Here is a 144179-nt window from a genome sequence, read left to right as displayed (position 1 = left end):
ATCTTTCCCTTCTGTAAAATATTCTTTAAGAGTGTGATCTTAGAACTGCTGAAGCTATGGGCATGACTCTTAAATCATGACATAAATCCTTTGAAAATTTGATTTAAAAATAGAAGAAAAATGAGTACTGTTTTATATATCTGCTTCCTCTGTATTTAACATGCCACTTTCACATCCACTGACCAACATATATAATTAATATTTGCTTTCTGGTAGCACCAACAGAATAATTAAATAACCTGGCCTGGTTCTATTTACAAGCTATTTGTGATGGTTCACTTATATTCCTAATGCTCAGATGTGATTGATATACTCTTCTGACTTAAAAACATGTAACATAACTTATATCAATCAAGTGCAAACTTATAATTATCTTATACTTCCGTTGCCCCATAAGTAAACTGCTTGAAATTTGTTTGTCTTTCTGCATGAATGAGCATTTCAGTGATGCTAATCCTTAAACAATTGTTCACTATTTTGATAAGTAATATTAAAGAAGCCAAAGGCTATTAGGAAAATGCAAGCTTTTACTAATTTTACCCTTGTACTGTGTAATTTCACTGTTCTCAAGTTGAAGGACCATTCAGAGTGTGAACAAAAATACTTTATTTTAAAGCTCACATTCAAAAAAAAAGCTACTTGAGTAAACCAACTATGGAACTATGGGTGAATAGTTTGTCAATAAACCATATTTCTGAGAATGGTCTTCCTCATACTTCTTTCTGGAGACAAATTTTAAGACTTTAAAACTTTCAAACAAGGACTATACCTCATTTCTGTATCACTCAGCTAATCAATTTATCTTTAAGATACCAGACTGAGTATGTAGAATTGACAGTGCAGGAGAGAAATGCATGTCTACAAACTCATAAAATAAAGTTTTGATCTGGGACAGTGAAAGCATTACTATAAAAACTCACAATGTCTTATGCACAAGTTTCTTAGTTCTTCTATTCCAGACATGATTTGCCAACCAGAATTAATGAATCAGAAATAAATTTTTAATGTTCATTTAGGAAAGGAAAGAGACTTTAACACCCATATACTTGGTTAATATACTGTGCATGCTTTTTTTTTTTTTCCCCCCTGGTAGTGTTTCCTACTGTTCTCCTATAGGATAATTAGAAGAGGTGGTAACTTCCCAACAGTGCAGAGATTTTGTAATGGTAGTCTTAAGTGAATAAATATTAATAACAAGGCAAATATTTATAGTTAATGAAATAGTGTTGGGAATTTAGATAATCCAGACACTCGAAGAAGAGACAAACTGTCCTTTCATTTGAGACAAGGGATTTTCCCAGATCATGGTATTTAGCACTTGTGAAAGAAGCCAGGGTCTCATCCAGTTTTCAGGAGGTGATTCTCAGTAAGTTTAATGAATTAAAAAAATGCCTTGAAAGTAGGTATTCAGATTATTTTTCTCCTCTAATATCAGGACATTTTTAAAAGAAAGCAGAAATAATAAAGGTTTAAGAGTTAATTCTATGACATATAGGGATAATGATCCCCACATTAGAAAAGAAGATAGACAGGGGTGGTCAGTTTCTGTCCTTAAATTCAGATCTTACATTTTCCTGCTGCATCCAAAGCCTGTGGTGAGACTACAAATCTTATTATGAGAAAATGTCTTCTTCCCAAGAAATCAAAGACATACTGTTTTTTCAACCCTTAAAAACCAAAACCAACCAACAAACAAAAAGGAATCTGCTTTCCATATGACATTCACAAATAACATGCAATGTCTACTTGAATGCTGGTACACTTCAAGGATCTGTAAGTAAATATTAAAAGTATACGGCCAAAATTACAGACAAAAGTATTACATTGTATACTCATTAAAATAAATTAAAGTGATTGCACCAGGTTCAATGTGACAGAATTAAACTCCTTAGACTCCTAATTTTTCTCATCATAAATTCTTAAAAAAATATTTTGGCACAGCTTTTTTGTATCTATTTATATACACACATTAAATTGCCATTTTAGGATTTTTTTTTGTATTAACAGTGACAAGTAAAATCAGTCTATTTAGAAGCTGTAAGTGGTATACTAAATTAGTCCAGAAGGCATCCTCAGTGATCCTTTCCTTTTGTCCCTCTCTTTGGAAAGTGGCCCAAAGCAGATATAATTTTTCTTCCCTTTCAGGTATCCTCAACTCTCTCCCCTGTAAATGTCTTAACAGTCTTACCTTGTTCCTCATTTTAATAGGCAATTTTGGCCAAAGTTTGGTGAATGTACACATTTGCTTCTGAATAGTAAAATGCCCCATGTTATATGGGGTGCTGTAAATATATTTATGCTTTCCAGTCCCTTAAATTTTCCCATGCTAAATGCTCGTCAGAGGGATTATTTTGTTTTTCTCTTTCTTCATTTCTTGCCAGCTGATTTACTTGTCCTGTGAGTAGACTACTGGGGATTAGTGCTTAGGAAACAATCTATGGACTGGAACTGGATTCACTTTATATGTCAAGAAGCTACAGCTGTGCTATATGAGTAATAGATAGAGGTAAATTAGAACTAGTTTACTATGAGCTTTTTTCCTTATTAAGTGATTGCTATATAAAGCTCCTTTGAACTTCTCAGAAAATGGTCCTGCCCCAGGCCATTTTGGGGAGGGACCATCTTCTAATCTTCTAAACAACTTCTAATCTTCAGCAATTGCAGTTGAAAGTAAAAAACTGCATCTGAATTAATGGATAGGCACAAAGATAACAGTATTAGTGCTGGCCAAAATTAAATGAAATTGAGATTTTGCTGACAAAGTAGTTCTAATGGTTCAAACAATGCACAAGCAGAAAATGCTTGCATAGTGCTGATGGATTTCTAATCAACTGTGAAAAAAGTAGTTATAAAACTACCTTCTGGGAATTTCAAATGTGAACATTTTATTAGAAGGCAAAAGGTTACATACAATTAGTTTATTTATAAAATTCTGCCAGCAAAATGCAAGCCAGTAGGAATATCTAAAACAAAATAATAGATATGTAGGAGTTGCTTTCTTCAGCATGAAGTCAGTTAATGAACATTAAAATATAAAGGCCAAGACCAGTCTTTTTTTGGAGGTGCTATTACAGTCTTAACATATGGGTATAAGTCTGGAAACCTGCCAAAGTTATAAAAAGTTTTGTAAATGTCTTGGTAATAAATACCACAGGAAAACATCATGTAGGAAATGAAGCAGGTTTATAACAAGTGCCAATAATAATCAGTAATTTCCTACCTACAAAGTTACGCTAAAAGGAATCTCTCAAATTGTGTTGAAAATGATTGCAGAGCACCTGCTTTGACAGATGTGTTATAGGGCAGCAGCTGCAGGTACATGAGAAAGGACACAAAATAATCTGATTAAGAGGTATTAAGGAAAAATATCTAGTAATTAGTAGACCAGTGAAAAATGAGGGGGAGGGGAGGCAAATTGACAGTCTTATTCACAATCTGAAGGACACTATTTTCTACGATGAAAATTTAAATTCAAAAGGCAAAGTGAACCACATTAATTAATGTTAGTAAGATTTTTAAACAATGAAGCTAAAATCTAGTTTACTGCTAGATTTTCAAAATTGTTCAGCACCTGCCCTAACCTACAGATATTCAGTACTTCTGAAATCAGTGCACTTAGGTGATTGAGGTAGATTTTAAAATTCTGAAAAAAAAAAAAAATTGAAAATGAAAGCCTCAGTTTTGCAATAAAATAGTATTTTTGGTTTTTGATGATGGGGTCTTTTTTATTTATTTGCTTGTTTTATTTGTTTTCCAGTTAATGGATTTTCTTTTTTAAGGAAAGATAGTAGAAAAGGACAATCTGAATTTGACATGCAAGTTCTTTAATAATATGATCCAGCTGAAATAGAAACTCTTCATTAGAGGTACAGATTTATTCATACAAATCTCCCTTGAAGAATAAATTGTTTGTAAGGCAGAAGGATTCACATAATCCAAAAACATTGTCAACAAGTGTCCGATTATACTGAATATATGGCTATAAAATTTATAGGTAAGTTCTTAAAACTTCCACCTGCTGAGGTATTTGACAAATCAGCCCTCTCTTACAAGGAAGCATACTGAAAATCCATGTGGTAAAAAATGTAAATTTGTCTTCTTTCTTCAACATTTTCTTTTTAGAATCACTGAGGTTGGAAAAGACCTGTAAGATCATCAAGTCCAACCTAAAAAAAAAAAAAAAAAACCCCAAAAAAACCACCACACACCACACAACACAACAAACCACAACACACCAAAAACCAACCCACCCAACACCACACAGCACCATGCCCATCAAGCTACATCCCACAATGCCACATCCACACGCTCCTTGAATACCTCCAGGGAGGGTGACTCTACCACCTCCCTGGGCAGCCTATTCCAATGTTTCACTACTCTCTCAGTAAAGAACTTTTTCCTAATATAAAGCCTGAACCTCCCCTGGCGCAACTTGAGGCCATTTCCTCTAGTCCTGTCACTCGTCACTTGGGAGAAGAGACCAACACCCACCTCTCTGCAACCCCCTTTCAGGTAACTGTAGAGAATGATGAGGTCTCCCCTCAGCCTCCTCTTCTCCAGACTAAACAACCCCAGTTCCCTCAGCCGCTCCTCATAAGACCTGTGCTCCAGACCCCTCACCAGCTTCGTCGCCCTTCTCTGGACACGCTCCAGCACCTCGATGTCTTTCGATGCCAGGATGCCGTTGGCCTTCTTGGCCACCTGGGCACACTGCTGGCTCATATTCAGCCGGCTGTCGATCAACACCCCCAGGTCCTTTTCTGCGGGGCAGCTTTCCAGCCACTCATCCCCAAGCCTGTAGCGTTGCATGGGGTTGTTGTGGCCAAAGTGCAGGACCCGGCGCTTGGCCTTGTTGAACCTCATACAATTGGCATTGGTCCATCGATCCAGCCTGTCCAGGTCTTTCTGCAGATCCTTTCTACCCTCAAGCAGATCAACACTCCCACCCAACTTGGTGTCGTCTGCAAACTTGCTGAGGGTGCACTCTATCCCCTCATCCAGATCATCAATGAAGACATTAAACAAGACCGGTCCCAAAACTGAGCCCTGGGAGACTCCGCTTGTGACCGGCCGCCAGCTGGATTTCACCCCATTCACTACAACTCTCTGGGCTCGGCCGTCCAGCCAGTTTTTCACCCAGCGAAGAGTATACCTGTCTAAACCACGGGCCGCCAGCTTCTCTAGGAGAATACTGTGGGGAACAGTGTCAAAGGCTTTGCTGAAGTCCAGGTAGACAACATCAACAGCCTTCCCCTCATCCACTAGGCGGGTCACCTGGTCATAGAAGGAGATCAGGTTGGTCAAGCAGGACCTGCCTTTCATGAACCCATGCTGGCTTGGCTTGATCCCTTGGTTATCCTGCACGTGTCCCGTGAGCACCCTCAGGATGAACCTCTCCATAACCTTCCCCGGCACCGAGGTCAGGCTGACAGGCCTGTAGTTCCCCGGATCCTCCTTCCGACCCTTCTTGTAGATGGGCGTCACGTTGGCAAGCCTCCAGTCATCCGGGACCTCCCCTGTTGACCAGGACTGTTGATAAATGATGGAGAGTGGCTTGGCAAGCTCCTCCGCCAGCTCCCTCAATACTCTTGGGTGGATGCCATCAGGCCCCATAGACTTATGAGTGTCCAGGTGGCATAGCAGGTCGTTAACTGCTTCCTCCTGGATCATGGGGAGCCTATTTTGCTCTCCATCCCTGTCATCCAGCTCAGGGAGATGGATACCCTGAGGATACCTGGTGTGGCTGTTAAAGACTGAGGCAAAGAAGGCATTAAGTACCTCAGCCTTTTCCTCATCCTTCGTGACAGTGTTCCCCGCCGCATCCAGTAGAGGATGGAGATCCTCCTTAGAGATCCTCCTTACTTACTGTAAATCTCTAAGAAAAATAAGTAGCAATGCATTCCTCTGAGTAACATAAAACTCAGTGACAGCACAGCTCCTACTTTATATAATTTTAAGTTATATATAAAATAGCAAATTGAAACTTCAAGAAATTACTATTTAAATTTTCTCATTGAATAAGTGAAGATTAATTATCATAGCATTATATATGTGCTTAAAGTCTGTAATTATCTCTGATATGCAGGAAATTACAGAACATTTTGTATGAAAAAAATTCTGAAGTAAATAATTTTTTTAAACTATGCATTATTATGTTATGTGCACCTATTAGTTTTCACATATAAAATAAAATACTGTAAATTATCAATTCTTGTGAAAATTATCATGCTTCTTCACTGCCACTTAATAAAAGCTCTGTTATATTTTTAGTCGTCTATTTCATGTTTGGCTTTTTAAACAGATTTCAATCTCTGATTTTCTGGTGCAAGGTCTAAGCAATTCAATTACATTACTTTCTTCTCTTACATCTAATCTAGATCTTTACCTTCCAGCTCCGTGGTGCAATGTGTTGTTTTGGCAACCTGAAATAGTAGTACTTTATTGCTGTTTTTATAAACTAATGCTTACCAAACCATGAGGACTTGCAGTATCATAGGCTTCAAACACTTATTTTTAATCCTTTTAATTACTTCTGAAAATTTCATGTGATTGTGAGTGTTCTCTTCCCCCTCATCCAGGATGCCAAAATATCCAGTCTTCCCACACTACGAAATGTAAACAGTATACTCTGAACCTACCCAGGTAGGCTAAGAAGATGTCAAGACAGACAGGGAACTGATGGAGCAGGGCATAATGGTGAAAAGAAATTAGATATCTTCTTTTCCCACCAGTCCTGAAGGGGAGCGTAGGTTAGGTACAATTTTCCTGCAAGTTGCAATAGAGGAAAGGCTTGAATTTTGTTCCTGTTAAGGATTTGGGTTTTAGTTTGAATGATTATTTACAAATGGAAAGACAGATGAGTTTAAACTGGAAAAAAAATTCCCTACAGTTGCTTAATTAGGACAATAATATTAGAAATTTATTTGTAATTTTCAGACTCGTAAAGTCAGTAATCTAACTGTTTCACCATTCCCCACATCCCCTCTGTCTCTTTTGGTATCAATTTTTTTCCAGATTTTTCACCATGACTCCCTGTACTTCCTAGGTGTTTTGTTGATCTGAATCTTCCTTTCTTATCAGCCCATAATTTTACAGTCCTCCTGAAATATATTCTTGTTCTCACTACTTTCTCCAAATTTGGTATCATTCACAAATTGAATAATCTTGGCTGTCTCCTTCCTCTTCCAGACCATTAACAGAGCTGTTCAACTCTTCTCCCTCATCTTGACATGTGCTGTTTCACTCAGCTCTGTTTATGGCCATGTTTCCAGCCCATCTTCTCACTTGCATGTGAGAATGGTTTGGTGTGATCCACATGATCCTGGATCTCACCTCTCTCTGCACTGTTTGCAAGCCACAGCTGCTTGCCTGCACATGCTGCAAAGTCCCTGCTGGTGGGTCAGCAGAGGACAGGGGAGACAGTCAGTGTATCTGAGATTGTCTGTAACACAACAGACTACTTCTGCACTAGCTGTGTGATTAGATCACTGCAACTACTGACAGGGCCACCCTAAGCCTCTTCGTACTCCAGCCGATTTATTCTAACCTGGGCTGTACGCCAGCAGTGGAGACATTCTGTTTTCAGTCTGTGATCCCCGACTAGTTGTTTTACTAGAGAGAAGAGAGTGGACCTGATGTAACGGTTTTATAGCATATATCCAGCCCACAGAGCATTACCTAGACTATGTCTAAGCAAGCATCATAACTGTAAAAGAAAATACAATCCTAAACAAATAATGAACTACATTCTCATCCAGTAGGCATCACTGCACCAGCTAGAGTGAAACTGAACTGACTTCCACCAGCTGAGGCCATTCCTACCTCATTTACCTTTAAAGTTCTAAAACTAAAAATGAAGCATAAAATTGTATCAAAATGTCATCATATTTCCCCAGTGTAATTACAAAAGTAAGAAAGGGGCATTATCAGCTAAAATTTAAGGAGTTTTAAATGTCTTTCACGAAAGCTTCCCTAAGTTTTTTTTACTAATAAGTGGTATGCTAACATGTCTCTGGTTTTCACTCATTTGCTTTTTTCTTGTACTCAAGCACATACTGAAGACATTTAAAGGAATTTCACAAAGGTTTTGGAATAAGCAAAACTGAAGTTGTATTTGCTGTGGGGAGTTAGGAAATCTGGTTATTTACATAACCTAATGTAATTATATTGTTAGCCATGAGGTGAGGAAAAAGGCCAATGCCACAGATTAAAATGTCTTTACATTATTAAAATGATGGTCAAAAGCTTCATTTTCCCAGGGAGACCTAAATAATGCAGACATTCCCTAATATCTTGTAAATCTTGTGAATTTGAAGAATATATAGTTTACTAATGACATAAAAATCTAAGCTATGATTTTGGGATTCAAAACCCTCTTTTCAGTTCCACTGAATTTAATACCTTATTGCAGCTGAAAATAGACTTTTTTTTTAAATGCTGCTCATGGTGGTTCTAAGCAGGTGCACAATGGACGAGAGCGCTGAGGCATTCTCCATCACTATTTCTCCCATCTCTGTGGCTGTGCAGTGTGGAACCATATTTCTGATCATTTGTACAAATTTTGATTAAAGATTGCTAATCATCAGTAATCCTTAAAACTGCATTTCAGTAAGTTTGCTTTAGTGGCTGTCAGAAGTCAGCTACCTAACAGGCAGTTTCCACATTGAAGTGGAAAGTGATTAATGAGTAACAGTATGTGATGAAATTGTTTCAATCCTTTTACTAGGAATGAAGATAAAGCACCCTCTGATGTCACAGTTTATATTTTCATTGAAGGAAGAACCTTATTTATTAATGGTTCAAGACATATAGAGCTGCATTTTAGCATCTATTTAGAAATAAAACTTGCAAAACATTTCTTTTTCCTATGAATAGAGAGGCAAATTCATAACAGAGATTGAAATGTACTGCTTAATTTCTTGACACTAAGCACTTCATTCCCTTAAGGAGGAGCAGAACATGTAAAAATAATCTTTGCCTTTTTTCAGTGGCAGTGACCCGAAGATAAAAATTGACCCAAAACACAGCTCAGAACTCAAACCAACCACAAGAAATTTATTAGTCATAAGAAAATTGAGTAAAATTCTGACATAAAATTTGAAGTCTTTCTATTAAAGAAACAGTTTGGAAAATGAGTGAAAGAAATCTAAGAAATACCGGAAGTGTTTTAAAACATACTCGGTTTTGGAATATTCAGCACACTTTCGTAACAAAAAAGGTTCAGATAAGACCAGACATGCTTATGCGAGCTGGATTAAACTTCTTATCTTTTAGTCATCCAAACGAAGTGCAAAACTTGAAGGAATTATAGTTTTCACTGTCTAACATTTATTATCTACCTTTTATACTCAATTCCCTATCCCATCAGTGTCTTGTTTCCTTTTCACACACTTTAACACTCTCTCTCTTCCACTTTTGATACTCTCATCATCTTCCTTGATTATTTTACCTGGGATCTGAAATCCAGTAGTTAATTTTACTTATATTTTCATCAGTTTTTATGTTCTGCACAAAAGAATGTGGATTATGGTTATGATTTTTGATATAAATGCTTCTCCTGGATTCACAGTAACTCTGTTAATCACAAGTAGTTATCTTTGCAAAGCACTTTTCAACATAGTCGGTAGTTATTTTAATGACGTTTTCTACATTGTAATTACATTTTTATTATTGCATAGTTTGATGACTAAGAAATCAAGAAAGCTTGGATGCATTTGATAGCAAATGTCTGAACATTCAGATAACTCTAATGCACCAAATTTTTAGAATAGTACGTAGAAGCAGCAAATGAGATTTAGAACTGACCAAATACTAAGTGAAAGACATTGTCAAAATTTCGGAAGTTCTATAAGGCTGCTATGCTTTAACAAAATGTTTGGTCTGCCAAAATTCTCTTACATGCTTACAGAGATTTTTTTCTTCTTTTTATAAAGCATTGTTCTGTTTGGTTTCAATATTGAAATTAATTATTTTAATTTAACATACCTAGTAAGAACAACTTTTCATAGTTTGAAATGAAAGGTAAATGGTAGAACTAGCACTGCTATGCCACCATGAGCCTGCCACAAGTGGAACATCTGCCATAGCTGGAACGTCAGCCGTAGCTTCAGCCAGCTAGTGTAACACTGGATAGAGGTTGAACCCATTTCAAGGCCACAGACAAGTCTATGTGTAGCAGTAGATTGCAAAAAAAATCAAGCAAAATTGGCCTGCTCTAAAATCTGTAATGCTGCTGCAAGAAAGACTGTTACCAGTCCTCAGTCATCTGTCTTCATAGTCATTGTATGATACTCTACCCAGATGCATGTGATAAGTCTAGTTTAGATTCAACACTCTTAAGAAGTTGCAAAGCTTGCCACTGAGTGGATCTATGTGAGTACAAACCTAACACATTCTTAGCTGGCCTGTTGTGAACATGGTAGGCAGCTACTGATCTCCTATCTTGACTTTTAAAATGTTTACAGTGATCTTTATGTGCTTAAGCTTTTAGACACTGAAACCTACACACAGGAAGGGGCTTCAGTTTACATACAATGCTAGGAGCTTTTTCACATCTCTGCCCTCTTATTTCTTTCCCAAGACCCCCTCCACTTTGGTCTCTTCTCGTCAGTTCTTGTGCACGCATACATGTCCACCTATTACCTGAATTCAGTGTTAGATGAAGGAGTATCAGGTTCCTTCCTAAATGTGAGGAAAATACAAATTTGTTTCAGATAATGTGAATTTTCAGGTAAGTGATATTTCGATAATTGGAATTATGCTATAATTATATGCCAATGGCCTCTTTAAGGTTTTATTTTCTCTCTGTCAAGAATCTTTGCTTTTTTCTCCTTTTATCTTATCAGCAGTTGTTTATGGGGCATAAAGTTAGACCAGACACATATTTTCCTAATATAGAAATACTTTCCCCACCATTTTTTTTCATTCTAGTACAGTTTAAGTAATTACATCTACCCTACTGAATAAGGGGGTAGATATAGACTCAACATTTTGATCTTAAAAAATACTGGGCTAATGAAATCTTAATTAAGGTAAGAACCTCTATCTCTCCCTTAGAATAAAAGTTTGAAAATGAACTTTAAAAGATAATACAAACTACACACTGAAAACAGTGACAAAAAATCATCATTCTTAAAAGGCATATGTAATAAGGAACCATGGTTTTATCTGAGTAGTTGCTTAGGAACACTTCATGCAACCATGAGAGTGATTCAATTATCTCAGTACTAACTGCAAGAAAGAGCAAGAGAGTTATCCTTAGACAAATGACATCTACAAACTTTTTGCTCCTTTTAAATCATACCTTCCACGTGGCTGACATTTCCACATCTGCAGACATTTACAAAGCCAATGAAGCAACAAAATGAGTCTATTATTCAAGTGATAAGCGAGCTATGAACCTCTATGGTATGCTGTTCTCTAGTCTCTGTAAGATCTGCTCAAAGACTTAATCTGTATACCTCTCCTGGGTGTTAATATTAGCATGTTGAATGTGTTGCAGGAATTGTACAAGGCATCAAGTCACTGTAGCATTACAATTCTCACCTTTAGGCAAACTTCTTACACCCAGAGCTCTCATTTTTTACCAGTTGCTTCAATCTTTGGTGATTACTCTGGTTACTTGAAAATCCTAAAAATGGTTGTGGAAACTTCCCCTACAGCAGCATAACATCAACACTACTTTCTATTACAGTTGCTGAATAAGGCTCTTTTTACCTTTCTTCCTGTGCAAGAGAAAAAGTAAAAGCACTGACCGAGGAATGATGTGGTTCTATGAGAAATGTGTGATTCTATCAACATATGATGTGAAAGTCTAATGTTAAACAGATGAGGTCAACTTAGCATGGAGAGGTTGTGAACTCTGCCTATAAGTCAAGTACTTCCTGAATACTCTTATATATATTACACATTCAAGTATCTGTTCTCATGTCAGTACGGGAATGTCAGTTACAAGTTAGAATGATTGAAATACAATGGCAAAAAAGACTTTTCATGGACTTTGTTCAGTTCCTTTCCTAAAGTTGCAGCCCTGCTGCAACTTTTGGAACTGCCAACATTTGGAACAGACATTTTGGAATGGTCACTGAGGGAATGCTCTTCTGTTATTTTTGCACGTGACAAGAGAGTTTTGCATAGGGGAATATATTGTAAGTCAACTAACAAACTCTATCCCAGACTAATGGCTTGCCAAAACCAGCAGATATTAAAATACAACATTTAGTATAATTAAATATAACCTCCCCTCTAATTTAATTTAATCCAAAACATAAAATGGTTGTATTTGAGATAAAGTCCAGTGAACATTATTTGGGTTATAATGCAAATTAATTAAAATTGATGCATTAGATACTTGAAAAAATAAGAACAGAATGGGCTAAGCTGACTACCACCTCTCAGTGGATTATTTCATTTGACATTTATAATAGAAGGAAAGCTATCTGAGCTTTACCATTCCTTTATACAGAATATCTCTGGATCCATTAGGTCTTAATTTCTGAACTTGGGAGATGTTTCAGACCAAACTGAACCTGTGAACCTTGAGACAGATAAAACCAGAGGCAAGTTCTCCTGTAATTCTTTTCCTCTTTGGTTTTTTTTTCCTCTTTGTCTTCTAGAAAAGAGAATTATAAGAGATTTGTGAGTAACATTTTATACTCCCTGTGGTCAGTCTTTGTGTCCCATTTAAGCAGAATACAAAGGTAAAATACTTAATTGTTTTCAGTTTTATTATTTTTCTCCGCCAAGGATGAAGAACCTTAAACTTAGATACCAAAGTAAAAGTGTTTGTATGGAAATAACAAAGTAATTTCTTTAGGTCACTTTTTTGAAGGCATCATTGTGACATTGCAAAGTCAAATTTATGAAACAATATTTGCCATGCATTTACTTAGGAGTTTTGACACAACTAATAATTAAATGTTCATCATAATTTTCTTTTTTTTTTTTTTTTAAATTGGACATATTTTAAGGAATGTTAGCTTCATCATATTCAATTGCATACTGACAAAAAGACACAAAGAAAAGAACTCAAAGACACTCCCTTTTAATCTTTGACTAGCTTAAAGTAATAATATTATGCTTTTTTATCTGTCTTGCAGGAGACTTTCTGAGAACCTGCTTCTGTTTTAAAGAATAAGAAAAGGAAAAAAATGGAAAATTAATTATATAAATAAAGGTCAACAAGAAGTTTTGAAAAACTCGTAAGAGTTTGTTGAGCTCAGACTAAGGAAGAACTTTATATACACTTTGTATAATTATAAAAAGGTTAAAATGGACATCATTAGAAGTCCAGATAACAGGAATCCAGTACACTATTTTGAGGTTCAGTTATATTTCAAAAGTTCTGTTCCAAATCCTTTTTGAAGTATTTTGGGTTGATCTCCTGAGATTTATAGCTTTAAAAAAAAAAAATAAATAAATAAATTCTGCAGCCTACAGATGGAGACTCTACAAGGCTGGTTTCACTCTCTTGCCTATTGTAATGGGCCTTGAAATTAAAACATACATATATGTTATAGCATAATAAACAATCCCATTTCCAGATATTAAAACCCACAGTTCACAACTTCTTCATGTAGAAAACAAAACTTCCTTGAAAAATGCTCCATCTGTTTAAAGTCTTATTCAGATATTGAATATATACAAAATATATGGAGCCCATTAAATTTTCTGGGTAGCAGTTTAAGGGGCACCAGTTACAGGCTTTTAACTAATGGCTATGCATTTTTGTATAATAGGTGCATATCTACTATAATATCTATACATAACAACACATTTAACAGCAGTTGAAAGCACAATGATATTAAATCTAATAATTTTAGCATTTCTCTTGGCAATTTTTTGTTACAGGATTGCTCACTCTGAAACACTCTATCTACAAATGTAACAGTGAGAGTGCTCCTAGTCCTGATAGTCATGTAACATAAAGGGCTTTAGGTGCTAGCTGTAGCTAGATGCATTACAGGATATCTGAATTTGTTTAGTAAATGACAGCTGTTAACGCATATGAAAGTTTAGTCTAGTATGGACAGCCACCAATGGCACAGGGTTAAATCACTGGTTTTGACAGAATTCATCCATGCCCATAATTTTATCCACATATGAATAATAATATGAAGAGTGCTTAGGAAAATAAAACTTTAAGTGCCTTGGAAGTGTAGAATAACACAAAGTAGAGTTATCATGTGCATTGTTTTCTATCATAAGTAAAATGATTCTCTTGTAGTAAGAATAAATTAACCTGAATAATGTGCAAGCTTTGGCATATGACAAACAATGTTTGCAGGTCTGTATTAGCTTTCATGTTCAAAAACAAATGAGCACATTTAAATTTAGAGGTAGCTGAGCTTCTCTCAGAATCTAGTGATCTAGTTTTCTTGAGATAGTATAGTTGTTTTTCACAGTTTCTAATGTCAAATTATCATGATTTTCTTTTGTGTTATTTTTAGACCAGTCATTCCATTTATCTTGTATTTCTGACCCCTTCCCCCTAGTCCTCTAGTAATTCCCCTCTACTGAAGCAAGAGTGCCATTCACAGTGAAGTATTTAGGCAACATAGTTCATCCCAGTGAGCAGACTGCAAGGAGGGAATCTGCCAACCTTCAGTAAATTACCCCAATTACAGTCTTTGAAATATAGACGAGCTGTTGGGTTTTTTCATGGAATGCCTGATATATATAGCATACAGCTGGTCAAATAAGATTGTCAGATAACACCAAATACAGCTTGTATTTGGTCCATAAAAGGGATTTATTTGATATCAGATGTGCATAGAATGTTGCAGCTTGGAAAGGCCTCCCAGATACAAAAGTAGTACTTTGTTCCCAAATCTTGTGTGGTGATTAGTTCTGTTGAAAAATTATCAGTCTAGCCAGATTCTGCAGGGGATGAAAATGAATCATCTGTTGACATAAAGTAATGTTTCTGTTGCTCGAAAAGATGATTTCTTATAATAAATTACTTTGGTTTAAACCTCTCAGAACAGGAATTTGAACTAGATAATCACCATATTTGGTTAATGTTTATTTAAGGACAAGAACTGTAGAAAACAGTATTTATCATATCTTGGGAGAATTGGGGAAGGGAGCCTTCAACTCCTTTTTTACTTCCTCATCCTTTTTTTACCACCTGGTCCCCTATCCTAGCAGTTTAGACTGGTCCCAGAGCCTGGCTTTCAGTGTATGGAGAACTTTTCCTCCCTGTGCATGGTCCAAGTCTTGGGCAAACCTGACAACACCAACATCAAGAACAGAAGGACCCCAGATCCGTCAGAAGTATCTCAGCCAAGACTTGCTGAGAAATTGGACTCACAGGGAGCTTGAGGTGTGGTTCTTCATGCCTTGGCACAGCACCTGCCCACTCCTCCCATGCTTCCTCACCATGTTGTCCAAGCCCACATTTCTGCCACCGTCCCAGCTGTGGCCTTGCCCCAAATTTTTCCCTTCCCCCTTCTGTGGTCCCTGTGGTATCATTATCACATATTCATAGCTTTGAAAGTGTTCGTATCACCAGACCCCATGCTGTTGTAGCTCTGTTTTCATCCCCAACTCACATGAAAAATAAACTTCATAATGGCCATAAATATGGACCTGTTTCTGGGGCAAACATGGCCTGGCAATCAAAATCTGTAGGCTATTGTGTATACAGTCTTTCCCTTCCTGAACCCAGGCACAAAATATGCTTTCATTTTCTCAGGGTTAGCATTCAACAACTAGATCTTGAAAAGTACCAGATTTTCAGCTGGTCTCCTTTTTTTCAGCATTTCCTACTTTGCACCCTAGAAGATGTGAATCATATTCTAAAGTACACCTCTTTCCCCACGCACCACATGGCAAACCTAAGCATTATCTCAGGCTACTCTAATCCTCAACATAAAGTGGCAACAGCAAAGTTTCTTTCTAAGCCTATCTACTGAGGATTAGAATCAAGAACTCTTTCCCATTTGTTCCAAGGGAAATCAAATGCTTCTACAAATTTATTCTGTATGCTGTTGTCCATATTTGTGACACTTTCTGGGTTGAGTGTGTTATGATCAGTCCATCAGAGTTGCAAAAGGAAATAAAGCTACAGAAGAATATGAGCATACTACTATTTTGTGGTCTTATTAGGGTCAAGCCTAAAAATGGAAATATTACACGTAATTTCTCTTCCTACACCATATGCTATCACTCTGAAATGCTAATAAACAATCAATCTGCTGCATTCAGCTGGTGTGATTGGGTTTTTTTTATCTAGATTTACATTTTGCTTTTGTCTGCACATCACAATTGCTACACAGTGTTGCAAAGCATTCAGTGCAGAGGTTTTTCCAGATGATGAATTACATCCCTTTTAATTGTGTCCCTAAGTGCTTCCTGCTGTCTGTGGCATTCAGGATCCCTCATTCAGTACAATAAGCAGCCCATTATAGCTTCCCATATGAAATATGATATGTATACCACTGACAAGAGTCCTCTGAGATTAGATACTCTCCACAGATTTTTTTACTGCAAAATAATAGAAAGGAAATACTATGTATATGTTCTAAAAAGTGATTTAGAATGGATTAAATTGATGTAAGTAAAAAAAAAATTAAATTGAAACAATAAAGTTTGGGCAGTATAACCTCGGAAAATTGAAGGTCTACCCAAACCTTAGCACAGTTAGGAGACTAACAGATGAAAAACCTGTCATTGCAGTCATCAACCACAAGGGAGTCATGTTGCCACTATGGCACCTTGCCAACTTTTTCTTCCTCAAATGAACAATAATTACGTATTTTTATCAGTGACAGCTGCAAGTGCTAGCTTGAAACAAACTTTGACCTTGATTAATATCTGCTGTACTACCACATCCTTACAAACAAGTAGAAGTAGTTACTTCATTATAAAAATGTCTGCTAGACAGGTTTGCTTGATGTCCAACATCCTTACCCAGATATCTCAGTGTTCTTCTGATATGTTCTCTGGGACCTGGAAAAAATTTTCTTCTTCTTTTTTTACCTCCAATACAGGAAAGATACATAGGAAAAAGCAAGTGTGTTAGCTATGTATTGACATGTCTTAAGAGTTCAGCTGTTTCTTCTTTCTTTTTTTTTCTTCCTCACGTCTACATCTATCAGCTAACTCATCTTGTTTTCTGCTTCTTAATCTTTTCCCGTAATGTTGATATTTTTTCTAATATCAATGAAAAAAAATATAAAAGGAAATAAATACAGAATTATCACAAATAATAGAGCAAAATGCTTTTACACCTGGTAACTCAAAGCAAACACAATCTCACTACTGCCACACAGTGGTTCAGGATTACACTTCCCTTCCTTTTTGGATCTCCTCAGAAATCCTCTTCGGTCATTATGTTCTGTATCTTTTGTTTCTGCCAAAACTGGGATTATTCCTGTATGGTAAAAAAGAATCTTCTCCCACTCTTAGCCTAAATACCTGGACAATGGTCTAATCACTTCTACTGTGGATATAGCATTCTATATGTGGATGCATGTGATTCACCTTCCACCGTGCAAGCTCACAACCTGCTGGTCTCTGTGGCATCACTGTGTTCTGAAGAATACTTATTATGCATTTCAAGGAGAATAAATTAACGTGGAAAGGCTTCATTTTCACCCACCACATGTTCTGTTGGCTAGAGTAACCAAGGCAGACACACTTTGTGCAGCCCAGTTGTTTCTGGGTTCTCACCTTCATCTTAATTTCACCTGAGAGAAATTACCTGTGTTGCAAATCTGTTTCTTCTTTGCAAATCATCCTTTTTAAAAGGCTATGTCTTTTGCTGTTACCCTTCTTTACATCTTAGGTTTCACAGAATCACAGAATCACAGAATCACTAAGGTTGGAAAAGACCTGTAAGATCATCAAGTGCAACCATCAACCAACAAACACCACCATGCCCATTAAACCATGTCCCACAATGCCTCATCCACATGTTCCTTGAACACCTCCAGGGATGGTGACTCCACCACTTCCCTGGGCAGTTTATTCCAGTGTCTCACCACTCTCTCAGTAAAGAAATTTTTCCTAAGATCCAGCCTGAACCTCCCCTGGCACAACTTGAGGCCATTTCCTCTTGTCCTGTCACTCATCACTTGGGAGAAGAGGCCAACACCCACCTCTCTGCAACTTTCTTTCAGGTAATTGTAGAGAGTGATGAGGTCTCCCCTCAGCCTCCTCTTCTCCAGACTGAACAACCCCAGCTCCCTCAGCCGCTCCTCATAAGACTTGTGCTCCAGATCCCTCACCAGATTTGTCGGCCTTCTCTGGATATGCTCCAGCACCTCAATGTCCTTCTTGGAGTGAGGGGCCCAAAACTGAACACAGGATTCCAGGTGTGGCCTCACCAGTGCCGAGTACAGGGGCACGATCACCTCCCTACTCCTGCTGGCCACAGTATTTCTGATACAGGCCAGGATGCCGTTGGCCTTCTCGGCCACCTGGGCACACTGCTGGCTCATCTTCAGCCGGCTGTCAACCAACACCCCCAGGTCCTTTTCTGCAGGGCAGCTTTCCTTCCTTGACAAGAATACTTGTCAAGTGGAAGTGGTGGACAAGCCCATTCTTTGCCTCTTAAATATGGTAGATGTACAACTTTATGTCTCCACTCTCTGTAGATCAAAGATGCATTTCCAATAATGCACTAACTCATCTCCCAGCCTGTAAACATTTAAATTACATTTTAATTTCAGAATTCAGACTGAAAGGTATATCACATACCACTCCTAAGGAGTTATAGTGAACTCTGAATCTGTCACAATGATCTTAAGAGAAACTGTTGACTAAGACAGAGGCTGTGAAAACAGACTAATCAGGTAAAGTAGAGCAGCCAATCTATTTCCATTTTGAAAACTCTGACAGGCTAACAGCATAAGGTGATACCTCTGAATAACCTAAAATCATTTTAGCTTTCATTACATCAGACAAATTCTATATCACTTGTGACATTTTTAATGATAACAAACCATCACTCTCTTCAGTCTTCACAGAACTGCGTGCAATATAAAAAAAAAACTTCCTTAGAAAGCAGGCTGGCATTATGATTATTTGCAAATGAGCATGGGGTTTGATCCCAAAAGTATTGTGTCAGGACACACATTAAAAATAAAAACAATAAATTTATCCTATCATACAAAAAAATAAGTATTTTTAATTGTCTCAAATTTAATATTCACAAAAATAGATTTGATTGAATTTTATAGCTTTTTTAACCAATAATACTTTCAGGAGTGCATCTTGATTTTCCACATTGCATTTTAGTAACCTGTGATATATTAAGAAACTTATGAAAAGCTCTGCTGGGACATGGAAAGTCAGAATTCCTGTTAACAATTTGATGATATAATATAAAAACTGGAATTGCTAATGAACACTACATCTTTTCTACAATTTAGACAAAAACAATGTGAGATAGTATCAGGCTTTAAATTGAAAATACTTGATACTCCCATAGCTTCTAACCTAGCAGTGATATTCAGAGATGAAAAAATATGGAAGTGTCAATGTGTGGCAATGTACTGGCAGCTGGTGCTCTGTCATTTCAATTTTTCCAACCGAGAATGAGAATCCTTCATCATGGCTGAAAGTTTGTACCAGGAAATTTCATTTTGTGAAAGCTACAGTTTCTGTTAGATGATTACTTTTACAAAGAATTGAACAACCAGTAGCAGACCAAGAGAGAAGCCTACGGTGGTTTGGGTGACAAGCAGGGATGACAGGAAAGAGATAGTGTGAATAGTTAATGAGAGAAAGGGAATAAAGACTGTTTTGCATTAAAGGTAATTTAACATTATTAAAGTTTACTGAATAAATTCTTAGGATATGTCTATACAATCAATTACATTTCAGTCATAGCTACCTGTCACGAGTTAGTAAATTCATCAACACTTGCCAAACATCAAGCCTGGCCATGGGATCACCATTGTATCACCTTGCCTAAGCAGGAAGTTAACAAATAAAACTCAATGGCAGGAAGGAACTGCCTGCTCCTCAGCGTAAACCCACCTGCAACCAACTTCATGAGAACTCCTTATCTAAACTGTGTTCAGAACCTTCTATAGTTAGTTAACCAACCTACAATCGTATTCAGCCAAGATCTAAGGATTGATGATGTTAAGGTACATATTGCACATTAATAATTTCTTTTCAGAAAAAATAGTTTGGGTTACACTACAAAACAGTGATTCAAACTCACTTGTTTGACTTTGCCTGAAACAGTCAAAAAGTGACAGCTAAGACATGTTGAGGGAGCTTTAGACTGTGTGAATATTTCTGTGTGATACTCCTGATCTTCAGGTGATAACCCAAGTCTGTTCTCTTTTTGTGCAGATAGTGTGAAATTCTGGTTAAATTTCTCGATGAGAATTCACCCTGTTTTCTATACTGAACTGCTTTATTCACATTTTATTTTATCTTAAATGCATATTAGGCTAAACATAAATGCAAAATTAGAACTCTCTGTGAGACAATTTATTATATTTGAAAGATATTTTGCAATCTAATATTTCATATAATCAACTGTTAAATATTTGATATGTCTTTTTATGTGTTACTCTACTCAAAAATTATGACTGTGGTGTTGCAGTTAACACAACAAAGAATAAACTTGTATAGTCAACATTTCTTAAGTATATGATAAACTACACTGTATATTCATACTCTTGTTTGGACAAGCAATAGAAAGCAAGCAATAAAAATACAATGGTCTTGTCAACAGAATGAAAATACAAAGTGGAAGAAAGAGGTAACAAACTAAGTAGCAAATAACCATTCCAGAAAGGGGGGAAATGTTATGTTGACAAGCTTTTAAAAAGTGTTGAGAAAGAAAAGAGGCACAGAAGGGCAAAATCCTTCACCACTCTTAAAGACAAAAAGTGGAGGAACAATCAAAGGCACTGAAGGAAAGTAGACAAGGAGATAAAGTGAATAGTTTAAAACCAAAAAGTAGAGTAGGATGTCAAGGAAAAAATGGAATGAAATCTCAGCCAAGTACAAGGAAACTCATCATCACATTGTTGGAACAGCAGACAGAATAAAATTGTACTACATCTGGGACAGGCTTAGTAAGGAAGACAAAGCAGTAATTTCAGGTAGACTAATTAGCCAAGGCAAGGGAAAATGATAACATGGTCTTTGAAGGATGTATAGAATCAAAAGGAAGAGCAACTATGGAAGTTGGGAAGGTAAAGAAATAATGAATAAAGGATGAGAGAGGAAAAGATGGGGAAGATAATAATATTGACTGGTATTATTTTAACAATGGATCCTTGGCTGAATGTTTTATTTTTGTCTTCCACTTTCAATTAATTTATCTCAGCTTCACCTTTTAATTTTGTTCAATACCTTTCATCTTCAGAAGTTAATGGAGTTACAAAAGTGAAGGTTAGGTAGTGATAACATGATCAAAATTTCTGGATATTGGGATAGTTTCCCTTTCAGAAGTTTAAAAACTGAAATGTTTGAGCCTCTATTTTCTCTTTACATACCTGGGCAATATGCCAGTAAATATAAACCAAAATGAGTTAATGCCTGAAAAGGCAAAAGCAGATATAAAAACATGGAAGAACAAATATGTAAAGTACAAATAGCCCCCGTTTTTTGATGGGTTAACATAACACATGTGTTGATAAGGTACTTATGTTTCTCACACGTCCAAACTCATAAACTTCTAAAGTAAACAGCTTTCTGCTGTTTCTGAATGCTTTGTCGTCTGTTGAGATCATGTGGATACAGAAAGAGGGGCACAGTATTTAACCTGCTCATAAAAAACAAACAGTTCAATAAAATTCAATCAATGTATAAAGAACTCAGACTAACTTCCTGATGAAAAGAAAGCCAGCATATCTATATGTGTCTGTCTGTCTGTCTGTCTTTCTGTCTATCTATCTATCTATTTATTTATTTTAAAGAATCTGAAAATCATAGAACATGTACCACACAGGAATTTAAGTCAGAACAACCAGGATCAAATCATAAAACTAAAAAGAAATATTAGAGCTGTCTTTACTGATTTCCTTGCTTAAACAAGAACAGAATTGCCTGTTCAAAAATATGCCTGAAAAATGTTAATACTTCTAAAGAAATTCATTAATGTGGAAAAAGTCCATAAGGGAAGTAAATACTGAAAATATCAGCCACTGTACAGCACCATCATGATTCAGTACAATGCAGTATAGTCTTCTAAAACATTCTGATGTGTCTTCGAATGAAAATTATTCCTGAGTAATTTGCCAAAAAAATGTGATAGTAAAGCACAAAGTAACATCAAGAACAAACACAGTATCTTTTTGTTACTTCCTACTACATTTTTGAACTGAGAAAGCAGAAGGAAATATAAGTGCATTTTATTGTCCTTTACTGCTAGACATAGCGAACAAGCCTTCAGTCATGCTCTGGCTTTGTGATGAAAATGAAACTTCCATTTATGAACTAATGTTATTTTTTAGATTTCTAGTTCCTATTATATATAAAGGACGTGTTTCCATTTCCTGACTTGATTCTCCTTGTGCTGTGTACTAGCATTTTATGGCATGAATTCAGCTTTCTAAGATTCATTGTGGGCACTAGCTCATTAAGCCCATTGGACCACTCCTGGTCTTACACAAATTGGTTCCGAAATTACAAGCAGGACATGTATTTTACTGAAATGCTGTGGGGTCCCTCCACAACCATTGCTTTTCCCAGGGGCTCTCTACCGCCACAGGTACGGACAAATTTTGTTCTCTTATGAAGAATAAAATTAGATTAGTAAATAAAATACTAATTAAAATAGTTTTCAAATTGTAACATAAGGAAGCCCAGGGAGGAAACAAGCACACACTGGGAACAACACATAAGGATGGTCCAGTAGTACTAAAATGTTTTGTGTTGACAAAAAAAAAAAAATCTAACTACACCTACAGGTTTAAGGAAGTTAAAATATTCTGAGGTACTGTACCATGTTGCAGCTATTTTTAGGACAATGAAAAACAACAGAGTCTCTATCAAATTTCTAATACTATGGTCTCACTGCTACTGAATACCTTTGATAAAGACACTGCATCTGAAGTAAATTTTAGTACAAATTTTTATTTGTTCAGGGATAGTGAAGATTAGAGGATAAATCTCTACATGAATCCTGAAACAACAATGATTTCACAGGAACAAAAATATGTGTCAAATGTATTTTTAAGGTACCAGTATCTGATTTAGTATTTTAACTAGATCTGTAATAAAAATAATGGTTTACTTAATTTTCTTCTTTTAGATAACAAGAAGTAATATTTTTAGGGCTTTCTTTTACTGTATATCTTCAAAAAAGTATATTTTGGGCAGAAAGATATCATAAGCTCCTTAACAATTGTGTGATAAGTTAAATCACATAATTTTAATTTTAATTTCATGTTTTGTCTGATCTGTCAAGGCAGTGACTAGAAAAGGCAGACCAAAGGCAAACAAATGTATCCTCTCATGTACTCCTGCAGCAACCGACAGCAAAAGTGCTCAATTAATTTTCAGTGCCATTACAGTGGAAAGCGAGAGGACACACTGGGAAACAGACATAAGCAGAAGATAATTATAAATATAATCTTGAAAATATGTATTTATGTACTTTGGGAGAGAAAAAAGAGCTAGCAGTGAGCCCTGTATTTAGGCTGCTAACAGCTGTTAAAAATTATAAAACTAGTATTTTCCACAGAAAGAAGTATTGTAATTCTTTTCTTTGGAGGAATATTAAGTCAAAAATGAGCAGGAAAAAAGGGGCTAGGAAGCTCTTATCTTTCTGAAAATTTGAACTGATGATCAAATTGAACACCACCTGTGGAGGACATATACTGCAGTGTAAGCTTCTTCCCTGATATTTTTACGGTTAAGTCCAGATTTTATCAATATTTAAATTGGATTCCCAAAAATGTACAAATTCATAAAAGAGGCATTTGATGGTTGCTAGGTTGAAGTACATGCTCTCAAAATTGGAAATCCTCTAAAATGTACAACTCACGACCCAGAACATATGATAAGACTTTGTGTAATCACAAAATGTGAAAGAGAAAAATCCAGATAGGTGGTTGCAAGAGACATGTATTACAACAGAATGGATAGGTTTTCAACAATTGGGCCCAAAAGAAATTAATATGGGAGATAATGTACATCTTTATCTAATGTGTACTCTCATTTTGTAAACATATGTTGCAAGTCTATTGATTCTAATTAAATATTTGCATGTATTGTAGTAGCTGTATAATTAATTCCTGTTTTCTTATCTTTCTGTTCTTTATACTACAATTAAAACACTATTTAATTCTTTAAGGTTAGTTATATTGGTAATGAACCACAAGTTTTGCTAACACAAAGTAACATCCCTTACAGTCATAGTTCCTTGTCAAAAACTGGTGAAGACTCTGTGAATGCATTCTGAAAACAGAAGTTAAAATGTTAAGTAATTTTACAAGGTCACCGAATAAATTAGTGGACTGGAAAAGATTTACCAGCACATTTTGATCCATTACATTTTTTTGAAAGCCAAGTCTTACATTCTTAGCAATAAGACATAGAACTATGTTCCTTGAAAGAGTGGGTTGATTTTTTCACTTGGTGGCTGACATATATTTAGTGAGTCATTAAATGCAAGCAAAGAACATACACTGCTAGTAAGTGCACATAGACTTTCATTATTAAGTCACGGATTCCAACGCTGTGTGGCATGTCTGAGTTTGACTAAACCTGTCATTGCTTACTGACTCTTCATGGATGATGTTTCTTGACCTTTGTGGAACTAATGAGTGAGCCAAGCGTATTTGCAGTGCTGGTAGTCCGTATAAGGGAAATTTCCAGTGTAATGAAACTGACACTAATTGGCACCCAGATGATGCCTCAGCAAAAGAACCAAGGACTAACTGTACAGGGAAAACTGACTTATCATACAACACCAAAAGCTTTATTTAATGTTTTTTTTTTTTAAATATTATAAGAATACATTAATTTGGTGAAAGAACTTCTGCTGTCTCTGCATATGTTTTCTCTATAGTGTGGAACAGTAGATGAAATCCATCTCCGTGAAGGTCAAAGAGGCCAGCCCATTTCACTGTCTCTTTAAAGACTGATTCTGATATGGTGAAATATGTTTTATTGCCCTAATTTGCATCTTATATGAAAGAAGGAGATGAACTATTATCATGTTTCGCTTCAGTTAGACACCCAACAAGTAATCAATTAGTATGATAATAAGAAGGCAATGGAGTGGAATAAGGTGATGAGGGATATGCATCTATTTAATTTTTTAAGTTTTGAAGAGATCCTATAGAAATTAAAATGTCTAAATGGGCAATGGAGCAGAAAAAGGGACCCATAAAGTCTATTGGCTCAGAGTCAAATAGCAAGAAAAACAGCTATTGCTCACAAGGACCAAAATATTAGTTTCTTTTCAGACCTTATGACAACATCTGAATGAATTAAGCTAACTGGTGTCCCAGAAATTCAAAAAGCAGAAGATGTAAGGTAAATTAAAAACTTATATCATTGTGATTGCCTCCAATTCTTGGATTAAATTTAATACGTGCATTCTTAGCCATGCTGGCTCATTCAAGCTATGGGGAACTCCTTAAGTTTCAGGAGATTGCAGGCAAACTCCCAAAAAAGGGTAGCATTAGTAAAGAAGCAGGCAAAGAAAAGTCTCTGTCAGTGACATAACAACTAATACTGTTCAAAATAGCCTATTAAAAATGGAGGGCCATAGCACTGCAAAAAGTTGCTTCACCTCCATTCCTGGAAAGACAATGGAACAGCTCATTCTGGATGTCTTCTCAAAGCATGTGGAGGAAAAGAAGGTTATCAGAAGTAGTCAACAGGGATTCACCACGGGGAAGTCCTGTCTGACCAATCTGATAAGACTTCTATGATGGAATGACTGTATGGAGAGATGAGGGGAGGGCAGAAGATGTTGTCTACCTTGACTTCAGCAAGGCTTTCAACACCATCTCACACATCATCCTCATAGGCAAGTTTAGGAAGTGTGGGTTAGACGAATGGACAGTGCGGTGGATTGAAAAGTGGCTGATAGATAGAGCTCAGAGGGTTGCGATTAGTGGCACAGAGTCTAGTTGGAGGTCTGTACCAAGTGGTGTTGCCCAGGGGTCAGTCCTGGGTCCAGTCCTGTTCACTATATTCATCAATGACCTGGATGAAGGGATAGAGTGTGCCCTCAGCAAGCTTGCTGATGACACAAAATTGGGAGGAGTGGCAGACATACCCGAAGGCTGCGCTGCCATTCAGCGTGACTTGGACAGGCTGGAGAGTTGGGCAGAGAGGAACCTTATGAAATTCAACAAAGGCAAGTGTAGGGTACTGCACCTGGGGAGGAATAACCCCATGCGTCAGTACAGGTTAGGGGCTGACCTGCTGGAAAGCAGCTCTGTGGAAAGGGACCTGGGAGTCCTGGTGGACAACAGGATGGCCATGAGCCAGCAATGTGCCCTGGTGACCAAGAAGGCCAATGGCATCCTGGGGTGCATCAAGAAGAGTGTGGCTAGCAGGTCAAGGGAGGTTATCCTCCCCCTCTACTCCGCCCTGGTCAGGGTGCACCTGGAGTACTTTGTCCAGTCCTGGGGTCCCAGGTTCAAGGACAGGGAACTGCTGGAGAGGGTACAGCAAAGGGCTACAAAGATGATTAGGGGACTGGAACATCTTTCTTATGAGGAAAGGCTGAGGGACTTGGGTCTTTTTAGTCTGGAGGAGAGAAGACTGAGGGGGGGTCTTATCAGTGCTTCCCAATAGTTAAGGGTTGGGTGCCAGGAGGATTGGGCCAGTCTTTTTTCAGTGGTGCCCAGTGACAGGATGAGAGGTAACGGGCACCAACTTGGTCATAGGAAGTTCCATCTAAACATGAGGAGTGGACTCAAAACTTTGAGGGTGGCAAAGCACTGGAACAGGCTGCCCAGAGAAGTTGTGGAGTCTCCTTCTCTGGAGATATTCAAAACTCACCTAGACACATTCCTGTGCAACCTGCTCTGGTGGGGGGGTTGGACTAGATGATCTCCAGAGGTCCCTTCCAACACCTATCATTCTGTGATCCTGTCATTCAAGTCACAGTGCAGCAGGCATAATCTACTTTTTATAAGTGGAGAGAAACAATCATCTAAATAGTTATCTTATATGAATGAGATTTTCTCGAGTACTTTTTTCGTGTGTTATAGAGTCCACTTACCACGTTTCCTAGCTTTTCTTTATTTTGAATTTTAATTCTTCAAACCTATCTGGCATTAATTACATAGTTAAGAATGAAAGAGCTAGGTGACAACACAGGCAATGCTAATCAGAGCAGCAAAATACCAATGTTGTTTAGAATTTTTCATTATTGTTGTGGGGTTTTTTTCTGTTATCTTTAACTGTATCAGGATCTTACCCCTCCTCCAAATGTTTTTGTGCTAGTTGATCAGCTTTAAATGAACCGTTTCTGGGGAAAAAAATCAACTATTTAAAAAGCTTAAGCCAGAAGACAGTATTAAAAGATGTTAAAAAAAAAAAAACCAAACTGCCAAAAACTCCTCCAACTCATTCTCTGAAGAATACGAATGCTTTTGTGCTTTGGAACAAGGACTGTCATTGAGTTAGCTCCCTTCCTACTCAATGTTGGAAGAATTACATATATCCAATTAGAAAATGATTATTATGTCTTGAGAAAGGTTGAAAAAAATGCAGGGTTTTCATTTTAGTCATGAAAAATATTCTTACTTTATCTTTTGGCAGAAAATTTTTTTAAAAAAGAACATAAAAAGTCCTAAGTTAAAAGTCTCAGAAGCTTCTGTACTCAAAGATTTATAAATTTTAGCAGATGTTCACTTCAAAATATTATAAATGATGTCCTTATGAGCATGCTCCAGTGACACAGTACTTATTTTATGTATTCTCAGTCCCCTGGTACAAGTCTCCTTCAGGTTCACATAATGCTAGGCTGCCAGACTTTTGGGCCTTAGGAAACTGAATGTCATCAGTTCTCTTTGGCATGCTGAAAGCTGCATTAGACTGTGCTGGATAACATTCAGATTTCCAGTTTCACAGACTGTGCAAAGCTTTGAGTTCATAGCCTGAACTTATGAGCAAGATCTCATAAGAGTAGAGACAGTGTTCTTTGATAAAACATGCAATGGGAATGTTGAAAAGGTCACTGCTGGTGTATCTGAGAAGACAAATAAACATGTCTGCATAATAACAACCTTAACTACCTGCCCTTTCAGATATATTTGTCATAGCTAGATGCTTTGTCAGTTTTCTGAAACTATAGGCTTTATTGGAAGCATAAGGAAAACAAGTATTTATCTAAATATTAGTGTCTTTTATTGTGATGTATAAATAACAGGCCGTGTTTGTCACTGTTTAATAATTTTTCAGGTATTGCTAGTACTGCTACTAAATAGGTATAATAGGCTAGTAAAAAAACCCAGCAAATTTATATTTACTATATATTCCATGGTTTTGAAGAAATTCCCTAATTCAGTTACAAGCAAAACCAAGGTCTATAACCTGTGTATAGAAAAGAATCACAAAGAAAAAAGAATTAGTATGGATGGAAACTAGAAGAGACTACCAGAATTTCACTATTCACTAAATATTGATCTATTTTGCTCTGAATACATTTGAAACATGGAGTGTGTGAGTAATAAAAATCTAAATTTTCATATCTTCTCCTAATGAATGGTTTCTCTTTATCATTGTTTCATATCAAGTTTTTAATCTTTATAATATGTGTGCTATTAATTCTGTGTCTTCTGAGTACTTTAATAAAAATGCTTTGTGGCATTACCTCAAATGCATTGGGAAAATCCAAATATATGAGACCAGCACAGTTCCCATTTTCAATCAGGAGCGTTAAACCACTTAAAAACTTTTTAAAAGACAGTATTAATGACAAGTCTCCTGGTCTTGTGTAAAAGCAGTTTAAATGAAACACATTACAAACAGGAACTTAAATCAGTGGGTGGGGTGGAGTTAATTTTCTTTATATTAACCCATACAGTGCTGTGTTTTGGATTTGTGACTAAAACAGTATTGATAATATTTCAGCTATTGCTGAACAGTGTTTGCACAGCACTTCCTTCTCGATTTCTCACACTGCCCCCCAGCGAGCAGTCTGGGGGTCGGCAAAAGGTTGTGAGAGACAGACTTGGAACAGCTGAACCAAAGGGATATTCCATGCCATAACGTCATGCTCAGTGATAAAAACTGAGGGGAAGTTTTTCCAAATTAGCCTATGAGCGCAGACTGGGTGGGCCTGTCTGCTGGTGCAATATGGTGAGTGATTGCCTTTGCATCACTCACTTGTTTTGGGGTATTTTCCCTTTTTTTCTTCACTTACTAAACTGTCTTTATCTCAATCCAATAGTTTTTCTCATGTTTGTCTTTCCAACTCCCTCCCCCATCCTGCTGGGAGAAGGAGGGGGCGACTGGACAGGTACTTAGCAGCTGGTCGGAGTCAACTCACCACAATCAGAATTACTGTAGCTGCCATAAGGAGTCAAGGATGACTCTGCTGTGGTGGCAGTGTATTAAGTTCAGCGTATGTTTGTGTAATATCATTGGCCTATGAACATAAAAGAAGGTCTCATCACCACTTGAAATACTGATGAAGATCAATATTGCACCATTTTCCTAATACGCTTCAAACAGGCCTATGTTATCACTCACTTCGATGATCAGTTGTGGCGTAATTGTGGCCAACAGTTCAAAAGACTATGTTAGCCTCAGTTAAAGATGCCTTGGGGGAAGTTTTGGGCACTTTCTAAGGCAACTCTGTTTCTTTCAACTGACCACAGAGTAGCTGCTTGGGAACTGGCTGTGTCTGTTCAATCTGTGTATGCAGCCTGCAGCAGCTGGACCTTCACTGGCAGTGCATCAGTGCACTGGTTCTCCATTCTTAATGTGCAGAAAGCCAGCAGGCTGCGAGCCCACATTCTTGATCATCTTATTACACGTACCTCACCTGGAGCAGAACAAGAAAGTTCTTCCGATCAGGGGATATTTCTTCTGTACCACATCCTGTTCTAACATTCAAATAATAGCACAGTAAGATAACATGTTAACATGTCTTTTTTGTGGTGGACATCTTGATTCCAGCATACCTGATTAAATCCTTCCACAAACCCTAATTACATTCTGGATACAAGAGACTACCTCTCTGTAAATATAATCATGATCATTCCAAGCAATTCCAAAAGAAATAAACTGATGAGTGATCTAAAGTTTCAGTTCACTAGTATATATATAAAGAAGAACATATCTCCTTAGAATAGTTCATATGCAATACTATTTCTTCTGAAATTATTCTTTAAAGCAAAGCTTATTTCAAAAGCTGAAAATCAATGTGTCATCAGCTACAGATCTTGTCTGGATGCAATCATAGTACACAGGAGCTTCTGAATAATCTGTTCACAAATTTCAGAAAGTGAATGCAGACCAGAAAGGTTAAAAGCATCCTTACTATTTGAATGTGAATTATGATGATGAGTTTAAGATCATAAATTTCTTTTACTAAATCTGTTGAGTAAAATAGTTTAAGCAGCACATGCCAATGACACATCCCTTCTTAATACTAATACAATATTCAATATGTTAATACATTGCTGACTTAAAGTATATATGAGAGCTCATCTGAAATGAAAATTAGTTCCTCTAGCAAGACACAATACAACACATAACACAACCGAAGTCAAGCAATATTAAAAGTGTTGGGTACATTGCTGCTTAATGTCTTAGTAATTTATGATTAGTCTGTTTCCTCCTTTACTCTTGATAAGTGTCATTATTTCCTGCACTAAGCCATAAACTACCTGAGCCCTAACCTGCCAGCATTGAGCAGTTATGTACACTGTATTATAGTCAATAAAATAATTGATTTCTATGCTGGCAAAAAAAGTGCATAGACTTGATGGTTAGTCATCATTAGGGAAAAGAAAGATCGTCAGAAGACTGAGAATGTGTATGTTAGAAGAAGCAGTGACACAAGACAGACACTGTCTCATGTTTTCCAGAATTTAGATAGTACATGTGTGAGAAATAGTAGATACATGAAAGATCAAATGTCATTGTTGCTAGTGGAAATAAAAAAGTCTTTAGTTGATCTAAGGCATGTACTCTGGTTGATAGGTTCTGCTGAAGACCTTCATAGACTGACTTTAACAATAAGAGGTTTATGAACCAGATAGAAGTTGGAACACAAAGGTCATGCAATTTCAGTCGCTAAGCAAAAATAAAGTTTATAGGCTTTTTATTCCCCATGCCCTTACGAAGTAACCCTACATAGTAGGTTTCTTGTAATTTTCCACCCTGAACAATCACAAAAGAAAGGGGAAGAAATAACATGCCTTAACTGACACCTGAGTGGAAGGAGAACAAAAAAAATAGGGTAAATATGATCCCCAGAATATTAAAATGATAACTGTAGAGGCAGCTGAAACTGAAAGTGGATTTTTAGATATGAATTGGTAAGACTTTTAAATATAGAAGGACATGGGATTAAAAAGTGAAATGTATTGACAAGTAGTATATTCTTTGATATAGTGGTTCATTATGGTCCCAGTAAGAAAGGCACTTAGACTCAGTAAGTTGTCATTTAAAGTTATCAGTAAGTTATCGTTTAAAATGCTTTTTATTACTGCTAACACTGTGAGAGAATAGTATGCTATTCTCTAGTATGCTAGGTAATCTTACACACTTTTAGATGCTGGGAGCCCCAAGCAGTGTAAGATCGAACAGACTCTGACCCACATGCAACATGCCATGCAGACCCTGTCCATAACAGAGATTTTCCCCTTTTGGTCATTCAAGCTATTATAAGATTTTCTTCACAAGGGAACAACTCTATTCATCATTTCTACAGTTAAAGAGAAATTATGTTCTTACAAGAACTTCTTGCTGCACTTTTAAATAAAGGCAAGGCCATACTGGTGGCATTATCTCCAGTACTGAGTGAGAGCTGCCTGAAAGCTCCTCTGTTGCTGTACAGTGGCTGAGGTCATCCTGCAGCCAAGGGATTTGTGCAGCACAACACAGACTGAAGGCCACACTGGATGCGTAGCCCCTGGAAGCACAGCACTGGCCTGGACATACTCAGGTTAACTGTATTGTGGATCCCTAAATTCTCCATGTACAATGGTCTTCTGCTCAGGATAACCACGAGAACCATTTGTATCTCTTGCTGATATGAATTTTGGATGAAATTTGTATAGTTAAAAGAGTTTTGGAAAACCATAACTGACACTGAAATTGCCCACTGAACAGGAGAAAAGAAACAATTTTTAAAAAATCCTAAGTATAGCTTTCAGCCTGACAGTATTTCTTTTTAAAAGTAATTTTAGTTATTCAAGTAAATTGTATCTTTTTCTGTTTTGCATATTTTACCATTTTTAGCTTTGTTTTTTTCAATTCTGATTTTCTATTTCACTGGAATGCACTTTCCTCAAAAGTAAGCTCTTGTTAGTAGCAGAGAAGGCTTATTATATCTCCAGCTACTCTACAATGCCATTAAGAACAATACTGTACCGTAGTTGTTTTAGGAAAATGGCATTTTCTCTTCAATCATTTTAGTACTTGAGAATAAAATAAGTGAGATTGACAGCTCTAGAGTCTGAAGTACTACCAGAGCATTGATACAGCAGAGCCAGAGGCTATGCAAGCTTCCTAATGTTGTTGTATCTGACACTGAATCTGAGCAATCACTGTCTTTAGAGACAAGAAAGGGTTTGCATTCTGGTTTTGGTTTCTCTGTGCTGAGAATGCAAGATGTCCCCTGTTTCGTTTCCTGTTGCATAGATAGTTGTGCATAAACTAGATTGCCAAGGCCATTGATTCAATTTTCATACTGAAAGTACCCATTTTAAAGTCTACAAATAATTTGGATTTGAAGCCCTATCCGTAACTGTTTCATATTTCATGTAACTGGACTGTAACCTACGTTTCTGTAAAAGTGAAGTGATTAGCAGTAAAGAATTTGCTTGTTGTCAGCTACATGAGTTAAATAGCTTGGAAATTGTATTTTCATTTGAATGTTCATTACTTGTTTCATTTATCTCTGTCTCAATGTAAGTTATAGGCTTATCAATTCTAATTGACTTTATGAAACATGTTATGACATATATGAAGATGATCATCTGAAAACTCTGTTCTGATTTAGCTTATACTTGTGTAATTTTACTAGCTACTCACTGGGTAGCAAGTACTAAAAATATTAAGATATAGGACAGATATCATTCAAAATCCATGAAGAATATCTTCAGAAATAACAAAAACATTTCTATAAATTTAAATTTTGTCACTATGTAGATATTTTAGCTTTATTTTAACCCTCCAGTTAAACTAATTAAGACAGTACAATAATGAAACTAAGTGAAAAAAGGCAAGCATTGCTGTGTTAAATATTTAATGAGATAGACCATTCAGACATTAAACCCCTTAAAGACTTAATTAAATCCTTGGAGGCATCAGAAGCCAATGAGTCATACAATCATAGAAGTAAAGGGCTGAAAAAGATTACAGTAAGTAATCTTATAAATCAGTTCTGAGCTTTATAGTGTTTTTACAATTGTGGGTATTTTATTTGTTTGGTTTGTGGTTTTTTTTATGGTCAGATGTGTAAAAAAAATTTAAAGTTAAATTCACAAAGCTGGGGCAAACTGTACAGCTGTTCGAAGTTGGACATACACATATATTTTTGACACAGTTTCTGCCACTGCTATCTGGGAAAAGAAGTGTGAGTCTCCGGTTCTGTGCTCAGCAGTGGATAGAATTTTTTCCCATAAAGTTTGCTGAGCTTGACAAAGGCAACAGCCATTCCCTGCATGACGGAGCATCTACTTATTCCAGCTGCTCCACACACCTGTATTTTTGGCCATCAAAGTCTTTCCCCAGCACCATTCTTCTTTGCCTTGTGTCTCTGTATTGAGCTTGCATGGCAAGGATTTGTTAGGAGGGGGGCTACAGGGGTGGCTTCTGTGAGATGGCAGAAGCTTCCCCCATGTCCAACAGAACCAGTTCCAACCAGCTCCAAGACAGACCTGCCACCAGCCAAAGCTGAGCCAATCAGTGACATTGGTAAAGCCTCTGTGATAACGAATTTAAGAAAGGGTAAAAAAAATGCTGCACAACAGCAGCTGAGAGAGAGGAGTGAAAATACGTGAGGGAAACAACTCTGCAGACACCAAGAACAGTGAGGAAGGAGGGGGAGGAGGTCCTCCAGGTGCCAGAGCAGAGATTCCATTGCAGTCCGTGGTGAAGACCGTGGTGATGCTCATTGTCCCTCTGCAGCCCATGGAGGTCCATGGTGGAGCAGATATCCACCTGCAGCCTGTGGAGGATCCCACACTGGAGCAGGTGGATGGGCTGCTGCATGTTCAAAGAGACTGTAACAATTACAAAAAAGTAATGATACGTTATGCGTAGAAGAGAAAAGGACAAGACACAGTGCTTTTATGAATACTCTGTTTTGTAACTGTGCCATGCTGTGGAGCTTAAACTATAGGCTCTAAGAAATAGAAATGTCTAAAAAAAATTTAAAAAGCTAATTAAGAGAATTATTGCTTTCATGAATAATGGAAGGTCTTGCTAGTCCTAAAAAATCCCAGCAACTAAAAAAACAGGTAAATTTGACATGGAATGATTCAAGAAGAAATAACTACATTAAAGATTTGTTCAGTAATAAAATTTGTGGAGCATGTTAATTTAATATTTAGCATGAAGTTTAGTTACCAAGCTTTAAAATATCTTTCAGCAAATATGGCACATACCAGAGGCTAAAACTTCTTTATTAAAAACTATCTGTTTAAATAATTCCTTTAAATGATTCCTGATCTTTTATTTCAAAAGGATGGTTTCAAAGCATGAGAACAAGAAATACTATACTTCATATAATAAAAGAACATTTTTCATCCAGATACAAAGCCATATAAAACAGTAGAAAAAAACCAGTAAGTAGGGATGATGATGATGATGATGATAAATGATGGTTTAAAAAATACAGCCTAGATATAATGCATCTGTTTGGAAATGCTAAGCCAGATACTGTAGAATTTTTCAGTCTTCTGAATCCTTCACAGCATTCAGGTTCATGGTGTAATTTTCAAGGTACACTAGTGCCACTTTCAGACACTTATGTTTCACTGACACTCCCTTCAGAAAATGTGTTACGGAAGTAACAAAAAGCAGAAAATATAATGTTAAGAAAGAGACTATTTCCGAGAAAAAGTTTTGGTCTCAATCACATTCTTGATTTCTTGATTGTATATATATCTTTAAATTTCAGGTTCAATTTTATAGAAAAGAAAAAGGAAAATGGGAAAGAGAAGAAGGTCATCCTTAAATAAATAATAGAAATTACTGAATGGCTTCTTATTACCTATAGTTAAGGAACTGTTATGTCAATGGGCTTGATCATGAATTTTCTTCTTGCTTGGTTATACCACTGAAGAAAAAGCTTTTTTCAGGACACAGCAATGGTCCATACTCCACACTGAAGAAATAAAGCATGGGCAACTGGGATTATGATGCAACAGAACCTTTTTTTTATTTCAGAGTACGAGACAGATACATTTTTGACAAAATAAAGAATGCTTTATCTGTTCTAAGTTAGAACTCACTTCACATTTTATTTTAATGCTTACAAAAAATTGCAATTGAACAGCTGATATATACTAACGTATTCATTTTACATACCAAGCTTTTCCTCTCTGTCAGTGGTTACCATGTAGTATTATACGACATTATATGCTTTCGGACTTGGCAGTTGTGGAGCTACTGAGCTTATCTTCATAATCAATTAAGTATTTAATAAAATGTTCCTAAATCATAAAATATTATGTACAGAAATAGCGTATTTTTTTTTTCACCTTCACAACAGAAATGGAAAAAGCAACCCTCACAGCCCATGTAAGCCTTCCCTGAGGCATTTCTGAAGAACATACTGGGTAAGGTTTCTTGTGGTTTGATTCTACCTGAAAATGATTGCTTGCTCTCATACAAGCCAAAAAAGAGCCAGTGACTTGAAATCTCTGGTGGGATGACTTCTCCCACGTAAAAAAATAAAGTAGCTTTCTACATTCGTGGTAGAAATAACATTGACTAGTTTAAGGGTTCTGACTGCAGCATGAATATCCTTTTGTAAAAACAGGTTGATCAGGGGTTTGTGACTGCTCCATGACCTCCCATACACTGAGCCCACAAGGAAGGAGTTATGGTATTCTCTTGAACACCAGCAGTTGTGTGAAAAGCCACAAAACACTTTTATTCCAGTAGGTTCAGGGAGATGGAGAGCTCCCCATGTCCACAGGATAAACTAATTTCATGTGCAAGTCAGCAACCCTGAAAGTGTTTTATCACACGAAGTTTTTCTGTGAGTGGAAAAGTAGTGGCTCTGCAATGCCTGGCTAATTAACAGACCAGCTGGGAGACGTATATGTGCTCAGTCCAACATTTCAATATTCAAAGATCAAAAGTCACCTCAAAGAGCTGAAGGGTGTGGCAGATCTAAGCTGGCCTTCATCCATGTGTTCCTTCCTATTGCTCAGGGATGCCTGGCATCATAACAGTCAGTGTGCCGAGATCAGTAATGTATCAAAGAATATTCTTAAGTGCTACTTTATATTGGTATACAAGTATAAACAATTGTACTACAGCTGTAGCGAAAAGGTTTTGCCCTTACACTGCATTGTTTGAATGTTTCTCGGAAGAACTGGATGAGCTCAGTGGAAGTTCACAGGTTTGGACATAATTTCTCATCCAAACCAGTAATACCAATCCTACAATTACTTCTGGTTGACTTAGAAAGATTTCTAAATATTAAAGCAGCAGGGTTATGTAACATTAAGTATAAGCTCTGCTATCAGGATAATAAGGCATAGTTCTAGATTTACACACTTACAATTCCCATTGAATTTACTACCATTAGTTTTCAATTTCTTTGTCTTCTGGGTCAGTGTAATGACATAATGGTATTTTATGATTAATAAAAATACAATTTATTTGACATTTCACATTTGTTTTATTTACTGTGAATGGAGTTTACTTGCTCTGTTGAATCTTATACAGAAAGTAAAAAGTAAGAAGATTAATTCTTCCACGGCAGAAGAGAGGCATCTAAGATTAAAATATTATTCCTTGTTCAGTCAGACCCTAAAGTGACTTGTGGTGGTTTTCAGAAGAAAGATTTTGTTTAGTAAGTGATTTGAGATTCCCAGAAATCATTTTATAATCTACATGTAATACATTGAGGCCTCTATTTCTAAAAGTTAGTGCATTGTACATTGCACCATTTTGAAATTTTTCATGGCCTATGGGACTATTTCTTTCCAGAGTCACACATCTCATTTACTGAAGTTAAGGTACTCTCTCTGATAGCTGTAAAGGATTTTGATGTACATTTTAGTCTTCAAACCTTCATCACAAGATGAGAGGAAATATGACTGCAGGACAATCTAAAAAGTTTACATTACCTAGCCCTTCAGTGTTTGAATTTCCAGCCTAAATGACCTTCTCTGACCTCTGTTGGGTCGAGGTAAGGACAGAGAGAACACTCACCAATTTAGGACTAGCAAGACCTTCCATTGTTCATGAAAGCAATAATTCTCTTAATTAGCTTTTTTAATATTTTTAGCCATTGCTATTTCTTAGAGCCTATAGTTTAAGCTCCACAGCTGGCACAGTTACAAAAGAGTGTATTCATAAAAGCACTGTGTCTTGTCCTTTTCTGTTCTATGCATAATATATCATTACTTTTTTGTAGTTGTTACAGTCTCTTTGAACGTGTGGCAGTTAACTCTGCCTCTGCTCACTTCCATGTACCCAGAGATTTGCAGAAAAACAAGGCCTGAGCAAAGACAGCACTCTGCTAATCTCTGATGAGCAAACATGCAATTTACTCCTTTATGGAAGGTCTGCTTTGGGTTGAAGACGAAACTCTCTCCTCCCTACTAAACTGCATCTTCTAGTCGTAGCAGTCTGTGAAGTAGAACTGAGGCTACTTATCACAGAACTGTGACTTTGTGATTATCCACATAAAAATTGTTGAGTCTTGAACATAGGCATCTCTAACTTGCTGATATTTAAGGACTCCAGTTCCTCACCTAGCAAACAAACCTTCCATATCAAGTGAAGGGCTGCATGCCTTATGCTTCAGCAGAAATTCCCTTATGTGTGATCCTAATCCAGACAGATAGTAATCTAGCCAGTTGAAGGAGTAAACCCTGTAATCTAGCAATAAGATCTGTGCTGGGGTTCACGCAACATGTCAGTGATATGAGGGTCATATGATGTTATGCCAATGATACTCAAATCAAATAAAAAGCCAAGGAAAAACATAAAGGAAAATTTCTCAGTCTCTATTCAATAGAGTTGCTCTTTTCTGAGAAGAAAGAACAGGTATGGGAGAAACTTGGTCTAGAGACCCTCTAGGACAGGTAGTAAACATAAACAACTGCTTTATCTGTGTTTATGGTATTCCTTTTATATCAGGACCATGAATATCTCATGACCCCAAAGAGCCAAACATGGATGGTGACCAGTGAAGTACCATAAATATGGTAGCAAACAACTGTCAGAGAGTCCTAAGAACAGAGATTAGGAGACTCTGGTGGGTTGACCTTGGCTGGATGCTAAATGCGCACCAAGCTGCTCTGTCACTCCCCCTCCTCAACTGGAGGGGGCAAGAAAATACAACAAAAAGAACAGGGAGATCACTCACCAATTACTGTCACCGGCACAACAGAATCAACTTGGAGAAATTAATTTAACTTATTGCAAATTAATAAGAGAGTGGGATAAAGAGAAATAAGAACAAACCTAAAAACCCCTTCCTCCCACCTTCCCTTCTTCCCAGGTTCAACTTCACTCTTGACTTTTCTACCTCTTCCCCTGAAGCAGTGCAGGAGGATGGGGAATGGAGATTGTGGTCAGTTCATAAGACTGTGTCTCTGCTGCTCCTTCTGCTTCACACTCATCCCCTGCTCCAGTGTGCAGTCCCACCCATGGGAGAGAGTCCTCCGTGAAATTATCCAGCATGGGTCCTTTCCACGGGCTGCAGTTCTTCAAGACCTGCTCCAACATGGGTCCTTTCCAGGGGGTGCAGTCCTTCAGGAATGGACTTCTCCAGCATGGGTCTCCCAAAGGGGTCATCAGCCCTGCCAGCAAACCTGCTCCAGCCTGGGCTCCTCTCTGTGGTGTCACAGGTCCTGTCAGGAGCCTCCTCCAATGTGGGTTCTCCACAGGGTCCATCTGCTCCAGTGTGGGATCCTCCACAAGCTGCAGGTGGATATCTGCTCCACCATGGACCTCCGTGGGCTGCAGGAGGACAACATGTAAACCCAATGTAAACCCAACACACCTTTATTATATATTTATAATGAAATTAAATCAGCTGAGAGAAAGGAAGGTATACTTGCAAGGATACTAGCCGTGGTGATCAAAGTTCTGCTTATCATTTTGAAGACTTCTGAAATATTACACAAATCAATAACGTGATGCTTTGCAGCTCATGCCTAAAGCAGAGGGACTTGTATTTCCTTACTTGTTGGTATTATGAGGATTATTTGACAAAGGTTTGTGAGATACTTGGCCAGTATGATGAATCTGTATTAGAGAAAATACTACTTACAAATAAAATAATAATAAAATAAAAAAATACTTGAATAGGTACCTTGATTTCACTGTCTCTCTCTCTTTGCTGTGACAGGAGGTTATACACTACATGAGCATGCTCTATTTCTAGATTAGCATTTGTAAAAGCTGAGAATTCCCAAAGATAAGAGTCTCATTAGGGCAGAGTATTGCTGCTTTAAGGTTTTTTTAGGCTAGGGATGATATTTGGTTTTACATATCTTTTCTCTACAGATATTTGACATTTTATTAACTGTGAATAATCATTTATAATAACAAGAAAAGCATTAGCATGACATCTGCAGTATACCAACAATTAATTTGATCAGGCATTTACCTGATCACAAATAACAAAATTAGTTTGACAATACAAAACTCAAGATTTGTGAGAGGGAAGCATTCTAAAGAATTAGAATTAATTCGCATTAGAATTGATGAGAATTATTGTCCCAAGCCAACATAACTTGTATTATTACTTAATATTGCTATGCCAATTTGATGTGATCTGATTCTTTTTCCTTATCAGTCAGTCAACTTTATTATAGGATACTATGAAAACTTAGTGCTAGACCAAACTGCTTTAGAGCATTTCAAGGAATGTGACAGAAAAGAACTAAGATGTAATACTTTTAGTCAATATGTTTTGATACTTTATTTTAGTTTATGGTCTTATTACATACAGTACCTGGAGCACCTATCAGAAAGAGACTGTGCAAACATGCAATTTTTCTTTTGCTGCACTGTGCTTGAGTCTTGTAAAAGAATTGAATCATTCAAAGTGAATTACAGGCCATAGAATTCTTAATCCTTTCGAACTTGGGGAAAAATTGTTAACTTGATATGACTCCTCCAAAACCTACATAACTAACAAGAGCTTCCAAAAATAAGGTAAAACAATATGTATAAATAATATTAAATATTACTACCATGGAGCACAGTTGTAATTATATTGCAAAGACTGGAAATGAAAACTGAAATTAAGAAAATGCAAGGATGATTTTTTAATTTGGAGATCTTGTGTACTTCCCTTAGCCTATACGCTATAAATTTCATTATCACCTCTAATTTTTTGTTTTGCCCACTGCTTCATTAGTAACTGGGCTAATAAGTACTCATTTAATGAGCACATATTTAGTACCTGATTTTATCTTATTGATTATTGTTTGTCCTCATGCTTTAGAAGATAATACATACTCTTCAAATGGTAATATAAACATTACATTATCAATTTTCCAGGAGTTTTTCAGCAGTAATAATCAGTGCAATGTTTTCAACATTTATAATACTTGTATATTTTCTGTTTACTACCTTCTTAGGGAGCTTATGGGGGCAGGAGAAGGAGACATATGACCAGTTTACAGGTGAGGAACATAAAAGCTTTGATCAAAGAATCTCATAATTCAAATTTCCCATTCAAAAGGAGTAAGTTCTGGGTTTCCTTTCCTTCCTTTATAAAGCTGTAACATTACTGTTCAGATCTGCCTAGCAAGAAATTCATATTTCTGTTGAAGTAATTATTTTATATATCAGTTCAGCAAGAACTACCCATTCCTAGCTGTTTAGGCTGAAGCATTTCAGAATAGTTACCATTTATATGGCTTACACTGACAATTAACTACTATCATTAAATATCAGGATTAACATTTTAAATAAATTTATGGAGTAAAATAAAGTTTGTCTCTGTTTCAGAGTCATTAACTCAGGTACCTAAAGACTGATAAAAGTGACATACCATCAGTTTTTGATTGGTTCAAACTTGGAGAAGACAAAGAGTTTAGGAACATTCATTTTTAAATGAACGCTTAAGTTTTGCCCTATGAATGCAAGAATATCAAAGTGGGCCGTTTGATTATTCAGGACTGGGTAAACACTTCTTGAACCAACTTTTTGCTTCTTGTTTCTCAATCAGTTTACAGATTAGGGAAAAAAATGAAAAACCAAGCAAACAAACAGAAAACGCCCTCTTTGAAACTCCACATAGACACAGGCACAATCGTATCTTCCCCATTGTTCACCCTGAATCTATTTAAATTTTAACCTTGAAGGTTGCTCTTGCATCTGTTCTTTGAGTTATGCCTTGTGGAGCTCAGATATTACAAGCCATGGTTATCAAATGATTTCCCTGTTTTTACTTAAGACTCAACTTGCCTATTTTTTACTTCTTTCTATTTTCAATACTTGGCTTATTTTACATAGCTCCCTTTATCTAGCCCTATTTTTCCCCCAAAGGGAGATAAACACTGTCTTCTTGTTTGTGTTCCATGGGTTTTGTTTTTTATTTATAGTCAGAATAATAAAGCAATTGAACTATTTGAACTATTTAGAAGATAAATACCAATGCATTATTATTGATAAGACTAGACACACATTAGATATGTTGATATTTATTGCTGTTTTAAAACAGAAACAGATGTTAGCAATGTCCTCAGAGAAACAGTAAGGTATTCTTGTCTAGATTATCTGAATGAAGAATAAGTTAATCAGAGAGAAATGCCTCTGAGACAAGATCATGTTTGAAGAAAATCACCTCTTTTGTTTACTGAGATACAATAAAATCCAATTTTAGATTCAACTGTCCACAAATCATTATTTTGAACTAATAACTAAGTATTATATAAAATGAATAACCACTTTGCAGCAGAAAGGTAGAAAGAAAGGAGACATAAAACCATTTACAATGGAAAATGATTCTGACATTCTTTTTTAAAAGCTGAGCTGTGAAATGCAGTATCAATGATCACTACTGAAAGCAAAACCAAGATAAAATAGAGGGCTTCTATCAAGGCAGCCTTATTGCATTTATACAAAATGTGTCTTCAAGGTATTCAGGCCCTTAAAAAAAAAAAAGTTCTTTCGACTTTTCTTGGGAACAACTTTCCTAAGGTGCCATGGTGTCCTCTGTGCTCCTGTTGCAGAATTCTCAAATGATTACAAGGTGGGAATGGTGACCCTCAGGGCTAGCCAAAAGAAGCGTTTCCTTTTGTGAAAGATTGTCTTAGCTCGTTTCAGTTCCAAAGTAAATTGCAACAAAAATTTTTGATTATGGACCCAAACGGGAAATCCAGTAAAAAATAAATAATTTTGAAATTTTAAGAAAATATTAAGACATAAAATGGTCTTTGCGCCCTGTAATCTTCTTACTGAAATTAACATACAGGGTCCCTACCTTTGTGATTTTTCAGATAGTCATGACTGCTATTCATTAAGTCGGGGTAGCTTGCCTTTGATTACAACTAACTAAAGAGCTAAGTGTCCAAGAATATTTGTGGTGTCCATAAAATGGCTGAAAACATTGAACCAGTGCCAGTCCTCACTGCCACAGGGCCACAGAGTCTGAAATTTGAGGACTTCTGAGGATTTTCTTCCAACAAGAAAGACAGCGCAATATCAGGAAAAAAAATAATTAAAAGTGTCATAGTGCATTTGAACACAGAATGCAACTTTCAAAGCCCAGTGAACAGGCAGAGTAAATCACAGCCTGACATTTGTTTACTATAAAATGCCAGCTGTATAATGAATGGGACCTTATTAAAAATAGTTTCTTTGAGCAAAACAGAGACAAAGAAAAAGAAGAAATTAAGCCAATGATTTTTTTCTGCAGAGATAATTTTCACACTTCTGCTTTCTGTCAGTGATTTTTATTCATCAAAAGAGCACAACACCCACATGGATACCACATTTTTCTCTCCTTCTATAAGCTTGGGCCCTTTCTGATTACAGAAGAAGCAGTGGCAGAGAGAAACCACAGTAACAGAATGGTAACATAACCTTCCAGACAGTTACTTCATTGCCTGCCAGGGCACAATGTTAAATTTATGACAGAGAATACACCATATCACATAAATTGACTGTAATTAACACATATGGTAAATAAAGATATTTCAAATGCCTTTACACATTATACTCATTGCCCATACTGAAGGAGCAATACAAATTATACAGGCTGAAAGACACACTAAACTGCCATAAGAAATTAATTTGATGAATATCTTGTAGTTTAGTTGCATTCCACCCCTGCTGAGCAGGGAGCAAAATAAATGAGTTCCCCTGTAGCTTTCTAGCAGAATGGCATATTGTGGGGCAATTTTTCAGCTCTGTGCTGAAGTGGTGGAAATCAAACACTGCCCTCTGCTAAATCATTACAAAGGCCTATGTATTTTTATAATTTGTGTGTGCTTTTTAAAGATGATCTCAGAAAAGCATTTTGTTAGCATGATTTTGTTATGCATTATATAAATACATTTGACAAGCTCAAAACTCAGCAGTCATTATTTCCCCCGCTCATCTAACCTTTCCAACATTTATTTATTTTTTTACACAATCACATCTTTCAGTTTTGTTTTCTGAAATTTTTAAGGTCTCAGAGTAATATATAATATATTAGGTGATATAGTTCATGTGAGAGCCTGAAGGCAAGAGTTTAAGCCTTGGTACACTTCCCTTTCCTTCACCATTCCTTCCAGCCACTGTTGCCTGTGCACTGACTCTATTACTATGAACTTAAAGCTTTTATTCATTATTGGAAGCACTGCTGGTTTCTCCCTAACACAGATCCTTAAAGGGTACTTTAGAAAACATCCATCCCATTTTATATTTGCTGTTACTACATAAAATTAGTATCTTTTTTTTTTTTAAACCTTTGAGCTTCTGTGAGTTCCCTCAACTGTACATTTCTTTCTCTGCCTCATCACAATATAGTAATTTACTGCTGATCCTATCAATGATATGTTATTATTTAATTCCTCAGTGACTTGGAAACAGTTGTTAAATCAAGACTCTACAGATTTCTTTATCCTGTTTCATCTCCTTCCTCCAAGGTCCAGCAATCATATAGGCTGGTTTATTCCTGCATTTCCAAACTCAGTGCCCACTGTGGCTTCACCGCACAGCTAATTCAAGTTATCTGCAATCAGTACTGATGGGAGCACTAGAAGGCTGTGTAGGAAAGAAACAGATGTCTGGAGAGAAGGAAAAAGTCAAGAGACAGAATGCATGGAAAAAGATTTCAGAAAGAATAACCTTATCACCTTACCAAAACCTTAGAAAGCAATTACACTGTTCAACGGAAGTCTAGCTAGCTAGTGTAATCTGATCCACAATGCAGAGTACTTTATTTAAAAGTGGTCATGTTAGTATGTGCATAGTAAATTATTCTAACTTCAACCACTCCAAACAACCTGATCTAAATTTCAAAGAACAAATGGGACACATGCCAGAAACAGCATTTGAGTCCATAAAGTGTGTTAAGTCTACATCCATAGATGGTTTCTCATTTCCAGTTGCACCCCCAGAGAGGTACATAATGTGAATCCCTATCTAATTTTCTATTTAAGGACAAAACTTCCTCAACTCACAGCTAGCCGTTTGCCAGTACCTCAATGAAAATAAAGTCTTAAGAACATACCTTGGTTCATTTAATTGACTCCTTTCCTTTCAACACTTATTCAGGAAGGCTTCATTGTTCTCCCTCAACATCCGCTGTCCTTTTTCAAGTTACCCCATTGCTCAACATTTATTATGTGTAGTCTCCTCTCCCAGTGATTTTCTAGCTGCACACCTTCTCCTTTCCTTGACCTTCTAGATGCTTCATACGTCTTTTTCTGCATTTTCCTTAGGTCTTCTTTCAGCTTTACTAACTCTTTTATACTATGCTGTCAGACAGTAACGATACTGTATATATCACAAGTTCAGGACAATATTTGAAATACTATTTCAGCTACTTCCAAAGCAAAGACGTTTGCTTTCATCTGCAAAGTCTGCACAGAATTGCCAGTCATTATGAGACAGAGTAACCATTTTGAGTAGGGATGGAGAGAAAGCTGTCACAAGATTAAGGCTGTGGTGAAATCACAACACATCAAAGCTAACCTGAAATGAGCACTACACAAAGGAGAGCCTTTCCTGTAGTGATGGGATGCTTCCGGGCAGATGCCACTGAAATATTAGAAGATCTTTTCCTAGTTTTATCCTAACAATGGGTTTATAAAATGGAATGAATATCCTGACTTTATGATCGCTTCGCATCTGTTTTGCCATACGCTATACAGAAGATGCATAAAAGGATCATTTGGGCATGATGCAAATAATATTTAAAAGCCAGAAGACCAATTACAGCTGAAGTAGTTAAATACATAGTATGTGATTAGTGTGAAATATTTTCGATAGAATGTCTCGTTAAAAGGAATGCAGTTTTGAAATTTATTTGTCAGAGTCCCAGGACTTTCACTGATTCATTTATCAGAGCCCCAGCAAAAGGACTTGCACTGAGCAGATACACAAAAATCGAAATTAGTTATTTTATGGAGAGCGACAGAACAGATTCAAGATTGCCATTGATAAATTCACTAACTACAATAGTGCTACTAGTTAAGGTTAATATTGCTAGCAAACTTGATAGTAAAACAATAATGGGGGATAACTTTCACCCAGAGGGTGAGAGGCGCAGCGCTTACCCAGAGAGACGTCCCTGCCTGGGGTGGAGGAAGAGAATGCAGCCCAGTGACTGGTCCATCAGGTATCGAGGTTCTTCTCTCCCACTTTAACAATCATTTTCTCCACCTTTTATCCTCAAAAACTAAGAGGTTCCCCCCCCCATATGTGACATGTAGCATGATTTGGGTGGAGAGACGAGTGCTATAGTCATATACGTTTAGCATGATCTCTATAATCTTGATTAGCATATGCAGGGGTGTGAGCTGTAATATGCATTTCACAGATAATGAGGCGAAGGTCAGTTGTTGGACACGAAGCCTGTCAAAGAAACAAAGGACCCCTCAGATTCCTGTTATTTTACTGACTTTGCTGACCACAAGCAGGGCTGTCCTGCCTCCACAGGGCCCCCTCCTTATCTGCACGATGTGTTAGCCAGGCAAGTCTCCACTCCCCCTGGTTGTGCAAGAGATAGCAAGGTCAGTCTTAATGGCTCTTTGTGCACAGGAATCCCACGTCATTATCCAAATTCCACAAAGAAAAGTAGAATCAGGAATTAATAAAATTATGAGAAAAGCCATTATATGGGCAAGGTCATTCTAATATCCTGCCTTGTGAGAAAAAGTGTTACTTTTCAACCTATGTAAATAATGATGTTTTTAAAACTGTCAGACATGCATCATCTTACCTATCTGTTAGCACTGCCTGGAGAATTATCTACAATCACAAATCAGTTAAGAATATCTTAAATAGCGGATAAATTTAGGAGGGGTTTTTTTCCTTTTTTTTTTTTCTTTTTTTCCTTTTCTTTTGAGGATCCAATCTACATAAGTCCTGGAGCCAAATACATGCATTTAAGCCAAAATGAGTTCTCAAGTTCCAATTATTGTTGTGTTGATAACCTGACCTTTTTGAGATATTCTTCAAAAATTCAGCAGGTTTACATTATAAAATGTCTGGTGTAAAATAGGTCATTTCTCATCTTACTGCTAAATACATCATACACTTCCCTGGGATCCCAGTCTTTGTATAAATATAATAAAATTTCTAAGCCTTCTAAACCTACAAGGAAGTACCTACTTTTTTAACTTTCTGTTTATTTAGAGCTACAACATATTAATATTGATGACCAAAGGAGACAAATGGGAAAACCGTAAAGCCTTCTAGGCATGAAGATATGAGATTTTTTTAAACTTAAATATATGTGTGTATGTACACACTGTGTGTGCATGGTCTCTACAAAGATAGGTTTACTGAGAACATTTCAACAGCTGTTTTGAAATAAGCCACTTTTCCTATAAAATGGCTAGTCAAACATTTGGGGTGCTGCTTTTCTTGATAATTATGAAAAGCTTTGTAATATTTTTCAGCTGAGAGGCTAGAACAGTCAGAACATTAAAGACACTAAAAAGTTGGACCTTGTCTTGGAACAAAATTGTTCAGAAGACCTGGAAAAACGTACCAGTGTTAAACTGGATTTCTGTAAGGCACAGAATAAATATGATCAAAGGACAAAGAGCTGCAGATTCTGTAGTATACCCTTTTGGGCTTCAATTTAAGAATTTGATAATTTTCTGAAAAATCATATCAACATAAGTATTTGTTTTTCCTTTAATAGTTTATAGTTTATTTGGTTCTCATTTTCCTCTGAAGAAAGGCTGGCAGCAGGAAAAGAAAGAACATGTACTTAATATGCAAAATTATTACCAAATTTGCTCTGATTCAGTGGTTGAAGCAGAGAAGAAATACAATAAATCTGTGTTAGGGACAGATGTTCTATTGTAGTTATCCATGCTGAAAGATTCCAATCAAAACAAAGAGTTATTTGCCAATGTGAGTTATGAAATCAAGATTCCTAAACAGCACTTGAGCAAGAACCAAGACAAGAGTTGGTGTTTGTGTTTCCCCTGAGCCATCTGTGAAAAGAAGTTGGCTGTGAGAAGTTACTGATTTTCTGCAGAGTTTTGGGTGTTGTTTTCATTTCTTTTCCACAGAACAAAACAGAACAAAAAAGGTTTGGTAAATTTCGCAGCTACTTGTTTTTACTCTCTCTTTTCTTCCCACTACTCTTTATAAGTAGGCTTCTCAACTTCTCTTTTTTTCACTTTTATTTCCCAGTAGCCTGACAGCCACAGGGATCTTTAGACTCATGACTGAACAGCAGCTCTGTGTATATTTCAGACCTTGCAATTAAACTTCACTTTGTTGAATGTCTGCTTGTACCTACCAAATGCTATTTAGGAATCTCATTATCACAGCTTAGACCATTAAATAATAATGTCTCTCCTTCCATGTCCCTACCACAATTTTATGCCTTTTTTTTTAGCTTTCTTCTGACTTCCTCCCTTGATTTTATGAACAGTAATATTACTTAATTAGTAGTGCTATCATTAGATTTAATTTCACTTTTGAAATATAGTACATAATTTTCTAAGGGCCATAAAGAAAGAAAAAAATTCCCAACAGCCAGTGATTAGAGGACAGCACAGACTGACCTGTAAGCCAAATAATATTTCTTCTTCTTCATAGAGGAGGACACATATTGAGAAATCTTCTGCATCAATTTTTATGAAATTATTGACTTATGTTTGCACTATGCTCTGTAGAACTGCTGGAACATTTCATAAACCAAACTACACAGGTTAAAATGTCTCTGTCCCCGATGTTAACAGTGTGAGGCTTCTATTCAGTGGCAGGTGGTAAACTGAAAATGGTCTCAGAGGTGTGCAGTAAAAACTTCCATAAAACTTTGTCTGTAAGTTTTTCTTCTGGTATCCATCTCTTCAACAAGATCTTGAAATAACAACTGTAATAGCTGTCTGAAGAGTAGTTCTCAACTAGTGAAAGGAATTTGAGCACTTCATCTCTGGAAAAGCTGTTTTTCTGGACTTTCCCAGCTTTGTTATTTATACAGAAATAAACAGTAAACATTTTCATTGCAGGATTTGATCATTCCCTCAACAAACACACAATAACACTATGATTATTCATAAGGAAAGATTTGTGTTACATCTCTGCACTGCTCTGAGCAGTTCCCTGCTACTGTTTAAACCAAAAAAGTAAAATAGCATGCATTAAGTAGAAAATGAAACTAGATAAGGACATACGTTCCTTCAGAATAGCCAAAAAATGGAAAACAGATGTTTGCATTTTGTCAGGGCTGATGAGCTAAACTGCAGCCCCAGTGGACAACTATCCTTTCCTGTATGAGTGCAGGACTCACACTGATAAGGGAAGTAAAATGACTGCAGGTCAAGAAAACAAAAACTTACAAATTTCAGTTTAAATTGAAGAGAAACTGAGACATAGCAGTCTTTATTAAACAACAACAACAGCAAACAAACAAACAAACACCCCCCAAAAACAAACAAAACCCCAACACCACCACCACCAGAAAAACAAATAAAACCCCCAGCATAGAGGAAAAAAATACTGTTCTTTTCTTTCCATACTGGCAAGAGACAATATGTTTGAGTTTAGTTAGGAGGAAACAGCCTTGATGTTAGGTAGAACTTTGTAGTACAATTATTACAACCTGGGGCATACTTTCTTAAAAAGACACAACAATAGTCAATATTAAAAGGAACAGGAAAGATTCAGACAAATATCTACCATGTTTGGCAGACTGTTCCATGAGCAAGGTAATTTTGCAGAAGAACTTTCAAGTGCTCTTCCATTCCTACCTTTTTATGAAAGATTTGAAAGTGTTATTAAATTAATTCTAATACCTGAGGTGAGGACCAAGATGTGAAGAAAGTGGGTTTTTTCTCTTATGAGGACTTAAAGATGTTTATTATAGAAACAAGCAACGGCTATTGTGTTCTAATATACAGTGTTCCATTATCCCTTAATGTTAGGCCTCAAAAGCTTATTATTCACGCCTCATTTTTTCCAATGCTAATAACAGCTTATAAATGGCACTGTATTTTCATTAAAAATCTCATTGTTTGGTCTCCATTTTATTGGCATTTCATAAGCGTTATACATCATAATGCACTCTAGGTTTCTGGATATAAACAGTTATTGATAGCAGTTCAATTGCAATGAGTGTTTTAATAATTGCCTGCTAATTTGACTTTGAGTAGAAGTTCTTTGTTTTTCAAACTCGATCTGCTTCTAGATCATTAAAGCAATGATAGGCTGCTGCAGAGGGTTTTTTTAGCATCTAATTAAAGATGCTGCTTGAATTATTCATACATTATGGTCTTCTATGAATAATTTATACAGAAATTTCATCGGCAAAACTTAATTTTGAACTTCAATAAAACCTTAAACCTTATTACAATTTTCAAGGTCTTTCAAAATAATGTCCCTCCAACTTTTATAACCAATAATTACCAATTAATACTGTAAAATTAAAACCAGAAAATAAATTTAAGGACTGGATTTAGTTCATTAAAAAAAATATGAAGTTTGAGTAGATTAGTTTTTCCTTAAAGCAGAAGCAGAAATTTCAAAGTCAAATCAGGGCAACACAGACTCATAATCCAAACAAGAACTGTGGATGGGACAGAGAGCAAGGGACTATTGAGTTTGATGGAACTGGACACAGAGCATGATAAGAAGTTGGCTTTGTCATAAGTTTCAAACTCTTGACTAAAATTTCATCCTCAAACTCACTCTTGAACGATTTTGTATAAGAACAGATTTTAGAGACCTGAAAAACATACCACTCTCTGTGTTTTCAGATAAATTCCAGATCACTTGGGTCCCTGTGCTTAGAGTGCTCTGCACAAGCTGAGAAAGCTAGACAAAGTGTCTGCATCTTTCTGTGGAAGGAAGCATATGCTCACAGGCAGTAAGGAAAAGTGCTGAGCTTCATAAAATAGGTCCCTTATGCTGTGGACAAAGGAACAGAATACAGTTGCTCATCTGTTGTATATACCACAGAGAATACCCAATAACAGTTAATGTAAGTGTTTCACAGCGAATCTCAATTTACTTTTGTATTATTCAGGTTGATCATCCAAGCAAAATGAAATGTCAATTTTTCTTCTCCTTGCATCACAGCAACAACCTCTTAAGTGTGAACAAGCTGAGCTATTGGCAGACTGAACAGCTGTGTGCCACCTAGCACTTAAAAGTTACAGTGTCATAAGCATAGTGCATACAGTGCATAAGCAATAGTATCTTTGCTGCTGAAAGTAATATTGCATAATATTAGAATGGCTTTGAGGCTTATGCAATAAAGCCTGCCTTTCCCATTAAAGCTTGTTAAATCTGATGATGACACTATCACATATATACATTATTCATCCTGTAAGCTTTGTAAGAAACAAATAAGAGAAGTAGACACGAATTTTCTGAGAAGAGCCGTCTAAACTGGCCAAGACAGAGTCTAAAGAACAGAATGCTTCTTGAATTCAGCTTTTATCCCAGTTTTATACAGAAAAATCATACCAACCACATAAGAAAAAGAGCTCTTTATCATTTGTCTCTGCAGAAAGAGATTTTAAGTGTTTTTAGTTAAGAAGACATCTCTAAGGCTTGATTTTATACAGAGAAAGTGACTCTTTTGCTCTACAAATTGATTGGTAAAAGTTTTACAAAAGTAAAGTATCATATTTCAGCATGAAAATGATCTCATGTTTATTTCAAGAAGCACTCCACATTTTTTAATTTAGAGTTTGTTGTATTCATAATGCTTGTGCAACATGATCACAACATCATTAGAATTTTAAATTTCGTATTAAGTTTCCTGGAATTTAAAGTATCAAGTGCTTAGAGAAATACACCTTCCAGGTTTTGTAAATCTACAATTTTAATTCCAGGTTTCCTGCTGACTCTGAATCTCTGGGAAACATATTCTGATGGGAACACCAGCACACTTTTTGTGCAGCTTTGAGGCATTTGTGTACCCAGAGATGCAGAATCAAGCACGCAGCATGCAGTGTGAGGAGCCATGTGTCACACAACTAATATTCCCCTTGTGCACAGGTAGTACTGAATATTTGCACAAATATTCTAGACTCCTGAGGAAACATGTGCTGTGACAAACACACACAAAGAAGCTCTTAAAAATCTGATCCAAATTCTAGCTGCCTACTTAATTGACTGCATAAAAAATAGGTGACTATTGAGCTTTATCACAGAAAGAAGGGGAAACAATGAAAAAGCAGTAAAATAAAGCAAAAAAAGCATCTTGGTATGTCTTCCATTAGAATGAAGTACAACAATTTTGAAATGCAACAAAAAATATATGGTCAAATTATTTCAAATGTATTATAAAAGAATGACTGTAGAGGAGAAGCAGAGGACACAATTAACTTACATTTTCAATAGCACACTTGGATGAGATCGTTAAAAGAAGTTGACAGCAACCACAGTGCCAACACTGGTATGAATCAAAAAGTGTTTAAGAACTGGGAAGCTAGAAGCAATAATTAACAATATGTTAAATTTATTGTTAATTTAATTAACAAAATCACCAATAATTAACTTCTGTTGGCTCAGTAATTCTCTGAGTGAATAGAAGTTAATATTAAGGTTCTCCAACATCATTTTGGGGACTATCTGAGCTCAGTAAATAAAGTATTCTTATGACATTTCGTTTATGTAAGTCCCTAGGTACCTCCTTAGATTGAATGTTGTTTTTCAGTTTAACCATATAATTTCAGGAAATGTATGGAAGAAAGAGGTAATGCTCTAAGAAAGGGATGTGTCTGGGAAGGGACAAGACAGATCCAATCTAAAAAAAGATTATTCATTGTAGTATTATTCAATACAGAAAAAGTAAGAAGAGATAGTCTGTAACAGCAATAATATTCAGTATAAAATATTGCAGCTTCCTTGCAAAGCTAGAAAATTCCTTAAAAGTATCCAGAAGTGATATTCAATGAAACTTAAGGACTACTAGAATTCAAATTAAATTAAATACTTTGCTGAAACAGTACTTAATCAGTTCATGTAATGTAAGCCCAAAGGATGTTGTGCAAAATAGTTACAAATGAAAATAGTAAGAAATAAATTCACAAATAAAAATGAAAACAATATCTATAAATACTAATACATTTTATTGTTCACTGAGGATATCAGTCACAATCAGACACAGAATCCAGAATAAAACTATATTTATTCTAGAATAAAAGATCTGTGTACCCAATCTTCCTCCTGTGTAATTTTTAAATATTTTATGGTGAAGACCTAAGTACTAAATAAAGACCTAGTACCACACTAAGTATCTTTGCATTTAATTTTAAAACACTGCCATGCTCCCATCAGCTTTGTCAACCTCTTCTTTTATTCTGTTTGTGAATAGAGTTTGATGAAAGCCACACATTTTGGAACAAAACAAAACCAAATATTTTAAGAAAATAAATTTCCAAAGAACACACAAAAAGATTATATGTATTTTAGGAAAAATTAAGGTGTACTGTATTCTGACACTGTCAAACAAACTTTGACCAGATTTGGGAATTACTTAGATAAGCTGTGGTGCAGTTTTCTGTTTGGTAATATTTTCAGAATTGTTTATTAGCCCACTTTGCTCATGGAAGATGGGGGTAGAGGACATAGGCAAAGGACTATTAATCCTGTCACATGCCTGAGATTCAATGACTATTGAAATAAGCGCAATTAAAACATAAGAATAAAAATGAGAAAGCCCTATTCAGTATTTGAATCAAAGCTGACTCAGCAGATTCAATTGTTTTTCTTTCTAGAAATATCAGTCCAGTGAATATGCCTACATTCAGAAGGAAGCCTAAAATTACAAGAACTATTTCTCTGTTCTGATTTCAGTATACCACAAATGGAATTTGGAAGTCCCTAGAATCTGTATGAAATTTAATTTCCTGAAAAACTAAGAAACCTCTTTTTGAATAAACACATTTCAAAGAATCATAGAAGTGTTTAGGATTGGAAAACACCTTCAAGTTCATTGAGTCCAACCGTTAATGTAACACTACGAAGTTCACCACTAAATCATGTCCCTAAACACGTCTACATGTCTTTTAAGTAACCTCCAGGAATGGTGACTCAACCACACACCCAGGGCAGCCATTTGCACGTTTGACAACCCTTTCAGTGAAGAAATTTTTCCTAATATCCAGTTTAAACCTTCCCTGGCACAACTTGTGGCCATTTCCTCTTGTCCTATCACTTGTTACTTGGGAAAAGAAACCAACAACCACCTCACTACAACCCCCTTTCAGGTAATTGTAGAGAGCGATGAGGTCTCCCCTCAGCCTCCTCTTCTCCAGGCTGAACAACCCCAGCTCCCTCAGCCACTCCTCATAAGACTTGTGCTCCAGACCCCTCACCAGCTTTGTCGGCCTTCTCTGGACATGCTCCAGCACCTCAATGTCCTTCCTGTAGTGAGGGACCCAAAACGGAACACAGGATTCGAGGTGCGGCCTCAACAGCTGAGTACATGGGCAAGACCACCTCCCTACTCCTGCTGGCCACAGTATTTCTGATACAGGCCAGGATGCCATTGGCCTTCTTGGCCACCTGGGCACACTGCTGGCTCATCTTCAGCTGGCTGTCAATCAACACCCCCAGGTCCTTTTCTGCAGGGCAGCTTTCCAGCCACTCGTCCCCAAGCCTGTAGCATTGCATGGGGTTGTTGTGACCCAAGTTCAGGACCCGGCACTTATCCATGTGTGAACAAGATATCTTAATAAAATTATGAATTTTTTAAGTCCACTTTTATGACACTTGATAGAATCTTTTGTAAAGAACAGCAGCTGTTTTATAAAAGTTCTACAGTCTTTTTTCAGTGTTTCACAATTACAGCTTTTCCATGAAAGCTCAACAAGACAGAAACACTGGAGAAATATTTGGCAGTCTTTCAGATAGGTTTTGATTTCTGGTAGGAGGGAGATTTGCTATAAAATATGTAAACAATTAAGGTAGCACATCCAGGCTATTTATTGCATTGAAATTTCTAGCACTAGCCTTTTTAGAAAATAAACATGTATTACGTTACTAATTAAACATGTTACAGATAAAAAATGAAAATCTTAATTTTTAGTGTGTGCTAACTTATCCTTAAACTAGCTCAGGGGTACAAATTTCAGTTTCAATCTATGATCACACAATACCTGCATTATCTCATAGAAAGCTATGTATCAAGATTTAAATAAAAACCATATGGATTACCATATAATTACATTCATAACACTGAATCCCCAAATTGCTGGCTGACTCCTACTGTTACATGATATGCTTCATTTTCTAGTCCTGTTTTGTGGTGGTTTTTTTTCTTGCAATGGACAACTTCTTTCATACCATTTCTGTTATTTTCCTAAGATACTTCTAATACATATTCTAGGGGAGCTTGATTGGCAGGTTGTCAGAGATGTCCTGAAAGTGAACAAATACTTTCTGTGAATGCTTAGTGTGCCTAGAAAAAGGAAGACAGGAAGGAAAAAGTGTAAGTAGAATTCAGAAGGTTTAGGGAGCAGGACTACTACATATTCTGGAGCACAAGTCTTATGAGGAGCAGCTGAGGGAACTGGGGTTGTTCAGCCTGGAGAAGAGGAGGCTGAGGGGAGACCTCATCGCTCTCTACAATTACCTGAAAGGGGCTTGCAGAGAGGTGGGTGTTGGTCTCTTCTCCCAAGTGACTAGTGACAGAACAAGAGGAAATGGCCTCAAGTTGCACCAGGGGAGATACAGACTGGATATTAGGAAAAATTTCTTTACTGAGAGGGTGGTGACACAGTGGAACAGTCTGCCCAGGGAAGTGGTGGAGTCACCATCCCTGGAGGTGTTCAAGGAACGTGTGGACGTGGCATTGTGGGTCATGGTTTAGTGGGCATGGTGGTGTTAGGTTGATGGTTGGACTTGCAGGTCTTTTCCAACCTTAATGATTCTGTGATTCTGTGATATTTTGCAGGGTTTTTTCACATAAATATGAAAAAGTATCACTTGAGTGGGAGCAGTCTCCATGTGGTGGATGTCTAGCCATTCCATAGCCTGACTGGTAAAATTTATTTCCACACGTCCTTTAGCTCAATACTGAAGGAAGGTCATGACCCATGTGCTACAGACTATCAACAAAAAAGCCGTCAAGTTACCTTGACAAGAAAGACAGAAAGTACATGAATCCCTTAATATATTTTTTTCCATCAAAAATCAGGATTCTTCTTCTATCTAGCAAGCAGTATCTGCATAGTTGTATTGTTAATAAGAAATAACAAGAGAATTTTTCTTACTGTGTAATCATTTAGTTTTCAATTGTTTAACATAATCTGCTAAATTAGATAAGTTTATTTAAATAAGATTTGAAATTATGGACTTAAATAACCTGTATAGAGTCCTTTTTTTTACCATACACTTCCAAACTCAGCATTACTGAGCTTTTCCTTTGTTGTGCTCACTTAACGCACTAAACCCTTCAGGACATATGAGGCAGGTCTGTCTTTTCCTAGCCTATACAGTATCATCATCGCCTTCTTTCATACTGTTCTGTGGGAAGACCATGAAAGAAACCTCTTCTACAATGCGGTAAAACACTGACTGCATTATTTAGTAATAACACAATGCATATACTAATATGCTACTCTAGAGAGAAAAACTTCCCCAAAGTAAGACTCTTCTTGCTAATAAGAAATAGTACTTCAACGCATGCCAAGTTCTGTGCCCTTCAACTGTACCAGTTACAGAGTAAACTATAATTAAAGGAAACCTGGGATAATAGAAGGTCTCAGTCAAGAGACTTATTATTGAAAAACATGTCCTATGTCAAGTTATAGAAACAATGTCATTAGAATTAGTTATATTGAGTAAGTCAGAGCCATTTAATGAAGATGCTTGGTCTTTCTGCTATGGAAAAATCAAACAACATTGAACCAGTGTCGGTGGAGAAGTCAGCAAATTAAAGGTTGTTTCGATTATAACTTCTCCATAGCTTTTAACCCTATGCTAGGTGTGGATATTTTTGTTGGTGACACTACAAACTTGGGTTCCTTTTGCTGCAGATGTATTATGGAATATTTAAAGAGAACATAGTCAATAGAAATCAAACTTTTTTTATTCATTAAATTTAACCATGTGCTTATCCTAAAATTGAAAGGAACTTTCCATTTCCTTACTCATTTATCTATCAGCTGGGGTAGATAATATTGGTTTGTCTGGCAACCATTTTATTTTATACTTGGAGATGATGTTTTTCCTACACATGCTGGAATTTCTGCAGTTGCTCAGTTCCAGACAATTCATAATTTCAGACATATTTGTACTAGCAGCCATTTTATGACTTATTATAAGTTAGTGAGTATTATAATTATGTTTTATGGAGTATTTGTCTTTTATGGATATTGTCCATGGGTAATGTTCTGTCCTGTAGTGAAGCTTACCTTGATCTTTCTCATAACCTCACTGTTCCGTAGATTTATGATGGAAGGAAAAACTTAAAATATGCTCCCCCTCCTCCCAATACCTCCTCCTCAATCTGTATATAGGCTATCATTTGCCTTTTAAGAAGTGTTTGGCTCATTGCATTCATTCATTCTGAAAGACTTTTTTTAATGCACATGGATTTTTTACTATGTGATGAATGACCTGGTGGTTTTAGACATTTTTGCCAAAACTGAGTAGATTCCTTTGGATCAATTAAAAAAATGTACATATGTTAATGTAGAAGACAGTTAGTTGTTCATCTGTGCAACTTCTAATTTATCAGTAAATGGCTTAAGATCATAATGTGGAAGATGATGGATTTTAATAGCAGAATACCACTGGTTTGTGCTCGGAATTTAAATAAGGTTTTCAGCCTTCTGCCCAATATGGCTCAAACTTTATGACAGCATCGTAGCAGAGTCAGTTAGTCTTAATTTATTGCATAACACACAATCACACCCTGTCAACAAATGTTGTATTATTTTGTAATTACTCCATCTCACCTTCAGTATTCTTTGTGTATTAGTCTCAGATGTTGGGTGTAGGTCAAGATTATTTGCTGGAAAGCACATATTGAAACTAGAAAGGCAACATTTTAAGACTCAAATATATATGATGGTTATGATAATGAAAAAAGTGTTTTGTGCTTTACTACTTCATTATAGAAAAATTGCTTTGGATAACAAAAGTTCTTTCAGGAATCATATGTTTTACAGTACATAGATTTGCTTGCACAAAATGTGTGAACTCATAAAAAATCTTGTTAGAGAAAGATCTCATTATGTGCAGTCCTAACCCATAAAACTTCAGTAAAAACTACTATGTTATATTTCACCTGAAATAAATTTTGTGTATTAGCTATACAGAAACAATTTAGGCTGAAGTCAAAAACTCTATTAAGTCCTCATTAACTCCTGCTTTGAACATTGAAAAATATATTTTTGAAAAGTGAAGGTTAAGGGCTTTCCAGCAGCACTCTATTTATTCTGTCTCTACTCGTTTCTCCGCATCCTGGGGTTTCTGTCAGTCTGATTTTAAAAACAAACAAACAAACAAGAGTATTTTCACTGGGGGCTATTCTGTTCACATTACATTGACAGGGAGGCCAGTTTCCAAGTTGAGTGTTTCAAAAGAAAATCATAAGCTCACAGCTGTCTGTTTCTGTATATCTTTGAGTTTCCAAGTTCGTTGTCTGGATGTCCTGTTAAATATCTCTTGTTTGGCAATTTAAGCAGAGCCTGTAACAGCTACTTCTGGGGATATGAGACAGAATAGAAGATAATGTCCACATTAGGAATTACAATAAATAACATATATGAGCAAGTCAATTTTGTTTTCTCCAGGAATTTTTAAGCTTTTTAAGAAATTTTCTAGAAAGATCCAGTCTTCACGATGATTTTAGAAATTAAAATATCACACTATCCTTAAAAAGACATGCATTCACATATAGATTATATAGAAAAAGGAATTGTCTTAACGTTCTAAAAGAGGAAAATAAAGAGTTAACAACACTTTGGCAAAAAGTTGCTTTTAAGAATATTCCAAAAGAGACTACTTGCACTTCTACAAAATGCTCCTTAAACAGACATCATAGTCAAAACATTGTTAACAAGTTCTCCTCTAAAAAAAAAAAAGTCCTGTGACAAGTGACCTCATATCTAAAGGAATTATTTCAAATATACTGTCCTTCTATGCTATTGCAGAGTAGTTAACATGACCAAACTAGCTTTCCAGTTTCTTACTCAGCCTTCCTTCACAAGACTGTTTCTTAATCTGGGTCCTAACACACATGCACTGACTTCTTACATCCAAAGATCTCTTAATAGTATAATGACAACTATCAGTTAAAAAAAAAAAAAAAAAAAAAATATTTAAGTGTGGTTTTCACTTCTTCATTCCACTATTCCCTGCATCAATTCTAAGAATTGTCTTTAAAATAGTTTCATGACTTTTTGTGACATCACTGGAAACAATTTAAGGAAGACGGCAATTAGTCAGTGAAGATTTCAGACAAAGTTACTGTATAAATCAGATACCCATTTCTTGGCTTCAGTGACAAATCCTCCCATCCTTCTGACCTTAGGTCTGTCCACTTCAAATAAAGTAGCATCCCTATAGCAGACTAATACAGACAAAAGATCGGATGTATCCCTTCTCAAGGACATGTAGAAATATGTCCCTGAATAACCCAAAAACCCCCACACAACTAGATGATATTTCCAAATCTGCCTAGCTACAATTACCAGCTACTAAATTATTTGTAATATACATTATTCTGTATACATACCGTGACTCCTGTGTCTTCCATACTGGTTCTTTAGGTGGGTGATCAAGTCACCATTTAACTTCCTGTTCAATAAATTAAACAGATTGAGCTTATGGAGTCTCTCCCTGCAGACATATTTTCCTACCCTTTTCTTCCATTTTTTGTTTTTTCAAGCATTCCCCTGCTTATGTAGTCATTGCTACTGTTTGTTAGCTTTCTAGCCAGAGCTTTGTACTACATCCTCAGTAAATTATCTACCCTACATAAGACTTCCTCTTAGAGTCTTCCTTTTCAATCTGTTCCTTGCACAGCACTACTTCCTATCTAGAAGCATGAGCTTGATTCTTTGCATCTTGACACGATATTTTCATTTATTCAAATTCATACGGTTTTCTTGTATTCACCCTAGCTAGTGGAGACTTAGCATCTTGTAGGAACACTTTTGCTTGAGAATGTGTCTCTGTTTAGCCCACTGTGATCTTTGTGGAATTATTGCTGGAGGTGCATTAGAAATTAAATTTATATTCGTATTTTAAGGGAAGGTACAGTGTTGAAGAAACTTTCAGGGTGGAGTGTGGCAGTCATGCAAGGGTTCCATCCCACAAAAGTTCCCTAGGCAACCTTAGATGTTGGCAATGTCAGGGGAGCTTGGTGTGCTGACTCTAAGAGAAACTGTACGGAGGGTGGAGCAGAGTGGAGACACCGCAGCCAGGCTCTGTGATAAGACTATCCTTGGGTGGACTTTGCTTATTAAAATCTCATTATAATACCAAAAAACCCACCTCCATCCCAAAGCTACCCACCTCCAAGGTGTGACCACATGTCACTGAGCTTGTGGTCTGAATTTTTCTTGGTCTATACCTTTAAAAGCAAAGCGAGAAACTTTTACACCAATTACAACAAAGAAATATGACTAGAGTCACTCAAGCTCCACCTGTAAAGTAAGAAATAGTATAAAAAGGCTTAAGAGAGGAGGGATGTTAGGGAAGATATCATCTCAGACCTGCTCTGACATCTGGGATCAGTTGACGGGCTGAACACCTCTTCCCCTCCATAGGGACGCCTTTGGGTAAGATTTGAACACTTGGCTATACCAAGTGTTTCTCCGGGAGATTTAGAAAACTCTGCAGAGTTGTTTTGTGATTTAACGCATATGTAGCCAGGCTGTATTACATATATTCTTGGTATGTGCACATGCTGTGTGGGCAGTAGTTCTATCAGGTTCAATCCAAAAGAACTTGTGCATCTGTTGCTTTAATAAACTACACTAATCATTAATCTAGCTGTGAGAGTTCTCATTGAACGTGACCAAATTCCTTAAGGGTGGCCATGCTGGTTCATGCAGTGCGTCTAGTCTGAAAGTGTATGGAGTTATGAGTGCATTGTAATTGTGGTGATTCAATATATATATATTGGCCACAACTGGACTTGTAACACAAAAAATTGGGCATCACTCAGAATCTAAGCCTAGCCACCCTCATCTCCTCTGACATCTGAGGAAAAGAAAGGGGGTTTATTTTCTGCCAAATTGCTTTGCCCCTTTAATGGGACAATCTTATATACCTATGAAGAAACTAGTTTCCATTTGCTATCACCTGTACCCAGACTTCCAAAAAGAATTTAATTTCCACCCTGCCACATTACTCCAGAGACAGTAGTATTTGTCCTTGTGGGAAGTTTATTAGTAGTTAACAATCCTCTAAAAAAATAAAATCTGAATTTTTACTCTTGTAAAATATTGTTTGTTCCATTAGATGCTATTTTCAGCTGTTTCCATCCTATTCTAACTGCAGGCCTCCTTTCAACCAAAAATATTTAAATCTGCTAAATGCAGATTAACGACTAAGAAGAACAACCAGATGTAATCATGCATATGTGTGCAGATGCACACACACACACACTTCTTCAAATGTTCACCCTTATTCATCATTTTCACAATTCTCATGTGATGATGTCCTGAGAGTACTGAGTTTTGCTGGGGTGGAGTTAATTTTCTTCATAGCAGCCCGTATGGTGCTCTGTTTCAAATTTGTGACCAAAGCCATAGTGTCAACACACCAATGTTTTAGCTGTCACTGAACAGTGCTTGCATAGCATCAAGGCCTTCTCTGTATCTCATGGTGCCCCTCAGCATGTAGGCTGGGAATGGAAAAGAGATTGGGACACATGACCCGAACTGACTAAGAAGATGTTCCATACCATATACATCATGCTCAGCAATAAAACTGGAGGCAGTTTTTCCAAACTAACCATTTCTTGCAGACTGGCTGAGCATCAGTCTGCTGGTGGGAGGTGGTGAGTACTTGCCTTTACGTCACTCTTTCCCCCCCACCCCCCTCTCTTTCCTTCATTTATTAAACTGTCTTCATCTCAATCCATGAGTTTTTCTCACTTTTACACTTCCAATTCTCTCCCCCCACCCCACTGCAGGGGAGTGAGTGAGTTACTGGGTGGAGGTTTAGCTGCCAGCTGGGATCAACCCACCACATATGGTTAATATAGCAAGTAGAAGTCACTGAGGTGAAAACCTTTCTTAGTATTTTACATTTTTTATAAAGATCAATACAGAAGAAAAATGCTGACAGCAAAAACTCTCCAACCATTTCTGTCCTGCTTCTCTTCATAATATAGGATATTGACCTCTGGCTACTTTAAATAGCCAATATTCACCAAGGCTTTCTGTAACAAAAAAGGTCCAGGCTTTTTTTCCCCCAAAAAAGTGAACAACTGATTCAGCAAATTAGTAATGAATGAATGCAGAATGAAAGAACAGATAACTCAGCAAAAATACTTGAGTGACACTTTTTTTATTTTAAATTTTATTTTTATGTTGTCCCAGAGCAACACCAAAACTGGGAAGAGGTTATAAAGAGGGCCTTATTACTGGTATCATTCACTGTAATACTAATTACTAAAACCAGAAGTACTAGAACATTACTAAACCAAAAGTTTGAAGCAAGAACGAACAAAGTTTATTTGTGACAGTGACATTGGCTTTCAGCAGACATTTATTAAACTAAAGTGTTCCCAGTATTTATTTTCACTGTTGTTTTTATTTTGATTGTGAAGTAAGGATGAGCTATATTTTCTTCAAATATTTGATCCTTTTCATGACATATTTTTGGCTAATATATCTACAGCAGACATCCTTAAAAGTAATGGGGACAGAGCACAGAATAATTTTCACAAGATACCTTTAATTGATGAGCATTATCTGTCGTCTGGAAATGAATAGACTAAGTAAATAGCTCAGTGTATGATGAAGGATGAAATGAAGTTTTGACAGATGCCTACTCCATACTTTGTCAGCAATCAGTGGCTGCAGGTCTATATAATCCTCCAAATGCTGCTCTACAGGCTGAAATTAGCTAGTCAAACATAATTTAGTACAATTTTCACAGAATCACAGAATCACTAAGGTTGGAAAAGACCTGTAAGATCACCAAGTCCAAACATCAGCCAACGAACACCACAATGCCCATTAAACCATGTCCCACAATGCCACGTCCACACGTTCCTTGAACACCTCCAGGGATGGCGACTCCATCACTTCCCTGGACAGCCCGTTCCAATGCTTCACCACTCTCTCAGTAAAGAAATTTTTCCTAAAATCCAATCTGAACCTCCCCTGGCGCAACTTGAGGCCATTTCCTCTTGTTCTGTCACTCATCACTTGGGAGAAGAGGCCAACAACCACGTCTCTGCAACCTTCTTTCAGGTAATTGTAGAGAGCGATGAGGTCTCCCCTCAGCCTCCTCTTCTCCAGACTGAACAACCCCAGCTCCCTCAGCCACTCCTCATAAGACTTCTGCTCCAGACCCCTCACCAGCTTTGTCGGCCTTCTCTGGACACACTCCAGCACCTCAATGTCCTTCCTGTAGTGAGGGGCCCAAAACTGAACACAGTACTCAAGGTGCGGCCTCACCAGCTGAGTACATGGGCACGATCACCTCCCTGCTCCTGCTGGACACACTATTTCTGATACAGGCCAGGATGCCATTGGCCTTCTTGGCCACCTGGGCACACTGCTGGCTCATATTCAATAGGCTGTCATTCAACACCCCCAGGTCCTTTTTTGCAGGGCAGCTTTCCAGCCACTCGTCCCCAAGCCTGTAGAGTTACATGGGGTAGTTGTGACCCAAGTGCAGGACCCAGCACTTGGCCTTATTAAACGTCATACAATTGGCCCGGGCCCATTGATCCAGCCTGTCCAGATCCCTCTGTAGAGCCTTCCGACCCTCAGGCAAATCAACACTCCCACCCAACTTGGTGTCATCTGCAAACTTGCTGAGGGAGCACTCGATCCCCTCGTCCAGATCATCGATAAATGTATTAAACAAGACAGGTCCCAAAACTGAGCCCTGAGGGACTCCGCTTGTGACCGGCCACCAACTGGATTTCACTCCATTCACTATGACTCTCTGGGCTCAACCATCCAGCCAGGTTTTGACGCAGCGAAGAGTGCACCTGTCTAAGCCACGATTCGCCAGCTTCTCCAGGAGGATACTGTGGGAGACAGTGTCAAAGGCTTTACTGAAGTCCAGGCAGACAACATCCACAGCCTTCCCCTCATCCACTAGGAGGGTCACCTGGTCATAGAAGGAGATCAGGTTGGTCAAGCAGGACCTGCCTTTCATGAACCCGTGCTGGCTGGGCCTGATCCCTTGGTTGTCCTGCACGTGCCCTGTGAGCGCCCTCAGGATGAACATCTCCATAATCTTCCCCAGCACCGAGGTCAGGCTGACAGGCCTGTAGTTCCCCAAATCCTCCTTCTGGCCTTTCTTGTAGATGGGTGTCACGTTGGCAGTCCTCCAGTCGTCCGGGACCTCCCTCATTAACCAGGACTGTTGATAAATGATGGAGAGTGGCTTGGCAAGCTCCTCCGCCAGCTCCCTCAGCACCCCTGGGTGAATCTATCAGGCCCCATAGACTTGTGAGTGTCCAGGTGATGCAGCAGGTCATTAACTGCTTCCTCCTGGATCATGGGGAGTTTATTTTGCTCTCCATCTGTGTCTTCCAGCTCAGGGAGCTGAATACCCTGAGGATACCTGGTCTGGCTATTAAAGACTGAGGCAAAGAAGGCATTAAGTACCTCAGCCTTTTCCTCATCCTTCGTGACAATGTTCCCCGCCGCATTCAGTAAAGGATGGAGATTCTCCTGGGCTCTCTTTTTGTTGTTAATGTATTTATAGAAACATTTCTTGTTATCCCTTACGACCGTGGCTAGATTGAGCTCTAGCTGGGCTTTCGCCTTTCTAATTCGCTCTCTGCATCACCTAACGAGGTCCTTGTACTCTTCTTCAGTTGCCTGCCCCTTCTTCCAAAGGTGATAAACTCTCCTTTTTTCCCTGAGTCTCGGCAAAAGCTCCTTGTTCAGCCAGGCCGGTCATCTTCCCCGCCGGCTCTTCTTATGGCACATGGGGACTGCCTGCTCTTGTGCCTTTATGATTTCCTTCTTGAAGAAGGTCCAGCCTTCTCTGGACCCCTTTGCTCTTCAGGACCATCTCCAAGGGACCCTCTCAACCAGTGTCCTGAACAGGCCAAAGTCTGCCCTCTGGAAGTCCATTGTAGTGGTTTTGCTGATCCCCTTCCTTACTTCACCAAGAATTGAGAACTCTAATTTTGTTGTCCGTAAGCCCAAGACAGCCTCCGACCTTCACTTCTCTCACCAGACTCTCTCTGTAAACAGCAGTCAAGCAGGGCACCTCCCCTGCTAAGCTCCCTTACCAGCTGCGTCAGGAAGTTATCTGCCACACACTCCAGGAACCTCCGGGACTGTTTCCTCTCTGCTGTATTATATTTCCAGCAGACATCTGGTAAGTTGAAGTCCCCCACATGTACAAGGACTTGCGACTGTGAGACTTCTGCCAGTCGCTTGTAGAATGCTTCATCGGCTTCTTCATCCTGGTTGGGTGGTCTATAACAGACCCCCAACAGGGTATCAGCCTTGTTAGCCTTCCCCCTCATCCTTACCCATAAGCATTCAACCTTGTCATCACAATCATTGAGCTCTATACAATCAAAACACTCCTTGATGTACAAAGCCATCGCACTGCCTCTCCTTCCTTGCCTATCCCTCCTGAAGAGCTTATAGCCCTCCATGGCTGCAGTCCAGTCATGCGAGTCATCCCACCATGTTTCTGTGATGGTGACTACATCATAGCTGTCCCGCTGCACAATGGCTTCCAGCTACTCCTGTTTGCTGCCCATGCTGTGTGCATTGGAGTAGACGCACTTTTGCTGGGCTATCAATTTCACCCCCAACATTGGCACGCCACCCCTAGGCTCATTTCTAGGTAGCCTGGCTTCATCCGCTTCCCCCCTTCAAATCTAGTTTAAAGCCCTCTCAATGAGGCTCGCCAACTCATGAGCGAGGATCCTTTTAAGCGTAAAGAGGGCAACAGAAAGATTTTTTAATATATTATGTCTAAAGCAAGGAAATATTCTTTCTGCAGTTGAAAGAAAATACCTATATAACTGTACCTTCTGGCTACTTCAGATTTGAATGCAGAGATTAAAGCCTTTCTATAGTTTTTTGTGGACTACAAATTACTTGCATGAAATACTAAATTGTGCAGTAGGTATTTGAGATTACATGAACAACTTTTTGGTAATGTCCCCCAGCTCACCAGTGAAAATCTACTTGAGAAGTGTATTTGGTGTGCCAGAGGTGCATTTACCTTTCTGTTTACTAACTAGCCAGAAATAAAAAAGTGCAGGTAAAGCAATTCTTGTGGATTATCAAATCTGAGTGAAGTGTAAAGTACCATAAATCCTCTGCCTGCGCTCCCTGAAGTCTTTTCCTTTTTTCCTTTAACATAGAAAATGCACATAATTAATTAAAATTAGGATTTCAAAATCAATTTTGAAACATGACCTAAATCATATTGCTCACCCCAAAAAGTTGTATCACCACCTAATCTTCTCAGAAATTTTCAAAGAACTATCTGAATAACCTCAGTTGCAATAAATATTCCATGTAACATGTATCATTGTAAATGCAGTAAAATCACGACAACTTTATTTTATTGTATCTGTATATTTTCACATTACATAAAGGTTAATAAATTACACTTTCTGTTATTGTGTGGGAAGTGAATTCTGCTTCTAAGGCAGGAGACTGCACACATGGCTGAGATACCACAATTTAATAGGTGATACCACAATTTAATAGATAAGGGAGGGGTTTATATTTATTTTACAACTTTGAGCAATTGTTTTGGGACATCATTGCAACATATGACACTGCACTTTTACTAGCTGAGCAGTTCAGATGTACAAACCCGAAATGAATCTAACCGAACACTGCTACACTCACTACGGAGTAGTAGAATCAGCACAGTGAAAAGTCACTAAAAGGCCAACATCTTCCATAAAAAAAGGAGAATGCAGAATATAAACTCTAGTAAGTAAAGGTCCCATGCAAGAAGTGACATAAGAATCACCATGCACTTGAACTTCTCCAGCATACCAACAAGAACTGCAAGACCCTAATAAAATGTGGGATAAATATATAAGGTTTACGTGTACAAAAGTACATAAATAACTACGATACAAAAGTACATACATATAGAAGATATACTCTAAGGAGGTATCGGAGAGAAAATTACACAGTGTTAAATTTTCCTCAAGAACGTATTCACATGCAAGCATAGATGCCTTCAGCATAAGGCAAAAAATCTGTCATAGTGCTTTGTCTAAATATAGGTATATATAGATGTCTAAATATAGATTGCATTAACAAAATAATTTTCATCTATGGTCTAGTACGAAGATTCAAATAGCTTGCTTTAGTCAACAATTTATCATATACGCTTCTTCATTCGCATTTAACTAGCCATTAATTTTCATCATATCTTCATAACCATATGTTATGTAATAGTTTTGACTACATAATGGATGTTTTCATTTCTGGAGTTTGATTCTTTTCTTACGTGTAAGAGTTATATAGGCTTTCAGAGCAGGAATCATTTTTTACATTGTCTTTCTTAAGAGCTGTCTGAAATCTTCTAATTAATGCCTCAAGGCTAAAGGGAGGTATGAATCTCAGAAAACATAAAAATTATTTTTTTATTTGAATCCTGTGATAACCATTAGTTTTAATTCATATATTGCCCAAGATCTGGAGCTATGAAAGTCTAATGTGCATCAGATTTAAGATTAGTTTGCTCTACAACTAAAAGTCAAAATGCTAACAGGAGCAATGGGAATACAATTTAAATATTTATGGCTATCTAGTGCACAAAACCAAAATTAAAACTGTGCAAACATTCTGTTCTAGCTTCTTTAACACTGAAAATTATTTTGAAAACATGCTCTTGACTGCCATGAATTCTATCCAACGAGCTACATTATGAAGTGTTACAGCCCCATGAAAGACCTTTGGACAGACAACACAAGCTACTGAAAACAAGTCCCCTGTATTGGTAGCTGGTTTGTCCAAAGGACAGCTAAAATTGTAACTCTGATAATTCTCATAGCAAATACCCCTCAGGAACGAACACTGCTCAAAAGAGGAATGTCCTGAGAGCAAGGAATATGGTGTTTGGCATCCAGAAGCTCTGAGAAGCTCCAGGTTTTGGAGCTGCCTGCATTTTTTTTTCAATTGCAGAGAAATAAACACCAAAAATTTGTCTCTGAACCCGGATTATCTGGCATGAAGAAGAGATACTTTCTATCAGGAAATGCAGAGATAGTGTAAATTTATCTGAAAAATAGAGATATTTTATATGTAATAGAAGATGTGCATCTTAAAGGCTTCTAGGAGTTGAATATCCTTTTAATTAATGTTCTTATTTCTGATGATAATGATGAAGAAGAAAATAGTAAGAGTTAACAACGTAGTAGAAGAGATTAGTTTTGAGACATAGAACGTCATTCTATACTAGAATAGAACCCATGGTTTCTTCCCAGATGTTGGAGGTAACAGAGAAAGTCTGGAGGAAGGAAGATTTTCCTTTGGTTGAGGAGAATCAGGTTAGAGATCAATTAAGTAAACTGGACATCCACAAGTCCATGGGTCCTGATGGGATGCACCCGTGAGTGCTGAGGGAGCTGGCAGAAGTCATTGCTGGGCCACTCTCCATCATCTTTGAAAGGTCCTGGAGAACAGGCGAGGTGTCTGAGGACTACAGGAAAGCCAGTGTCACTCCAGTCTTCAAAAAGGGCAAGAAGGAAGACCCAGGAAACTACAGGCCAGTCAGCCTCACCTCCATCCCTGGAAAGATGATAGAACAGCTCATTCTGGGCATCATCTCAAAGCATGTGGAGGAAAAGAAGGTTATCAGAAGTAGTCAACAGGGATTCACCACGGGGAAGTCCTGTCTGACCAATCTGATAGACTTCTATGATGGAAAGACTGTATGGAGAGATGAGGGGAGGGCAGAAGATGTTGTCTACCTTGACTTCAGCAAGGCTTTCAACACCATCTCACACATCATCCTCATAGGCAAGTTTAGGAAGTGTGGGTGAGATGAATGGACAGTGGGGTGGATTGAAAAGTGGCTGATAGATAGAGCTCAGAGAGTTGCGATTAGTGGCACAGAGTCTAATTGGAGGTCTGTACCAAGTGGTGTTGCCCAGGGGTCAGTCCTGGGTCCAGTCCTGTTCAACATATTCGTCAATGACCTGGATGAAGGGATAGAGTGTGCCCTCAACAAGCTTGCTGATGACACAAAACTGGGAGGAGTGGCTGACACACAGGAAGGCTGCGCTGCCATTCAGTGTGACCTGGACAGGCTGGAGAGTTGGGCAGAGAGGAAACCTGGGAAATTCAACAAAGGCAAGTGTAGGGTACTGCACCTGGGGAGGAATAACCCCATGCATCAGTACAGGTTAGGGGCTGACCTGCTGGAAAGCAGCTCTGTGGAAAGGGACCTGGGAGTCCTGGTGGACAACAGGATGGCCATGAGCCAGCAATGTGCCCTGGTGACCAAGAAGGCCAATGGCATCCTGAGGTGCATCAAAACGATTGTGGCTAGCAGGTCAAGGGAGGTTATCCTCCCCCTCTACTCCGCCCTGGTGAGGCCCCATCTGGAGTACCGTGGCCAGTCCTGGGCTCCCAGGTTCAAGAAAGACAGGGAACTGCTGGAGAGGGTACAGCAAAGGGCTACGAAGATGATTAGGGGATTGGAACATCTTTCTCGATTATGAGGAAAGGCTGAGGGACTTGGGTCTTTTTAGTCTGGAGGAGAGAAGACTAAGGGGGGGTCTTATCAGTGCTTCCCAATAGTTAAGGGTTGGGTGCCAGGAGGATGGGGCCAGTCTTTTTTCAGTGGTGCCCAGTGACAGGATGAGAGGTAACGGGCACCAACTTGGTCATAGGAAGTTCCATCTAAACATGAGGAGGAACTTCTTTACTTTGAGGGTGGCAGAGCACTGGAACAGGCTGCCCAGAGAGGTTGTGGAGTCTCCTTCTCTGGAGATATTCAAGACTCGCCTGAACGCATTCCTATGCAACCTGCTCTAGGTGAACCTGCTCTGGCGGGTGGGTTGGACTAGATGATCTCCAGAGGTTCCTTCCAACTCCTATCATTCTGCGATTCTGTGATTCTGTTACCTTCCTTTTGTTTAGTATTTTCAAAATTTGTGATAAAACCATACAGCAAGAAATAATTAAAGCTCCATTGATATCTGCACCATTTGTTTCTGAACAAAATATTACTGTCAATGTTTCATTACTGCTAAGTACTAAGACTAAAGGAATTTTTTTCTTTTAAATTTATCTGTCTTCTCTTTTTTAGACTTGAGATTGGCAATGGGATAATTCTCAACTCCTACTCTATGCCTTCTCCGGTCAGTCATATACTGCATTTATGAAACTCCGAATATTTTTCATATTTTATCTATCTTTTCATATTGCTTGCATTTAAGAAGAAATGAACTAGTTCCATCCAGAAACATAATTTCTATAGAAATCAGTTTTTGATTCAGTCTGTTTTATAGTGTCACCACTGACAGTAAGCATAACTGTTATTTAGCGTAACATGCAAATACAAATGCAGAACGATGCGAACTATTATTCTAACAGTGTTTCAAGGATAAAGAAAATTGGATAATCTTCCTACAATTTGACTGTGTGACCACAGGAAAACAATCTTAAATTCTCGTTTTTTACTCACAGATGATGTAACTGAGAATGGCAAGCTTGCTAAGTTTTGAGGAGTACCACAGCAAAAAAAGATGCTTGAAGGAAATCTTCACAGAGAACAAAAGCTATAAATGTGGGTTTCAATTTAGAAATTTCGTATTAAAATAAGTCATCTTAGCAAACAGTTGGCCATATAGAATCTTTTTGATTATTGCATTTAGGTAGAGGCATAAACTAGTGGATTTAAACAAGTCAATGTGATCAACTACCTCAAACTGCCACCTCTGAAAACTACAGTAAGTCAGATGTGGTACAAATGATTCACAGGGTTATAGCAGTCTGCAAAGCACAAGACATCACCATGCTGACTTTTAGCAGCTACCATTTATGGTCAGATAGTCAGAAACAGGGCAATTTCATGCCCAAAGAATCTGCATGTGCTAAGACTTCATATGCCCCTCACAAAAGTTCAAGGTGAGCACTTATTTATCATCAAGGTTACCTGGATGGTATTTCAAAAGAAGCTTTGTTCCAGGTTTTATGAAAGAATGCAAGAGCATTTTAGGCCTGCAGTAGAGGGAAACCAGCTTTGCTAGCACCAAGACTAAAAAGTAAAACAAAGCAGCTAGTATAAAGAGTTCAGGATATCAGAAATTTGAGCTTTGAAAGAATTTTTTGTAAAACACAATGACTGATTAGTCAATGACTGTCAGTACATACTGTATCTCTTGTTTTGGAGGGTTTTCATGAATGCGTACAGCTGTCTGAAGAGAGGATGTAAAGAAGATGGAGACAGGTTCTTTCCAGTGGTTTCCAATAACAGGACAAGAGTGCACAAACTGAGGAACAGGAGGTTATGCTGAACATATGGAAACACTTTTTTACTGTGGGGATGACTGAGCATGGAACAGGTTGGCCAGAGAGCTTGTGCAGTCTCTGTCCTTTGAAATCTTCAAAAGTCGTCTGGACATGATGAAGGGCAGCACGCTCTGGGTCAGCCTGCCTGAGCAGGCTCATTAGACAAGATGGCCTCCAGAGGTCCCTCCCAACCTCAACCGTTCTGTGGTTCTGTGATTTATCTTGCAGGCACTTAGCCCTTACCTCTTGGTAAGGCTGCATGCAACTTTAAGAGTTCCTCCTTCCAGACCCCAGCCTTTCCCAAAACACTTCTTATACTCCTGATCACAAGTATATTAGGTTCCCACTGTTGTTTTCAAGAACCCTATTACAGTTAATATCTACCTTTCAATTTCAAGCTTAAATTTACTCATAACTTGTTTATGTACATTCTGGTGTGTAGAATGTCCATTACCATTGCTCACTAGCTCATCTCCATCTCATCCTCCCTTCACAGACACATTGATAAGATCTATTCTCTTCTCTAGCTCCATTTTACTGGAGTATCAAGTCAGGCTCTGCAAGTTTTAATATAAACTGCCAGTTCCTTTGATTACACCAGAAGCCCTTTTCTTGACCTGTTTCAAATCGAAATTGTCTTTCTTGAACAAACATAATCAGAGTTGTTCATAATATTTCAAATGGCTTCTTAGTGGTTGTCTTGGCCTTCTGAAAATAGTTGATTTGAAATAATATAATCCTCTGTGAAACATTAGCCTTCCTGTCTGTCTAAAGTAATTGCAAGAAAATTGGTTACCCTGTAAACTGTCTTTCTTTTTCTTCCTTCTAAAAAAACCTAAAACAGTCAGAAAGAATTTGTACTTATTAACCTGTGCAACTGCTGCTTGCAAGATGGCAAGGCTCTGGGGAATGTTTTGTCAACCAAATCAGAAATACTAAGTGGCTGTTTCCTACCACTCAAGGGTTTACACTCTTGCCCTTGTAATTGTGATAGCAGTAGAATTGTTCTGTTATTTATTGAGCTCCTGACAGTTAGCTCAGATGCACACTCAACATAAAGGAAACCATATAATGCAATTTCAGAACTTTAGAACATTATACAACACCATCCAGATCGGATCCTAGTGTCAGGGCAATTTAAATATTTCAGAGTTTTCAGAAGGAGAGTCCTTTCTAATTCACTACATGGCATCAAATGGCTGATGATTCTGGTGATATCTTATTTGTGACAGAATGATCTGCATTTTTCATTTCACAGACTAGAAGTCAAATTTATTATTTAATCTATTGAAGTTAGAGATTCTATTACAATCAGAATAAATCTGGTAAATTAGAATACAGTCACATATTAAGTTCCTGAGTCAAGCCTAGTAATGACAATTAATGGAAGTGCAGGTATCTATATCTAAGAACTGCTTTTCAGGAAGCAGAGGGGTTTTTTTTTGTGGATGATGGTATATGCACATGTATTGCTGAGAGAAACAGTAATTTTTCGGCAATAGGGGGAAGGAGAAAGTGCAACTGCATCACTTAATGGAGTACAGAAATTTGTGTCTGACTGCAAAGGGCAGCAGACGGAAAGGGAAAAGCAAAGCCGTGAAGGAGGAGTCTTATGAAGCAAGACAATAAATGAACAGAGGGAACATTTAGGCTTACTGTGAAGAAATAATTTTTAAAAACCACCAAAACCAAAAAAACCTTTAAGAAAGAAGAATCTGCTCAATTTTTGATTAAACACCTAAGGAAAAAAATTAGGAGAGATATCACTTGAGACATAACTAGGCTGGACAGCACCCTGTAAACATGTAATAAAAACTAAAACTGCATTGACAGAGAGACAGACAACAAGATGTATTATTTCTTTTCCAACTATAGTGCCTAAGATCTATGAAGCAAAGAGTCATGACAATGAGCAATAGATGCTGAATCTAATTTACATGTCAGTAGACTTTTTCTTTCTTAACTATGCCAGTGTGAACAGCTAATTGGCAGCCACCTGTTAATTGGCTAGTGAAAGTCAAAAGGCCAGCTGGCATAATTTTACATCCCTCTCTCCCAGGGTTCATAGATGAATTCTGGGTAAGGTGCAAACAGTGTTTTACAGTAGCAATTATTTTATTCATGGGGCAAACTACAAATAGAAGTGGGTATGTAAATACAGCGAGAAGCTTGTTTCCCATTCCACTGTGACTGAGAAAATGACAACCAGTTGGCAGTGGACCATACAAATAAAAAATACCAGCTGGCAAATGTCAGATTATTTTTTCCCACATGGCTAGAGATATGTTGGATGACAAGAACATATGTTACTGAGTCCTAAGCCATCTTGCTGGTTCCTTAATACTATTTAACTCACCAGTCATAAACAAGTTAATAACTGAAAGTGAGGCAGTTAGCAACCTTGCCATTGTAAAGAAGTTATTTGAAAGGTCTGAACACAGCAGATTATCCAGAATAATCTTAGTGGTGATACAAAACTGATCTGAACTAGCTACTTTCTTGAAGAGTACACGAAAATTCAGTTTGGTATTAAAATTCTCCATGAATAATTCTCAATACTGTATCTTTAGTGTTGGCTGGAAATTTTGCAACTTCTGCCTTCTTAGGACCTTTTCAGTAATTATTAATTTTAGATTAATTTTCTTCCTGTTCAATACAGTTCTGTCCTACACACAGTCGGAGCATCAGATAATATAATAACAATAACATAAACAAAAGTGAATTTATTACACCAGTGCAGAGGAAATACATCATTAAAATCTAAGCAAATTATTAGTGCCTGAATTGAAAATACCCAATCTAGATACGCCTCTGATGTATAATTCCATAAGAGAAGTGAAAATATATATTTATTTATTTTATTTTATTTTATTTTATTTTATTTTATTTTGTTTTATTTTATTTTATTTTATTTTATTTTATAATTTATTTTAGTTATTCATTTTTTAGTATTTCAGAAAATGAAAATAATTTTCTTTTTTTTTCTCCTTCATTAGATCTTCTGAAAAGAGCTCTCATAGTTATTAAGCTTAGTCCTTATGTAAAACTAGCTGTGAATAAGTTTTTTATGATTCTCTGTTATGGGGATATTATGACATTTTAATATCCATCTGCAATACCATTAATTTAAGATGGCCTGATGGCATTAAAAGAATGTCAAATAGACATGGCTGTTTTCACAGAATCACAGAATCACTAAGGTTGGAAAAGACCTGTAAGATCATCAAGTCCAAACATCAGCCCAACACCACCATGCCCACTAAACCATGACCCACAATGCCTCGTCCACACATTCCTTGAACACCTCCAGGGATGGCGACTCCACCACATCCCGGGGCAGTCTATTCCACTGTGTCACCACCCTCTCAGTAAAGAAATTTTCCTAATATCCAGTCTGTATCTCCCCTGGTGCAACTTGAGGCCATTTCCTCTTGTCCTGTCACTAGTCACTTGGGAGAAGAGGCCAACACCCACCTCTCTGCAACCTCCTTTCAGGTAATTGTAGAGAGCGATGAGGTCTCCCCTCAGCCTCCTCTTCTCCAGACTGAACAACCCCAGCTCCCTCAGCCACTCCTCATAAGACTTCTGCTCCAGACCCCTCACCAGCTTCATCGCCCTTCTCTGGACACACTCCAGCACCTCAATGTCCTTCTTGGAGTGAGGGGCCCAAAACTGAACAGAGTGTTCGAGGTATGGCCTCACCAGCGCCGAGTACAGGGGCACGATCACCTCCCTACTCCTGCTGGCCACACTATTTCTGATACAGGCCAGGATGCCATTGGCCTTCTTGGCCACCTGGGCACACTGCTGGCTCATATTCAGCAGGCTGTCATTCAACACCCCCAGGTCCTTTTCTGTGGGGGAGCTTTCCAGACACTCTTCCACAAGCCTATAGCGTTTCATAGGGTTGTTTTAATCCAAGTGTAGGATTCAGCACTTGGCCTTATTGAACGTCATACAATTGGCCTCGGCCCATTGATCCAGCCTGTCCAGATCCCTCTGCAGAGCCTTCCTACCCTCAAGCAGATCAACACTCCCACCCAACTTGGAGTCATCTGCAAACTTGCTGAGGGAGCACTCAATCCCCTCATCCAGATCATCGATAAATATATTAAACAAGACCGGCCCCAAAACTGAGCCCTGGGGGACTCCGCTTGTGACCGGCCACCAACTGGATTTAACTCCATTCACCACGACTGTCTGGGCTCGGCCATGGAGCCAGGTTTTTTACCCAGTGAAGAGTGCACCTGTCTAAGCCACGATTTGCCACCTTCTCCAGGAGAATACTGTGGGAGACAGTGTCAAAGGCTTGACTAAAGTCCAGGTAGACAACATCGACAGCCTTTCCCTCACCCACTAGTCGGGTCACCTGGTCATAGAAGGAGATCAGGTTGGTCAAGCAGGACCTGCCCTTCATGAACCCATGCTGGCTGGGACAGTTTTGTAGGCTTCAAGCATTTCATGCCAGTAATTTTTTGGGATTGTATTAGTGACACCCTTAAAGGATCAATGTACTTTTTGTATTACATGTTGCTCGTGCAATAGAAGTAAAGGATATAAAATTAACTGAAGATGTGCTTTAGGAATAATGTTAGAAACTTGATGAATGGCAATTTGGGGAAAATTAATCCTGGTTAGTACTAAAGATGATGTATTGTCAATGAATGCATTGTGCACACAATGAAGGGAAGCAGAAACTCTTTGGGAAAATATTGTTAATAAAAAACCCTCACAGTTCTCATCCAGTTCTTTCAAACTTCTTATAAAAGACATGTCATTCTATGACACTTTTTATACATTTTACACCGATTTTTTTCATGTATGACATTAATTTATCTAAGACATGCAATGGTCTACATTTTAAATCCCGTATTTATGTATATAGTCCTCAAGAGTTAGGAGTTAATTAGATACCAAAAAAATTTTCACATAAATAAAGCCCAAATCTTCCACTGGTTAGCACATAACAATTTACTTTAGTGGATACTCTTACCTGTTTACATTATCCAGTACTTAAAACTGCCTAGAAATATTTAAAGCAGGATGCATGCATTGAAAAGCTAACACTTTATGGCTGTGTGATTGCAATAATTTAAAATATATTGAAATCTTGTAGCATGAGATCTTGATGGTCTGGTAGTTCTGACTCATTGGTATGCATCTATTCCTAAGTAGATATGAAATATAAAAAGGCACATATGTAACATGTGCATCTTCAAAGTGACAGGAGATTTTCTAACTTTTGAAAAATTCTTTTTTTCCCTGATTATGTATGAAAAGGCATTACCACTTGACCACCAATAGATATGAGTTTTAGATGTCTTCATTAATTAAATTAATTAGACTGGTTTGTTTTCTTTTCTTTGGGGTTTTTTAGTTGGTTCTTTTGTTTGTTTTAAAGCTAAAATACGATTAGTTTCATATTAGTTCATATTAGATCCTGAGTAGAATGTGTTAATTCACCTTTTAAAGCAATAAGATTTCACTCAAACAAATTGTAAGCTGCAACAATGACATAATGATTGCCCTAGGTCTTTCCTAGTTAACTTTTTGGTTTTTTCAGTTGCCTTCTATATCCATCTGCCAGAAGCTACTTTTGAGAATCCTTGTATCACAATTTACTGTTATTAGCACACCAAATCTTGCCCTAGGTTAGAAGTTATTTTTTTGATTTGGTATGGTACATACTTAGTGATATACTTAGGAAAATATTTTTTATTAACTTATTAAATAGAAAAAGCCATACGCTGGCTTGCTAGTATCTGTTTATAAAATACAAATTAAATGAAAAAAAAGGGACAATCTATTAACTATAAATTACTAACTTGAAGATCTACTTATTTAATGGTTATTCCATGTTCACAGGATTTACTCCACATTATTGCACAGTTATACACCAGCTCAATTGCCATGACGTGGGGCGGTCACTGAAGTCCCTTCTAAAACAGAGTTCAACTGATAACATACAAGATTCATAAATAGCTATTGTATCTCCTAAGATATCAACACCAAAAAAAATAGCTGTTGTCCCGTATGTATATGAAGGAAGTGAGATAGCATAACACCCCTACTACAGAGAATATTACTTCCCTATAGCTGTACAATCCATAGATTACTTGTTCAACATTATAGGAAATCTGCAGGAATCAACACAGCACAGCGAGATTCAATGAAGGGAACAATATTGTGAAAGGTTGATCTTGGGTAAAACATTTTGTTACTTTGAACCATGATAATGAACTTATGTAAAAACTAAACAAATAACTGTGTAAAGAACATGCACCTTATTGTGATTTGAAAAAGAAACCCAATTATATGAATCAAACATTTTTACAAGATGTCTCTGGACCCACAGGATGTAATAAAAAAAAGATGTATGTCAAGCACAGAGTGTACTCCTTTATCTATGTTATCTAAATTATTATCTTTAGAAACACAAGATCTGTTGTTATTCTACTTAATTCCCATGTATTCCAGCAACTCAACTTGTTTGGCACCAACACGTTGGTATTCAGCATTTTAGCTGTTAATATAAAAATATGAGACAACACAGGCTACAAAGAAATTGCTCATAGAAGGCTTATCTCTGTCTTTACAGGTAAAATGTTTAATGTTAAGACATAGATAAATTGAGTTCATTCAGGTTCAAAATTGTACTGAGTGTATCTGCAGAAAAGAATAATTTAAGGAGCAGCTAAAAAACAAATGTAAAACAATGAGGGCAAACAAATCTCTCCTTTTTATTACTGTTTTGTTGGTCTATTATACCAACATATTTTCATTAGGAAGCTCCAATTGAATAATAATCTATGTACAGTTCAATCAACAATTTCCACTGCCAAAGGAAATTGCAGACAAAACCCTGGGAGTGTTATTATAACAGATGAAAAGGGGGAAAAAAATATCCAGAAGACACAGTATCAGCCCAAAATATCTCAGAATAGCTTAAGACAAATTTTCAGATACGTTCTTACTCTTTCGACTTCCAGGATAGAATTATTATTGCTTTCCTGTTTATATATTTTTATAAGACAACAGAAAAATGGCCAGTATATTTTAGGAGTATCTAGGAACATTGACTGACCAAGGCATTTTACAGTAAGTAATGAGTGGCCTATTGAAAAGAGCAGGCTTTTAGGACTGCAAGCCTAAGCATAGTAATTGGGCATGGGTATCAAACTGAAGTAAAATACAACAAGAAAATAGTAGTTCTTTGAGTTTACAAATTTGTTCATGTTTTATTGAAAATTATTAGCAGAATGCATGAACTACTGATTGGCTAATATTGAAAACTTTGCAATTTATAATTGAGGGTGGTCCCTTTTCACTCAGAGAACAATTTTTAAACAAGAGGATATGCTAAAACCTTGCTCTCTGAACCTAGCTTGTTTACCTCTCCTGTTATTTTCTTTGTTTTAAGAATATCGTAATACATAGAAATATTTTACCAGTGATCAACAGATTTACTATCCCCATATAAAACTATCATCAAAATCAAGGAGTCACATTTGTATTTCTTAATTTCATTTTTAATAACTGCATAAAATTAATTTTGTTTTCTAATAGACTATGTTCCAGTAAGGCTGCATCAAGTTTTAATACCAGTAACCCATTTCATTCAGGAAATATGTTGTTTTAAACTAAAATCTAATAATATGGGATTAAGCTAGACTATCTACAGCTATATCTGGATAAAGGTGCTTTATCACAAATTTTTCCATTAGCAAATCAGTTAGCTGTTCCTAACAGAAAATTTCTACCTGCATAGCCTTTATGACAGCATTGTTTCTGACAGAGTACCACATTTCATCTCATGCTTCAGGCAGGTTCTCTTTAAACCTATGATATAGAGCTGATTAGCCCATCTGCTTACCCCACTGAGACAGATAAACACACCTAGAGAATTTAAAAAAAAAACAACAGAGAAGTATCTTTTGTGCTTTCAAAATTTTACCAGGATAATCTGGACCAGTCTCTGTGCACACACAGAATGTGCGCATGAACCTCAGCCCACCTCTGCTTACAGGACTCCATTGTTTTCCAGCTATGGTTTTGGTCTACAGCTCCACCCTTTTCTGAGGCCTCCCGTATACCAGTACCTATCAAATTAGTTAAAACCTTCACAAAGTCTAGAACGTCTTGCTGTTGAAGAAACATATATACAAAGGGCCTTGGGAAACACCTGCTTTTCAATTAATTGTAGGGCTTTATGTAGGGTCTAAGGATTAATACAGTGGTCCAATAAAGTGAGACATCAATACATAATCAATTTCAGATCCTCAAAAAGACTCTAGCTGCTGGCAACAATTCAGAAGACCCAGTGTTTCATTTGTCTCAACTGGAACCAAGTGCCAATGATCCACTTACAGGGATTACTGCCACCATGGTTAACCATCCAAGAGGAGGATGAACATGTTGTTATCTTTCCTGGCAATTTGGGGTACCCTGGTTTGTTTGTTTCCTATTTTTCTGACCACTGGCTCCATAGCAGTATTGGCTTTCCTGATTTCTGACTTTGACACTTATTTCCAAAACTGGTTTAAACTGGCTTCAAGGCTAGGCTGAATTGGTCCTTGATAAGAAACTCTGATTTGAGATAGCTATATATTGTACCTACAAAGCTTTGAAAATCTCACCTTAAGTACTTATAAAACGAAAATATTTACTAGCCAAACAAACAGTGCTATCTTGCTTCTGTGATGGTAGCTATCTTCTAACTCCTGAATGTCACCTGCTGACACCTTTGACATTTCAAAAAGAAAAATACAGACTAGGACATTGGTCTATCAAAGCTTAAAGCTGATGTAACCAATTGTCTACAGCAATCTTATCCAGTTACTCTTAAGTTTAAATAACTGGATATATATTGTCATTTACTATATTAGCTAACAGTGTTAAAGGCTATACAAACTGTGACATCCTCAAAAGCAGTGAGAATTTTGGCCCTAAATTTGCATTTATTAAATTAATGCAAAGACTGTGGAAGGAAAACATGTTAGGCACTCTTACCAGATGTTATATTACCCACAGACCTGCAGATGCTGAAAAGCTAAGGGGAATGGGAAAGGGAAAGGGAAAGGGAAAGGGAAAGGGAAAGGGAAAGGGAAAGGGAAAGGGAAAGGGAAAGGGAAAGGGAAAGGGAAAGGGAAAGGGAAAGGGAAAGGGAAAGGGAAGAAGAAACTTACCCCATAAAAACAGTCAGGAGAGAAAAAGAAATGAAATAAAAAGGATTGAGTTGCATTAGTGAGATTTTGAAATTACTTCTTGATATGAGAGTTTTGTACTCATTCCACATCGATTTGTAGATCTGAGGTGTCAGGTGTTAATTAAGCCCCAGCAATTAATCGGGTCAACTCTTCTACAAACAGAGATTAATTCTTCAGTCCTTTTGAAGGAAAATGCACCAGTAACAGTAGATGACCCTAAGTGAAATACACAGGCATTTGATAGACACCCCAAATTGCATGTGTTTTGGTTTTCATTTAAAAAAAAATACAGTAGTTTGGTGGCAGATTAGAAACTACAGTTATATCTTGAAGCCTCTGATCGTGACACACAATTAACATTGAAGTAATATTTGATTTTCACAATTTATGTTGAAAACCTAACTTTCTCATGTACTGATGAACTATAGTCTTTACATTTTGTGATCTCTGGAAATCTTCACTGGCAGAATGTTGAGAAAATTTAATATCCAAAATGAAATGTTCATTTATCAATGTTGAATAATACCCTTTATTCATAGGGAAAAAAAAAATATTTATTATGTATAAGAGAAAGGTTTTCAAAGTCTGAAAAATTACTTTTCACTTGTGGAAGTAAAATAAAGGAGGACAATGATGGAAATGCATAAAACAACAAAGTTTTACCTCAGATTTGGTAGGGATTAGCAAAAAAAACCTCAGAAGCGTTTTCAAACAAACAGCTTAATTCTATAACATGTGAATGCTTTATACTGAAAGTAGTACATTAAAGAAGTGATTTAGTACTTTCTATACTTATACACAGCTATTATCTTAGATCAGTATGCGATATACAGATGGGTGATATCATGGGATAACTTTTACCTATTTAAGGACGCAATAGTAGATGACCTTGTATAACTCAAGATCTAGTCATAAACTAACCAATCATGAGTAAACTAGTAAATAGAGGGAAATAATTTGATTAACCTCAGCCATCTGGAACTTTTACTGGCATTAACCTGTCCCCCATATTTCTCAAAAGAAAAAAAGAAAAAAAAGACAAAAGTGGTATCTCCAGCCACATAATTAATGGAGCATTTGTAATATTTTGCAACACACCACAAAAAATTCTTGAAAATCATGTAAAGTTTGAGTTTAGGTGTTTGGTGTCATATGTAGGCTTACATGTGTGGACTTACAGATAGATTTTATCTTGCTAAATTTCTGAGGAATCAGGATCAGAATCAGAATCAGTTTTTACCATTAAACCAGTTGTGCTTGTAACATGTTTTTTGTATGTAATTTTTATATCTTATAAACTTTGATTTCTGTGTCCTCAGGAAAAGCACTAACTGTCCTGTGATCTATGCCACTTATGTATAGAGGTCCTTAATAATGATTTACAATTTCCTTTTATTTTGAGATGCAACACATTTTTTTAATAGACTTAGTTTGTACTATCTTATTTTTTGTATCATTCTAATTTCTAGGTCAGTCCTTGCCTAGAGTGAGGTGTCATATGTGAAATAAACTATTATTACTATCAACCAAAGTTAAAAAAAAAATAAAACATTTGCTTTGCTATGTCTGTTTTCCATAAACATACCCTAGCACCACTACTGTGTTACTAACCTCCAGTTGTTTATTCAGTGATTTCTGAGTCATCATTTCCATTATTTTTCTCTGGGATCAATGAAGAGTTGACAGGCCTAAAAGTACCTAAGTCACCTGCTTGCCATTTTAAAATATTGGCACAAGACTATCTTTCTTCTAGCCTTGTGGAACTTCTTTGGTATTTTAAGACTTATTGAAAATCAATATTACTAGTCTAAAAATGTTCTCTGTCAGCTTTCTTAAAACTTTTGGATGAAAATTCCCTGAACCCGCTGCTCTCAAAAGTCTACTAGCTCGGTTAAAAGTGTTGTATTACCTTGTTATACGGTTATTTTCCCCAAATAAGAATCATAAATCTAACACTTCTGAATTCTTCTGCATTATTATCAGTACTTTTACTGTTCACATATACCAAAGAATCAATACCATTGCTGGGTTTATTTATGTTCCCAAGATGCTTTGAATTTCTCTTTCTTCCACTTCTTTTTTCTAGCCACACATTCACCTTGTTCTCTTGTGCTTCCATTATCAATTTACTGGTGAAAATATTTCTAAATTTCATAGTTCCATACATTTCTGTGTGCATATGATTATAAATGTATACATACATCTCTGTGTGTGTATATGAACACAATACAAATGCAATGGTGAAAACAGCTTTATTCTTGGTTCTCCTCACGGGCCAATTTATTTTTGGCTGTTTTTTTCCTGTGGGCTGAGTCTTTAGGGTCTTTTATTTCAACAGGACATTGACTAATATATATTTTCATTCAAAAAAATCGAATATATGGAATTCAGTTCCATGTGTCTGATTTTAAATAAACTTTATTATGGACTGTACTGATGATGCTATGAACATAAATATGTTCATTCAATTTATTCTCTAAAACCAAACCGGAATATCTAAGCCAACGTAGCCATCTTTCGTCAAGAAAGAATGATTTTTTCTCTGTTCTCTGGAGCATTTTTATCAACACAGAGACAAAATTTTGCAGGGCAGTGTAGGAGAAAATATGTTCCAAGGAAGCTACAGACCATTGTAGTTCAGGAAGCTAGTTTTTACAATATTAACCTTCAATGGCATTCATTCCTTCACATTTAATCAGCCTTTTGTACAGATAAATATTGAACTTTTACAATAATACATGTTCCTTCAACACATGTAAGACATTAAAGACATAGTGGCTCTGTCAGTTGATACACTAATACCAGACTGAGACTAACAAGACCAAAGCAATAAGGAGACAAGTGATGAAGTCCTGTGTTCTGCATCATAGTTTCTTTTACCTGAAAGTGTAATTCAGTAGCAGGATTTCACTGCTACAGAAGTGAAGCACTGGAGTGCTGTATGTTTTCCTGGGCATAAGGGAGTACACAACAGGCTTTTGATTTCAGCACATACTAATGTCATAAGACAGATTTGGCTCGTGCAGTTAGGTCGCAGGGCAGTGTGAGAGAATCTTGCACATATAAAGAGGAGAGGAGCCATTTTGTGTAATTTATAGCTGAGGAAGTTTGTGCATAGTGTTTCCTAAATGTCAAAAGCATTGTCAGTGTAGACTGTACTAAATAAATATATGCTTCAACACTAGGGTTTCTTCTGCCTGTAAAAACTCATGATGTGTTCTCACAAACCTGCACAGAACTATTTTGTCTCAGTATATTGTAAATTTTTATTTAGAAAAGAAAAAAAAAATTATGGATAAAATATTTTAAAATTTGGTCAAAAATTAAGTATTTTGAATGGATGTAAACATGAAATTAAATTAACCTTTGAAATAAGATTAACTAAGTGTAAGGAATGCTGAAAAAATCAGCATGAATTTCCATGTATTCCTGTTCAAGAATTCACCACTGAATACACTTGAGTATGCAGTAAGTTTGTGCACAGAAGATGAGTAATATTTATGCTTAAGTAAATTGGTTATGTGATTGGGTGATTGTGTTGAAGCTGTCAATTAACTGTGTAAGTAGCATTTAGGTGTAGGCAGGGACACATCAGCAGCATGATTTGGTCCTTTACTATAGCTGAGGATACTGTGGTTTTAAGGATCATTGGTTTTACTACATCTAAAGTTACTGGTGTTTATAGTTGCCTGTTATGCCCACCAGCTTCATGGAACATTAATAATGTCACAGAGATATGCCACAGCCAAAATCTCAGATTCAAATGGATGGGAGTTTTGGTTTTGTTATTTTATTTTCCATTGATTTAAATTTTCAGACTTACAGTTTCAACTTTATGTCTAGATATTTCTTGACATCATTTAGTGGGCTGTCATTCTAACAAATATTCATCTCAGGAGGAAGACATTGAGGAAATACTTCAAGATCATGTACTTAATAAGATTAAAGTGCCAACTGATGAAATACATGACAGCACACTAGCAGTTTGACTCCTTTTGCCATAACCTGTTACAATTTCCACAGCCTGCTACATCTTAATTAAGAAGATACTTTATAGAAAACAGCATCTGATTACAGTATGTTTATATTAACATATTTTGATACATCATCATTTTATTTTGTCTCTTTTCCAGCTTTATACTCTGGGCATGAGAGCTTTTAATGCCATAGCTCATAAAGCTTGATTCATAATGCTCAGCAGGTATCAGAAAGTACATACAATGAATGTCCTAAGCCATCAAGCTAGAATGCCTGTTCACTGAGATAAGAAACTTAAAAAAAAAAATATGCTGTTGTCATAAAAGTAAAGAAATGCTGAGACTAGAGAAGAATTGGTTAATTTTCTGGAGGATTCTTTGCAGAATGGGTGAGGAACATACACAGTACAGGATAAGTACTTCAACAATCTCTGGGTTAACACCAGTTGCAGATGGCTAATCTGTGAACATAATTGTTTGCAAAATATTGGAAGTATTGCAATTCTCTGTATTTTTTAATTCCTCAACCTTTCTGTGAGCATCTCTTTAATATCACTTATGCTAGGCATGCAGAAAACTATCTGTCAATGACATGATCCAATCTCCTCTGCAAGGTACTTCTGTTTGCTTCTTTTTCCTTTCATGGTCAGAAATAAAAATGTCATTTGATTTAATCTTAATCATTTCAAGAGTGCACCAGCAGTTGAGATGTATTATAAAGCCATTTCAGAGAGACTTGGTAGATAAATGACTTTCTGTAGCCCATAGACTATTTAATTGATATATGTTAAAGGAGATAAAGAAAAAAAGAAGAAAAAGGGCTGGAGAGGAAATAGGACTGGAAAAATAATATTAAGAGAAAACTATTTAATTCTTTCAAGGCATGATTTTGTTTGCATCAATGACATAAGGAAGAAACACAAGTCTTCTTACTCTATGCAGGAACACATGGGAACGCAGATGAATGAGGGATAGTCATCCAAGTTCATGCGCAATTTGCAAAAGAGTTTTTTCATATTTATGTGTGAAAAGAATTAGTTACCTATAACCACCTATTTCCCAAACAGTAAAACCATAAATACATATATTTGTTTTATATATAGATATACATTCATACTTACTTCTGTTTCAAATGTAGCAGGGAGGGAAACTGAGGAGTCAGAACTGTGCCTCTCTGCATATACTTACTCAGCAGCCAGATTCTAGTCTATAGCTTAGAAATTGCATTGAACAGCAACAAATGGAATAGCAACCCTTGTCCTGCATCTTTGTTTTCAAAACCACACAATACATTGAGCTTCAGCATTCAAAATGGCCAAGACTTTTCATCAAAGAGGAGCTGGATTCAGTGGAAAATACTGATTCATGAATGAAAAAATTTCAGAAGCACATGCTGGTTTTATAACTAGCCTGTAGGAAAGATTTCTCAGCTCCCAGGATGTAAGGTCATGTCAGCGAAAAAAAGCATGAAAAAACTGATTGCTTGTGGATTAGGGCACTTCTCTGGAGTACTTAGTATTCCAGTGGAATACTACTACCGAAAGACTGCTCATTTTTTAAATTTGCATTCCCTAATTCAAAGTGGAAACTTTCCCCAAGTTTTCAATAGCTTTCTAGTCCTGGAACATAATTTCATTATTAAAAATATTCAGAATAACATATGCCTGGAGACATGCTTTCCTCTGGGCAATGTTACTAAGGCATGTCCATCCCTTGGTCCATACCCAGGTCTACATCTGGGCTAGAATGATTTCTCTACTGATGTAGATAAAGTAGATAAAGTTAAAACTTATTACTCTTTTAAAAGTGTGTATATATTTAAAATTCAGCATAAACAGTCCTGTACTTGGCCTTGGGGGAAAAAAAAGAAAAAAACAGAAAGCCTTCTAGCTGCTTTCTACAGCTACTTTCTTTTCTTTCTCCCAAGTAGCAATTTTAATTATTTCAATCTTGGCATATAAACATAACCTTACTTCACTGGAGGATAGTTTGCAATAAGGCAACTCACTGTGGGAAATGCTGTAATGAAAAACATTACCTTCCACTTGTGATTCACAATGGCTTGTCCAGCCTTTGCAGTGAAAAGTTGCTTCCTCCTCAGCATGGCCTCAGTAAGGACAGTAACGGTGCATTGACTTCAGACTACATCAATAAAACCAAGATCTGAAACAACAAGAGAAAAAAACCTCAATGAAACAAACCAAGCCAAAACAAAGTGCATATTCTATCCAACGTTATGCTTGGACATCTCTCATATAAAAAAAACAGTGCTTCTAAAACACTGAGCACCGAGCACTAAGCATACATGACACCTCTTTGGTTTTATTTAAACATTATGGCTTTGGATGTATGGACAGGACTTTGGGTATAACAGCTGATTCAATTTGTTTAGAAATGCAGGGACCAGGAAAAACCAGTGAGATTTCAACATTTAGTATCTGCAAACTGGTTTGCCATTGAAATCCAGAATTATTCGACATTATAAATGTTATAGAATCAAATTACAGTACCTGATTGCTTTATGAAAGTAGTTAGGCTAATAGGGTTTCAGTAAAATCATTCACAGATATTTTTTTTATATTAACTGTTTTAAAGGTATAGATTTGTTCCAGTCCTGAAACTGAAAATGGGACTGGGACAAGGAGGTGATTGGTGACAGCCAACGTGGCTTCACTAAGGACAAATCGTGCCTGACAAATTTCATGGCCTCATACAACAGCGTTACAGTGTTGGTGGATATGGGAAGAGCAACTGACATCATCTACCTGGACTTGTGTAAAGCATTTGACACTGTCCCACATGACATCCTTGTCTCTAAATAGAAGAGACATGGATCTGATGGATGGACCACTTGGTTGAAAAGGAATTGGCTGGATGGTCGAACGCAAAGAGTTGCGGTCAGCGGCTCAATGTCCAAGTTGAGACTAGTGATGAGTGGCGTTCCTCAGGGATCAGTATTGGGACCGGCGTTGGTTAACATCTTTGTCGGCAGCATGGACAGAGGGATTGAGTGCACCCTCAGCAAGTTTGCCAACGACACCAAGCTGTGTGGTGCAGTCAACATGCTGGAGGGAAGGGATGCCATCCATAGGGACCTTGACAGGCTTTAGAGTTGGGCCTGTGAGAACCTCATGAAGTTCAATAAGGCCAAGTTCAAGGTCCTTCATGTGGGTCTGGGCAATCCCAAGCACAAATACAGGCTGCGTGGAAAATAGCTTGAGAGCAGCCCTGTGGAGAAGGACTTGGGTGTGTTGGTTGACAAGAAGCTCAACATGAGCCAGCAGTGCATGCTTGCAGCCCAGAAAGCCAACTGTATCCTGGGCTGCATCAAAAGAAGTGTGACCAGCAGGTCAAGGGAGGTGATTCTCCCCCTCTACTCCACTCCTGTGAGACCCCACCTGGAGTACTGCACTGAGCTCTGGGGCCCCCAACATAAGAAGGACATGGACCTTTTGGAACAAGTCCAGAGGCGGGCCATGAAGATGATGAGGACTGGCGCACCTCTCCTATGAAAACAGGCTGAGAGAGTTGGGGTTGTTCAGCCTGGGAAAGAGAAGGCTGTGGGGAGATGTTATAGCAGCCTTCCAGTACCTGAAGGGGGCCTAGAACAAAGCTGGAGAGGGACTTTTTACAAGGGCATGTAGTGATAGGACAAGGGGTAATAGCTTTAAGCTGAACAAGGGTAGATTTAGATTAGATACTAGGAAGAAATTCTTCACCATGAGGCTGATGAGGCACTGGAACATGTTGCCCAGAGAAGTTGTGGATGCCCTAACCCTGGAAGTGTTCAAGGCCAGGCTGGACAGGGCTTTGAACAAACTAGTCTAGTGGAAGGTGTCCCTGCTCATGGCAGGGGGGTTGGAACTAGAACATAATTCCATAATTCTATTATTCTATGTCAAATTCATACCTTTAAAATAGCTAATAGAAAAAAATATTTGTGAATTATTTTACTGAAGCTCTAGCCAGGTATTTATAACCCAAAATATCTGTTGTAGTTGCTGAGTAAGGAATGGCTTTTACTTTCATTGAGGGGCCTGATAAAGGCAGCCTAAGAAAAAATCATTCAGATCCTATAATGAAATTTACATTTTAATGAAATTATGAACACATTATTTTTCCTAGCATTAATAAACTTCCTTTTAATGAATTACAAAACAAGTTCATGCAACAAAAAAACTCTTCTCCATGAATCATTTCCTTCTGCTAGCTTTGCAGAAACAGAACTAAAGTAAACATGCACCTTTTGTCTTCATACACATTTTTCTTTATCTTGACTTAAGTTTTTAGTTACAGACTAAATATTCTGGTCTTAATCCTTACAAAGCTATAAATGCTTTCATTGGAAAAGCTTCCATTTAACACTGGAACAGGCTGCCCAGGGAGGTAGTGGAGTCATCCTCCCTGGAGGTATTCAAGGAGCGTGTGGATGTGGCATTGTGGGATGTGGCTTGATGGGCATGGTGCTGTGTGGTGTGGGTGGGTTGTTTTGGTGTGGGTTGTGGTGTGTTTTGTGGTTTGTGGGTGGGTTTTTGGTTTTTTTTTTAATGGTTGGACTTTATGATCTTACAGGTCTTTTCCAACCTTAGTGATTCTGTGATTCTGTGATTGTCTCTACAGCAGAAAATGAAAAGTAGCAAGAAAACCATCATAAATACCCACTTAGATATTACCCTTTACTCCTACGTAAATGTCACCTTGTCCTCCTGTTCAGACCAGTCTCAGGGCTAGAAGTCAAAAGCAAAACAATACCTATCATCTAATGTGATCCTCTAAGGTCCTGCCCAGTATGGGTGTTTTTTAAAGCAAATCTGGCTTGTACAGACAACTTTACTGGTGAAGAAGATAGCATTCTGGAGAGCTTATTACACTCACTCAGCACTTCCGGACTGGCTTTTCTGGTTCTTAAGAAAAATTTCTTTTTTAACTTAGCTTTTCTTGAAAGACAGTAATATTGAGCCCCTTAGGAAATACAGATTTAAGCACTTACTCACAATTGCAAAGATGGAGCAGACAGAGTTTGAAGAGGTATTGTAAAAATTAAATTGGTAGGAAAAAATCTATGAAAGAAATTTAGAAAAATAAGCATGTTTCAGGCTTCAAATATATAGTTTCACGATTGTTTATATACATACAAATGTATGTAGTTAACACAACCTCTCCTTTGGGAAGTATAATTTTTTTTTTTTCTCAGGTTTCACTGCTTCTAAGAGAAAGATCTGTAATTCCCAGTAATGTCACTGTGGTGGATTGACCCTGAGTAGATGCCAGGTGCCCACCAAAGCAACTCTATCACTTACCTTCCTAGGCTGGACAGGGGAGAGAAAATACAACAAAATGCTCATGGTTCAAGATAAAGACAGGGAGATCACTCACCATTACCGTCACAGGGAAAATAGACTCAACTTGGGGAAATTAGTTTAATTTATTACCAATCAAAATCAGAGTAGGATGATGAGAAATAAAACCAAATCTTAAAACCACCTTCCCCCCACACCTCCCTTCTTCCCAGGCTCAACTTCACTCCCAATTTTCTCTGCTTCCTCCCCCTCAACGGCACAGGAGGGACGGGGAATGGGGTTTGCAGTCAGTTCATCACACATTGTTTCTGCCACTCCTTCCTCCTCGCACTCTTCCCCTGCTCCAGCGTGGGGGACACAGTTCTCCACAAAATTCTCCAACATGGGTCCTTCCCATGGGCTACAGTGCTTCACAAACTGCTCCAGCATGGGGCCTTTCCATGGGGTGCAGTCCTTCAGGAACAGACTGCTCCAGTGTGGGTCTCCCACGGGGTCACAAGTCCTGCCAGCAAACCTGCTCCAGCGTGGGCTCCTCTCTCCACGGGTCCACAGGTCCTGCCAGGAGCCTGCTGCAGTGTGGGCTTCCCATGGGGTCACAGCTTCCTTCAGGCATCCACCTGCTCCAGTGTGGGGTCCTCCACAGGCTGCAGGTGGATTTCTGCTCCACTGTGGACCTCCATGGACTGCAGAGGGATAACCTGTGTCACCGTGGTCTTCACCACAGGCTGCAGGGGAATCTCTGCAGGGGAATCTCCAGTGCCTGGAGCAGCACCTCCTCCCCCTCCTTCTTCACTGACCTTGGTGTCTGCAGAGTTGTTTCTCTCACATATTCACACTCCTCTCTTCTCCTGCTGCTGTTGTGCATTTTTTCCCCTTTCTTAAATATCTTATCACAGAGGCACTACCACCATCGCTGATTGGCTTGGCCTTGGTCAGCGGTGGGTTCATCTTGGAGCTGACTGGCATTCCATTTATGAATTTTTATCACTAACTGGTTACAGATGAGGTAATCCTGTGGAGTGTCTATACCACTGTTATCCTCCCTATATAAGCCCTCTTTTTTGCTAAAATCAAAGGCAATTCTACAAACAAGCATGATCTTTCATTCCCACAATCCTGACATGGCAGAATCAAAAAAACCTCAGGCGTTGCAATATCGTCTTCCAGGAAGACCACCAGTGAACCACCAATTAACATCCCCTTTACTTTCAAGCCAGCTGATTTCTGTATAATATTGATATGTCTCTGCCTGGTTGTACTGTTTTTGGCTGGGATAGAGTCGATTTTCTTCATAGCAGCTCATATGGTGCCATGTTCTGGATTTTTTGACCAAAACAATATTGATAGCACAGGGATGTTTTAGTTATTGCTGAGCAGTGCTTATACAGTGTCAAGGCCTTTTCTGCGTCTCATGCTGCCTTGCCAGCAAGGAGGCTGGGGGTGGGCAAGCAGTCTGGAGGGGACACAGCTGGGATAGCTGACACCAGCTGACTGAAAGTATATCCCATACCATATGGCATAGTTCTCAGCAATATAAGCTGCAGGGAAGAAGGAGGAAGGAGGGCTGTTCGGAGTCATGTTTGTCTTCCCAAGTAAATGTTATGTGTGATGAAGTCCTACATTCCTGGAAATGGCTAACCATCTGCCTGCCAATGAGTAGTGAGTCAATTCCTTATTTTACCTTGCTTGCACATGCAACTTTTGATTTACCTAGTAAACTGTCTTTATCTCTACCCATCAGTTTTCTCATGTTTAGCCTCCTGATTCTCTCCCCCATCCCATCGCAGAGGAGTGAACGATCAGCTGTGTGGGGCTCAGCTGCCTACCCCATTTAAACCACAACACTGGAGAAACAGTGTGTCAAATGTCAGCACTGTATTGATTTAAAACCATTTTATTTACCCTTTTTCCAATACACTCAAAGATATTTCAGTCCTAAAAAAGTGATGCATCATAATGTGTATCATTGTAGAGCTAGTTAAAAACAACAAGAACATGATATATGTCAGGTCAGTGATTTTCATCATTTCTTCCATACTTAACAATAAAGTTGCTAATTGCTGAGGCCATTACTTTTTCAAATTATATTTTTCTTTATTATTTTCAACACAAATACCAGAACAGAAACTCATTCCATGCAAGGAACATCAGAAATATTTTGAGAAGTGTATTTTGGAATACTTAAAGATACTAGTTTAAAATTAGAGATCTTTGAGGAGTAGTGAGTAGTGTAGATTTTACTGTAGTCATGAACTGGAAAAATATTCCAATGTTAGCAAAAATACATCTATGAATGATTATTTTTTCTCAGCATCTTTTAAGTAACTGACAGCTGATAACCTAGATATCAATAGAAAGGAAAGTATCCACCCTATTCTCTCATTAAACTTAGCAGAACTGGAAAAGCTTTTAAATGTTCACGCAAATTTAGATGAGCTTATTTTTCAGCCAGATATTCCCCAAAACCCTGCCAAAGCTCACAAACAAATCTAAGAAGATTTCAACTCTTCATGACGGATTTAAAAAATAAAGTATCTATAGCCATATGAAGTCTCCTGCTTTTGTCACTAACATAACAGCAGAAATGTATATTTGGACAAACTAAAATTAAAGTTACATATGAAAATAAGATGGCACAGAAAGCAAGGGTTTGACAACTCTGGAAGAAACTTTAGCAGGAGAGATCTGAGAGTAAGAAAGTTGTCGTCATATTTATTTAGACAGAAGTTTACTTTAGTGCCTGTAATTCCTGATGTTCTCTCCTTCACCAACATTATTTCAGGATTTATAAAAATTGCTTTTTCCATTTTGTTTTATTTCCTCAGTTAAATAATTACTCATAATAAGCATTGATAAAGTTCCTCAACTGCTACTTTTAAAAAATCTGAGTATGAGGAATCTCAGCCAGTTCTTGTCAAGTATTAGATTTTACTACCCTACGTGATTACAGACATTGACCTTTCCATCCCAAAGACTTCATGGATGATAAATTTGAAAGATTCAAGTGTGGACCAAAAGAGTTAATCAAGGAAAATCTAGTGAGAGTTATGAATGATGTAGCAGTCACATCCTTTTCAGAAGACTGAGCTGCAGATGCTTGGAGAGTGCACAGCTACTAGGGGTAAGTATCAAATACACATTCCTTGTTCTCACTCTTCACTCTTACACTTTTGACCACCACCTGAGACAAGAAATCTGACTAGAAGAGATGTCTTTTAGATGTAGCACAGACAATGTCATTTAACTCTAATGATACATTTGAAATAGAGAGCAGAAATCTCTGCTGTGCTTTTCTTCCTTTCCTATATTACTTTTACAGTTTTATCATTTACAGCTAACATCACATATAGGCTGGACTATGTTCTTTTCTTGCTTCTAATACTATCATAAAAGAACTACTTATTTTTCATGCCATTGGCATTGTTATTCCATTAATTGTCTCTTCAGCTGTTAAAGTGCATATACATACACAAACATACACACACATTTACATCTTCCTTGCCCCCACTTCTTTACATCCTTATGGAAATGTTTTTACAACTTCCTTCTCATCTTCTTTTATCCTGTTTTATTATTTGCCTGTGGAATTATGAGTTTTTAGGTAGATATCAGTAGATAACCTGAAATATTTCCCAGTAATCTATTTTTCTTCCCAGTAGTCTCTTTTTATCAGATCAAGTTACTGTGTTTCATTGCTTGAATCTTAAAAGAAAGACTGGCAAACCTGTTTAAGTAAAAGAAAGAAAAAGCACGCTGTGCATATGCTATTTCATGTGTATTTTTCATTACAATTACTGCAATCTTTATGTAATTATATATATTGTTTTATTCTGAATTGTTCAATACCTGCTATGTAATGATTAAATTTTAAAATTCAATGTATACAATGTATATATTTCTGGGCCGTATTTCTGATAGAAATTGGAGATTAATTGAGATGAACAATAGCTTGAACAGTGATCTTCCTGGAAATCCACTCTTTTCAGTTCAGACCTAAACACGTTCTTAATATATAACTTTTAACCTCAATACCCAACAAATTCTTTATGCAATCAAGTTGTGAACTGAAACTGGTTATATTTAATGACCTTGACTAATCATTAACAAAAAAGCCTTTTTCAAGTCTTGGCACTTTTCCCATATTTTGTGAATTCTATATTGTATTTTTGATACACTATGCAAGGGCCTTGTTTTGATTTTTCAGTATAGATCTCAGCAAGAGTATAAGATGCATAACATGACAAGATGCAAAAGTTGCAAGATTTCACTTTGCAAAACAAACTTTTCCAGTGAATCAGGGACAGAATCACCAGACTCGTTCAAGCTTCTGGTGGATACATTAGAAGGAACAATTTTCTTCATGCCGCAGTTAATAATACCAGCACTGAGAATGTTTTGCTTATTTATTTTGTTCTGCTAATAATCAAAAGTGAAGTGAGCAGCATAAGTTATTAACCTTCAATTTCTGTCACGAAAAAAGTGCACTTCCTCAAGTTGCATTTGTTTCAGCTGCAGTCAGAAGTAACATTCTCCATATGTATATGTATTTAAACTTCAAAATCTGCGTTTCACTTATCTCTGCACAGTTTCTGAACTACATCATGTCTACATCATTTGTGTCTGTTTGGAACATTGGTATTTCAGCTATGTGTAACCCATACAGACAGAGACAAAAAGATGCTGTTGAAACTCATTGAAATGTATAAGTAGAGCTGTTATCTTTCATTTTAGTAAACTATAGGATTTAAGCACATTTTGTTCCCATCTCAAAAGAAAAACAAACTCATGGTTGCGTTCCTTCTCATTGCTGGGATAGAAGAGTTGAGAAGGTTTATTTTAGAAAATCTATGTGGAAAGAAACACAGTCCAGGTGAAGAAGAAAGATATGAAGCAGAGAGGAGGGAGTAGAGCTTCAGCAATGGCTGACCAAAACAGCTGTATGCCCTTGGAAAAATCCCCAAGAGTGACTTTTGGGATAGTAGCAATGTCTGAAAAAGCAGTGTGGCTGAGAATAGGCAAATAGTCCCCAGCTGTTTGATTCTTCTTCTGCTTATTAGCGTATGTCTCCTTGGCAAGATAAAAATTGTACCACTATACTAAGTCTGTAACCACTTTCTGATCACAGGTAGAATAATTTACAATCCCCTCGTTTTGGCTTGTGACTTGGATAAATCCATTCCAAAGTACTTTTTGGAAAAAAAACAACTGTTACCTAGAGGCACTCTTCTGTAATTGTTTTCAGTTCACAATATATAAAATGAGACTGTCAAGCAATTCTGTTCCTGTTATCCTCTCAGCTTCCTGTGGCAACATAATCATGTATACATGAAAATGTTCTTTCTTTTTGCGCCACTTTAAACTCATGTCATGAGCATTAAATTGGTAGTTACTTTTCAGCTCTAATTTACCCTCTCCCTTTCCTTTTATTCTGCTTCGAATGGATACCTGAACATTTCAGTAAGGCTGGCTTTTTATTGCAATTCCCTATTCACCTTCTCTATACAATTCATTATTGTAGAAGTTTTGCCAGATCACAATTGTGTTACCATTGTAAAGGACTCTGTTGTATTTAGCCTGCTTTGTACGGAAACTATTCCACATCTGTCATTATTACTGTCATCCTAATTCTAGCTTTTTCTAGTTCTATTAGATCCTTTTTAGCCAAAAATTCATCCAATAGTCAAGGTGTAGATACATCAGAGTTATAAACAGTGTTGTAATAAAGTTAATCAACTGCAGCACAAAAGGATGGCAGAGAAGTAGGCTTTTTCTACTTAAATATGTATGACATATTTGAAAAGAACAGATGAGTGCTTTATGATGTGGTTGTAAATTATTTTTAACATTGAAAGAAGATGTGGCTCCAAGAGAAACAGACAAAAGAAGTGAACAGCAGTCATATAGTCTTTGTTTGTTTATTTGTGACTGCTGCCAGGCAAAATTAGTTGACAAAAATTTGAAATTATTCAGAGTTTCACCTAGAAATCAAGTGCATGTAGTTGAGTGCTCATGGTTAGAGCCTGTCACCATTTCCTGATTTTTATTTTTTATCATTTCTTTTTGTCAGAAAACACTGATTTCAAAACCAGGTCTTAAAGAAGAAATATATTATCCCTTGGATGGAATTTCTGAACAAGACTGCAAGGAGACACAGGAAAGAAGAAGTGTTCTTAGCTCAGTTGCTAGGACTCGCATCAGAGATTCAGAGTCAGATCCATCTTCCTATCTAATGAGATTCATGCTTTGTATGGGTGACCTTGGGCAGAGGTCTGGCCACACTATTAGCTGGAACATCCTCAAGCCTGGAACTATCACAAAAAGCTGGTTCTTCTCACTATATTTTAGAGGGCACACCAAGAACACATTTACCTTTCAGACTGATTGATAGGTCTCAAGAAATTTTCAGATTTTTTGCAGATTTTATCTATTCTAGCTGCCCTTGCATCTGTGCCATATGACTGACACTGGATGAGGAATCTGTAGTGTGCCAATGCCATCTACAATGAGCAGAGACAGTAAGCTGAATTCAGGCTGTCAGTAAAAGAAATATTCATGTTGGTGTCAAACTTCACAATCACTTTGGTCTTCTCTCTAGTTAGATAAATATAGATGTAACAACTCAGATCAGAGACAACCATTTCCCACTCCAGAGGCTTGTACTCTAATGATCAGTAGCTATACTGAACTCTTGTTGATGTTTCAGCAACGCAAATTTTCCATTTGCTTGGGAAGCTTCACACTCCACTCAGGACAGTGGAGTTCACTGGAATATCTTCTAGACATATGGAGTTTAATTTCATATTTGCCTATGTCCGATCCATCTATTGGACGAGAAACATATAATTAGGTAGATTTTCCCTTAAAAAACAAACAAGCAAAAAGCACAAGGATAATCACATCCTCTTTTAAAAAGCCAGTGTTTTTTGAATAGCTCTAGTCATTCTGTGAAATGTATCATTTTCTTGTATGGAATGAAATGTCAATTTTCTGAAGATATGGCTGTCAAGTATCCACCTGACTGACAGTTTTTAACCCAATTTATGTCAGTTATAGTAGCAAGACTGAAAGCTTGTATTATTTGCAATCAAGCAGAATACTATCTGTTTTAGAAAGACATCTTGAGCTGCACACTAGTAATGAAGATAACAACCAACACAAGTCACTTGCTGACACGCTGGCAGTACTGCTGTTCCTTTGCTTAGCTGAACAAGTTTCCACCATTAAAAGGTTATGTCCCAGTGGGGTACTTAGATGAAGGTAGTCAGTATTTCCAGAAATGCAGTTATTGTATAATCACAAGCAAAACCAACAGAAAAAACCCAAGAGGGTCAAGCCATTTTTCAGTGCATTTTCCTTCCCATCATTGTTGGGTAAAGCAATTTAAGCTTGCTTTTGCTTAATACCCTACTTTTAAAGAAAGGTGCCTGACATTAAGGTTTCTTCAAAGAAAAAAAAATGAGAAAAAAAAAGGAAAAGGAAGAAAAATATCTAAGGTAATGATGTTTTGAGGCATTTCATCTCTCATTTGATCTACCACCTGTAACTCTGACCTTTACCTGTTTTGATTACTCAGAGCCTGTGTTCTGGTCGTCATACTCTATCGACAAGAATTATCAGCACCTCACCCAGTGCTGGTTGGAAAGCCTTAGAAGTCAGGGAGTTTTTAGAACTTCAGTAGGTTTTTGGATGAGGAGCATAACAGAGTAAAAGCAAAACCTCTCTGAAAGATTCAGATGCCTAGTTTGCATTCAGCAGCAGACCACTCTGTACTGAATCACTATTCTTGACAAAAGACTAATCACAGAATTACAGAATCACAGAATCACTAAGGTTGGAATAGACCTGTAAGATCATCAAGTCCAACCATCAACTAACACCACCATGCCCATTAAACCATGTCCCACAATGCCTCGTCCACACGTTCCTTGAACACATCCAGGGATGGTGACTCCACCACTTCCCTGAGTAGACTGTTCCAGTGTCTCACCACTCTCTCAGTAAAGAAATTTCTCCTAATATCCAATCTGAACCTCCCCTGGCACAACTTGAGGCCATTTCCTCTTCTCCTGTTGCTAGTCACTTGGGAGAAGAGGCCAACACCCACCCCTCTGCAACCCCCTTTCAGGTAATTGTAGAGAGCGATGAGGTCTCCCCTCAGCCTCCTTTTCTCCAGACTGAACAATCCCAGCTCCCTCAGCCGCCCCTCATAAGACTTGTGCTTCAGACCCTATGCTTTAGGGTCGGTAAGGAAAAAAATGTTTTGCAGGGTTAGGATAGATCATTATGAAAATAAGGATGAAGCGAAGTAGCTAAAAAAGCCATCCTGAATTAATTTGGAACCTATTCCAAGAAATTCTCATCCACCAACTCAGCATCACTTGGAAAATCTACAGTAGAGAGTAAATATAGAGGAATATGGTTACTACTACTGTTATTAATTACATTAGTGATGTGTCCTGTTATTGTAATGGCAAGTGGTTTACAAAACACACAACTACCTCATCACATATAAATCTGAAGTTTTCTGAAGCATCTCTTCAAGAAAGAAAAGTGGACAGGGTTATAACAATAGCCATTTCTATTTAAATTTCAAGAAAGCTTATTACACTCCATGTGTTATTTTGGTGCTTCAGTACACTAACATTTTCAGTGATAAAAGTTTTGGTTAAAGCAAACTTTAGACACAGACAAATGGAATTAGATTATCTGTGAATTGCATCTCCTATTCATTGCATCTTTATTTTTTAATTTAAACCATTATTTTGTGCTCAAGAGGTTTCAAGGGAAAGCAACTATATTTCTATTTATAATAAACATTTCAAAAATATATTCTGAGAATGGATGTGATCTATTTAATTTATAGTATGTATATATATGTGCATACTATATATATACATATATATACACACATATATTTATCTGTGTTTCAGATATGACATTTTCACATATGATTCATAAAATGTGAGGAAATCATGATTGTATTGTGGACATATATTTTAACTGTCTGCATTTAAGCCTGAAATATATTTCTGCATAAGTGAGATATGCTTTTAGGCACAGTGGTAAACACACCATAGGTTTTCTGATAACAGACCTATTATATATTTTGTCTCTTGAAACTTTTTATTCAAAAAACCTATTGATATTGTTTCTTTATATAATAATGCTTAACAGTCTGTAAAAGCATCTGTCAACTAATGATTGCATAAATAATGTTTTTTTAGAAGACTGGCATCATGTTCTAATCATGTTCTAATACCTCAGGCCATTACTGAATTACTCTGAAGTCACTCTCTTAAACTAATTGTCCTTCATTTTCCACTAAACCTTCTTTTTAAACTCCTCAAAACTTTGGTGAAGAAGGATAACGGACCAAACTGTTTTAGTTCCAGGAATATTACTAAAATTAAAGAGATGTTTTACAAACCTTATTTGTTACATATTATCTCACAAATATTTTCTGAATATTCAGATGAGTTTTTCTGAAATAAATTATATTTCTACACGCATCAAGAATTAAAACCTTCATCTGAGACACCTACTGCTGGATTAGTCAATTGACAGAAAACACAGTCTGCAATATTGCTTAGTGAAAAATGTTAAAATCCTCATCAGCTCTACTATTTACTGTCAGACTTCAAGCCTTTTGTTTTCCTATAATTATGTTAGCTTAACTTTAAATGCTGTAAGAATAAAGATATTCAAAACTAGGTCAGATACTCCATTCTTACCTAATCTCATCATAAGTACTCAACTACTTCAAGTACTGAATCCTCCTTTACCTGCAGTTGCCAGCCATTTAAACTGATGTTAAACCATTAAGGTAATTTCAGATGTAGATGTATTTTAACTAAGATACAGTCAATACTTCTACTTGTCTGTCTAACTGTATTAATGTTAGATATGTTACATATTTATCTACCTGTTGAAGCCAGTAATTTTCCATATATTGGAATAAACCCACAATGTCCATTGCTGTTATGTATTGTCACTCTATAGCCTAGATAAGAAACAATGAACTCTGTTAGATTACCTGGCCTTAGACAGAAGTAACACCGGAAGCATAAACTGAACTATGTCTATCTACATTGGTGTTGTTCACTCCTCAAATATCGTATACTTTGCAGGAAGTTTTTATTATAGAAACTGCATCAATCAGCTTTTCTTGTTCAAGTATCATTAGGCTCAAAAACCATTCCTTGTTCTATAATTCTTTTTAGCATAAAGTGAGCCAAAATCCCATTTGTACTCTTCAAGGACTTAATTTCAAGTTTACTGGCTGTTTTCTGTCAACCTTGAATAGACTTCAGCTATCTCTGTTCTGTGACACTAGGAAAAAAGATTGCAAAAAGAGTAGCTCTTTATAACTTTTAAACTGGAAAGCAAGAAAATATCAATATAAGCCAGGAGTTCAACTAAAGTTTTGACTCTGTTTACCTTGTTTTAAACTATTCCTGATTCGAATTTTGAATTTAACTTCTCTTACAGTTCCAACTTTGGAAAAGTTGGCATAGTTCTCTGACTAAAGTAAGTTAAAGTAATTCAGACAAAAAAACAGCATCTCATCACCAACACAGAGACATGGTGGAGGCTTCTTTTGTGAAGAATTCAACATACTGTTAAACTTCTGGCTTGATTACTGGTAATTGCGCTTTTTTAATAGAAAGATAATTACTAGTTTCCCATCATGACTAGTTTATCATATTTTTCTGTCTTATTTATGTGGCTGGAATGTTTTTATAACTGTGGAACAACTTTTGGGTTGCATGGAAATTTCAGGTTATGACATTAAAAGTCCTAGTTTTCAGGTATTTTTAGACAAAAGATGATTCTCTAGTGTGGGAAGGTGACTGATATACAACATTCTCATCATGCTCAAAAATTTTGTCTGCAGTGTTCCTGACGGGAATCATAAAGGTAGATAGTATTTTCCAGAAACACAGAGGACAAATAAAATTCTTAACACATCCTTCTGATTCCAGCAACACACAATTAACTGTAACTTATCCAAACATTCATCAGAGCTGCCAAAGCCCCTTGTGAGGTAAATAAAAAAATATAGGTTTGGGGTTTTTTTTTGTGGGAAGAAGGCAAACTTAAAAAATTTTTCCCCATTTTTTTCATGTTTTCTTTGGGCTTCTATGTTTCAAAATGTACTTTAGCTAAAGTGTTACTATTGAAAATGAATCAATGATATTTTGTGGACACCACAGCTGGTTTTCTTTCAGTTGTCATTCAGTTGCTGAAGTTAGCTGTTTTTAGAAAGACCTCTTTATGTCACGCCCTACATTCTTCATGCCTGGAGGTGTGTAGAAAGACAGAGGTTGCAAGATGAAGGCTAAACTGCAAAAAGAGAAATGCAATTCTTATGAGACAAGGATAATAATTTCAGCCATTTTTTTATCTAAAAAGAAGTGCAGTTTGTACGAAATTTCTTACAGCCTACATTTTTTAGCCCATTTTTCTGTGGAATTTTTCAGGTCAGGCTATTGAATAATGAAACAAAATCGACTTCCTCTTTCTGTGGCAAGGAATTTGAACAGATCTATGTGAAAAAAAGCCTATACAGATAAAAAGTCATTAATATTTTGATTCAATTCTCTGACACTCCATGAACAGAAAAAAATTAACTTATCTATTCATAAGATAAGAGAAAATTGCTGGGAAAAATCCTCCAAAAAATTTACATGGGAAAAGGAATGGATAATTCCACAATAGAGTTTTAGCTTATAGTCCTATTACTATGATTTTTAAGTTAATGATTAGTTCCATTTCAGCCTATTCACAGTCATCATTTGGCTGAGACGATTCACAAGTTAGATTTGCTCCTGCCTTTTTACCGAGGGAGAGGGTTTTAAATGCATCTCTATGAAACATTGTTTGGAAAAATAACATTATATAACACCAAACCCATAGGGCTTAAGTATGTTTGCACTTTTACTCCTATTGATTTAAACTTATACATTAAGAGTGTTTGCAGGACTGGCATTCCAGAGTTATATGCACACAGGCATAGGGAAAAAAAAAAAACAAACCAAAATGAAACAAAGCCAACAAACCCACCAAAATTTGAGACATTTTTTTTTCAGAGTGATTTCAGGCCATTTAAGTTGGTCTTTTGGTGTTACATTATGTACACAAAATTTGGTACTGAAAAAGAGAAATTCATTCACTACTTCCCATTGGCAAGCAGGTGTTCAGCCATCTCCAGGAAAGCAGGGCTCCATCACGCATAACGGTTACTTGGGAAGACAAAAGCCATCACTCTGAATGTTCCCCACTTCCTTCTTCTTCCCTCAGCTTTATATGCTGAGCATGACGTCATATGGTACGGAATATCCCTTTGGTCAGTTGGGGTCAGCTGTCCCAGCTGTGTCGCTTCCAAACTTCTTGTGCACGCCCAGCCTTCTCGCTGGTGGGGTGGTGTGAGAAGCAGAAAGGGCCTTGATGCTGTGTAAGCCCTGCTCAGCAGTAACTAAAACATCCCTATGTTATCAACACTGTCTCCAGAACAAATCCAAAACACAACCCCATACTAGCTACTATGAAGAAAATTAACTCTACCGCAGCCAAAACCAGCACACCATGTGCTGGTAGTTCTTAAGTTACCCGCTATTCAGGAACGGCAAGAGGTTGTGTACTGCAGGATATCCCTAACATGGTCTTTGTTCTGGACATCAAGATATCAACTATTTCACACTGGCTCCCAGGCTTTAGCTTTCTCATGGAGTTAGGAGTCTTTGGCAGTATTTTGCTCTATAAAGAGGTGAAACTAAGAACTGACACATTTGTGATTTAATAGTTCACTTTTAGAGTACTCATGTATGATGATGTATTAATCTGAGATTCAATTTTCTTGTCTTACTTCACTTCTGTTATTCTCTCCTGATTGCACATATTACCTCATAGGCTAAAAGGAATGCTGGATAAATAAATGTATCTTCTTCTACCTGCAGGAGCTTCACTTTACATAAAATAATTAAATGTTAATTGGAAGAAGAAAAAGAACATGCATGAGTATGACTTTTCCAACAGTTATGGCTTTGATTTGGGAGAAGTAGCACCCATCTCTGTGCTGACATACTTAAGATAAAAAGCCTCAACCTTCTTTAGAGCAAGGATTTGAATGTAAATCTTTCCTCTCTCAGCTTACGTTCTTAGTCATAAAACTAATTGGTTTTGCTTATTTTCTATCTCTGGATACTGAACATTTATATGATTATAAGCATGGTAAAGCATGAGAAATTTAACTATTTTTGACTTAATTATTCTTATGCATAAAATATTAAAAAGTAATGAAACTAAAACATGGCATTGGCTAAGTGGAGGTCCATTATTTCTTTTTCAGAAAAAAAGACAAAATGCAAAACCTGAGCTTAACTGTGATTTCTTTACAGTCACATTTACACAGGCAGACCTTTAGGTAAGGAAGCTCTAACTCTGAACTCAGGTTTTTAAAACTTGTTATATACACTAATATTCCACTGTACTTAGGTTTCTCCATCTATCTTCACAATAAATTGTTGATACATTTTCTTAAATGTGGAACAAAAATTATTTCTGAATAGGCTCTTGGGGAAAGTAAATAAACTTCCAGATTACTTTAGAATATGTAGTCAAATGATATGGTATAGTCCTATTTCATGCTCCTTATTTGCTCCCTGTGCTGGGTCCTGATTCACCCTTTTCTCTGGGGAGGAAAGAAGGGAGGAAAGAAAGATATCATTACACTTTTGATTATCTGATGCTTGCTTCTTACTATTCAATATGTTGTCCTTTATTTTTCCAACACCAGCACAGGTCTTGTGGACACCGTGATTTCTTACACAATAATTATCCTTGAAGACTTAGTTGTGACACCAGGGAGGATTCATGATGTACGCCTATGGGCTTCTTTGGCGTGCCTCCAAGGGGAGACTCAGAGAGTAACTTTGTCACTCCATTGAGAAAAGCCACAATCCAAGATAATTTATGTTAACTGTTCTATGAGGAAACACCCTTTCTTTCTCTCTTCTGTTATCAGAAGTGAACTCTAAGTACAGCTTTAAGTACATTGCTATATATATTTAGTCCAACACTCTTAACGTGTAATTAGGCTTAGTTCCTACAGAGCACAGTTATCTTTGGAGAACAGATGCCTTAAGAATTACACTTGTGCACTACTAGCAGCCAGAATAAGACTTGGTTGTCAGTTTTTTAAGTCCTGGAAGCTAAAAAACCCACAAAGGATGAAGAATCAAATTCAGAAATATATTTAAACTTAGAGAAAGTAAGAGAGATAAATGCAGTTATAATTAGGAAAGAGGACCTCAGAATGTACTGATGATCAGTTAGGAAGTTAGTTTTCCAACCATTTATAATGGTTCTTCATTCCAGTCCGTGGCAATGTTTGAATAACTGGGTTTTCTCACACAGTATGTTCATCATTCACAGACTGGCATTCTTTTGCCATATGAACATTTCCAAGGATATTATAGGTGTTCACCTAAGCCCTTGATTTAATTAGCATTTCCTTTGACTTATTTGGGTGATGGATCAAGCCCTTAGTCAGCTATCTGTATGTAATACAGAGAAAAATATCTTTGAGTCAAGTAGTATTTGTATAACAAGATAGTAAAATGACAAGATAATTCATACCTCTAAGTCATAAGATAATAAAAATCATCACTATAAATCTTAATCACTTTTGTAAGAAAAAATAAAAAAGAGCTGAAAGTCAAAGGGTAACTAGCTCATTTTGCCTACTACAAACCAGGCCAAACTATAGTGAGTAAAACTATAATGAGGAATATTTAAAATATGTGAGTATATACACTACCTATGCAGTTAGCTGGTGAGCAAAATAGATAGATGTAATATATGTAATATACATAAGTAATCGTGTATGTAGTTAAGCAGATACTTGTCTAACTTATTTATAAAGCCCTCTAATGGTGGTGGCAACAGAAACATTCTAGTCTCCATTTTGTCCAAGAAAAGGAAAGGTGAGGCAGGCTTTACAAGAGAACAGGATAGTTCCATTAAAAAACAACACACAAATACAAATTATTCCTTTGTAATGCGGACCATTGGATAATTTGCATGTAACTTTATAGCTGTTTCTTTAAGGAAAATTCAGTTTCTTTTAATTCTTTTTTCCTTTATGTTTGTCTCTTAGAGATCTCACTTACCATTTTCACATTCATTGCTTTCCTGAATGTCATTCCTTATTTGTTTTTAGAGTTCTTGATTCTCCTTTTCCTAAGTTTCAAAAATTTTGATGTTATCATGGACACCCTTGACTGTATTGCCTTTTTATCAGTCATTTTAGCCATTTCCTCCTGGCTGGATTTCATTCTGGCCACAATCAAACCAAGAAAAGCATCCCCTTTAGTTGGTATATCCACTTTTGGGGCAATGAAAAAAATAGTCACCAGTACATTAATAACTAAGAGGCAGTCTGTTCCACTATTTCTTTTCTAACAAACATCAAGGTAACTAACATCCCTTATTGTCAACAGATTTGTTTTATGTCATTCTACTGGTTAGTCCCAAAATTATTTCTTCACAGTGGTGTTTGGTAGTAGATAGAGGATTTCCCCACACACACTGTCTTTTTCTCTTTAGAAATGAAACATTAGAGGAAGTATATGAATAATTGATATTATTTTTGTCAAAGATTAAACCAGCATTTTTTACAGCACTGTCTCATCAGAAATTTTGATAAAATAGTATTAAAAAGATGTAGTGTGTGATTTTCTTTAAGTAAGTATTTAGAATGTGTATTAAAAGTATGTTTCATAATGCTTATGAAGACGTATTTTCAGCTATGGCTATAATTCCACAGTTTTATTTCCCCCTAAACAATGTATACTTTGCCTTAAGAACTTCAGTGGACTAATCCAATCTCTCAGGTGTTTTTATACACAAGTTAAGATTGATTTTGAACATGTTTTATTTATACAGTTAGGCAATATTTTAAATTCTAACAAGTAATTACGTATATTACACAGATTGCTTTTCAGATCTTGTTGAGAAACTATTTGATAAACTAAAAGAGAATCTTTACTATTCTCTTTTCAGATTATTCTGTTTTCATTCATTGTTCCAAACCAGCAGTTATGTGTCTATAGCAGTTTTCTTTCACATCCTCTGTATTTTATTGTAGCGGCGGCAGGTCTGGATTAATACAGAACTGTTTGCTTCAAGCTATGCTTTTATGCAGTGTTTGTAGGTTTAGAAAAAGTCTTCTTTGAGAATTTTTATGTGTTTTTAAATACTTGGAACACTTTGTAGGAATGAGATATGTTTCCCTTCTTTTGACCTGAATCCAGTTTCTGTGGTATCCTTTGTTTCTGTAGTAAGTACAGTGGGCCACAAACATTGTTGACAAAGCTGTGCTTAGGCATATTTGTGCAGTCACAAAAGATTCTAAGGTACAGTAAGCATCAAGTTACTTCAGAAAGGGTAGTCTTACTGTAATTTATCCTCAACAGTAATTGCCTATGTTCAAAATTTCAAAATTTTTTTAAATGCTGAATTAAAAAGCAAAACTTAATTTAACAATTTCTGAGTTTGTCAATTTCCAGTCACCAGCTTATGGTTGCTTCATTTCTTAATGTTGTTTTACCCCTGTGGAGTCCCTCAGCACTTCCAGTTCACTCAAGATACCTGAGGATAAGACTTCCCATATTCTAATATTCATGTAGTCCACCAAATTCTGTGCCTCTAAATAAAGTTATACTGCTTATTGTCTTCAATATGCTGAATTGAGTAAACTTCATCAAGAAGAAAAATACAGTGTTTGCTCGAAAATTATTTCACTGTTGAAGTTTTCTCTAACCTGATTAAAGTGAAGGGTGAGTAGAGAAATCAGAGCTTTTGATTTTTAATGGACCTTAAATACATGTAAAGTATTGGACTATTCAGAAACAACCTGAAAAGGCAGCCAGCAAGGGAAACCATTGGTGAATATAGCAGCAGCGTGAATTCATTTCTTGCAAGCTATGTGTTTGAAGTAGACAAATGTTTTACTCTAAACAGTATAAAATTTCGTGTTTACATAATACTTGTGATCCACTTTAATCCTCATACTTTCATTTGCAAAAGTGCTTTGGCTGTTGAAGAGTAATTCCTGCATAATACTAGTACTCTTGAGTTTATTTTTTCAGTGTCACTTTTGAGGGGCCTTGGTCTTTACAGGAGCTAGAAATTTACCTAGAAAATGTCAGTATTTTTCCAGCTAGTTTTAAGCCAGTCTTCATCCAGTTCACTGAACAGCTACACAAAGAGTTGCTTTTGGCAAAACAAGGAAGGGGCAAGAAAGAGCAGTAAAGATACGGGAAGAACCAGCTTAATTAGTATTATTGCTTACCCTTAGTCCAGAAGGATCTGAAAGCCAACAGATGGTGAGAAAAGCAAGCAAAAGCATGCTTTGAGTGTGGACGAAAGGCAGAGCTTTCAGAATTGGACATTGCTGGAAAAACAAGTTTCAGGATTTTTGAGAATGAAAACTGCCTTTTTACTTTTGCTTCTACCCTATTCTTTTAGGTTGTCTTTTGTTTTTCTCTTCTTTCTGTTTTCGGTTTGAGACTTTTTCTCCATTTTTCACAGGCTACAGAAAATTGACCAAGGAGAATCTGGAGTCGGATTCTGGATTCTAGGCCGAGTCTGGAACCAAATGCAGGACCCAGACCCACCATCTCACAACCTGTGCTCTACTTGTGAAAGGATCTAATCTTTGAGATTAATACTTTCTGCTGAAGTGTAACAAAAACATTGATAAGGCAAACATTTTCTACTATAGATAAATATTTAGAACATTTATTTTGAATTCACTATTATCCAGTTATAGTATCCAAACCTTTGGCAATACTTTCTGTTACTGAAGAAACAGGGTTTTTTTCTTTTTTTTTCTTTTTTTTCTTTTTTTTTTTCTAATTTGCTTTCAGTCAGGCATTGTTGCTGGACCTCTATTGTATGCTTTGGTTTTGGCACATTCCTAATAATAAGATTCCTACTGTCAGCTGAGTTCTGAGTTGACAGATGCCTCCATAACAAGAACAAATAAAACATCTCTCACAAATGACACCTTCAGAATCAGCAAGTACCTAAAAGGACAAGAACTGCTAATGGGCCAGAGCTGTCAGAGGCTAAATTCCACCTTACCATAGCACAAGGAAATGTGCATTGACTTTTCTTATGCTGTGCTACTCCTGAAAAGAAAACGGGGGAAAAAAAGGAAAAAAAAAACCAAAACAAAACAAACCCTTTTTTTTTTTAATGTTATCAATCTATTCTAATTCATTCTTCTCTAGGGGAATTAAAATCACTTTCAGATCTCCCAAAACAAAACAGTGCTCAAAACTCTTTTTTTGGTAACTAATAGCAGTTGCTTCAGCAAAAAAATAGAAAAGATTATAGCACTGCAAAATATACTGGAGTAATACATTTTACAGCAGTTATTTACACGACTATACTGTTGGAAAGGCCAGGGTTTCAAAGATGTACAGGCTTCCCAATTTGGTTTAAGCAACTGAAGCATATTATTAAATCTTTTTGTATTTTATACCTAGACACTTCATGATGGTTTTGGTTTTTTTCCATAGAGAATAAGTGGTACAGGAAAATAAATTTATTCCTTGCATAACCATTTAAACAGCTGGAAAAATATTCCTCTCGCTTTTCATCAAAATGCTTCAGATTACAAACCTTTACACTACAACTAGGTGGAAAATTTCCAACAATAGGAGTCATTACAATTGCTTTAAACAAATAAAACTATGCAAATCAGTAACTTCTATGGATCTCCTCCTGAAGAAACAGAACATGTTTTTGGAAAACAGTTTTAATTTTTTTTAAAAAAAGGATCCAGTGCTATACAACTTACAAATGTGGCTTACAGCAGAGAGTTGCACTGTTGGGTTTTTTTAACCAGTCTTTTCTTCCAACACCATATTTGCCAAAGAACAGTGTATTTGGCATGATTTTCCATTCTACTTCCTGAATTTGGGAAGCGACATGGCTCAAAGGGCTTCTTCTCTTCCCATAGTACTTTTGCAACAGCTATGATTTGTGTCCTCTCAGACAGCAAGGTGATAGTGTGCTGGCTCAGAGAGGCAGTACTCCCTACCAACCATGTGAGTAGTTGTGTGAGGCTCCATAGCTCTAAGGTTCTGGAGCTGCAAGGGGCAACTTGCAGTTGTGCAAGTCTTGTGTAGAAAATGTCAGTGAACTTACACCACACTGTACCCTGCTACTCAAAACTTTACACATAGCTTTATTTGACATTGTCACAACTTAAAACTTTTGGGATTAACTACCGGAGAACTGGCAATGGATGTATGTTGTAATTAAATTTCCCATGAACTACGGTAAAGTCCTAAGGCACTGAATTTGTAAAAATTACTAGCTGTAGCTTCAGCATCTAATAAATCTTAATTTTTTTGGTATTTCAGAGACTGAAATATTCAGTCTCTTCCTAGTCAACTACAATTCTTATGAAGTTTTGAGAAAAAGAAATTTAAAAAATCCCACTTAATCAAAGGTGACAGAAAGCGTATATTCACCTAATGACTGAAACAAACACATTTATTTATTCCTAAATCATTATATAAGAATTAATTCCTCTATAGTTTCCTACACACACATTGCTGCAATAAATTCACTAAGTAAGATGGTGTATTTATGCATAAGAACTGTAGTCTTTAAATGAGTGCTTCCAAGAATATAATGTCTTGTGAAAATACAAAAAATTTATCAAATTTATGGAAAACAAACCTTTCTGAGATGTCTGAGAGTACCACACAAGGAAACCGAGCACCCTCATGAAATTAGAACTATTTCTAACTTACCTGTACATTTCTTTGGACCATCATCTGTCATGAAAGGTGATGATATGTGATGACTTGTGTATATTTCCCAACCTCAGAATCATAGAAAGATAAGGAATTTTGTTAATCTGGAAAGAAAGGTCTATCAGAAGCTACTGAAATGAAAACTTTTCTTTTTTCTTCTAGCTACAAATGATAGATCAAAGAGGTTCCAGAAGAAATAGCCAAAGGAAACAACAGCATATGCTAAGATTTATTTCACAGCTGAAAGAAATACCATTTTAAATACCTGAATAAGGTTTTAAGCAGCAGTGATAGTTTGTCCTGCCAACAGTTTTTAACAGAAGTCATGGGTGAGCATAGACAACAGTAAATTTGATTAATGAATCAACTGTGGGCATCCAGGGGGCTGGTGGAAATTAAGATGTGAGGGTGATGTCAAACTTTTTTGTACAGAAGGGATTAAGGCGGATACTATTTTATGACCTTCTATTTGTCAGATAAGAGTAATTTGAAGGGTTTATAGTGAGTGTCAAAACCTTAGCATGTACTCAATTTGCCACTCTAAATATATAAACCTCAGAAAGTAACAACACAGAAAGACCAGCAATCTGGTTTTTTAAAATCAGTTCTCTTTGCTTTATTTCTCCAGGAGAACAATGTGGTGTGAGAGATGACTGCTCGTTGCCCTTGACCAAGAATAAAATTTCAGGGATGTCAATGGGAGCTGGCTGCACGGGCTGAGAGCCGTTTATAGCCCTAAGACATCAGTATTTATGAAGTCTCTCAAGTGAGACAAATGGAAAAATAAACCCTCTGTTCTGAAAATTGCTTTTCTTTTTTACATGAGCATAAAGTCAGTTTTTAATCTCCAAAAAAAAGCCTTTTTCTGAACAGAAACATGTTAACCCTGAACTCTAAAGTTTATCAGCACGCAGATTCATCACAATTTCATTAGAAGTAACATGCTGAAATTACAGTCATGAAGAAATGAGGAGAAGGAAGGAAATTGTATAATAATTTAACAAAACATTAAACAAAAGAACATACCAGTTCACATTTAACTAAAAAGGTCTCCAATATTGAGACAAAGTTTGTAATTCTAGAAATAGAAAATAACTTACTGATTATCTGATGCTATTAGAAAGGCTTGTTTTATGAACTTAGCAGCAAATTCAGTTTCACACTAAGGAAAATATAAAGCTTTCATTTATTGGATTTGATTAGAACTTATCTGAGTAGTTTCAAGGACACTGTTAACCTTTCCTTCCAAGTTATATTGTTGCGTTCACTGCCATGGAATAGAAGATCATTTCAGGTTCCTTTGGAAGACCTAAAATGTTGTGTTTTTTTTTTAATTGTAATTCCCTTCACTTTGCTTTTGTAGAGGATTTTTAGATCTTTATTTTCTTCTTCCAAAATTTTTGACTCTGCACTAAACTAGCAAATAAGACCAACAGGTTTATTTTTAGTCGAATTTGATGTACTAATGATTCTTCTTACAAATCACCTTCTTAGTCTCTGGCTTTCTCATTGTACACAGAGGGGAATAAGTTTGCTGGATAATATTGCATTATGGTGCATCAAAGTGATGTTTTCACACAGTTAAAAGAATAGAGAATGACAGTTTACCTCATGACTTCTCAGTCAGACAAAATTTTACAGCATGGAAGAGCTCTATAAGTATGATGTCTAAAAAACCTTTTTTTTCCTTTGATATTGATTTGATGCTTACAAAATCATGTAAAATGGAGAGGTTACATAGTGGCACCACTCTTCTTTTCAGGATCACACAAAGAAGAACAGATCTTGTCTTATGCACATTTCTCTACCACAAAGCTAAAGGACAATTCACATATAATTTTTATTTACTTGACTCCAGATTTTTCTGTGCCTTCACAGGCCCTTCCTCGCTAAGAAAAACTTCATGCACTGAGAAAGCACAGCAATCCAGAAACTCCTAATTTTAAATCCTCCAGCTTCTGAGGCTTGATTTAATCCTGCATAATCAGTAGAAATACACTCAACCAATTCAATTTGTTGCAGATCTGGCCAACAACCTAACTTAGGCTAGGTCACATCATAAGTGGTTTATGGATCTTTTTTTTTAGGGTAAGTGTAATTTCTAAGTAATATAACCTATAGCTTTGTGATTAGAATAATTTTGGAGCACATAGATTCTGCATTCATTTTTTTGCAGGATTTGTCTTTAAATAAGACAAGATTATTCAATTATTTGCATTTTGAAAAATATTAAAGGAACCCTGGATATTCTTATTTTTTGGAAGCAATTTGGTATTTCTTTTGTTTTTAATAATTATCTTTTTTCCCACTCTTCTGCAGAATATCTCTTTAACAATCATCTGAAAAGAAAAATGTTTTACCTCACACCTCAAAACCTACCTCACAAAAGCTGCAGATACAACTATTTATCATTGGATTTTTTTGTGAGAAACTTGTTAGTTTACTTAGTTCACTCTGCCCTTCCTGTACTCATATGCCATTGTGGTAACTGGGATAAAAAGTTGTTATGTCATTGGGGGTACTGTGTATTCCCAAATAGTAGGTGTTATGAATTTCTTTTTCATCTTCCCCCCACCCCCCCCACCCCTACCCCCCACCCCGTAAGGGATTCATGGCCAGACGAAGGGCAGGGCAGCTGTTATCAGATTAGCAGAATGGGTTGTTCCTTTTAATTCTGCAAGACTCTCTGCTTCACAATAGGAGCTAGTTGCCCCTCACCAGGTGCATCTACTCAGAAAATATTTATGTATTTAACAGTGTAAGTCCTCTGGTATAGATCTTGATAGTAACTTATTCCTTAATGCTGAGGTTTTTATCTGTATTCTGCAGGCTGACATAACCCCATCTGCTCATGTGTGTTAAGTATTATCATTGGCCATATGGCCATTTGGTTTAGGTACTGAACTCCAGTCAGGTAGTGGTGGAACATGCTGGCTGATGGAGACAGAGAGAAGAGACCACACAACTTAAATAATCTGTGAATACTTACATTCATAGGGATATATAAAAGCATGGCTGTAGGTAAGTCTGCAACACTAACAGAAGTGTCATGGAAATTCTAAACCCTCAGATTCTCTGCAACAGGTGTGATAGTCAGCCAAACTCTACTCATGCAGTCAAACACAGCAACAAAGTTGTGAAGAGACATTAATCATCGTGCAAATGCATACATGTGCACACAGAAAAAAAAAAAAAATTAATAAATTTAAGAGAGTGTCTTTCAAAGAAAAAGGCTCAACCAAATGCTTCTTGCCTACTATGGGAACCAAGAAAAATAGGTACAGAATTGTCTACTCCACTATGTGATACACAAACATGAGGAAAAAACAAAGCTCAAAACCCCAGTAAATTGACAGTGTATGCAAACATGACAGCAAAGGGGATTTCAATCTCCATTCTATGTCCCTAAACATGACACTAATCAATATTTCCAAACATTTCCAGCCACGTGACCATTGTTAGCATCCCAGCACTGCCAGAGGTGTTTGACTGATTGTTAGCTCCATCAGCACGAGAGTTCAGCCTCCACTCTTCTTTGAATGATAACACAAGACATCTCAGCATGTTCTACCCAGGTGCCTTACAAGAAATTACCTTTACACATGTCAGAGGCAGCTAAGCCTGAGGCTGGAGAGCATGTGCAGATATTAAGAGGAAGAGATAAATATCTAGCTTTTTTTTTTTTTCCACAACATGACTGCAAGGAACATTGTACTTCATCACTTGTCCTTAGTCTGAATTTCTAATTCCCACTGAAAGATCTGTTTCTTTCAACTTTTAATGGGAATAAAGCATTGATTGCTGTACAAGTTGCCTCCCAGACAGGTGCAGGAGGGGATCAGTATTATATGCTCATACAAAGTCCAAAATTAGAATAGAATAGAATAGAATAGAATAGAATACAATACAATACAATACAGTACAATAGTTCAGTTGGAACGCACCTATAATGATCATCTAGTCCAACTGCCAAATTACTCTGAACTGACTCCAGTTGAGTTCAGATTTACCTGGAGTTCCTACTGCATGAAAAGGTTGCCTACCATCTGCTCTGAGCAGGTCCATATTTGCTACAAAGTGGATAATTTTCTCTAAGAAGTGCCTGAATTCTTGGAAGATGTCAGAAATGTTAGTGGTTCAGAAGATTTCTCTTTAATCCAGGTGTGCAGTATTGCCATGTCTTGTAAGGCCTGGGCTCTTCTCTCTTTGATAAAGTTACAGTTTCTCTTTCATCTGCCCATCCTTGAAGGTACAAAGGAGTATTCCTCCCCTCCTCCCAGGCTGAAGTTCCTGTATCCACAGGCCCTCTCAAGACTGAAGACTCTTCCTGTTATGGGAATGGGCTGTCTGTCATCTGCAGAGCTCACCAAACTGTGGCCAAAGGGTAGGAAAGCAATGTAGGGGGTACATGGTGGAACCCAGAGGGGAATGGGTGGGGAATTTTTGGAAGCTGCTGTTACATTTCTTATTCTGTGCTGTAAAACCACAATTAATATCGACCCTCCCATTGCTATTTATGAATATAATAAGAGTTGCTGTGTCATCATTTTGAAATGGCAGCCATAGCAGTTGTCTTCTTGGCATGGTGCAAGCACATATCAGAGAGGGCAAGTGCCTGGGTGTGCAAACATTATTGTGTGTTTACTAGTTGTGCAACTAGGCACAGCCAATTATGTTTTACTTCAATAATTAAATGTTCAGATGTCTGTGAATGTGTTCTAATTAATAAACAATGGAAATGACAGTCAGATTGACCAATTTTTCTGAATTCTGTTCTTTTAAAATTTACACTAAGATTATTGTCCACAAAAAAGACAATAATCTCTATGACATGATATGTTACTTTGTTATAATTTTTTTAATTATTGTTCTGATCTAAAACACGATTTCCCCAAAGTACTCCTGTGGTATATTCATCTACACATGGAATTTGTTAGCTCTGGGTGTAAGTCTGTTTACCACTTTTGATCATCTTTCTGTGGCTTACTTGTGCTGTATTTCATTTTAAATAGCTCACCGACTGACAAGTGTTACCTGCCAGCTGAGGATAACAGAGAGAGTTAAAATGTCTGGAACAAAGCCTCATCATGTGTCTCCAACATAGAGAGCTAAGGTGGCCCAAAGTAATGAATTATTACTGGGAAAAGGCTCAAGATTGCATTGCTTCTTAATACCTTATTACATAGCTTTACTTCTGTGGTTAGCACAAGAAAACATTTTATATTTTGTTATCTCACTTCATACTAACTGTTGAGGGCAAGAGCTATCAGTGGTACAATGCATCCCCTTGCCACAGTTGATGCAGTGAAGATTGATCAAATCTCTGCATGGTGTGGCTATATTAATTCAAATTCAGAAATAAATAATCCCCAAGGAGTTCTTTTCCATGGGCAGGCCTTATTACTAATAACAAAGAACGAAAGTTGTCTGTATCACCTTTAGTCTAAATGATCAGAAATCAGGTTAAGGAGAGGATATAAGCTAAGGACAGGGAGCAGCTCCCCGTTCTCTCACTACTTCAACCACTTCCTAAGAAAATAGAAAGTTTCTCAAGAAGGGAAATGCAAAATTGAACTGTGTGTGCTTCTATGTATGTATCTAACACTTTTCTTCACTAGTTATTATTTATTTCTCATTATCTGACTGATATTGCGGCAAGACTTGAAATCTTTATCTAAGTAAGGCAGAAGTGAAGAACACTGAAAGAACTTTTCAGATCATCTTTCATCATATTTCAGAACAAATTCACAAGTAGTCATGTACAAAATATATCAATTAATGTATATGAAATATGCACTTTTCTATTCTGTATATCAGAATTAACTTACCATGTCTATGAGCAACTCCATTTCTGTTACTATTTAGAGTTAATATGCCTCTCTTCTAAAAAAAGAGTTTAATGTGTGACAAAAGCTCTTTGTTTCTGCTAAACATGAAACAAAGTCAAAATATTTTTTGGGATTATCATACTTGTCAATGAGTATAAGCCGGGGTGTGTGACAACACTATTGACTTGAATGTTCTTGAAAATAGTTACAAGAAAATAGTTACAAATCAATTAAAAAAGTCAGGAGGAACTGGTAATACACAGATCAAGTAACAAAAAGATACACTTCTAATTCCTGTTCTATCACACATATGAACCTCAAGCAAGTTGTGTAGAATTAGATCTGCAGATGTTACTTTTAGTTACCTCAATACATTATTAATGCAGCCTAAATCTCAAAGTTCATGAGATTCCTCTTTTTATATATGTTTGTATTGAAAGAGAAGCAAGCTTGTTTATGTTGCAGGACTTTATACAGAAATAAGCAAAAGTATCATGGAGACCAGTGAATGGAAACTTGTTAGGGTTGTGTGGTTAGAACAATTTAATATTTAAAAATCATTCAGGTTATTTCTTATTTTGTAGTTACCCTACATGTCTTGTTAGCTCAAGCAAACTTTGAAACAGTTGGTTGTTCTGAGGTAGATAACTGAAGTTATGCTGCTAGACTATAGAAGACTGCTTCTTTGCTTTTGTGTGTGACCTTTTTTCATACAAGGCATACATATTTGCCGAGTTCCAGATACTGTTCAAAATACTATTAATTTTTAATGAATGATAAAATTTCACTTGAATTTCTGTTGTGGAAAATGTAACCTAAAGCAACATTAACAAATCTTTCCAAAGATCAACATAAGTATTTTTTTCACCTCTGATTCATACATTATTTGAGAAAATGCTTTTGTATGCAGTTAACTTAATTGGTTCAAGCAGTTAATTAGTGGATAAGTTTAATTATTTTTCAGGCACAACCTGGTACTGACATTTCAAAATCTATCACTTTAGGCTCATATTTTTTTCAGAGAGTAACCTTAGTCTCCTGGGTAACTCAGTCAAGCAATATTTTTCTCAACTTTGCCTCACCCTTGACTCCAAATGCATTAGCACCTTGTTTTGGAAGTCTTGACAGAGCTTGCTAGAGGTTAAGGCCATAAATTCCTCTAAGATAATTATTTCTAATACATCACTTTATGAACGAAAACCTTTAAAACCCGCTCCATAAAATATAGTTTATATAAAAAATTACTGTTAAATAGTTAAGAAATTTTCTTTGCAAAGATTGATTTTATTACATTTTGTATAGGTTTTATGTGCTGATGCATACTGTTTTCTTTCAATATATTACACAACAGAAAAATATTCATCACAAATGTGATACTGTGTTTTCATTATTCTTACTATGTACTTTGTGAAATAGAAATTACATTTTTAGTCTGTATTTTAAAAGATTGTTTGGAATAGAGACTAGTAGCAAATTTTCTTGTAAATAATCTATCCCTATACAATAAAAAACACATATTACTATCTACACTGCTACATTTAATGCGAATCATACCCAGCAGAAAATTCTGTTGTTGAAAGGGAAACAGAAAATTATGAAAATTAATCTTCCTTATCTCAACCTGTGTCTTTGTTCTTTAGTATAAATTAGTCTTTAAAATGTCTTATCTGTGGCTTAGACACAACCTAATCTCAATATTTGTGAAAGTTTCTGTAGAATACAATGAAGACATTAAATGGATTCTCACAGACTAATACAGTCAACAGAATAATTCACAGAATAAATATTTTTAAATTCTTTTTTAAAAAAGATAATAATATAAAACGACTTTTAAAGGTATTTTTTAAATAAATTGTGTGGGCAAGAACATGAGTGAGAATAGACAGCACACCTTACAAAGAGAAAGTGAGGCATGGCCAACCTGATTGCCTTCTGTTGTGAAATAACTGGTTTTGTGAACAAGAACACATCAGTCAATATTATATACCTTAACTTTAACACAGCTTTTAACATGGTCTCCCTTAGCACCTCTGTAACCAAACTTAGGCAGTGAGATCTCAGTGTCTAGACTACAACATGGATGAAAAATTGGATGAACAATGGGCTGAAAAGGTCATGATGAACAGTTCAAACTAACTGACAGATAGTTATAAATGGCATTCCTCTCAGACCAATACTGGGACCAATAGTTCAAAACCTTCATCCCCAGCATGGCAGAATATACCCCATCCATTTTACAGATGACACTAACTTGCAGGTACTGGTCAGTACAATAGTGGGCAGGGCCACCTTCCAGAAGGACTCCAACAAGCTGACAGGAACCTCATGTATTTCAACAAAATGAGAAATTCAAATGTCAGAATAAGCCCATGCCACAGTACAGGCTTGGGACCAGCTGTCTGGGTAAAAGCTTTGCAGAAAGGATTGAAGGGCTTGGAGCGATGGCAAGCTGAATATGAATTGGCAGTGTGCCTTTGTGGCAATGTATGCCCTAGTGAGCCCAATAATATGGGCTGTATCTTTTTTAAGGCTGAGATTGAGGAAAGTGATTACAACACTCTATTAGCACTTGTGAGAGTGTATTTAGAGAATTGAATCTGGTTTTAGCTGTTCAAAATACAAGAGATGTTGACAAACTGATGAAAGACCACTAAGGCACTGAAGAGCACGACTGTCAAAGAATGGCTCAGAAACTGGGTTTGCTCAGATGAGAAGAGAAGGATAAGGAGAAAATCTAACTGCTGTCTTCAATTACCTGGTGGTAAGGTTTATAGAGAAAACAGAGTCGAACTCTTCTCAGAAGTGCATAGCAAAAGGATAAATAAGCAGTAATCAGAACTTGCATCACAGACAGAAGCAATTTAAAAAAAAAAAAAATTCTCAAGTGTGATTAAGCACACTTAACTTAAAGGATTGCTCAGAGGAAAAGTAAAACCTTCATCCTTGGAGACATTAAATACTCAACCAGACAAGCAACCTGATGTAATCTTAAAGTTAACTCTGTTCTAAACAGGAGATTGGACTAGATGACCTCAAAAGTTCATCCCAGCCTAAATTATTCTGTGATTCTATTCTATGATTCTATGTGGCAAGAAAACAAAATTGCCAAATCCCAATTGAAATGGTTCAAAATCAGATCTCTTCCCAACTGAATTAGCCTATAAGCGGAGTACTCTGTATGATGACTCCATGTGTACATGGCTGCTTCTGTTCTCATGGTTCAAAATAATTCATCAGTACTACTAATAGATCTACTGTCTTTAAGTATTATCAATAATTTAGCTGTATTGTTGTCAGCAGCAAATTTAATAATTATACTACCATTACACCATACAGAATCCCATGATCATTACTTCATGTAATGAGTATGATATAGCCACAACATATTCCTAGAAATGGTCAGGATCACATATATTAACTTGAAATACTTAATCTGGTTTATATATTATATAAATGTCACCCAGTAATGAGATTTAATTAATTGTAAATTAGAAAGTATACCAGACAAATCAAACAATTAAAATTTAAAAAAAAGAGAGAGAAAGAAAGAGAAAGAGCAAGAAAGAGAGAGCAAGAAAGAGAGAGCAAAATAAAGAGAGCAAAAGAGAGAGAGAAAGAGAGAGAAAGAAAGAGAGAATGAGAAAGAGAGAAAAAGTTACAGAGAAAGAGAGTGCAAGAGAGAGCACAAAAGAGGGCAAGAGAGAGTGAGAAAGAGCAGCAAAGAAAGAGAAAGAGAAAAAGAAAAAGAAGGAAAAATAAAGAAAAAGAAAACTGGGTTGAAGCAACACAATGTTACTGATTTAAAAACAACAGTATATTCTTAGCTATCACAACTGATACAAGCTTTCAAGAATTTCAAAATGTATTTATGTTCTATGGTTACAATGTTGTAAACAAAGATTATGTTAGCTGAAGCAGCTTTGCAAAATTATTACTGAAATACAAAAACATCCACCAATCAGGATCCTTAAGAAAGAGGGAATCAAGATCCTTTGATTTTCATTTACTTTAGGGACATTTCATTTCAGCACCATATCATGTAACTTCTGTTAGCAGCTATCACCTGTACTTTATTGCCATGGGGCTCATCACAGTTAGGTGTGAGATAAATGTAAAAAAGAGAGGGAGGATAAGGAAACTAATGCAGTTTAACATGCCACTGTATGAGGGGTCATTAAAAAATAGTGAAATGCTAGAACACCTTTTAGATTTTCTGACATTCTTTTTCCAATTCCCAAACTACTTTATTTACTTTGAAATACTGCTGAAATGTAGATTTTCATCAGTGGAGTAGTTCCCATATGGGCTGAACCACAGATCAGTGACATTTCCTTATGTCTGCTTGAAACATCCAGCTCAAGTGAAAGTTGATCCACTTGCATGTGTCATGAACTCTAGTTGATTCATGATCATTCTGCCCATGACCATGTCCAGACTGTAGGTTTTTTTATTTTTGCACATTATTTTCTTATTTCCCTATGGCAGAAGTGCAGGTAAATAGGCACAGATGCTGACTATCTGACATCACGCCGCTGTGAGTAACACAACAGTTAATTACCACAGCTGGGAAAAAGACATAAAGAACCTGGTGTAATCTTTCATTTTCAGGAAAAATCTTGCATTTTTGCTGCATGGGCCTGTTTCTGGGTCATCCTCATGACACAAATGTCACGTTTCGGAACACTAATCAGACTGCAGAACACTGCAAAGCAACAAACATCAAGGCAAAGTAACTAAATGCGTACAATTAGAGCACTTAGTGCAAATGAACTGAACATGGATTTCTTCTGAGCGGTCTCTTGTGGAAAGGCTTGCTTTCTGTTGGAGTAAACTAAGGATAGTCTGGTTCAATTTCTGATCTTTTCTTTCTTTTTTCTGGAAATCAAATGCAAATAATTATAAATAACTAATTCATAATGAATAAGTAATTATAAATAATGAATTATGAATAACTAATGTTCACACTTAACTGTAGCATTTACCCTGCTGAGTAACCGAAGCTATGTGAACTTTTAGCTTTCAAAATGTTACTGGAATAATTTCTCCAAAAATACTGATATGTATACAGTAGTGAAAATATCACTGTCACAGTAAAACTACTTAATTATGGTGTAAAAGTTGCCAGAGAACTTATATGAAAACCAGACTGATGTATCCTTTCTGGTCAAAGTGTAATCATTCAGCTATTTAGAATAGAATAGAATAGAATAGATCAGATCAGATCAGAACAGAGCAGAATAGAATAGAGTAGGTGTTCCATGTCAGGTTGGACAGAGCGTTGAGCAACCTATATACAAATACAAAAATAGAAAAACTAAATACCAGTTGACTGAACACCAATAACACAATTATAAAAATTCTTCAGAATTTAAAACTACAAAAGCTGCGAGATTAAAAATTGAAGTTCCCAAAGTCATCTTAATGTTCTTTACAATTGTATAACTAAATTATCTCTTTCATAAGCACAATATTTAATACAAAATGTCAGTTAACACATAAAAAAAGTGTGAAAATGAGATAAGTCTTTATGTCAGCTACCAATTTCTTCAGCAAAAATATTGTATGAGTTCTAGTTCTATCATCAAGGTTTAAGGCATCTTCAGAATCACTTGTGTGTCATCATATCAATTTTTCTTCGCTGTCTTCAATTTCTGGATTTTTCATCAGACTGAGAGGTGTTGGTCAGTTCTTCGTAAGCATCAGATAACAAAAACTAGATTCACATAGGATGATAGCTGGGGGAGAACGGACCTACCTGTTCTCTGTGGTAATGTGTTGACACTTGCTGGATGACTAAAATGTGTGCTGCCATATCTGTTGGCACAATTACAGTTTTCAAAATATAGCTAATGAATGTAAGAAGCCCATTTGAAAGAAGAAGGATATTCTGAGGTAAAGGGAATTCACATTCTCAGCCCTCTACAGTATGATGCTATTATTGAAGGAGCTATAGAAAACAGTTTGCTTACTGAAGAGAGCCTAGCAAGAAAGGGAGAGTGCAAATAATAGAGAAAGACTAATTGCGTTACTTAAAAGGCAGATGACTCAAAGACAAACAGAATGAATGACACATAGAGGAACAACTGCACAGAGAAAAGAACATGTGTGTTCTCTAAGGCAGCACAAAAACGCACAGAGCCTGTTAAGGTCACATGAGTCAAAGGCACAAAGAAGCATCCAACAACCTGCCTGGTAAGTTCAAGCACGTCAGATTTCTCAAGCAGCAAAAAGACAGAAATCACAGCATGTCAAAAATAAATTGGCAAATTGGGTCAAGGGACTAAAGAGACAAATACTAATGGAGAAATATAACTGAACAGCATAGTGCAAGAGTTTGAAAACACGCAATTGAATAACTGAATTTTAAGTATATGATTACAGGCAAAGAAAGATTATTTAGCCAGAAAAAACAGTTTATGAGTAAAGGCAAAAAGTCTAAATTATACACCTTATTTCCTCTTTTGCAGCTTTTTGTACTGGATTCATTTCATTGATCTTCGCTCTGTTGAAGTACAGGCTTCTCTTCAGTGGACCTACACCAGGGTATATACCAGAAAGACAAATTTATCTAGCTGCTAACATAGTTTACAGACCCATATTTATAAATGTAGATCTATATGCACGTCTAGATAACTGCATATTAGTGTATCCAACTAAAGTGAAGGAGGACAAAAGGTAAAATACAATAGCAAGCAAATACCATTTGCATAGTCGTAAGAGAAAGGCTATCAAGATTGAACTCTGTATGGAGCAGGGAATACAGAAAAGGTTCTGGATTCTGTACTTCTTTTTCAGTACTCTGTAAAAAAAGATTTATTTTAGAAATCTTAGACTCAACATCTTAATCACTATAACCTACAAAACACTCCAGTTAAAAAATTTCAGTACGTAATTCGTAACCAGACTGGATATTAGAAAAACTTAGTTTCATGTTGGATCCAATAAGCTAGGGTGGCATGGTTTCATGTGCCCAAGACCAGCCAGTAGGAAGGCTGAAGATGAGTTCCCAGAAGACACATGCACACAAAGCACACATATATACCATATGTACACACATAAACACAGCCAGCCACATGGATCACAGATAGACACTTAGAGCACTCACATGAACATAGACAGTAACAACAGCTTCATCCTGCTCTTGTCTCTGGTTGAGCAAGATGGGAGTCCATAAGTGACAATATACATACATATATGTATGTGTTGGGTCCCTCCAAAAGCCTGGTTCAGACCTGCAGCCTACCCAGTAGCTGCACCTGGATCCCAGACACCCCCATTGCTGTCACTGGCACATGCAACCCCAAGGCTGCAACCCCACCCCAGCTTCTGGTACAGACCACTGCACACACACACACACACACAGAGTTGACAAGGACTCCCTTGGCCTCCATACCTGGGCACTGGAGCTGAGACTCTCCTGGGACAACCCTGGGAGAGGCCCAGAAAATACATCCTTTCCCACCTGCAACTCTTCTTCCCTGCTCCTCTGGGTTTGTGCACATGGGTCTTTGATGGGCTGATGGCACCTGTAATGAGCCTGGCGATAGCTGGGCCAGGGTATTTTTTGGGCTCCCCCTTCTGGCATTGCCTCTATGCTGCTTGGTGGATATACAGATGAGCTTTTATCATGTAAGCTAACAAAACCCATAATGCTAAAGAAAATAAGGAACTTTAAAATTACTATCCATCACAATTAAAATATTTTTTCTGCAGTGGTATGTAAGAACTTTACAATTTTCTTAGTCAACATAGAATTACATTCTGCTAACCTGAGCCCTGCATTTGCAATTTTAAAAGGATAAACGGTAGCAGATAGAAATAAAAGTGAGAGTTGCAGCTATAGACTAAAGCATCTACCTGGACTTTAGTAAAGCCTTCGACACTGCCTCCCATAGTATTCTCCTGGAGAAGGTGGCAAATCGTGGCTTAGACAGGTGCACTCTTCACTGGGTAAAAAACCTGGCTCCATGGCCGAGCCCAGAGAGTCGTGGTGAATGGAGCGAAATCCAATTGGCAGCCGGTCACAAATGGAGTCCCCCAGGGCTCAGTTTTGGGGCCGGTCTTGTTTAATATATTTATCGATGATCTGGATGAGGGGATTGAGTGCTCCCTCAGCAAGTTTGCAGACACCAAGTTGGGCGGGAGTGTTGATCTGCTTGAGGATAGGAAGGCTCTGCAGAGGGATCTGGAGAGGCTGGATCGATGGGCCCAGGCCAATTGTATGCAGTTCAACAAGGTCAAGTGCCAGGTCCTGCACTTTGGCCACAACAACCCCAGGCAACACTACAGGTTTGGGGATGAGTGCCTGGAAAGCTCCCCCGCAGAAAAGGACCTGGGGGTGTTGGTCGACAGCCGGATGAATATGAGCCAGCAGTGTGCCCAGGTGGCCAAGAAGGCCAATGGCATCCTGGCCTGTATCAGAAACAGTGTGGCCAACAGGAATAGGGAGGGGATCGTGGCCCTGTACTCAGCACTGGTGAGGCCGCACCTCGAATCCTGTGTTCAGTTTTGGGCCCCTCACTACAAGAAGGACATTGAGGTGCTGGAGCATTTCCAAAGAACAGCAACCAAACTGGTGAGGGGTCTAGAGAACATGTCTTATGAGGAGTGGCTGAGGGAGCTGGGGTTGTTCAGTCTGGAAAAAAAAAGGCTGAGGGGAGACCTTATTGCTCTCTACAACTGCCTGAAAGGAGGTTGTAGCAAGGTGGGTGTTGGTCTCTTCTCCCAAGTGACTAGCGACAGGACAAGAGGAAATGGCCTCAGGTTGCGCCAGGGGAGGTTCAGATGGGATATTAGGAAAAATTTCTTTACTGAGAGAGTGGTGACACAGTGGAACAGTCTGCCCAGGGAAGTGGTGGATTCACCATCCCTGGAGGTGTTCAAGGAATGTGTGGACGAGGCATTGTGGGACATGGTTTAATGGGCATGGTGGTGTTAGTTGATGGTTGGACTTGATGATCTTACAGGTCTTTTCCAACCTTAGTGATTCTGTGATTCTGTGAATCACTAAGGCGATAAGTGTGTTTATTAGTGACCCTTTTTTTCTTCCACTGAAATCGAAGGCAAACACTCCATTAATTTCTATTGCCCCACATTGAGAACACGCTAAACAATATTCTCCTGTTTAGCAATTTTTTTTCAGACAGGTGTTAACACTTGACAGTTTGGTAAATCTGTGCAATGTAGTGTGACATTTTGGTTTTTCCAGATTAAGAAAGATGTAAAATAAGTTATTTTCCTATGCAAATCGGTATTATTCTCCTCTGATAAAAATATAAACTTAAAGGAATGTTATAAGAATTTAGATATTAGTGATCAGAAGTGTTGGCTTAAAATTTAAATAGCAAGCATGGTGAAATATGCATACACAGAGTGATATGAGCAAGATACCCTGAGGAAATCTCCAGATGGCAATGTACCAGAGGAAAAACAAACAAAACACAAAAAATCTCCAATCCATTACTTATTTAAACCAATTTTCTTTTCCACAGCAAGACTATGTCTCCCTCTATCATAAAAGACATGCTGAGCAGATCAGTGGCCGGTCCTTACTTGAGGTCATCCTTTCCAGGATATGTTCATGGACCAATTACAAGCTGGTGTACAGATGAAAGCATCGTTACTTCTTTATAAACATATGTGGGTTCTGTTGATACTTAACAGACATGAGAGGGTATTATTTTTCCCTGTACCTGACTTTCAGAAAAAAAAAAACTTTTCAAGTTATTTTCAGAAATACATCAGTAAGTTGTAATTGAACTGAAATAGTTTACCAATTTAAGCAAACAACCCACATTGTAATTATTCAGCAATATTGTTCATCAGCATTACTGAGTAAGTCACCCAATATTTTACAGGTCAGGATACATGCAATTTCAAGTTCATTTCCTGAAACATGAAGTTCAAATTAACCTTTTGTATAGTTCAAGGATCATTCACTTCATCCTACAGGTGCACTTAAAAACAGAACCTTCCCATACAGTAGCAAAGATGTGTGCTTTGTTGTAAGTTGGATGGAAGAGAACAATTGGGAACAGTTTGCTGGTTTGTTTTTTTTCCCCTTCCATGAACAGAGGTGAAAAAGGCTGTGTGGGCAGCTTTGTCCGTCTGGACAACAAAGTGGTACATACAAATGTAACGTTTAACTTGGTAAATGCTGACTGTTTCTGCTGACTCTATTGAAGAACCTTAACAAACCAAATAATGAGACATGATCTTATCCAATTTAACTTGCTGAAAATGGAAGAACTTTAACGGGTACTGGGCACTATTTTCATCAACAATGCTGAACTCTCAGGTATTTACTCATATCAGTGATGCTATCCATATGACTAACTTGAAAGAAGTAAGTGGGAGTAATTATGTCATCATTGCCAGCAAATACCATTTTCACAATCTGGAAAACTGACATGGTTGAATGTTTTAAAATATCTGTCCTCTTTCTTTTCCTATTAAACTAAAACTCTTATCTTCTTTAACCATTATTTTAACCAGAAAGAATAAGAACGTGCTATTATTTTTTTCTCTGAAAAAGATACCTTTCTTTAATTGTAGGTATTAAGCTCTCAAATCTTCAAGTAACATTTGCTGGTTTCTCAAAGACTAGATCTGCAAGCAAAATACTGTGGGAAAGGTGGCTGTCACTTTCAGTATTCCTTTCAATATTCATCTTCCAGTAGAGATCATTATGATAATGTTTTATCAATGTTGTCTGAAGTGTTGAAATCATAACTGAAAAGTATTAGTACTTAGGTCACATTGGCCTAATGTTATGCTTAACTGCAGTTCTACATACAAAAAGTTCAATACTTTCAAGTAGAAATGAACCAGTATAAGAATGAGGTAGACTTAAAAGGCAATTAGTTGTGCATACACACACACATGCACACGCACACAGACACAAAAAATGCAACAGCCCTTTGTGTTCAAGAGAAAGACTAATACAAAATGTCACTTCTCTGGTAGCCAGATTTTTGAAGACTTGTATTTTAAACCATCTTTCCTGACCATGTATATTTGAAAATTTGAAAGTATGCAACATCAGAACATCCTGGTGTGGGTGTTGAGCCTTGTTACAGAATGTAAAATAAGAGACACATGTCTTAATTTCTTTTCATATTTACTATAGAGGAATAGTAATCTTTCCACTGCCTGAAGGTCTCCAGGCAGTGCCTCATTCCATTCTGAAACAGTTGAGAACTATGTCTTGAAAGAGAGTAGGTTATAGCTCTCTAGTCTTTGGAGTGGCTTTCAAAGAAGTTGCTATGTAAAGGAAAAAAAATGCTTCTGATTCTTATAGCATCAGCTACATAATATGCTGGGAAGTAAAACAATTTTGATGTATACCTGCATATACAGTGAGACGGAAAGAGAAAATGTGAATCATAATGCCTTCAAAGTACGTAATACCCAGGACACCCTTTAAAAATACAAGTGGGCAGAAACTATTGGAAAGAAGCAAGGAATTTCACTGGACCATATAAAAACATATGTAGCAGTAGCAGAAGGTCTCATTGAAATAGTTTTGCATAAATATGTTTAAAACAGTTCCAGTTCTGGATTGTGCTCCTATCACTATTAGCTAAGCTCCATAAAGTAGTAAATAGCCATTTGTTCTAGCTGAGAAAATAGTCTAGTATTTTCCCATTTGGTATGTATGGTCCTGAGCTAGTGTCTATGCAGCAGCTTGGCAGTAAAGGTCTGACTGCACAGAATTTTAAGACAAAATCCCTTCGAAATCAAAGGTATCAGTTATTAATCTTGACCCTCACAGTAGTTTCTTTTTTTTCTTGCTCAGTTCATCAATAACTTGGTCACTAGTAAACCAAGCACAAAAGAAATCTTCATATCAGGAGAGATAAGGAAGAGTCAAATAGAGAATGAAATGCTCCAAATTATTATAGAGTTTAGAATTTGATTTCAAATCCAGAATGAGTGTTTTGATTCTAATTTCCACTTGTGACATATTTTTTCTTTTACTTTGAGTCATACATGTGTGTGATTCTGGTGGGGCTAGGTAATTTTCAACCTATGTAATTTCTGAACCTTATTTTAAGTGAATCACAAAGTATGTGAAATTAGATTATTTTAAGGGAATCAAAGTACATGGGCCACCTGTTTTTTCAGAAAATAAACATAGATTAACTGTTTTTTCCAAAGGTGTAAATTATGAAATACAAGAAGGGGAACCGTGCCTCAGCTTTTGAAAACTGTGTAAGGGATTATGGTGGTTAGCCTGAGTTGAAACCTCTATAAAGGATTTTTGAGAATTCATTCCAAACAGAGCTGGAGAAGTCTAAATTTATAGTATTTTATACTTATGCTTATTTAATTAAATGGTACATTCATTTAACATCAATTCATTTAACTGAACACTGTCTATTTAAAAGTCATATGGGGCCAATTCTCCTCCAGGTTACATTGCTTTAAAACTGAGTAACATCATTTGAGTTAATGGACTTAATCATATTGGTGATGGTTTTTTATATGTATAAGTCTTTCCAGAATTGGTGCCTTTAACTACATATACTTTAAAGCAGATACATATTATTTATCTTTTAATGGTTCTGTGGTAATCTGACCTCAGTGCCAGCAAAAGTTATGGAACAGATCTTTTTGAGTGCCATCACACAGCACGTACAGGACAAGCAGGTGATCAGCTCCAGTCAGCACAAGTTTATGAAAGGCAGGTCCTGCTTGATTAAGATGTCCTCCTATGACAAGGTTACCGACTTAGCGGATGGGGAAAAGGCTGTGGATGTTGTTCACCTGCCTTTGGTAAAGCCTTTGACACCATTTCTCACAACATTATCCTGGAGAAACTGGCTGCTCGTGGCTTGGATGGGCATACTCTTCGCTGGGTAAAAAACTGTCTGGATGGCCAGACCCAAAGGGTTATGGTGAATAGAGTTAAATCCAGTTGGTGGCCGGTCACAAGTGGTGTTCCCTAGGGCTGAGTGTTGGGGACAGTTCTGTTTAATATCCGTAGCAACTATCTGGATGAGGGTATCGAGTGCACCCTCAGCAAGTTTGCAGATGACACCAAGTTGGGCAGGAGTGTTGATCTGCTTGAGGGTAGAAAGGCTCTACAGGCTCCATACTGGCTGATAGGTAGAGCTCAGAGGGTTGTGATTAGTGGCACAGAGTCTAGTTGGAGGTCTGTATCAAGTGGTGTTCTCCAGGGGTCAGTACTGGGTCCAGTCCTGTTCAATATATTCATCAATGACCTGGATGAAGGGATAGAGTGTGCCCTCAACGAGTTTGCTGATGACACAAAACTGGGAGGAGTGGCTGACACACAGGAAGGCTGCGCTGCCATTCAGTGTGACCTGGACAGGCTGGAGAGTTGGGCAGAGAGGAAACCTGGGAAATTCAACAAAGGCAAGTGTAGGGTACTGCACCTGGGGAGGAATAACCCCATGCATCAGTACAGGTTAGGGGCTGACCTGCTGGAAAGCAGCTCTGTGGAAAGGGACCTGGGAGTCCTGGTGGACAACAGGATGGCCATGAGCCAGCAATGTGCCCCGGTGGCCAAGAAGGCCAATGGCATCCTGGGGTGCATGAAAAAGAGTGTGGCTAGCAGGTCAAGAGAGGTTATCCTCCCCCTCTACTCTGCCCTGGTGAGGCCACATCTGCAGTACTGTGGCCAGTTCTGGGCTCCCAGGTTCAAGAAAGACAGGGAACTGCTGGAGAGGGTACAGCAAAGGGCTACAAAGATGATTAGGGGACTGGAACATCTTTCTCGATTACGAGGAAAGGCTGAGCGACTTGGGTCTTTTTAGTCTGGAGGAGAGAAGACTGACAGGGGATCTTATCAGTGCTTCTCAATAGTTAAGGGTTGGGTGCCAGGAGGATGGGGCCAGGTTTTTTTCAGTGGTGCCCAGTGGCAGGATGAGGAGGAACTTCTTTGCTTTGAGGGTGGTAGAGCACTGGAACAAGCTGCCCAGAGAGGTTGTGGAGTCTCCTTCTCTGGAGATATTCAAAACTCGCCTGGACACATTCCTGTGCAACCTGCTCTAGGTGAACCTTCTCTGGTGGGGGGGTTGGACTAGATGATCTCCAGAGGTTCCTTCCAACCCTTACCATTCTGTGATTCTGTGATACAGAGGGATCGGGACAGGCTATATCGACGGTCCAAGGCCAACTCTATGAGATTGAACAACACTTAAGTGCTGGGTCCTGTGCTTGGATCATAACAACCCCACGCAATGCTATAGGCTTGGGTAAGAGCACCTGGAAGAAAGAGCTGCCCAGCGAAAAAGGACCTGGGGGAGTTGGTTAACAGCCACCTGAATATGAGCCAGCAGTGTGCCCAGGTGGCCAAGAAGGCTAGGATACTATTGGCCTGTATTTGGCTCTGGTGAGGCCGCACCTCAAATACCGTGTTCAGTTTTGGGACCCTCACTACAAGAAGGACATTGAGGTGCTGGAGTGTGTCCAAAGAACAGCAAAGAAGCTGGTGAGGGGTCTAGAGAACATGTCTTATGAGGAGTGGCTGAGGGAGCTGGGGTTGTTCAGTCTGGAGAAGAGGAGGCTGAGGGGAGACCTTATTGCTCTCTACAACTGCCTGAAAGGAGGTTGTAGCAAGGTGGGTGTTGGTCTCTTTTCCCAAGTGACAAGTGACAGGACAAGAGGAAATGGCCTGAAGTTGCACCAGGGGAGGTTTAGGCTGGATATTTAGGAAAAATTTCTTCACTGAAAGGGTTGTCAAGCATTGAAACAGGCTGCGGAGCATAGTCAGTGAGTCACCATCCCTGGAGGTATTTAAAAGACATGCAGACATTCTTAGGGACATGGTTTAGTGGTGTACTTGGTAGTGTTAGGCTTATGGTTGGACTAGATGATCTTAAGGGTCTTTTCCAACCTAAATGATTCTATGATTCTAAACATCAGTATTAACAACAATTAACACACTTTTACAAAAGGAAAGCTTAAAATTAGAACACTAGAAGATTTTTTAAATGTTCAGACTTAGTAGATGTTCAAGAAGTGGAAAACAAACACTGTCCTTACTTAAACTCAGATTAAGATTATGCAGGCAGACAATGTTAATGACTAATGTGAAATTCAAAAGCACATAATAAAAATAAAATCAAAACCAAAAAAACCACAGTACAAAACAATAGATTAAATACTCATCTTTGCACACAAAGAATGTATGTTTTTGAACTCCTCCTTGGGGGAAGTTATAGTCATTCAAAAAACTATGAAGAAATCTTCTCCTGTTCTCCTCTCTCCCCATACCTGTAAACTGGAGTATACAGACAGCAGAGCTTACTAAAATAAAGGAATAACACAAAAGACAATGCTGTCAATTGTCAAAAGCCAAAGAAAGATTATTTGATCTGACATAAAATTTAATTAGGACTAGGTGTTGGGTTTTGGGTTTTTTTCTTTTTAATTTAATAGCAATAGGCCTAGGAAGGGGCCTGGTATTGGTATCATGGCTACTGGTTTGTACAGAGGACCGAATCTGTAGGTCTACTTTCACATTTTAGTTGCTGTTTAATGTCTATCAGGTAAAGTTCCGACAAATCATGCCTTTATACCCTTCCTTTTGCTCCCACAGCTTTCCATAACATTGTGTCTGGACTGCTATTGAATGCGTGTGAAACAGTAGAACCTAACTTCTAATCTTGCAACTAGGCTCTAACATATTTTAAACAAATCATTACAAAGCAAACTGTCCTGCATTTTTAATCATAACATCTAACATATCTTTTTACTCATCAATTAATATTTTATCACTGATTACCAGGAGAAAGCATTTCTGTGAGTATTAAATATCAAGGAAGATGACAGACAGAATAAAGGCGTGACCCCAAGGATTTTGCAAAAATATAACTCTAAAAAGTCACATAAATAGATGTGAAGATATTGAAGATTGAAGCAATTGTTAGAATGCACATGGGAAAAGTAAGAACGATTGAATTTTATACTTCCTTAACTTCAGACAATAAAGAGTAAAAAAACAGCATTAGTATCCAAAAACTTGTTATGGCTGAGATGTGTTGATAACTACTTTCTGTCACATGTTGATGATAAAACATCCCATATCAATTCCACATCAGAAGTGTTCAACTTGTGGGCTTTTTTGTGTGTGTCCTAAGGAACTGCAACATTAAGATGTTCTCGTAAACTATCAATTGTGATGTGTGAAACAAAAGAAAATTTTTCCTTGTTTTCAAGGGGCAAATACTCAGCTGCTATACTGAAGTGAGTAAGACATATACAGACACACACATACACAAAGGAAGCTATAGAATATGTACAGTGTATAATAAACTTTTATTAGTGTAAGTTTAGAATGGGTGCACTACTGCTGGGTAGCAAAACCCAGCACAGTTTTTCCAGCTCAGATCAAATGAAAACATTAAAATCTTTCACCAGAACACTCTGCTTCCACTTGGAAAGTCAAATGCCCTCATTGCTGGAGCTGGTCATGATATTATCAAAGAAAGAGGGTTTAAGAATTGAGAGAATTCTAAAATAACAGATAAGCCAGCTGCTCAGTTTTGTTATGAGGTACTTGAGAAAGTATCTTTGAGAAATTTCAAGAAAATCTAGTTTTAATTCTAGTTCAAGGGTGAGTCTTTTTGAAAATGTCAAAATTTCTCATAGTACATAAGATTAAATTACTACTGACTTCGCCAGTTTCCATTGCTTCATTACTACAGATCACCAAGAAAGATAGAAAATTCATCAATAATATATCTATATTTCATCTAAGTAGCTTTACAGCACTTGTGAATGTCATGCTTCAAAGTACAGCATCTCAAAACCTTTCAAGATGGGAAAAGTGGTCACGAAAGCAGATGATGTTAATCACATTTAACAGGTGGTTAAACAAAGAGCTCTCCATAGGCAAAAAGACATTCTGAAAAATATACTTTGATCATATATTTTCCAACATGCTTCTGTCTATGTCCATCTTACTATGTCTTTCTAGCTTATTGCAAAATGTTTGTTTAAGGTAAACTTGATGCAGGAAAAGGTATTACTTACAAAAAGAAGCAAGTCTGGAAAATTTATTTGCTTTCCTTTTGCTTTTATTCATTATTACTGAGGAATAATGTTGATGACATTCCCTTTACAAGCCAGCCAGTCTAGCCATAACCATAATAGTGTTCCAAGCGTGAGTATGAATAAGGAATGGTGGCTGGTTGGAATTTTAATTCAGGCTTTTACAGCTTCATTTGAAAGGTTTAGTTTAATCAATAGAAAAAATCTAAGAGGCCTCCTGTATATCTCTGATTTGTGGCCGTGACTGTGACGGAGAGAAAGACTTCACTGTCAGGTTCAAATTAACAATTTATTTGAACTTCACTCACAGGTCCAATACGCCACTGTTGCAGGTTCTTTTATGGATACAATGGAGGAATGCACTATTGCAATTAAATACACAATTCACAAGCGCGCTAGATATTAATACCTTACAAAAAAGAGTGCACTAATCACGATCTTAAAGCATGCCAAATACCATACGTATGTTTCTTAATCACTTACCCTCTCTCTCAGGTAAGGCCTCTCAATCCCTGGGAAGTTACCTTGTACAGCGTCCTGGACAAGGGGGAAAGAATCTCCTACAGGCCAGCTGTATCCTTGGAAAAGCGACTCTCCCCATTTTTCTGTCCAAACCTTACGGTTTTTATTCCCTGATTTGATGGGTGGGGGCAGGCTTATACAGGAATGTTTATCTCTGGTGCCTTGATGGCTCGGCTCCTTAGTCTATATGGTAATTTAGTGATGTCTAGCACACAAAGCTACTGAATAGTGGTGGAATGGTACTCAGAGCATTTTGTTTGTTAAGGGATCATTCAGGCTCCATTCGGGTTTCGGCAGTGTTCAGACAACCCCGGGCTGAGCCGTTTCCGCAGCTCCCCCCAGGTCGTCTCTGCATAGATAAGGATTTGTCAAGGTGAGACAAAGCTGAGTCGCATCACAACTCCCTGCATCTCGCCTTTGTGCTCCGAAACAGGTTTAGCCAGGTGATCCCATATAGTGACAACAGCTGACATTGACATGTCAGGTGGCAACGTCAAATAGATTATGTGAATGCTACTTGACATTAGCAAATAAATGCTTTCATTGTGTATGTCTCAAAAAAACTCATGTTTCCCCTACTCTTTCTGCACTCTGTCACTTCCGGTAGTGCAGCAGGGTGACCACAAGACCCATGGCAGTGATTTCACTTGGGCTGCGCAAGCTCGTGAGTTACAAGGCAACCATCACTGATGTCTCTCAAGACTGTGACAATCTCAAGCTCATGAAGTAGCAACCATATCTTTCATCTTAATGACATTAATGCCTAATTTACCATTAACAGCCATGAAATTTCGAATGAGATACTAATTTCTGGTTTCATTTATTTGGGATTTGTCTGTCTTTTAACATTCTTTTAAAAGTGAAGCCAATAAAGACAGTCTCCTCAAATCCATCCCTTTCCTGCTGAGAGAAGAACACAGCCGACTGGCTGCCCAGGTGGTTCAGGTGGAAAGCAATGACCAATGTGACAACTCTTTTACGTCTATGGTCAATTTACAGGCATATTTCTGGTACTTTTAATGAATTAAACTATAGAAACAGATGCTACTTCTTCAGAACATGTAAGTACCATTCACAGTGAAGTAAAGTGACCCTTTAAACTGTTGTAATCCAAGGACTTATGCCAGGATGTGAGTATGATTGTGTGTGTGTATAGCTAGCCAGTAAAACAATCTTACATTTGCTTGGTTCAGTGATTAACAAAGCCACAGAACATGAATTTAAATGACGTAATGGAAAACACTGTTGACTTGTATAATATGAGATGCCATACCTGTAAATCTTTAAACAAACTTTTTTTTTTTTTTTTAATTTATTTTAAACAAATCTCTTCTTTCTGTAGTTTATCTGTATGGGGGCTTGCACATAAAATTGTTTCACTTTTATCCTTCATTGATTGAGAAGATTGCCACATCATATAAAATGTTTATATAAATAAAACACAAAGTGATTTGAAAATGTCAAGTCTTTTAAAAATTGTTTTTGTTTCCAGTATGAGAACTACAAAAGCAGTGAGTGCAGCCCTGATCTTACTGCCCCTTTGATGTCTGAGAAAATAAAAATGATGAATCTACATTAAGTATACCAAAAGTGAAAATGTTCAGGTGTATTTAGAAACTAAAGGGCAACCATTTAGATCAATTTTGTTCTTCTCAATTTGTAGCACAGTAAAGAAAGCAGAACCTAGCTAAATGTATTGAAAACTCCTTTTCTCATGAATTTGCAATGCCTTAAAAATTGGGGATTTTTCAGTCTAGTTACTAACACCAACATTCTTTTTCATCTTTTTCCTCTTTCTTTGATAAGCAATTTGACTGAAAAATAGGTAGCTCTATAATATTCCATTACTGCATGATACTTTTTAAAAATACTGAGGTGAGTTCTGGAAGAAAAAGTTTATCATCTGTGAAGTTATGAAAAAGTCTATAATATTACATTGTAGATGACCAAGGAACATGTTTCTTTATACCAGCCTATTAAGTTGCTGAAAGTTTCAGAACCCTGATTTGAACCATGAGTCACTCCCAGTCCCATACTCTTCCTCCAACCTCCTGAAAACCCAACAAGAAAATAAAACCCCAGAAAATAAAAGAAAAACAAACAACCCAGAATAGGTGATTTCTAATAGCTTAAGGTGAACAGCTGTAATCTGGGCTAAACAATTGTTTCAGTAATACTGATGAAACTCCCTAGGAACTCTATTGACTTTCCCCAGTCAGGTTAGCAAAGGTTTAAAAGTCTTTATAAGGTATAGATGCTACTCTGCAATATGTATATAATTCTAAAGCAATGCTCATAAAGGCAATGGAAGTAGTTTAGACTTTCACTAAAGGTACTGCTGATATTGATTGCACAATCATTAAAGAGATATATGCCAGTTCAGTTAATTCCAGAGTGACAACTGAAGAGAGAAGTGAAAGTTCTGTGTAGAATTTGCTTCTATATTTGAAAAATAATAATAATAAAAATAATATATTTTTTTTTTAAATAACAAAACAAAGGGAAAAAACCGCATACCTAAGGTAGTAAATGGTCTTTTCTTTTCTTTCTCTCACCTGGTCTAAGTCCTTTGCTAGCATGGTGAACAATCCTGAAAATATCAAAATTTCTTATTTTTTAAAAGATGCTAAGTCTTCCCCTCAGGAATATTAGAGAAGTTCAGTAAAATTAACTTGATGTTACTACATGGACTAAATGTATATCACAGGATTATTTTAGTGGTGATTTCTGTCCACTGAAATTAAGTGACAGGAAATAGGTGATACTATAGCATGAAAATATAATTCCTTCACAACTGATGCATATATAAAGTTAAATGGAGAAGCTTGGGCAATAAACATCATAGCCGGTGCTTATGATGGTAAGGAAGAAAGACTGGTAAAAAGGACATGCCAGGACATAACGTTGTGCTAAGTAATGAAATATATGTCATTTCAGTTGTAAAATACAGTAGATCAGTTACCAAAATTTGTGGGGCATTTGGAATTCATCTATGTATAGTGAGAGACACTTGGCACTCTCTAAAGCTCCCTTTTTGAAAAAAACCTGATGATACTATTCATCATCTGACAGGGAACAAAATGAAGAAAAGAGGGTAGAAAAAATCCCCAACCTTAAAACCTTTAGCAGAGAGAAAAAAATCCATGCAGCATTTGGAGCAAATACTCAGTTTCCAACTAATCCAGTTTCATGGTAACTCTCTTTGGAGATGCCTGCATAGAAATAAGCTTTGTGCTCTCACAGATTGCCATTCACTATTTCCCATTCAAACTACAGCAAGACTGTACTATCCCTCTCATCCAAGTATCAGAAGACAGGCTCTAGAGTTTTCTGCTCTGAAACCAAAGAGTTATGTAGAACGCTAGGTACTTTAACCAAGCCAATGGTTCTCATTACACTTACACATGTCACAGTCACGAGTGCTATATGGCATACTATACTGTTGGGAGAACATTTTGAGGATTTCTGCTGAAAAGAAATATTACATGCTATATTTTAGGGCATCTATATTACAGTGTACATGGCAAAAGCCTAGATGAAAGACATTTTTGTTCCCGGGATTGGTAATCCATCAATTTTAAAAAGCAAATAAAAAAGGTCTGTAATCTTATTCCAGTATCCACAAAAGCTTCACTACTGATGGGCTAGTAATTTGACGATGAAAATCTACACACTTACAAAACTAAACAGTCATAAGACAGGTTTGATATTAATTTGAACTAATTGAGTTGTTCTTAGTTATGCTTTAAAGACTTTTTATTTTACACTTTTCCTTAATAATAATGTAATAGTAATGTAAGTAACATTTACAAAGAGTGGAGGCACTGAAGATGAGGGTCTACCATGTTACCTGTAGTACTCTAGCACAGCTGAGGGATGTTTCCTTGCCTATGGTCAGTGCTGATAATGTGTCAATCACCTGTACTGTTAAAAATATATTCGGTGTCTCAGATGTTCTGTCAAATCTTCAAACTCTTTCAAAACAGTTGCACTATGGGCATCAGTAGAAACGATAATGTGCAGTGATACTAGGAGTGTGACAACCTCCTCCAGCTGCTGTGGCCCAGGACCCTCCTGCCTGGCTGCTGGAGTCCAGCCCAGTGCTCCAGGGACCCCAGGGTCTCTGCCCAGGCTGAGGGATGCAGCTGCTGCTTTCCTCTCTGAGGGTTCAATCAGTAATGAAGCTGAGCATGTATCCCAGAGACACACAGACAGACACACACACACATACAGGTACACACACACACAAAAGACAGTGAGACACAAAGACACACACAGAACACTGACACAGCCGGCCACACAGCCTGACACAGACAAGGTGCTGCCCTCAACAGAAGCCACATACAGGACTCACCTTAAGCACAGATAGACAAGTCCTTGCCTCCCCTTGGGCTGACAGAGACAGGTCACTAGTGTGGGCACACACACATGTTCACAAGCACATGCACATTCACGGATCCCTCGAGTACCAGCTTGGCTCCTCTGCCTGTCCCACACCCCTGCCCAGAGACCGGACCCTTTTACCCACCCCACAGGCCCCTGACTCACCAGGTGGTCTAGCTTGGTGCTCACTACCAAACAAGCAGCACTCACACACACTCATCCCACAGGCACCCCACACTTGCAAGTCCACTTGGATGTACCAGCATGGACCCTCCACCCATCTGGTAACCTGGCCCAGACCCGAGGCTCCCCTTACCCATGGCTCATCCAGCTTGAGGTTTGCTGGACAGTATGCACACACACCCCATGGACATCTGGTTTGGGGAAGATGTAGATGCTTGGCCCCCACTCAGCAGCTGGCACCAGGCACAAGGGCTGTGACCTACAGTCCTGCTCCAGCCCTCAGTGCTGAGCCCCTTGCTCACCTCACTCACAGCAGTCCCCCCAGCAGCTGGTTTTTGGGACACACACAGTTTTTACCCTAGTGGCTGGATGTTAAAGACTCCCCACTCACTCCAGTTGCTGACACCACAGGCCAGGGGCACCTACACCCCCAATCTGACTCCAGTAGCTGGCACCTTACACAGTTCACTTATACACATGCAGGTCTTACCAGCAGCTGGCACTTAGTTTTTGCAACACACTTTCACACAGGATAGAGAGTGACAATAAGTGAAGAGATAGTTAAGGAAAGATTTAATAAGAAGAAAGAATATACTGCAGTGATCAGACGCAGGGATCAGCCAGACACGTGTACTGACCGGCCCCATTTTACACGCAACCTGTCCCTTTTATATGTTTTTCTGTCTATCCCCGCTTTGTTCCTCTTTGCTCCCCCTTCCCCTTTTAGTCCCCTCAGGTGTTTGTACAGCTCTGTGTATTCCCACACTGCTCTGGCATCCTTCCATTCCCACACTGCTCTGGCTTCCTCCCTGGATTACAATTTTATAGGTTGCAAAATCCAGGTTGATCTTCCTGGAAAGTGGCACCTGTAGTTTCTTGATAGCCCATCAGTTAGTGTGAGTGGTGAGGTTTGTTTCTTGCCATCCTCTCTGTGTTTGTTTTGCCAGGTCTGTGTCTTTTGTTTCTGACTTCCCCTTTTTTCCCTTAGTTTCCCAGTTGTCAAGGTCTCTATCTAGATAACTTCACTGGAATAAACACTCTCACAGTCTCACGTGCTCTGTCAATAAATGCAACTGACCAGGTCTGCTTCCCATCATCACCTCTCTTATCATTTGCAGGTCAGGTTTGTGTCCTTGTAAGTTTGGTTTATGGCTTCCTCCTTTTCTTATTATCCCTTTTTGCACTGAAAAGGGTCATTGACCCGATCCCCTTAAAGGAGCTGTCACCCTTCTTTCCACATACCCTTACAGGTACCAATTACTTTTTTAGGTTACTGAACAGCAATTATTTTTTAATATTTTCTACCAAGTAGAAAGTAAAACTTCAAAAAAAGAAAAATAAAAATTTTGGAGAACCTACACAAAGTAAGACATAAGAGAGAACAGATTATATAACACTGTGCCAAAAGATTTGTCCATTCTCTATTAAGTTTCCCCCACTAACACACTTCGCTTTGCCATCAGTATTCTTGGCTACATTTTGTAAAATTGTTTGCTCCTCTGACACTAACAGTTTTGTTAAGATACCACAGATACCACTACTATAGAATTAGGACAGATAGGAAGAGTAATGTTGGAGAAAACTGTAAAATGAGAGTGCTAATACAGAATGGAAACAAAAGATGAGATGGACATGAAACAGAAAACAGATAATCATAAATCTCCAAGGGTCTGGAAGTCTCTGGAGCTTTCAGAAACTTTCAAGCTTCTGAGATTAGGATTCAGGTTTTGGTTTGGGGGTTGTTCAGTTGATTGGTTTTTTCCAGTTAGAAAGAAAAGAAACCAAAATTTCAAAAGTCTGCAAAATAGCAGAACTTAAGGTAAAATAACTGAACCTTAGCCTAAACAGAAATCAATTATTTGTTTACAGTAAACACAGTTTAACAGTAAACATTGGTTTTGTGTCACTTTTTTATACAATCAGCCTTCATGTAAGCATCCACTTGGTCATACTGGTTTCCTTATCAATAACTCGATAGACTCTTCTACTCTTCCTTACATTTACAAACCCTCTGGCATTTGAATCTATGCATGCATATAGACATTCTGTCCTGCAATATGATTCAGCAGACCTCCTCTTACCTTTTTTGCATACATCACAAACCTACAAATGCATAATTGTACTAATGTGTAAGATCAAAAGGTTAGGTGCTTTAAATGAATAATTTAGATTTAGAAAAAAATAATCTTATTCATGCCTTCACTATCTTTCATCTTGACCAGTGCACTTTTCTATTCACAATCACATACATCCTATGGACTCAACTCATAACTAGTTTGCTAGTTCATAGGCAGACTGCCTCTAAATTTTTTCCTTGAATTTCTCAGCCATTTCTCAAATTGTATGACCAGACCTTCATCTGGTGTAGCCTAGCACTTTTCCCGTAAAGTCAATAAAGAAAAATCAATATATACTTGCAAGGAATCTTGTCCTTAAACATGTTGTGTCTGGTTTCATCTACCTCCATCTCTCCACTTCTGACCACATCTATGTTTTCTGCTGCCTCACAATCCTATCACCTCATGCCAATCATTTGTTGTAATAACTGCCCCCTCTTTTATTCCCAGAAGCCTACTACAGTTTGTATTCTGATTTTCTTCTAAATTCCTCTTTTTACTCACCACATGAAAACATCTGAAATACATTTTTACATGTTTTATCCTGAAATTTAAAACTAAGTTGTGCGATTTAACTTTTAATATCCAGATGAAAAAAGACAAAAGAAACAAACTTTAGAATAAAAGAAAGGAAAAAAGGCAGAGGTGAATTGATTATTTTCAAAAGAAAAAGCTTTATAAAAAAAAGTTTAAAAATGAGAATAAAACCAATCAACGTTGAGTTAGACTAACAGCATTAAGCAGCACAGTTCCAGAAAGAGCTGAGAAGGGACTTACTGGCACAACGACAGTACTGTACTGTAAGAAAAGATGAAGAGAGAGTGAAGGAAAGTAGGATTCAGGAGTATTATGAAACATGAACTCCTGGAAGGCCTGTAGAGTTTATTACAGAGAAAAGTTGAAAATGTGTTCCCACAGACACCCAACTGCAAGTACTCAGAAGATTGTTTGTAGTCAGGAAGTACCTATGGAAAAAGTAATGACTGATACATCCTTAAATGAGAAAGAAAAAAGGTACAAAGTGAGAACAAGGGTGAAGAAAAAAATCCTGTTAGATAAGAAGCCTTAGAAGTATGAATTGAACCAACAAGCACATTATGATGTTTTGTAAATTATCTGTCATAAAATAATGGTAGCATAGGCATGGAGTGGACTTTTGTCATCCAGCACATTTACAAGCTCTTACACCTTTATGTCAATGAAAACTTCAATTAGAATTACACCCAGGACTAGTATGGCTGTAATTTCTTTTGACACTTACTTTCACTTTTTGGAAAGTGACCTACTAACAACTGATTTCTATGTAAGATTTACTAAAGAGTTGCTAAAGGTTCTTCCAACAATTAAACATAGTACCTTGATTAGAGAGGACATCATATAGTAAAGGCACTACAAAATCAATTGTAATGATTAAAACCTAAAACATTCATGTGCCGTTTGTTAATGACAACTAGTTTGAGGCTGCAAATTAAATTATTGTCTCCTAGATCAATTGAAAAATTAGAAAAGATCTAATTCTTGGACATTTGGAAGATGAAAAAAGAGTATTTAGCATACAAAAAAAAAAGAGAGAGAGAAGAAAATGGAAAGTAAAATAACTTTATTTACCTTTCAATAGCTTGCCAAAGAAGAACAGATTGCTTTTCAATAAACTTGCAACTAATAAAACTTGGGTCAACTCTAAAGGTGCTTAGCACCCATGGATTTCCTTTATTTTACTGGAAATTTTAGGTGGTCAGTACAGACAAAAATTGGATTGAAAATTACAGTCAGAACTGTAATAGGTTTTTTTTTTTTTTCCCCCTAGAGAAAAGCAGAAAAAAAGTTTTTCTTGTGTAAAAAGGATTTCATCCCTACAATTAACATAAAACGTCTCTAACAACCTTTACACACACACACCCTGCCTCTACTTGTAATTAAATTGATACTATATATGCCTAGTCCCATTTTGGAGATTCAAACAGATTTAATACATTTTTGGCCAAATGTGATATGTTCTTTATAATCTCATCTATGGAGATGAGAGCTCTTCAGCTGTAAGAAAATGAATGAAGAACATTCTTCTGAAGAACATGTTCTTCTGAATGAAGAACAATACCTTGATAAACAATGACTTTTCCTGATGTCAGTCAGAAATACCTTGATAAACAATGACTTTTCCTGATGTCAATCAGGAAAAGTAAGTCTGTTTTTCTTATTTCATAGGATTTGATGTATACTGAGATCTTGGCAGGATCTGAAACACTCCACAGCCTTTTTTCCTCTGTTTTTCTTTTTCTTTGATTTTTCCCCCCATACAAATAATGCTAGACACTGTCTTCTTTCTTAACAGACATAGGATAAATTTATTCATCATGTACTTCCATAATTCTTTTGTAAATCTTTCCTATCTAATCTGTCCTACAATTCAATGATATTTCCACCCAACCTCACATTTATAATTGTCTGAGGGGATTATTTTTGCTGCTTTAGTGGAGATAAACCCTTCTGCTGGTCAAATATTCACCTTTACATATTAGGGAAAAGGAGTAAAGGAGCAATGTTTGATCACAGAGAAGAATTGTTTTGGTTCATGTAGATTTTAAAATTTGAAAGTTGCTCAAATAATTGAAATAAGCCACATAATTTGAATTTCAGCTTTTACTGTATCCGGTGTTTCCATATTTGTCAGTCTCAGGGTCCCACAGCTATTGCATGAATTGGGCAGCTATTCCATAAATTCTTTCTTCAAATACATTCTCTCACCATTTAGATATTATCCTACAATCCACCCCAGCAGAGTAGAGCAAGAAGACTAGGAATCTGACGCCAAATTTCTTATTTTTAATGTCTGTCATTTTACTTTCATTTCACACCAAGGAGTTCATTCTAGGAATGTGGAATTTTTCATTTAGTGATTTGGCTCACTGACTCTTGAGAAGTAATAGAATTTCTCTTACTGAATAATGAAAATGTTCTTCTGAATTATTGCTTGCTTTTTTTTTTTTAAGTTAGTTTGTGGTTACACACGGCAAAGCAAAGGTTTTCAGTTTATCTTCCTGTTTTGTTACATTTCTGTTCTATATGCTGACATGCAGTAGGTTTACACATCAATGGTATTATACAAAATACTCCAGCAGATGCAAGACAGGGACTGAGCAATGACAACCAGTGGAGCTACCTGCTCTGTTGAATCCCTAAAGAACTATATTGGTTTGCACCAACTCCATCCCTACAGTACTGTTTTTCTTTGCAGAGGGTTACAGGCACTTACAGTTCTCACTACTTTTAACATTAGCAAAGTAAGAATTTTTTTTCCCTATTTTACATCTTTAAGTAATATATGCAACTATAACTTTTATGAGAAGCTGTAGGATGTTATGGTGATTACTATGCATTATTCTTTATAGATAATTTCTCCTCAGATTATCAGCTTCCCTTGGCAGAAAATATTCTTGTTAAATGTTCTTTAGTGACCAGACAAAAAGTAAACAACGTAATAAAGGAAGTGTAAAAATAAATGTGTTAAACATATGTTTATTTATTTCTATAATTCATTCATATATGTATAGTTATAGAATCATATGTGCATATAAAAATATGCATATATAAAAATATATCTGCATAGCAATGTTTCAACTGGCATTTCAGTGTACTGAAGATGCTTAATTTGAGCTTCATTTCATATGGTTTGCATTTTCCTCAGCACGCTTAATACAGACTGGGTAAAAGACGTATTTCACACATGGATAACCATTATTTGGAAAATCTGCAGCTTCTTAAAAGTACCAGTCCAGAAAGTAAACTCTCAGGTAACTTTGTCCCTTATGAAGTGCCTCAGGTACAGGCAGATTCAAAGTTGAAGCAGTGTAGATGAGGAAGACAGGGAAGGTGAAGACATGGAGAAAAGGGATGCTTTAAGATGGAGTGAGCAAGCTATTGGGAATCACAGGTAGAGAGGCTTTTGCCCACAAAGGGCCTAAGTTGCACTTTTCATTTTATTATTTACACATCTGCATGTCTTATGCTAGGTAGCTGCAAATATCTCTAGAAATAATTCATGTGCCTTCATATATGTGAATATAATACTACTTAGGATGCACCTGAATTCTTTCTCTGTACCTGTTATAGAATTCAGGACCCCAAACCATGGAAGTATTTACAGTCTGATTAAATTTGGTCAGTGCTTCCTCAGGGGACAAATGTATGAGTATGTACAGATTTTTTCCAAATCACAACCTAAGTACC

This window comes from Gavia stellata, chromosome Z (assembly GCF_030936135.1).
Source record: "Gavia stellata isolate bGavSte3 chromosome Z, bGavSte3.hap2, whole genome shotgun sequence".
Classification (NCBI taxonomy): domain Eukaryota; kingdom Metazoa; phylum Chordata; class Aves; order Gaviiformes; family Gaviidae; genus Gavia; species Gavia stellata.
Note: the sequence above shows the minus strand (reverse complement) of the source record.